Source organism: Hyperolius riggenbachi, chromosome 2, assembly GCF_040937935.1.
Source record: "Hyperolius riggenbachi isolate aHypRig1 chromosome 2, aHypRig1.pri, whole genome shotgun sequence".
Taxonomy (NCBI): Eukaryota; Metazoa; Chordata; class Amphibia; order Anura; family Hyperoliidae; genus Hyperolius; species Hyperolius riggenbachi.
Genome location: NC_090647.1, coordinates 489,401,603 through 489,545,781, shown reverse-complemented (window position 1 = coordinate 489,545,781; position 144,179 = coordinate 489,401,603). Strand labels below are relative to the sequence as shown.

The window sequence follows — 144,179 nt, the reverse complement described above, 5'->3', positions numbered from 1 at the left end:
AAAATGTAAACTAAAGCAAGACTGATAATGAAATTATATCTATATAAATTATAAAATTATACATATACATACATATATATATATATATATATATATATATATATATATATATATATATACATATATATACATCTCTCATACCTGTTTCATAAAAATACAAAAACGAAAAACACACATGCATATACCTGCGGGCTTGAGACCCGCGAAACAGTTGCTCCTTTTTTGTATTTTGCCTGAGGAAGCGGGCTTGAGACCCGCAAAACAGTTGCTCCTTTTTTGTATTTTGCCTGAGGAAGCGGGCTTGAGACCCGCAAAACAGTTGCTCCTTTTTTGTATTTTGCCTGAGGAAGCGGGCTTGAGACCCGCAAAACAGTTGCTCCTTTTTTGTATTTTGCCTGAGGAAGCGGGCTTGAGACCCGCGAAACAGTTGCTCCTTTTTTGTATTTTGCCTGAGGAAGCGGGCTTGAGACCCGCGAAACAGTTGCTCCTTTTTTGTATTTTGCCTGAGGAAGCGGGCTTGAGACCCGCGAAACGCATTGCAATTGTTTATTTTGGAGTACGGATTAAATGTTTTGATACATTAATCACAGTGGTTGTGTTTTTGAACATTGGGGAGGTAAGTCCACCCTTACCCCCCCTTTTATATTGTTTTTAAATACGGTCTCCCCCTTTTTTTATTCTGTTGGCGCCTCTGTTATTATTATACATTGTTATCCACCTGGTGGATGGGTGTGTACACCCCTTTCTTCCTGCTACAGAGAGCGACTTCTTAACCTGAGTGGGGACAGGTCTAATATCCCCATACGCGCTAATAGTGGTTGCCTGGTCCGGCAACCCATGCTTGTGAGTATATCTCCTTACTGCTAATTGTATCATCAGATACCACCAATAATACACGATTGGGGGCTCCCGTTGTCTACTTTTTGTTTCCTTGAACATAAACATGTTTACTATCATCAATAAGTACTTCTTTTCTCCTAATAGTATCACTTTAATTTTTACACACAGCATATAACATTCATACTGCTATCATTCTTCCATACTATCCTACACAATACCATTCAACCATACCACAAATACTAAACAGCTAATCTTGAGAAGTATTTTAAAATCTCGGTATAAATTAATATCCCAATAATTGAGTTACCCCCAGCATCCCTTCTTTTTGACCAAAAAAAATCAAGTTTAAATCTTCCTACTCTAGACCAGATATGTAATAACTTTAAGTGATGCTGGGACTTGTAGTTCCTCAAAAATATATATTATCAAGAAAGAAAAATATGGAAAACTGCTAGCATCAGAAATGGGAGTGGCTTATTAATTTGCACTTAGACCTCAAAAATATGTCAACATGAAAATATATCATCATGTTACTCCTAAATAGGGATTTTTTCCTTCTAAACTTAAAACTCAAATACAAAAATTAAATGACTTCATATCTTGTAAACTATCATATGTCACAAGACATGCTAAACATGATATGTGTTATTCCAAATAACAATGTGACCCAGAGTTACATGTTGCCTTAACGGCCTGCTGTTAGCGCATGCAGCAAGCTGCATACCCCATGCGGATCTTTTTGGTAACCTCAATGTTTTTCCGCAAATTTTTTCCCCATATGAATATTGCTTACACAGTTTTACAATATTCTCTAGAATACAATACATACAATACCCAATGCAACCTTTCCTCAGCAGTGGCATCTAGAAACATTTATTTTTCAAAATCTGTGCTTTATTAGTGCGGTGGGGAGGAACATTTTTCACTTTTTAACCTCTGGATGGCGCAGAGGAATGTGGCTTACTGGCTGGGCAGACCAGATTTTTATTATTGTCTTATTTTGTTTGTGGAGTATCAAAGTCAAACATTGTACAGTTGCAAGACAAATAGCATTTTAACAATAAAAGGTAGCAGCGACTCTGCATGCCTATCTGCTAGAATTCATTACAGGATTTGACAAAAACATAACCTGATAACCATGTTACAATATTCAAAAAGAAATCAACTCACGAAGCACCACTGAGTAACGATATATGAATGTATATACATCTGCAGCATAAACTACATCAAGTATATATTCTGCTCAAAAATGAACGCTCCTACTGACTAAGTTTACTTATCAGCAAAACTATGCCAAACTTTACTTTACTTTAATCACACACATTATAGGTCTGGGTGACAGCCGTTATTATAGCAATAACAGAAAAAAAATGAAAAAAACAGCTCTCAGATTCTAATCTATATCTGAAATAATGGTGCCTTGCATTTTTAAAATCAGTTTCAAAAAAAGATTAGAAAAGCCGAAGCCAGTCACGGGAAAAGCCGGACTTTAGATGCTTTGTTCCGTTCGGCATTTCAATACAAATCTAATACTCTGATAGAAAAGGGCTTGCTTGGAGATGTAGTCCTCCCTGTATATATATATATATATATATATATATATATATATATATATATATATATATATATATACAGTATATACATACACACGTTTTGTACAGCTGCACAGAGCAGAGGAGGCGTGTAACAAAATGACTTCTCTCCCAGCATGCACCAAGGAACTTGTGGATACTTCGGATGAGGGCAGAGCAGCAGCAGGGATTGCTGCACGAGTGAATCGCTCAACACAGTCAGGTTTTTTTTTTTTTTTCCTTTCGCTGGACATTCCCACAACAAACACATTAATAACATATTCCAGGAACATCACATTCCTCCATGTACAACCAGGAACTACATACTTTCTTCCTCACTGAAAATACCATACACCAGCACTTACACGCACCTACAAATAGGGAACTGTCTTTGTTGGTCTATATCTGGGCAATCATCCTTCATTTCGCACTAACTCGGTATTCTCTACCAAACTTACTACATCCTCTTCACCCACTGACCTGTAAAATCTACATACCGTACCTCTTCACCTTCCACACTTGCTTAATCTGTCTTGAATAATTTGAAACATTTCAAAGCTCACCCGTATAAATGAAACATTCACTCTACGGCTCAACAAATAATTTCACTTTTAACTTTAGGAAGAAGAGCTATCAGTACATGAATGGTTAAGAAAGGAAGGGCACATGGAGGAAAAATAAAACAACCTCCCGCCACATTCATCATAGAAATATGTTTGCACTTTTCCGTCAGAAGAATAATATTTCACTCGTTATCCCGAAGAGAAAAGGGGCTATCTGGGCTGTAACTTGCATCACTACGTAAAAAAAAATGAGGATCTTATTCATAATCATCTACAATCCCACAGACACCCAACTTCCACTCCCTCGGTTTTTTCCTTGCATCACTGGACATTCACACAACACAATAATACTTTTCAGAAATACTATATTCCTCTATATACAGTCAGCCCAGTACTACACGCTTCTCTACAAACATAAACATACAACACGCTTCCTTAACTACACATCACTGTCCTCAATCTTTTAACTTACAAAGATTCAACAGACCAGACACACGCTATGTGCACTAGAACCAAATACTTAAAGGTGAATAAACACATTACAAATTTCAAAAATAGCCAATGATTTACATTAGAAATCAAACACATGTATTCATACAGTTTATTTTCCTGATGGCCTCAAATCACTAAGCTTAACTCCTGTCTTTAATAACTCTTCTGAGCTGTTTTACAGTTATCACCATGGTGATATAATTGTGATAACTGTAAAACAGCACAGAAGATTTATTAAAGACAGGAGTTAAGCTTAGTGAATTGAGGCCAAAATTGTCACCATGGCTCAAAAATCACTTGATAATACATTTCCATTTTCCCATTTATATTATTGATAAATGGATAATGACAATTTTACTCTAATTTACTTCTAAACTGATTAAAGGTATGGCATGATATGGCTCTATAACACAACACAATTAACCTTTCCAGACCAATAACGGCGGTCTCAGCACAAACCCCAGTATGACAAATGTTTAGCAACACAAGGTATCTGAGACCCATCTATGTAGCTACTTTTTCATACTGGTAATTCTGTCTCTGACCGCTCAATCTGTTAAGGTTTCCTTGAAGTGTCATCATTTTAATTTTAAAAATAATATCTTTGTCTACATGAGATACCTAATTCCTATCTAAAACCTCGTAGCACTCATGGTAAAAATATTCAGTAAAACAAACAATAATCTTTTCTTCCAACTATTATACTGCAAATCATAAACAGCATAGATAAAAACTGACCAAAAATGTTCTAAACCTATACTTACCACACAATCTGCTTACCTTCAGATTTATATGCAGACAATATAACAAACTCATGCATAAACATGCACTGTCTATGACAAACATACATATTTTTTTTTTGTAAATTCTTTATTTAACAGTTTTAAACATTTCACAGATAAAAGGAAACGGTACATCATAGCAGGTCATCACATATTACAACCAGGAAAAGATCTGTAGACTCAGGTCATGTATGGAAGTAGGTTAGAGATAAATAATTTACAGCAAACCAGCACTGTAGCTGATAGGATATACAATGAGCCTGATAGGTTTCATATCTACAGGGCGAAGAAATAAGCATCTTGAAAAAGGAAGCAACCTATCAGATGTAGAGCCATCTATTCTTCAGGGGCTAGAAGGTGTCTGGGAGCCCATAGGGATCACACATCCCAGGACACCTGTTTATATTATGGAATGGTAAGACTCACATCTACCATGCCCAAATTCTAGCAGAGATATGGGGATACGCAGTTCCAGAGTAAAGGTGCTTCAAAAGGTCTGAACCTAGTTCGTCAGGGACGCAGGGCTGTGGAGTCGGTCCAAAAATCCACCGACTCCGACTCCGACTCCTCAGTTTAGGATTCCACCAACTCCGACTCCGACTCCACAACTCCGACTCCTCTCATTTGCATATTACAATTTTGTTGATTAAAAGTATGTAACATGAAATTCGTCTCTTAACTGCCAACGCTTAGGAATTTTACAAGACAACTGAAGTGAGAAGGATATGTAGACTACTATATTTATTCCTTTTAGACTAAAACTAGTCCTTGGTAAGAGTACTTGTAAAAGGTACAAACCGGAACAAAGAACATCTATCAGGCCCTAGGCAATGTAAGTGTGGGTACATGTAAGAATGATGTGCAGGTACTCTGCAGGGGAAGAAGGAGATTGTAAACAGACAACACCTCTGTGTTCAATGTGCACAACATTCTCAGTGGATTCCCTGCAGCTCTGTGGGGAGTGCATATGTAGAGTATAGTACTACTGTGTAACAAAGTAAACCTGAGACAGATTAAATTAAAGTTTTATACATACCTGGGGCTTCCTCCAGCCGCCTTCAGGATAATCAGTCCCTCGTTGTCCTCCTCCACCACCTGGATCTTCTGCTATGAGTCCAGGTACTTGAGCCAGTCAGGCGTAGTGCGCATGCACACACTCCGCCGCCAGGAGCATACTACACCTGTGCAGCACTATTGCGCAGGTGCAGAATGTTCCTGGCTGTGGGAGCGGCATGCGGCTGGACAGCGCTGACTGGCTGAATTACCAGGACTCATAGCAGAAGATCCGGGTGGTGGAGGACAGCGAGGGACTGATTAGCCTGAAGGGGGCTGGAGGAAGACCCAGGTATGTATAAAACTTTACTTTTCATCCGTCTCAGTTACCCTTTAATTTGTAGTCACCAAACCAAATTTTAATAACATATCAAATTATTTGATTTCATCAGCAAAGGGAGTGCATACATTTGCATAAATCAGCATCAATGCAGAATTATTTCCACCTCATTGACCATCTCTATTAGTGACACGGCTACACATCAGGCTTTATACTTACAGCATAGATGTTATTTAGTATATATAAGAGATTCCTGTGTACACATCATATATACAGTCACAATCAGATATGTATATCTGACCTTAAAAATACGGGGACTGCTTTATTGAAGCAGCACAAGTAACTAATTTTGATTGGTTTATTTCATTTTTGTGGACTAAGCACAGCTATTACTGTATTTATACTGTATATATACATTACTTTTAATGACTATTATCTGAGAAATAGAACATTTTATCATATCTTCTATTTTAATTACAGTTACAAATTCATTAGGAGTCGGAGTCGGAGTCGGTGCATTTTTTCCCGACTCCGACTCCGACTCCAGGCACCCAAAATTGCCCGACTCCACGACTCCGACTCCACGACTCCGACTCCGACTCCACAGCCCTGCAGGGACGTACATGAAGGAAAAGAAGATATGAAATACAAAATGAAAATAAAACACTAAAAGGCTAAAACTAAGGAAAGAAAAGAAAGAAAAGAAAAGAGAAGAATCCTGTCGCATGGCGGAACACTCCTCCCCCATGTATCACCATTAAATGCTAGTGCAGTTGAGGCTCATACGAAACAATGTAAGGGGCAGGGGAGAGGTGTGTATGAGTTAAGGTGATCACGGATGGGAGGCCGACAGCAAATCCTTATATTTATCAGACTCTAAAAACTCATGCCAAGGCATCCAGGTATGGGAGCACTGTTCTGTGGTATTATGAATGGAAGCCGTAAGAGATTCCATCTCACATATAAATTTGAGCTCTGCTATCCATTCTAAAATTGAGGGGGGATTAGTATCTTTCCAATGTTTTGCTATAGAGATTCTTGCTGCTTGTAGTAGGTGTTTTGTTAGGGACTTCTTTACTTTTTGATTGGCTTATGTGTGTGGTATAAAAGATAGAAGGCAGGATCCACCACCGGGTCAGCATCCGTGAGCTCCTTAATATAGAATTGCACTTTGGTCCAGAAAGTTTTTATCAAATGACAGTCCCAAAAGATATGGAGCAGCGTCCCTGTTTGTTGCTTACATCTCCAGCACTTAGGATCAGCAGTGGGGTAGATCTTATGCAGTCTGCTGGGCGTAAGATACCAGCGAGTTAGGATTTTATAATTAGATTCCTGGACCCTAGAGTAGATAGAAGTTTTGTGGTTCAGGAGGATAATCTTATCCCACTGCTGATCCGAGAATGAGATCTGCAAGTCTGTTTCCCACTTGAGCGTGACCAGGATTCATCAGAGCAAAGCCATTGGTAAATATTGGTCAAGGATTTTCGTATAGGGCCTTGGCCATTACACAACATCTCAAAGGGTGTTAAAGGTCTGGATAATTGCTCTTTTGAGCCAACTGATCGAGCAAAGTGAATAAATTGCAGTAAGCTCCAAGGGTCCAGAAAGGGACAATTCCATAGATCTTGCAATTGTTTAATTGTGCGCCAGTTTTTGCCTATCAGGAGGTCCCTAGCTCTCAGAACAGGGCCCATACGCCAGGGAACATATGCGTTGCTATGACAACCCGGAGGAAACAATGCGTTATCCAAAATCGAGAATAAAGGTGATGGCCATGGAGAAAGGTCAGATGTATTGCGATATTTCCTAAGGTTATCTAGGGTAGATTTAACTGATACAGACCCTGTAGGTGAAGTTCTGCTGGACCATGGTAAAAGAGCAAGGTTCTGTTCTACTAAGGCTGATTCTACCTGGACCCATCTCTTTTGAGCATTATGTCTGTGCCAATCCACCACTCTGACCAAACTAGCTGCAGCGTGGTATTTCCTGGCATCAGGGACTGCCATACCGCCCTGTGCCTTGGGGAGAACCATAGCAGCATATCTTATTCTCGCCGGCTTACCCTTCCAAATGAAATTGAGAAACAATCTTTTAACTAAATTAAAGTGTTCAGGAGGGGGGGGGGTGATAGGGAGAGCTTGGTATAGATAGAGAAGGCGAGGCATAATATTCATTTTGAGAATATTTATACGGCCGAACCAGGAGAAATGTGGACGATTCCAGTCCTGGAGGTCCTGGGTGAGTTTGCGCATGAGGGGGGGGAAGTTCAATTTATAGATATCTTCTAATTTAGCTGGTATTTGTACTCCTAAATATGTGGTTGCGTTAGAATCCCATTTAAATGCAAAGTTGGATTGTAACTGGTTTTTTAAGGATGGTGGAAGAAGAATGCTTAAAGCATGACATTTATCTATATTAATTTTATAATTGGAAAGGAATTTGTATCTTTCTAATTCCAGTAAGAGATTGGGTAGGGAGGTAATAGGAGTATTTAGATAAAACATAAGGTCATCCGCGTAGGCCGCCACCTTGTGCTCCGCGGAATCTACCCGGATCCCTCTGATGTTTATATTTTGGCGAACCGTGCGTAGGAAGGGCTCAATAGTGAGAGCGAAAATCAGAGGGGATAGGGGGCAACCCTGCCGTGTGCCATTAGAAATTGTAAAGGGGTCTGAGACAACACCATTCGCTTTCACATGTGCTGACGGGCCGGAATATAGTGCCATGATTCTGGAAAGCATATTATGTCCAAGACCAATATATTCAAGTGTACCTTCAAGGAACCCCCAGCCCACTCTGTCGAAAGCTTTTTCTGCATCAGTGGAAAGCAGGAGGGCTGGGGATCCCTTGCTATGCAGCCAGTTGATTAGGTCCAGGGTGCGAATGGTGTTGTCCCGTGCCTCCCGTCCAGGAATAAATCCTGCCTGATCCGGGTGGACCAGGTCAGGCATAAATGGGGCTAATCGGTTAGCTAGAACTTTGGACAAAATCTTTAAGTCTACATTTAAAAGTGAGATCGGGCGATAGTTAGAGCACAAGGAGGCGTCCTTACCTGGTTTTGGGATGACCGTGATATGTGCTTTTAGCATATCTCGAGGTAAGGGATGAGCAGGACCCTCTTCCGGAGTCAGGTCGTTAAATACCTTAATTAAATAGGGGCAGAGAATATCCTTAAAGGACTTATAATAATCTAAAGGAAGCCCGTCTGGACCGGGGGCTTTACCGGTGGGAGAGTCCTTGATAACCTGTCTAACTTCCAATTCGGAAATTGGGTCCTCTAACTCCAGTATCACTTCTTCCGGTAATGTAGGTAGACCAGAGTTATGTAGATATTGCAGAATATCCTGTCTGGGGGGAAAGTGGGTTGCAGAGTTAAGAGGGTCATTAAGGTTGTATAGTGCCTGATAGTAAGTGCGAAATGTCTCAGCAATCTCCTCATTTTTAATATGTTTGTGACCTCTGGAGCCTTGTATGCTAGATATATTGCTAGAGGCATATTGCACTTTCAGGGCTCTAGCGAGTATCTTACTGCACTTATTGCCATATTCGTAAAATGTCCTCTTACATTTAGTAGCTATTTGTTTTTCTCTAAAAAGTAATAAGCTTCTGAGTTTTTCCCTCTCATTTTCTAACAGTAAAAGCTCAGCAGCCGAAAGCGAGTTTTTATGTCTAGATTCCAGTTCCCCAATAGTCTTTAAGCTGTTCGCCATTGTTTCCTCTCTATCCTTTTTTAAACGACTGGCTTCTTGGATAAACACTCCACGGATGACACACTTATGAGCTTCCCACAAGGTGGGAGAGGTTACCTCATCATTATCATTAATCGAGAAGTAGCTCTCCAATGCCCTCGAGATACGTTGTTTGATTTCAGGGTGTTGCAATAGAGAGGTATTAAGATGCCAAGATCTAGGTAAAAAGGATTTTGGCCTAATTCCCAATGTTAAGGAAGCTGGCGAGTGGTCAGAGAGGATGGATTGACCTATGTCAGATGTTATTTGCTCAGAGAGAAGGTTTTGGGAGACCAGTATGAAGTCAATTCTAGTGTATAGATTATGTAATTTGGAGAAGAAGGTGTAATCCTTGGTGTTAGGATGCTGAACTCTCCAAATATCGATTAGTTGCCTGCTTGTCAATAGGCTCCTACACTGTCTGAGAGCCTTGTTGGTGCATGAGCTGCGGCCCGAGGAGTTATCTATAGTCGGGTCTAAAACCATACTAAAATCTCCTCCCAGGACTATACTTCCCTCTGCAAAAGAATCTAGAGCCTCCAGGGCTCTCACCAAGAAAGCTGTCTGACCACTATTAGGGGCGTATATAGTACCAAAGGTGAATTTACGTTGAAGTAAGGTACCTTTAATAAAAAGGTATCTGCCAGAGGAATCTCGACATTCCTGCAGGAGAGAGAGTTCAACATTCTTTGCCAATAGAATCGCAACTCCTTTAGTTTTGGAATCAGAAGATGAGCTAAAGTAAGCCTGTCTAAAATGTTTATCTATTAGTTTAGGAGGCGTGGAGCCCTTAAAATGCGTCTCCTAGAGAAATGCCACTTGCACTCCTTGTTTATGTAGAAGGCGTAATAAGGCCTTTCGTTTTTCTGGCGTGTTCAGGCCCCTCACATTTATTGTCTGCACTTTAAGGAACATTCAGGTCATATAGAAAGCTGCAGGTTTAGGAGAGGAGATTCCGCCACAGGACAAAGATAAGAGACAGGATAGTACAGCATAGGTAAAGTAAGAGGAGTAAAGAGAAAAGGGTTGTTAGCAGTATTTGCTAACCACTGTAAGCAGGTGGACCATAGTGATAAAAATATTAAATGAACGGTGAAGGTGTTTATCGCCCTATGGGCGTCCATTTGGGAGAACGAAGGGAACACAGCGACCTCACCAGACACTCCGGGCACCCATTAGTCAGTTACATGGGGGTCCAAGGAGTATCCAGCCCAGCGGCCCAGCCCCAGGGGAAGCGAGACTATACTTTAGGGGGAAGGTTGTAGAAGGCCCATATATAAAATGGATCATAATATTTTAACACCACTAAAGTAATATGAAGGAGCTTCTTAACAGTTGGGCTAAGTGGGGATCTATATAGCACAAGGGGGCCAATATGTGTAAATGACTATATCATTATAGTATTAGAGCAGTTTAAGGGAGAACCGACATATGTTAGTATGCATATCAAATCAAAGCAGATAACCCATAAAGCATATAACAGCATCATATGAAACAAACCTACAGCCTGCCATGAACCAGCAGGCCACAAGATACAGAGCTTAATAATTTCTAAAAATGTAATATAACGATTGTTCTGAACCTAATAGATGCATAGAGTGCAGACCAAAACAGCCTAACATTTGTAAAGAAAGCGCTTCAAGGTTTAAGGCAGCTATATAACAGAGGGCAAGTACATGAAAAGATATACGGCATACATGGTAAGATCCGCAGAATAATCTTCTACTCAAGGAGCTATGTATTTGACCGATAAAGATCGGCCAGGTACCTAGTCGAGAGTTCTATGTCCGTGAAGTAAATAGTACTTTTCGCGTTTGAAAACAAAAGGTGATTCATGGCATACATAGTAAGCTCCATGTGTTAAGATACAGGGCCTGGTGTAGTGACAAACAGTCCTCTCCCAGGGCAACATATATAGCATGTCCAAGTGATTATAAACGGGAAATCTGCAAAAAGCATATAAACATTAATGCCTTTGCCATTGTCACTTAGGGTTAAAGCCGATGGCTGTAGATCTGTCCACATGTAGATTGCGACAGAGGCAGAATAATGATTGATGGCAACCGCCTCGTGACCAAAGCATAGGTCGGCATCGCTATAAGGGATTTTCTGAGCGAAAACTCAAAACTGACAGTGTATACTCACGACCCTGAGGGTTGCCCTCTAGATTTTTTCCCTCCTTGGCGTTGAGGTCCATTTAGGAGCAATAGATCGGCAGTGGCGGCTCCAGGAATTTTTTTTAGGGGGTGCTATGCAGGTGCTGGACCAATTTCCGGGGGAGCTACAACCTGCGGCGCGCGAAGCGCGCCGCGTCGAAAAAATGGGCGTGGTCATGACCGGATGAGGGCGGGGCTAACTGTAATTTAAAGTGAACCCAGGGTGAGAGTGATATGGTGGCTGCCATATTTATTTCCTTTTAAACAATACTAGTTGCCTGGCAGCCCTGCTGATCTATTTGGCTGTAGTAGTGAACTGAATTACACCAGAAACAAGCCATGCAGCTAATCTTGTCAGTTCTGACAATATTGTCAGAAACCCCTGACCTGCTGCATGCTTGTTCAGGGTCTATGGTTGAAAGAATAAGAGGCAGAGGACCAGCACGGCAGCCAGGCAACTGGTATTGCTTAAAGGGAGATAAATATGGCAGCCTCAATATTATTCTCACCTCGGGTTCCCTTTAAAAGTGCAACGCAAAGACAGAGGGCCCAAGTTTTGGTGACCCTTTTCCCAGAAAATTCACATAATTGTGCAGGTTTTCTCAAGAAAATACACGTAATGTGAGCAGGTTTTCTCAAGAAAATACACGTAATGTGAGCAGGTTTTCTCAAGAAAATACACGTAATGTGAGCAGATTTTAACAAAAAACACGTCCAATGACCCCAATATGCACAATCGTTATCAGACATGGCCCCAATATGCACAATCGTTATCAGACATGGCCCCAATATGCACAATCGTTATCAGACATGGCCCCAATATGCACAATCGTTATCAGACATGGCCCCAATATGCACAATCGTTATCAGACATGGCCCCAATATACACAATCGTTATCAGACATGGCCCCAATATGCACAATCGTTATCAGACATGGCCCCAATATGCACAATCGTTATTAGACATGGCCCCAATATGCACAATCGTTATCAGACATGGCCCCAATATGCACAATCGTTATCAGATATGGCCCCAATATGCACAATCGTTATCAGATATGGCCCCAATATGCACAATCGTTATCAGATATGGCCCCAATATGCACAATCGGTAGCAGATATGGTCCCAATATGCACAATCGGTAGCAGATATGGTCCCAATATGCACAATCGGTAGCAGATATGGTCCCAATATGCACAATCGGTGGCAGATATGGTCCCAATATGCACAATCGGTGGCAGATATGGTCCCAATATGCACAATCGGTGGCAGATATGGTCCCAATATGCACAATCGGTAGCAGATATGGCCCCAATATGCACAATCGGTAGCAGATAAGACCCCAATATGCACAATCGGTAGCAGAAATGACCCCAATATGCACAATCGGTAGCAGATATGACCCCAATATGCACAATCGGTAGCAGATATGACCCCAATATGCACAATCGGTAGCAGATATGACCCCAATATGCACAATCGGTAGCAGATATGACCCCAATATGCACAATCGGTAGCAGATATGACCCCAATATGCACAATCGGTAGCAGATATGACCCCAATATGCACAATCGGTAGCAGATATGACCCCAATATGCACAATCGGTAGCAGATATGACCCCAATATGCACAATCGGTAGCAGATATGACCCCCAATATGCACAATCGGTAGCAGAAATGACCCCAATATGCACAATCGGTAGCAGAAATGACCCCAATATGCACAATCGGTAGCAGAAATGACCCCAATATGCACAATCGGTAGCAGAAATGACCCCAATATGCACAATCGGTAGCAGATATCGCCCCAATATGCACAATCCGTAGCAGAAATGACCCCAATATGCACAATCCGCATCACCTGAAAAAGAAAAGAAAAACCCATTTACTCACCTACAGCCAGAAGACCTTCTTTCCCGACCTCCTGTCCCGAGTCCCGACCTCATTGTGGCGCGCAGCGCCCGCGCGCCCACGATCGTCTTCCTTCCCGACGTCACCACGAGACTTCCTGCCTGCATGCAGAGAGCAGGGCTACGGGAAAATGGCCGCCCGAAGTCTGCAGAACAGGGCTCCGGGCGGCCATCTTACCGTAGCCCTGCCTGCTGCTCCGTGCTGCCGGTGTGTGAACTGACTTGGCGTCTTTTAGACGCCTGAAGTCAGTTCACTCCAGGGGGTGCTTTGGGGGTGCTTGGACAATTCTAGGGGGTGCTCGAGCACCCCCAAGCACCCCCCTGGCGCCGCCCCTGTAGATCGGGGTCCCACTGTGGAAGAGAAACCTCTGGAATCGCCAGTGATTTGCAAAATTCAGATAGCTCTGAAGGCATACGCAATATAGCAGAGCGTAGGTCTTTTCTTGCGAAGAGGTGAAAGGGAAATCCCCAGCTATATGTGAAGCCGTTATCTTGTAGCGTGGTCAAAAGAGGCCACAGGGCCCTTCTTTGGGCCAGGGTGAAGGGTGCGAGATCTTGGAAGATTGTAATGGTGGCTCCATCGAAATCTATGGGGCCTGCTCGACGAGCGGCGGCCATGATGGCGTCTTTTTCTTCAAAGTGATGAACCCTGCATATAACGTCTCTTGGAGGGGCTTCTCCTTGAGGTAAAGCTCGCAGCGCACGGTGGATCCGGTCTATTCTGATCGGCGGCGAGTTCTGGCGATCTAGGATACGATCGAATATTGCTCTGGCCGTGTGTATTAGGTCCTCCGAGCGTGTGGCTTCTGGTAGGCCCCTCAGGCGCACATTGTTTCGCCGACTGCGATTTTGTAGGTCTTCAATCTGGGATCTATATAAAGATTGTAGTGCCGATTGCTTGTTCTGCGCAGTTTTCAAGTTGTTCACCTCAGTCTGTAAATTAGATACTTCTCTCTCAACTTCCGTCACCCTGTCCGTAATGGCGGTTATGTCTGCTCGTAGATTAGCGATCTCCGTTTTAGTGGTGTTCTGCAGGAGTTCAGTCTGATGTTCCATATCGCGTTTGGTAGGAAGGCCTCTTAGGAAATCCCATATATCTGCTAGGTTTTTAGGTCCGGAGGTCTCGGTGATTTTTACTGCGGGCTTCGCGGAGGAAGAAGCCTCCGCCATCTTGTCAGTCCGTTGCCTCGTGGTAGGGCCTGTAAAGTATTTGGCCACTGAGGATGCTGGATTGGCAGTAATTGCCGCTGCCGGGGATGTTTTTGTTTCTCTGCGGTTCCCCTTGGAACTGGAGGTCTCTGTACTGGCTGAAGACTTCCGGAATCCCCCATTATAGGCAATAAAGAAGCTGCTGGCCCGGAGCTCTGTGAGAAGACGTCTTCACGCCGCCATGCTCGGCTCTGCCCCCCAAAACATACATATATTCATGCAGCATGCAACATATACTTAGACAAACAGTTTTACCGAGCCCAGCGTTTTACAAACCTAGTTCCATTCTAACCTACTAGAAAACAGTATTTCATTATGTAACAAAAAACACACGGGATCCCATAATAACTCTGAAAAAACAACTAACAACTACAAATTCACAAACTTACATCAAATTCATAGATGCTCAATTTACCCTATTTACAACACAATCAACTGACAATTCAAATAACTATGAAAATTCCAACGTTCACCCATGCACACACACAGACATGAGCACAAACAGATCACCCAGAACTACAATCAAAGTAATTGAATACATTTATCCGAAAACCTAAACTCAGTCACCCTGTGTCACGGCACAGCTCACAGATATAATCAATCTCACAGCTACTCAAACAGATGCATTCCTGAATCATACAGCCACAAATTCTTTCCTTACAAACAGCTCGGAAAAACCACAACAACAAATTCGCCCTCACGTAAAAAAACTCCCACTAAAATGCTCTCACATAGAAAAATAAATAAAACTTTATTTGTCTCAAACAGTGATACACGGTGCAAACTTTGTTACAAAAACATCTTGAAAATAGCATCAATAGTAGCGGGAACACACAGAACAAAAACAGACATCAGCATATAACAAACTAGATATGGAGAAAAGCTGAGATTAATATGAGCGCTCTCTACGACATTTTGAAATACATCTTATATATATGAGACCCTCGAAATGAACAAATATTAACTACCCCTGAAAATGAGATATGGGTGTGTTCCAGATTTCACCAGTCTCACGCTGTCTACTGCGCAACTGCAAAACCCATGACCATACTGAGAATGTTATGGAACACAGACAATGTTTACAATCCCAGGCTGAAACAGCCAGTCTGAACAGCGAGTGGATACTGGTGCATTTACAAAATCTTACAAAACAAAATTTTCACTGTTCTCCTCAGAATTCTGCTCTCTTTACAGTGATCCCTTCCAGTTCTGACAATATTTTGTCAGAACTGAAATATACCAGTTGCTGTCAGTTATATATCAGCAGCTCAGTTACAACTGAATGTGCAAGGTAATATCCATGTTTCCCTATGGCTCAAGTGGGTGATATTACAGTTTAACAGTTTGCTGACCAGGAAGCTGTTATGGGGTAATGGCCATTTTTATAATGAAGGACGGAGAATTCACTTGATCAAAGTGGACAAATGGGATGCAGGAGAGGAGAAAGAGATTGAGTAGTAGACTACACAGGAGGGCGGTATTACCTGTGTATGATTATTTTGACTTTTTATTTTCAGTTCAGGTTCTCTTTAATTAATCTCTGGACTATGGCCACATCCTTACAGAATATAGAAGCAGACTCAAAATGATAAATCATATATGAATACGCATGAATAAGCATTTTGGTTCATTAAAACCATAAAAGAATGTTTGAAAGATGTTTTTACACAAATAGGCTGGCTGAACCCCTAACACGGGTACATGTATGGTACTGGAGATGACATTATTCACAAAAGGGTACTTGGTAAACAACATCTTTCATAAAATGACCAATGTTTTGTGAATATGCCCCACAGTGCCTAGGACAAGAACTAAAACTGTGCCCTGTAAGGGAACAGGAGACAGTGACAAGGCCACGGTTGGAAGTAGGTGTGTACAACCAGAACTGAGGCATCATTACACCCATGACAGCCCCCCTGTAACAGACATTACCTCATGACATAATATTAGAAAAGTTTATTGAACAATAGCAGACAGCATTTTTGATTCATCAATTTTTAGTGACCCAAGGAAGCAGGAAAGCACCAGCGAAAAACACGTCTGCTATTGTGTAATAAACTTCTGTAAAGGGGGCCATACACTAGGCGACCAACCATCCAATTCGATTATTATAATCAAATTGGATGAAAATTGGTGCTGCCAAGTACATGCCCAACCGACAAAGCGACCAATTTTGGGACAGAAATTGGCCACACAGTCAATCGCGCATGTTGGAAAATGTCGGGCCGAGGTTGGTTGGTCGGGTGTGCTGTGTTACTGCTGCCGAATTGCAACGAGCGACGAGAAGACGAAACCCCTGCCGCAATGTATAAATGTATGTAGTGAAGTGCATTTATACATTACCTGTCCGGTGTCAGCCTCCATGCAGTTTCTGTCCACCTCGCCGGGTTCCGCATACACGCCGGCGGCGCTATGTCTGATGTCACGAAGGCGCATAGCGGCTTACCCGGCGAGCTGCTACAGGACAGGTAATGTATAAATGCACTACACAACATACATTTATACATTTTGGGGGCAGCGGCGAGGCGGACGCGGTGGCTCAGCAGATTCCCTGATGACTTCATGCTGAAATCGGACGGGAATCAGCCTGTAGTGTATGGACAGAATTGATTATAGACAAATTTTATCTCTAATCAGATTCGATTAGAGAGAAATTTGTCTCTTGATCGAATCTGCCCATATTCGTTCTAATGTATGGGCACCTTACGATCGTTATACAATTGGCTTTTTCATCAGGCAAGGTAAGCCAACTACTACCTCTTCTTTTTAAAGGGAATATGAAGTGAAAATAAACTTATGATATAATGATTTGTATGTGTAGTACAGTACAATAAAACATTAGCACAGATGAGTCTCATATTGTTTCCAGTACAGGAAGAGTTAAGAAATTTCAGTTATCTATGCAAAAGAGCTTCTTTGAGCTCTGCGACTTTGTAAAGTCACGTATATACACACATACATACATGCACGTACATGTATGTACATTTATGCATGCATGCATGCATGTCCAAGCATATACATACATGTACCTACGTGTGTGTGTGTGTATGTGTATATATATATAAAAAATTAGCCCTGCCCCCGCCGCGCACTGATCGGCCGCCGGGTCCCCGGAAGAATAGAAGGGACTTGGGGATCCCGGTGGCCGAAAAACTTAACAAGTGGGTTCAGGGGGAGAAGCCTGGGTCCCGCTGGCAGCGCTGAACGTGCACAGGACCCAGTTTACTAAAGCAGGAGGCAGATTCTTGACAGCCTGACCTGAGCACAGGCTTACCGCTGCGCACACAGAAATCACAGCCCGTGCTCAGGTCGGGCTTACTGCCAGGGAGGTTAATATATATATGTTATTGTATATTTAGCGCCTCTTCACTAGAGATGGCCCCAACGGTTCGCATGCGAACTTCGGTGGTTCGAGATCGAACGCAAACTTTATGGCGGTTCGACCCGCCCCCGATATTACATCATTAGGGTCAACTTTGACCCTCTACATCAGTCAGCAGGCACAGGGTAACCAATCAGGCTACACTCCCTCCTGGAGCCACCCCCCCCCCACTTATAAAATGCAAGCAGCGTCAGCCATTTCACTCACTCGTGTGGCTGCAGTAATTAGGGAAGGGAGAGAACCTTGCTGCTGCTCACAGGGAAAGCTCTTGTGTTAGGCTTGTTAGGTTGCTCCTTCTTGCTGACCTTATTGCTAAAAAGCACTCCTCATCCTCAACAGCTCTTTTGAGATCTTGTGACCTATTTTTTTGTTTTTTGTGTGTGTGTGTCCCACAGACACTTGTGTTGCATATACAGCCTTAGTAATTCCTACTGTGCCACGGCCAGGCCCAGCACAATTAGGGACTACCTGTGTGTGTGACATGCAGCTGCACATTTGTAATAACAATCACTGCATACCCAGCTGTTGTTGTTGTTCAGTGCACCTACCTACCTACCTACGTGACCGCACCTGTGTGTGTGACAGGCAGCTGCACATTTGTAATAACAATCACTGCATGCACACCAGTTGTTGTTGTTCAGTGCACCTACCTACCTACGTGACCGCACCTGTTCAGGGTACCTGTGTGTGTATTTGACAGGCAGCTGCACATTTTTAATACCAATCACTGCATACCCACCTGTTGTTGTTCAGTGCGCCTACCTACCTACGTGAGTGCACGCAGTGTTATATACCACCAGTCACTGCACCTGTTCACGGTACCTGTGTGTGTGACAGCGATATGGACAAAAGAGGTAGAGGCAGGGGAAGTTCCAGAGTCAGGCCACCCGGCAGGTCTGTTCGAGGTCGTGCTGACATGATTTCGTGCGGCCCTGGACCAAAGTACAGTGCTCAGAAGAAGGCACGTCCCATCAGCTACCAAGATTGTCAGGACATTGTTGACTATTTAACACAGAACACCTCATCTTCCGCAGCCACCAGCGCTACTACAAGCACCACAACCGCTGCATTTGACACTTCGCAGGAGTTATTTGGTGGGGAATTAACTGATTCACAGGCAATATTGTTACAACCAGATGAAGGCGCTAAGCAAGTTACACCACCTCATATGTCTGAGTTAGGCGACACTATAGACGTAAGGTGTGAGGAGGAGGATGATGAAGTACCTGCTGTTGGTGCAGTTTATGAGGTGTCTGAGGCAAGCGAAGCTGGGGAGGATGATTATGATGATTATGATGATACGGATGCCACGTGGGATCCTATTAGACATGATGACCAGGAGGAGAGAGGAGAGGAGTTGCTGAAAGAAGCAGGGGGAGCTCGTCGTCAGAAACAGCTGGTGGCAGTGTCCGGCGCCATGTATCGCCACCTATGGACAGCCAGCCAACATGCCCTTCAACGTCAGCTGCTGATGCCACCATAGTGCCATCACCCCAGGGGGGCTCAGCGGTTTGGAAATTTTTTAGTGTGTCTGCCGTAGATCAGAGCAATGCCATCTGTTCTCTCTGCCTCCAAAAATTGAGCCGCGGAAAGGCCAACAGCCGCGTAGGGACAACTGCCTTACGAACAGGGCCGGCCTTAGGTTTCACAGCGCCCTGAGCGAAACCTGATTTTTGTGCCCCCCTTCATCCTCTTCCCACGTGCATATACACGCACGCACGCATGCACGCACGCATACACACACACAGGCCCATATGCAATTCCCCTTTTCTCCAGAGTTACCTGATAGGACAGTGGTTCCCAACCTTTTTGACATCTTGACACTTCATGCCAAATGCTCAGATCTCTGTGACACGTCACATATGTATAATAGAAAAAATACTAATAATAACCACGAATGGATGGAAAGAGTGCATTTTCATAAATACACTTAAAAATAAAGGCTAGAACCTTTCAGGAATATTAATAAAAACAATCAGTGGGACAGTTAGCCGCCTCCTCCCCCATTTAGAATGATAGCACAGCACTGACAATTTGCACCACGCATTATAGCTGCAGTGCGCCCCCCTCCAAAATGCCCTCAGACTCAGTATAGATAGGTAGCCAGGAATAGGTGCCCCCTGTATAGGATCTTATGTATAAGTGCCCTCAATATAGGTTGCTAAGCATAGGTGCCCCTAATATAGGAAGTCAGTTGAAAGTCTCCATCCCCCCCATAGGTAGCCAAGCGTAGGTGCCTCCAGTATAGGTAGCCAGGAGTAGGTGCCCTCGCTCAGTGTAGGTAGCCAGCTATAGGTGCCCTCAGTATAGGAAATCAGGTGTAGGTGCCCTCAGTATAGGCAACCAGCTATAGGCGCCCCCTTGGAAGCTGGCGCCCTGAGCGACCGCTCCAGTCGCTCATATCAAAGGCCGGCTATGCTTACGAAGGCAAATGGAGAAACTACACAAACTGCAATGGGAAGCGCACCAGAGAAAAAGCAGCACACAAAAGCAAAGCCACCCTCCTTCTCCTCTTCCTCCTTCAGGTACATCATCTTCAGACGCTTTCTCCCTTGCACCTTCACAATCACAGCCACCCTCCTCCACTCTGCCTCTCACCTTGAGCGGTTCCTACTCCTCTGCCCACAGCAGCAGCCAGGTGTCCGTGAGGGAAATCTTTGAGCAGAAGAAGCTAATGTCTGCCAGTCACCCCTTGCCTGGCATCTGACAGCTGGCTTGGCGGAACTGTTAGCTCGCCAGCTGTTACCATACCAGCTAGTGGACTCTGATGCCTTCCGAAATTTATGGCCATTGGGACACCGCAGTGGAATATACCAGGCCGCAATTATTTCTCAAAAAAGGCGATACCCTAACTGTACCGTGAAGTTGAAAGGCAAGTGGTGTCCTCTCTGGCACACAGCGTTGGGTCAAGGGTCTATCTGACCACAGATGCCTGGTCTGCCAAGCACGGTCAGGGCAGGTACATTACTTCCACAGCCCATTGGGTCAACCTTGGCTGTCATCATCATCCTCCTCCTTGGCTGAGTGGCAGTTCAACTCTACTGGTGCTGTGATCTCCTCTCCAGCTACACAGCCCCAGCTCCCCAGGGCCTATGCTGCATGCCAGGTACGACGGTGTCACGCCATCTTAGACATGTATTGCCTTAAAGCGGAGTCACACTGGAGCAGCTCTCCTGGTTGCTCTGAACAAACAGGTGGATCAGTGGCTGACCCCACACCAACTGGAGATCAGCAACGTGGTGTGTTACAATGGCAGCAATCTCATTTCGGCTTTGAATTTGTGAAAGTTGACACATGTATCCTGCATGGCACATGTGCTGAATCTCATAATTCAGAGATTTTTGTCTAAGTACCCAGGCTTCCAGGACGTCCTAAAGCAGTCCAGGAAGGTGTGTAGGCATTTCAGGCTTACACGGTCATGGCACGCTTTGCCGATATTCAGCGGAGAAACAACTTGCCGGTGAGACGCTTAAAGGAATACTATCGAAGTTGACTAAATTCTGGCTGCAGTATGAATCAATATGTCAACAAAAGTTAGAATGAACACAGCATATGTTTTTGCTGTGCTGTGCATTTTTTTTTTTAAATCTACCTTCCTGACGCGTCCCCTGTGCAAACTGACGGCGACGGGCAATTGGAGCAGGTCATTATGCTAGAGGTGATTCCTCTAGCTGAGTACTGCGTGGATTATTCCATTTTGATGCTCCCCCACAGCAGAGCGATGCAGCGTGAGAGCCGCTGAAGTAAGCTGCTATGTGGAGCGAGAGACAACCCCTCTCGCTCCTAATCTGCCCGGCCAATAACTTTCTCCCTTCTGGTTTTCCATGAGCTTGCTGGGTTCGTCTCCCTCCTGATCAATACTTCCGTGCGCCCGAGTAGCTGCTGCTTCATTGGTTGAACGGCAAACGAATGAGCCGGAGTAGGGCGCGTCATAGCTCCAAAAGGAGCCGAAGCAGGAGCCTTCATTACAATAAATGCACAGTTCAAATACACAGTCTTCTCCTGTGGATCACTGTACTTTGACAGAGACAGCTTTGCGACCCTCTTACTTTTACATGACAGGCAAAGTACAGAAGAAGGGGAGACGCTTTCGCTGCTTTCACAATACAAACTACTGGCAGAACAGATTAGGAGAGAGAGCGGTTGTCTCTCTCTCTGACTTGCTGAAGTAGCCTGTGACATGACCAGGGTAGGGCCCTATTTGAGCTGACCTTATTAATTACCGTAACAGAAGCTATGACACCCAATTGGAGTTATAAGGCCACAGCTTTATTACAGTATTGACATTAAACATTAACTGAGCTGTGACAAGAAACACTGAAATAAAAAAGGGGGAGGGAAACAAAACATATTACAATCACAAACATATTTCTATTAACAGATGGCGGGGCGCTTGAGCGCTCTGCAGGTCCCTTGACAATGCCCTCCCGTGCCGGCCACCAGCCTTCGGCTTACATTATCACATTATACATTATTGCATTATCCATTATCCATTATCATTATCATATATATTCCATTATGGGATCCTTATTCGGCGCATTAATTGGTTATGCCAGCTCGGTGGGGAATACTTTCTCGATGTCCAACGAATACGGCATTGTCAAGGACCCGCCTTCAGCTGTGACGAAGTCTGTAGGGATACAACAAGTTTGCATTGTTATGGGGTGTTCCCAACACCCATCTTGTCGCTTGCTACCGACGAGCAAGCGGCAGCGGGAGGGTGGGTGGGAGAAGTTTGCTGTATCCACACGATCCCAAAAAGGAAGGCTGCTTGGCCAGCCCCCTGGTCTTATAGTGTCCTGGCCCAGGTCAGGACACTCCACCTTTCTTTCACACCTGGCGACCCTATTGTTCTTGGACAGTCCAGCTCAGAGCCCACCCGGTCACGCCCCTTCTCGCCCTAGCTTCGCCCAGCTCTCAGGTTACTTGACCAGGGTAGGGCCCTATTTGAGCTGACCTTATTAATTACCGTAACAGAAGCTATGACACCCAATTGGAGTTATAAGGCCACAGCTTTATTACAGTATTGACATTAAACATTAACTGAGCTGTGACAAGAAACACTGAAATAAAAAAGGGGGAGGGAAACAAAACATATTACAATCACAAACATATTTCTATTAACAGATGGCGGGGCGCTTGAGCGCTCTGCAGGTCCCTTGACAATGCCCTCCCGTGCCGGCCACCAGCCTTCGGCTTACATTATCACATTATACATTATTGCATTATCCATTATTGCCATTATCCATTATCATTATCATATATATTCCATTATGGGATCCTTATTCGGCGCATTAATTGGTTATGCCAGCTCGGTGGGGAATACTTTCTCGATGTCCAACGAATACGGCATTGTCAAGGACCCGCCACAGCATTCGTCCTTGCCTCTCAAGGACGAATGCCCGCCCACACGCAGAGCGCTGCCTCGAGAGCCTCTCTCCGGCCATATAATAAGAGACAACGAGATATCCTCCCGCTGTACCCCCCCCTCCTCTACTTCTATTGGGGCCTACCCGCTCCCCCCAACCTTAGAGCTCCATGGAAGGCTAATGCAAAAGCCCGTTGATACAGACGACTTTCGTGTTCACTGCGGCAATATACCTCCAGTGCCCACGTTAGTTCAATCCGCCGCCGTTTGTTTGAGCATGCCGATTTGCCAGGCCGAAAGTCATATGCTAGAAGGTCGGCCTGCTCCCTATTGGGGTACCTAACTAGCCATGGGGCCATCGCCCCGACGTTAACTGGCGTGACCCCTTTTCCCCGTTCATTGCTCTGTCTTGGTTCCCTGTGTGTTCTTGCTTCTTTTGAAACAATTAGCCTCTGGATGCCCGCTGGCCCCGCAGGCCGCGCAATCGTGCTTATATCTGCATGTGGTTCCCCGCTCGCAGGTGTCATTGTTGTATTTCCAGCATAAACCTTTTTTCTGCTGGGCCAGTGAGGCATCTGCCCCGCCGTCCGGTGCTCGAAAGGGGGTGTTGTGGCCCCCCTTGTACTCGCTACCGTACTCCGGTCTGTCTGGGCTACTCAGTGACATCCATAGCATGATGTCCCTGTGTTCCCAAGTCAAAGATGACCTGACTGCCATTTTTTGGTGGAACTGCTCGTCATATAGCAGCCAGGCCTTCCCCCCATATTTGTCATATGCTTCCCTGATGCCGTCTAAGTAACAGAACATTGCTGCGCACTGTTCTGGGGTCTTCTCCCCCACTATGCTGGCGAAGATGTGAAACGCTCTGGACCAGTTGGGGAATGTCCTGGGTATTAATCTATACATTCGCCTTCGGTCATCGTCCTCCTTGCGGTGCTCTTTGCCCCTTTCCCACTTGTCTATGTTATAATTATCTAGGGGAAGCACTGTGAATATGTTAATGTACTGACCTTTCCAAATTTTTTTCTTTCGTTTCCTCCGATACGTGGAAACCTAAAGGGCCCGCGAAACAGATGTAGGTGCTGCCCTTAGCCGAGTCGGCTAGACGGGGTGCCCCTTCGGGCTTCTCAGTCGTTGCCACCTCTGGGGTTGCGGCGACCGGCGGTTGAACGTTCCCAACCTCTGGGATCGAGCCGCACACCTCCGCCTGTTTCGCGGGCCCTGCTTCCTCTCCCCCGCCCCAGGCCCCCGCTTGTTGAGTTGTATTATTTGCCCTAATGGCCTTTAGAATTTCCAGCAGCAAAGTCCGCTGGTCCCCTTCCTGAGAAACACTATTAACAGTTGTAGAAACAGGCATATCATTGGCAATCGTTCTGTTAGTCTCACCTGCTTGGTTTCCCGCCTCCTGGAGTGTCGCTGATCCATCCCTTCCATGTGGCCCCTGAGCTATCTGCTCCCCGGAGCCGTGATGGGCGACCTGCGGAGGTAATAACAAAGAGGCGACTCCCTCCGCCCAGTTGTACTGCTGCCGTGCACCCTGCTGTTGCCTTCGCCGCTGCTGCTGGCCCGACCTTGTGCCGGGTCCCCCATTGCTTCCCCAGCGCCTCCCTGATACCCCCATCCCCCGTCCTGCTGGCCCCAGTAACGGTCCTGGTCCTCTTCCAGATCCCCTTCACTCTCCCATCCTTGCTCTGCCGGACTCACCTCCGCGGCATGCTCCGGCTGTCGCTGGCGTCCTCTGGCTCCCTCCCCCTTGTTGGGCTTCTGGGCTGCCCCCCGGCCCCTGCCTTGGCTTTTTGTGGCCCCCCTGCCCTCTGCTCCTTTTTCCCTGCTCTTGCTGCGCTCCCCCTGTGCTGCCCTGCGCCCCCCCCGCCCCCTTCGGGCCCCCTGCCTGAAGCTCCTGCCTCCCCCCGCTGGCCCCCGTTTCTGGGTCTTGGCTCTGTGGCGAGCCCTTCAACTGCCCTCTCCTTTGTTGGCCCGGGGGTGAGTTGGGTCCCCCTTGGTGGCCCCGTTCATGTGGCCTGCGTGCGGGGGTGGATTCCTGCCGCCTAACTGGTGGCGGGGTCGGTGACCGGAGGAATGGGGGGGCTGAAGCAGGGCCTTCGCTGGCCCCACCGCTGCCGGCGGGTGCCGCTCTGCCGCGTCGGCAGGGGCTCCGCTGTGCGCTGCTTCGGCGGCGGCCATTTTGCCTTGGGCTCCCTGAGCTCGGGCGGCGGCCATTTTGCCGGAGACCCGAGCGGTGGCCATTTTGCTGGGGCTCCGGGTGGCGGCCATTTTGTGTTGGCCCAGTGAGAGGGAGGGGGCGTGTGCCTGCAGCCTGCCGTTGTCCGGGTGAGTGAATCTCCTCATCCCGGCTGGCCCCCGCGATCAGGCTGTTCCCCGCTCGCCTGCTCTCTTCTCCCCAATCCGCCGCCGCTGTACTCCCCGCCCGCCCACCGCCTTCTCCCCGCTCAGTGGCAGCCGCCTCGCTCTCCTGCCCCCCCGCTGTTTGAGCCCGGGCCCCACCGCTCGCCGCGCCGGCATCCGACCGGATGGGCCCTTCCTCCCCTCGCCTCCTGCTCCTGGCTGGGGAGCCTGCGGGGCTGAAACGGGCCGGAGGCCTCCTTCTCCTCGCGCTTTCCGGGGGAGCACCAGCCAGGTTAGTAAGCTGTGCTTGCAGCCACAGCATACCTTGTTCGCCCGGCATGGCCCGCACCCGGTCCCAGAGTTGCTGCATCGGGGCATCCATGCTTGTCCCTGTATTACTTGCAGCTGCTCAGGGATGCGGAGGGAGGAGGTTATTTCTTTGGGGGGCTAGCAGTGGATGGGTGGGATGGCTGGGAGGGAGGACAGGGGTGCGTTCAGCAGCTCGAGGTGAGCTGGTTAGCTGGGATCTGGGCCGGGTGGGATCGGATGGATGGATGGATGGATGGATGGGACGGGGGGATAGAGCTGGTTGGAAGGAGTGAGTGAGGTGGGATGGCGGAAGCTGGGTGGAGAGATGCCTGGAGTGCCCAGAAAATAGGTGGTGGGATCTGCTGGTCGGCTGGGCTGCAGGTATCCCAGGAGGGAAAGCTGCTGGCTGTGTGCTTGATGCTGGGTGAAAGATGGGAAGGGAATTCTGGCTAAGGCCTAAGTAATGAAAGCCTGCACTTACCCCAGCCTTTGCTCCAGCCTCCAGCGAAGTTTGCTGTATCCACACGATCCCAAAAAGGAAGGCTGCTTGGCCAGCCCCCTGGTCTTATAGTGTCCTGGCCCAGGTCAGGACACTCCACCTTTCTTTCACACCTGGCGACCCTATTGTTCTTGGACAGTCCAGCTCAGAGCCCACCCGGTCACGCCCCTTCTCGCCCTAGCTTCGCCCAGCTCTCAGGTTACTGAGAACGTGCAGACAGCTGGGGGGAACAAACAAATAGAACACTTCACTATTTGTTTTAGCACAGAGGTGTTACCTACCGAGTTGGACTATTCCTGTGTCCACCTCAGTCACTATCTGCAGGGAACGCTGTATCAGGTACATGAAAAAAAACAAAAAGACACTACACAGCAAAAACATATGCTGTGATCATTCTTACTGTGTTTGGCATATTGATTCATGCTTTTGCCATAATTAGTTAAATTTTGATAGTACTCCTTTAATTTGCGATAGCCCGACTCGCTGGAATTCGACCCTCCTAATGTTCGACTGCCTGCTATAACAGGAGAAAGCCGTCAGGCAGTATCTCTACAATTACAGTCAAAGGACACAGTCTGGGGAGATGGGGATGTTCTGGCCGAAGTACTGGACACTCATGCGAAATGCCTGCAGGCTCATGCGGCAGTTTGAGGAGGTGACAAACCTGGTGAGTCGCAGTGAAGGCGCCATCAGCGACTTGATCCCATATGCTTTCCTCCTGGAGCGTGCCATGCGTAGAGTGGTGGATCAAGCTGTGGAGGAGCGTGAACAGGAACAGTAGGAAGAGTTGTGGGGTCAATTCTCATCAGAACCAGATGTTTCCTTAACACCTGCGGCAGCACAGAGGGGGAGGAGGAGGAGGAAGAGTCATGGGGAAGAGGAGTCAGATGATGAGGAAGGTGTTGTTTTGGAGGAGGAGGAGGCGGAAGAACAAGCGCAGCAGGCGTCGCAGGGGGCTTGTGCTGCTCAACTTTCCCGTGGTATTGTTCGTGGCTGGGGGAAGAGGAGAACTTAGCTGACATCACTGAGGAAGAGCAAGAGGATATGGATAGTACATCTGCATCCAACTTTGTGCAGATGGCATCTTTCATGCTGTCCAGCCTGTTGAGGGACCCCCGTATAAAAAAACCTCAAGGGAATGAGCTGTACTGGGTGGCCATGCTACTAGACTCTCGGTATAGACACAAAGTGGCAGAGATGTTTCCAAATCACCAGAAGGCAGAAAAGATGCAGCACTTGCAGAACAAGCTGGCAACTATGCTTTACAGTGCGTTTAAGGGTGATGTCACAGCACAACGAAATAAAGGTACCAGTGCCAGTAATCCTTCTCCCATATCCACGCAGGCAAGGACAGGACGCTCTAGCGATCTCATGGTGATGCCGGACATGCGGACATTCTTTAGTCCACCGCCTCGCCTTAGCCCTTCCGGATTCACCCTTCACCAACGCCTCGACCGGCAGGTAGCCGACTACCTGGCCTTGAGTGTGGATGTAGACACTGTGAGCAGCGATGAACCCTTGGACTACTGGGTGCACAGGCTTGACCTGTGGCCAGAGCTGTCACAATTTGCCATCCAACTTCTGTCTTGCCCTGCCTCAAGCGTCCTGCCAGAAAGGACCTTCAGCGCACCTGGAGGCATTGTCACTGAGAAGAGAAGTCGCCTAAGTCACAAAAGTGTTCAGTACCTCACCTTTATCAAAATGAATGGGGCATGGATCCCAGAGGGCTACTGCCCGCCCGAAGACTAAGTCAGTCCCCACATACAGCATCTCTGCCTGCACGCCGTGTGTCTGCCTGCCTGCCCCAAGAGTAAGTCAGTCCCCTCACAGCATCTCTGCCTGCAGGCCGCTTGACTGCCTTCTCCGCCACCACCAACAGGGTCCAGGACTCCAGGCAGATTCCTGAATTTTTAATGCCGCTGCTAGCAGCGGCCGCTATAATAATTTTTCCGGTGCGTGTACATGCCTGCCTAATTTACTACCTGCACTGCACCTGCAACGACAAAACAAAAGGCATGTACATGTGTCAATTCCCCTTTGTGATCATTACCTTGTGGTGAAGGGGCTTGCGTATCACAATTAAGCAATGACCGCCGGCTATATGAGTGTCTCATTGTGGACAGACCGAATTCGATCAGCTGGACAGTCACTGTTATTCTGTCATTGAGCTACCACAGCCCGACGACCATATGGGCTGCTTGAAAACCACCACAGCCTGCACTCTCACCATGGTATGCACCAGTCCAGCACAGCCGTCACTACACAAACAGCTGTTTGCGGTGCGTTACACAGTGATTTTGGTGTGTCGGTGTGAAGCAGTACTCTAATTACACTCCCTGATTGATGTATACACATGCAAGAGGTTTTAAAGCACTTTAGGCCTCCAATTTAGCATGCAATGTGATTTCTGCTCTTAAAACGCTGCTTTGCATCAAATCCAGATTTTCCCCCGGGACTTTTGGCATGTATCCCACTCCCCCATGCAAAAACTCAGACGTTAGACCCCTTGAAACATCTTTTCCATCACTTTTCTGGCCAGCATAAATGTTTCTAGTTTTCAAAGTTCGCATCTCCATTGAAGTCTATTGCAATTCGTGAAAGTGCGCGCAAACCGAACTTTTGCGGAAGTTCGCGTTCGTGAACCGAAAATCGGAGGTTCGAGCCATCTCTACTCTTTACCCTGTGCCTTACTCCCCCACCGAGGGGTGTTCTCCTACACCTGACCAGAGTGGTTTCATAACCAGTAGGCTATCAGAGTGTATGTGCCTTTTCCAAGAGAGCAACCATCTCCAGGTCCCCTGGTAACCCAAGTGGAGTCGGGGCTGTGCATCTCCACCTGCTTATAGTGGATGGTTCCCCCTGTGCAACCCACCTTTGTGAGTATTTTTCCTTTGTTCTCACAGACACCTACAACCTTTGTGATGTACTGCAACATTTGGGCTCCTGTTGTCCCTGTGCTTTTTTCTTAGGGTGTATACCTTCACCCTCAACCACCACCTGTGAGGTTTGGGTGGGACAGATATGTACCTCTGGAGGGAAAGCCTCTAGATTCTCCATAGGTTTCTCCAGTCTTCCTCAACCAAGTCATTTAGGAACAAGGACCCCTGCAGATCTGACCTGATCGGGCTCTGCTTTTTTTTTGGAAGCCTGACCAGGTCCAAGATGCGGGTGTCCTTGATTATAAACATGCTACTGCACAGGCGGCTAGTACATGCCTAGTATTAACAAAAACACAATGCAAACGAGCCTTGGCGCCCACAAGCGATGGTACAGATGTTCAGCAGCAAGCAGGAAGACTGATCCCAATAGTAGTCCAAATAAGCCAAGAAGTAAAATTCTGTTGCGCTAACAAGTGCTGTCCCACACTGATGTCTCCAATGTCCACCTGCAGTCAGCATATCCTCCCAGGCATGCAGGAAAACAAACCTAAAAACTCCCTCAGTGTGGAAAATTGTTTCAGCTTTTAATGAATAAAATCAGAATAATTATCTCCAACATACTAGACACACATTTCGTACTCTCCCCCCAAATGGCCTTCTTACTAATTGATAGTCATTTGATTCCACCCATGTCATATGTGCAGCTCACCAATTAATTCTAGCTAATTGGAAAAATGAGGAACCCCCTTCCATAACTTGGCTAATTTACACTACACGCTATAATCTAGAGATGGAGGAAAGACTTACCCCTACACGCCAGGCCATGAAAAACCCTCCTTCTCACAAAATAAATTGGCAACAGATAGTATCCCACTTGAGTTTGCCCAATGTCTCCACTTAACATGGACACAATTAAGAATCGCAAGCAGACTATATATGAGACTTCACGCTGAGTATACCAGAATAAGCTACCCCCCTGTAAACTTTCCAGTGTTCTACCCCCATCTCCCACTGCTCGACGAGTCCTATCCTAACAGCTTCTCTTTCTAGTAGGTACTCTTGAAAGGACCATAGAGAAGCTTAAACAAACCAAAGTTACTGCCTTTGACAATTGGTTTAAACTTTTTGATCTGGGCACCGGTTACACATCTCGTTTTGACTTATGTTTTGACTTATATTTGACTTATGTTTGTGTTACAATTTATATACTCTACTATAGGCCTTTATATTTACAGGTACTTACTTTGTAAGTGTCCATAGACGCTTTGACTTATGCATCAAGACAACCCTATTCACCAGGATCCATCTGAAAATGGCGCCTGAGAATAATGGCGCATGGTGTTGCCGCTAATCCGTTTGCCGCTTATCGCTATTTAATGTTAAAGCCTTATTGTTATTTAACGTTAAAGCCTTATTGTTATTTACCGTTAGCACACAGAACCCTCTCTGTATCTATCCCTAACCCCTAAACCCCCCTGGTGGTGCCTAACCCTAAGACTCCCCCAGTGGTGCCTAACCCTAACAGTGTTATATTAAATCCATTCACCGGTTTGCAGTTAAATAACGTCTGCAGTTTGGCTTATGTAGGGCGCTATTGATAAATAAAGTTACTGCGGATAATAACGTCTGCTGTTTGGCAAATGGACGGCACTATTGATAAATAACGTTAGTGTGTGGCACTATTGTTAAATAACGTTAGTGTGTGCCGTTTTTCTTTTTTTTCCCTGTGCGCCATTATTATGCAGTACTAACGATAAATAGCGATAAGCGTATCTTTTTAATTCGGCACCATTTTTATGCATAGGCGCTGTGCGCCATTATTCACTGATCCGTATTCACCAAGGGTTGAATTAAGCTTATATGATGCTTCACCTGGCATTTGTTGTAATTTTTGAAAATGCTCAACAAAAACTAAAGAAAAAAAAATCAGAATAATAGACCAGGCACTCACATCTACGGGTCCTAATTCCTTCGATCACTTCCCACTCCGGTGGTACTAATAATGACGGCAAGACGCCGAAACCAGTCGGGTTGAGAGCGGGCAAGATGCACAATAGTTGATTTGGTTGATGTTTGCATTAGTACCACCGGAGTGGGTAGTGATCATAGCCAGTGGGTCCTAACGTAATTAGGACCCATAGATGTGAGTGCCTGGTCTATTATTCTTACGTAATTTCATTCATTAAAAACTGAAACAATTTTCCACACTGAGGGCCCTTTTCCACCAGCGCGTTTGCGCTGGCTGAATCGCAAAGACGCAAACCGCTAGCGATTTTACAATCGCTACGGTTTGCTTTTTAACATAGGAATCGCTGTAGGTCATTTCCACTACCGCGATTCGTTTTTGACAGAAACGCGAACGCACGGCGGAGCGATATTTGCCGCGATTTTGCTATGCAGTGCATAGCATAGCAAAATCGCGGCCGCGAACGTCGGGGAATCGCCGGTAATTGCGATTCAGCAATCGCTAGCAATCAGCGTGAACGCTAGCGATTGCTAGTGGAAAAGGGCCCTGAGGGAGTTTTTATCTATTTGTTTTCCTGCATGCCTGGGGGCATATGCTGACTGCAGGTGGATTTATTGGAGACATCTCCCGGAATCAGTGTGGGACAGCACTTATGATGGAATGTTAATGCAGCATAATTTTTCTTCAGTGTATGCGTTGTAGACCAAACCTGATCATGCTTGGCTTTTTCTGAAACCCAAGCGGGTTTCAGAAGTTTTGCAAAGGGGTCGGCACTGGAATGGCCTGGTGGAGAAAGATGGGGGAATCCTCTACATCGTCCAGAGAAAGGGCTACAGCACACGTCCAGAGACTTCCGTCTATTGAGGTAAGTATCAATATTGGGCACTTTTTCCCCTACATGTTTCCTTTGACGTAAACAGATCAAATCCTGCTTACTGGGGATCAGTGGAAATTTTCCCTAACAAGCAAATCTCTACAGAGCCAGGAAATGGAAGTCATGCTAGCAAATGAAAAACACTATCTGCTGATTGGTTAACCATAAGTTGGGTTAATGGACCACTACAGCAAAAAAAAAAAAAAAAGTAAGCAGTTAAAATCTGACAGAACCGACAGGTTTTGGACTAGTCCATCTCCTTATGGGGGACTCTCAGGGTTTTCTTTCCTGAACAGCAGTTGCTAAGTTTAACTGGCAAAATAGAGTGCAAGGGAGTAGGGAGGCCGGGTGGTATCTTATTATTTTGTCAGTTAGGCTGTATTAACAGTGAGACGTTGCGTTTTAATGCAACGTTAATGTCGCCACATGTCTGCATTAAGAGGTAACCCACTGTAAGCAGTGAGTTACCACAACACAACATTTTTTTTACGCTATTTCAACGTCGCACTGTGAACGGCCCATAGGATTAGCATTGCAGTGCGGTAAGCTGCGTTATACGACTTTATAACATGCGACCATAACGTCCCACTGTGAATGTGACCTTAGTCTGCCTTTAGGAAATGCTTTTGAAAACAAAAAAAACAAAAAACAGAGATTTTTCTGTATAGTGGTCCTTTAATCGGCTACCAGCTAGAGACCCTTTTTTTTTTTTGCTATCATAGCTTCCAGTTCCTGGCTCAGAAAAGTTTACATCTAAAGAAACAATCTTGATACAATCCTACCACTTCTATGTAATAGGAGGGACTATATAAAGTGTCATTTAAAGTATATTTGTCTGTTTTGGCTTCTACTACATAGGTTTGGTAAGATTGGACAATCTAGATTGTATCATTAATGGGCATCTCATTTGGCAGAGGATGCCTCTTATCCTCTTTTGAAAATGCTTTTGCACCTACAGACAGGTAAATGTGAATGTACAATTCACACTGGGTGACTGTTCTTTGCAAATGTAAAAACCCATGTGCTAAAAATAATTTTTCACTTACGTAACTGATGACACAGATTTTTACCTTTGTCACCACTTGGAACAGTGTATAGTCTTCAGCTGTGTAATACTGCCTTCCCAAGGATTCTGGGAAATTTTTGCCAACGATTCTGGTTTCTAGTAAAAGACTTTCAGTTTCATATGTGATGAAATGATTTGCATACTGGGAGGAGGAAGGAGAGGGAAGACAGAGACACAGAGGGAGCTCTGACATTTCTCTGCTGTGGGATAGGGTGACTTCCTGACTTTTCCTGATCTCCAATATTCTGTGCTTGGCAGTTTCTGACCTTTTTGGTGCACCAGGTAAGTGTCCCCCCCCCTCTTCCTCCGCTCCATCCAAGGTTAGGCAGGGGTTACTCGATAAAGGAAAGAGGTATAGTGACAGATCAGATTTGGGTGTATACAAAGGGCAGGGACTGACCCGCACTGATTTGGGTGTATACAAAGGGCAGGGACTGACCCGCACTTACTGGGAATTCCTCGTTCATGGGAAATAATTGCAATCCCCGATCCCTATCACGAATGGCGTTCAGCGGGTTAGGCGCCCCTGTCGGCGAAGGGTAGACACACGTTGATCTGTTCAGTGTAGCGTGCATGCCTTCCGCAGATCAGATTTGGGTGAGTCACTGTTTAAATCCTTTTATTTAGGATTCTGTAGATGACAGGCTAGGTTGGAGGTATTTTGAGTGAAGAGATCTAAGCTAAGTGCAAATATAGTATAATATATAGGACTAGACACTTAAGGTGGCCATACACTCGTTAGATTAGCAGCAGATAGATCATCAGTAGATTTTCTGATCTGTTTGATGTGTTTAAAAACATTTTTTACTAGGAGCAGATTTCTAATAGATGTAGTATGAAATCTATTGAAAATCGATCTGATGGCATTTTGTTGCCATCAGATTTCCATTAGGTCCAATGCAAATTGATAAGCCATCTCCAGAGATGAGCTAAATTTTTCCAACATGTCAGATCGATTGAAATTGATCGAAATCGGCCGCAAATCGATCGATCGGTCAAACGATTTGCGATCGATTGATCGGCCAAAAATCGTCTGAGTGTATTGGCCCCCTTAAAGAGTTTTTAGCGTTAGAATAAGGGATCAGGGGACAGGTTTAGGGAAAATTATCAGGGCAGAGTTACTAATCAGGAGATTAGAGTGATAAGACTGTGAGTTCTTCTGAGGACAGTCCATGACATAACTACAGTATGTACACTTTAGAGTACTGCAGAAGATATCAGTGCTATATAAACACATAATAATAATTTGGTAGAGCATTACACTATGACTGGTAGGATTATCAGATCTTCTCAGGACATTCAGTGACATGACTATGTTCTTTGTAAAGTAACGCAGAAGATGTCACTACTATATAAATACATAATAATTATAATATGGGACGGCATTAGACTATGCATATTGTAGGGATCAGATTATGAGCTCCTCTGAGGACGTGACTGTGTACTCTGTAAAGTGCTGCAGAAGATGTCAGTGCTATGTAAATACATAATAATAAAATGGTAGGACTAGGACATTAGACTATGACTGTGGTAGGGATCAGATTGTGAGCTCCTCTGAAGACGGTCAGTGACATGACTATGTTTTCTGTAATGTGCTGAAAAAGATGTCAGTGCTACGTAATTATATACTAATGTATCATTCATAATAATAATATTGTAGAACGAGTTCTCAAACCTGGTGCCGCGGCATCCTGGTGCGCCTTTAGCATTTTTCCAGGGGGGCCTTGGTGTTCATCCCTATTCATTGAACATTGCCTTCAGATGCTGCAACCTTTAGTCCCTGCAGCAGCTGTGGTTTATGTTGGATATAAGAGGAATCGGGGTAGATTGATGGATTAGTGCCCCTTGGTCTGTATAGGTAAGGTAATGTTTATCCAGCTAATGGGGGTCACTTACAATATAGAGTGGGTGCCAAAGGTGATGCTGCATATCTAAAGAGGATGTCACTAACTGCAGTCCCCATGTGGGGAATTGTCTATGTGAGCTACAAGATTGACCCTTTATGCTTGTAATGTTTATCCAGGGAGGATGCTGCATAATTGGGGGAATGCGGCCTCACTCACTAACTGGAGTGGGGGATGCTGCCTAAAGGGGAGTCGATGACTATTTGGAGGGTGCTATAGTGCCTAATGAGGGGGTCATTGACTGTGGAAGGGGGATGCTTCCTAATAAGCATCACTATCTACTTGGGGGGAGGGGGGGCTGCCTAATAACAGTCATAACGGAATTTTGGTAGTTGGATTTGCCGAGAGGTGCCTTCAATCAGTTATCAACCCAAAAAAGTTTAAGAACTACTGCTGCAGAACATTTAACTTAGAGCTAATCGCCGCAAATCGCCCAAAATTACTAAATCACAAACGCGTTGCCTGCACCATTTTCAGGCCATTTCCTGGCGATCGCGTTTCAGTGCTATAAAAGCTCTAAACGTGATCGTGGAAAAATTGCTGCAGTGTTCAGTGATTTTTTTCCGCTGAACAATCACGCACGCAAAACACTGGCGGTAAGCGCCGACGTTTTACGCTTTCAAGTGTGAATGGGCTCTAACAGTGAAGATGAGTGGAGGCACCCAAAAATAAATATCTCTGGGTATATGTTATAAAGACATAAATAAATACATAAGGTATCTTACCTCTCCAAATGAACCAAACCAGAAAAACAAGGGTTTAGATCAGGTAACGTTTATTCAAGCACAATTCAAGCAGAAAAAAATAAAATGCATGCAGTGGCAGTGACACGTTTTTGCTGAGCTGCCTCTGATGAAAAAAGGGTGATACTTTGGAAACGCGTCAGGCCACTGCATGCATTTTGTTTTTTTTTCTGTCCAATAAATGTTTTTTACTTACCTATTAGCACAAATAGCCTGCAATTTACTAATATCCCGATCCGGCCGAGGATTCATCTGGAGAGCTTCAGTGGCTTCCATATTGGATCCCTGGATGATGCTTTCACACAGAGAGGATGATCGAGGTCAGGTCAACTGTGGTTTTACCACTAACATGCTTGCATGCTGAGCTGTCAATATTGACATCGTCAGCCACCTACTAAGGTGAGCCACTCTTGGCATTGAGAGGCGAGGATCTGTTTTATACTTCCATATGCATTTATTTATATGACCTTTCAGCAGCTTTTGACACAGTTGACCATCCCCTACTCCTCCAGTCCATGGGCATTCATGACCTTGCCCTGGCCTGGCTCTCGTCCTACCTCTCCAACCGCACCTTCATGACCTCCTTCAATGAGCCCTCATCTACCACCAGCCACCTCTCGGTAGGAGTCCCCCAAGGCTCTGACCTGTTCTCCCTTTACACATCCTCCATTGGAAAGGTTATCTCCTCCATGGGTTTTAATTATCATCTGTAGGCAGATGACACCCAGATCTATCTCCACACCCCTGACCTATCCACCACTACCATGGACAAGGTCTTGTCCTGCCTATCAGCCATCTCCTCTTGGATGTCTGCTAGGTTCCTGAAACTAAACCTGGACAAAACAGAATTTATGATCTTCCCACCCCGGCCATCCCTGACCCTTCCAGATGTGAATGTCACTGTTAACTACACTGCCATTCGCCCTACCTCTCAAGCCCGTTGTCTGGGTGTCACCCTAGACTCCGCACTCTCCTTCACTCCCCACATCCAAAACCTCACAAAGTCCTGCAACTTCCGCCTCCGTAACATCTGTAAGATCCGCCATTTCCTGACCTCTACCACCTCTAAACTCCTCATCCATGCCCTCCCGCCTTGACTACTGCAACGCCCTTCTGTCTGGTCTTCCTATGACCCGAATTGCCCTGCTGCAGTCCATCATGAATGCGGCAGCCAGAATTATCCACTCCTCCCATCGTTTCACCACGGCGGCTCCCCTTTGCGAACCCCTCCACTGGGTTCCTATACAGTCCAGAACCAGATTCAAGATGCTGTGTCTGGCCTAAAAATCTGTCCACAAAACCTGCCCAACCTACATTTCCAATCTTACCCAGAGGTACACACCTAGCCACTCACTTCGCCTGACTGTACCCCGCATCACCCAATCCAATGCATGCCTCCAGAACTTTTCAAGAGCTGCTCCAACACAATATGAACTCTCTACCTCCCCCCATTAGGGTTTCTCCCTCCTTCAGCTTCTTCAAGAAGGTCCTCAAAACTCACCTTTTTACTCTGGCCTACCCCCCTCACTAGTGCTCTAAACCTGCAGCTTAACTCTGGTTTCCTACCTTTTGTGTCCCCACCTCTCCCTCTAGATTGTAAGCCTTTAGGCAGGGTCCTTCTCCTTATGTCTCCTACCTGTTCAACCACCTCCATTACCATACACCCATCCTATGGATCTGAGTGAGCTCAACTTACCTAATCTCCATGCTCCCATCCAGTGACTAAGCATTACCTTGTACTGTGCTGCGTGATGTGGTTTTTCTTGTATTCCTGTATTGTCTTATTGCTGTATGTCACCCCTACATATTGTTTGTAACATTAATGTACAGAGCTGCATAATATGTTGGTGCTTTATAAATACAATAAATAAATAAAATACATTTTAAGTATTTATATATAGCGTTGACATATTGCTGTAAGGGATCGCTCCTCTCGGCCGCGGTATGGTCTGAGGCGGCGACAAAGGTAGAGTCAACTGACACTTAGGCAGGGGTTTATGTAATAAATAATAATATATGGATGCTGACCCTGGCTGGGATTGAGCCTCGGTCTCTCACGTCGGGGGCAATGCTCTTGACCACTACGCTATAGCTGACACACAGTCTGGAGGTTTTGCTGGTTAGTACTGGTTACTCAGCTGACATGTATTGCCACCCGTGTCAGATGATCTCTCTCTCAGCTGATACTTAACAAGATTAATGCCTGCGTGTGATTGGCTGTTGTGTGCATGTGGCCGGCCACTGATTGGATGCTGTCAGTATTTAAACCTTGCTGTGACACTTGCATCTTGCCTGTGATAGCTCTAGCTTGCTGGTTGCTGGGTGCTCTGGACTGCACTGTCTTGTTGTATTGGATTACCTGGATTTTGACCTCTGCCTGTTATTGGACCTTCCTTGCCTGCCGCCTGAACCGACCTCTTGCCTGGATTATCGTTACAACTGTTTGTTGCCTGGTTTTATCTCGGATACGTTTTTGACCTCCCTTTGCCTAGCCCTCCTGTACTGCAATAAATCTGATCACCCGTGTATGACCCCGGACTGTTACTGGACTTTGCTAACTGAATCCTTGTTTGGCCTGGAAGTTTATTCGCTCACCCTGCATTCAGCTCCAATACCTTGCACACTAAAGGCCTGGGGGTAACCGAAGTCGGGTAAGTGTTGTCTCCTCACCTCCAGGTCAAGCGGGGACGCGACACATAGGGTAAAGCGTGTGGAGGTAGATTGGGACATTGGAGCTGATTCGTGGGTGGATATTCCCACAGGCCTGACAGCAGCACTGTACAGAGTATATTGTCCTGTTACTAACTGTCCCTCCGAGGGGCTCACAATCTAGTCCCTACCATGAACTCAGCGCTGTAAGGCGAGAGCGCTAACGACTACACCAGATGACATTTTTCCTAGATGACATTTTTACACCTTACATAGTTAGTTTGGTTGAAAAAAGACATTTGTCCATCAAGTCCAACCAGAAAGAAATAAACAATAAAATGCCATTGAAACCATTTACAAGCAAGAAAATACTCAAAATAGTTTGTATAGTACTTTTTCACCTACTTTTTGGTACTTTTTCAGTTGTAAAATGCTGAAAAGTGAAGATGAAAATTATCTCCTAGGAGAAAGCTTAGGAGAAAAAATGAATTGCATATGGGCCCTGGGCTCATATGCAATTCCACTTTTCTCCTGAGTTTTCTCCTAGGTGATCATTTTTCATCTTCTTTTTAAAATAATTTTACAGCACTTTTCAACTGAATAAGTACTGAAAAGTAAGCGCAAAAGTACTATTAAAATTATTTTGAGTATTTTCTTGCTTGCTGGTTGCTTAGCAGGCGTTTTATTGAGAAATTTAAAAATATCTCCTAGGAGAAAACTCAGGTGAAAAAGTGAATTGCATATGGCCCCTGGGCTCATATGCAATGAACTTTTTCTCTTGAGTTTTCTCCTAGGAGATAATTTTTCATCTTCTATTTCACATAACTTGTTAGCACTTGGCAACTAAAGATGTACCAAGTAGGTGAAAAAGTACTATCAAACATTTTTTTGAGTATTTTCTTGCTTGCTGGTGGTTTAAAAGGCATTTTATTGACAATTTTGAAAATATCACCTAGGAGAAAACTAGGGAGAAAAAGTTAATTGCATATGCGACAAGGAGCGCTTCCTTCTTATAAATGTGAAATAACATGATCTGTCAAATCAGCCATTTTGTTTGAATTATGAGTTGTGTATGAAACTCACATGTCATCTATAGCTTAAAGCATTAAACACAGCATAAAGCTAATAGCAAAAAAACAAAAAAGTATATAAAGGGTTTCCAAGTTACTGGAAAGGTTGATACTGAAACTGCTCTACTTCACCGAAAAGCTAAAATATAAAAATTGCCTTTGCCATACTAAAATTCCCAGATTGACTTGAGCTATACTAAGCTGCAGAATCAGAACGCCAAGGGGGTTAATGTTTTTCAACAAATATTTTTTTCGGCGGTCCATACCACTTTAAAGGGACTCTGAGCAGTAAGGAAAAAATAAAATCCGGACTTACCTGGGGCTTCCTCCAGCCCCCCATAGCCCGCGAGGTACCCTCGCGTCCTCTTGGTCCCTTCCGTGGTCATGCTGGCGGCTCTGGTAACGCACTGACTTTGCCTTAAGTCGTGTGTGCGCGCTCCATCATGCCAGTCACAGTAAGAGTCCTGCGCATGCGTGGTTCAGTCTTTAGAGAAACACGCATGCACAGAACTCTTATGGCAACCGATGTGATGACGCGCGACTTTGGCTGAAATTACCAGAGCCGCCAGCATGACCACAGAAGGGACCAAAAGGACATCAGGGTACATCGCAGGCTACGGGGGCTGGAGGAAGCCCCAGGTAAGTCCGGATTTCTTTTTTTCCTTACTGCTCAGAGTCCCTTTAAAGTAACGCAAGTTAGGCAGGTAAATTAAAGATGTCAGAATGTGGAGACACATGATAGAGACCCAGTTCAGGTTTAACTATTATTAACCACTTAAGGACCAGGGGATGTTTGGCTGATCTGTGCTGCGTGGGCTCTCCAGCCTGCAGCACAAATCAGGATTGTGGCAGGGCGATCAGACTCCCCCCCCCCCTTTTTTTCCCCACTAGGGGGATGTCCTGCTTGGGGGGTCTGCGCCCCCGCTCTGTGTGGCTGAGCGGGGGGGGGGGGAGGGGCTCCTCAAAGCCCCCCTCCGCAGCAATATTCCTCCCTCCCTCTACTTTGCTCCATGGGCGGTACAGGACGGCGATCCGTCCTGTACTGCCTCTGATAGGCTTCAGCTTATCAGATTACGGCGATCCCCGGCCAATCAGAGGCCGGGGGGTGGCTGATCTCCTTTACGGCGCTGCTGCGCCGTACGCACCGTATGATGTAAACACAGGGGATTTCTTCCCCACGTGTTTACATTTTGCCTGCGAGCCGCGATCGGAGGCTCGCAGGCTGTTCACGGAGACGCCCTCTGTGAACTGACAGGGAACGGCCACTCGAACGAGCAGCCGTTTCCATGGAAACACCACTGCGACCTGCTGACGCCTCAGGCGCCCTCACTTTCAGCAGTTTTTTACTATAAAGGTGTGTATCCACGCACAATTACTGTCACCCACAAGGAGTCAATCATTCGGGCAGTGGTTGGGGACAGGTTCTGTACAGACATGTCGCTAGCCTGCACCGCTGAAACCAAATTCCCATCTCTAAATGGAGCAAGTTAATTTATTGCACTTATTAATTTTATTTTTAATTTATTAAGATCCAAGGTACTTAGGAGCTACCACTGTCAGTTGGGGCATCTGTTCCACAATAAGGATTCTCCATGCCAAAGGAGCTAAATTGGTCACATCCCTCTCCACAACTGCCACAGAGCACAGATCCAGCCTTTGTGGGGGCTGCAACAAATCACGGTATGTGCAAGGGGGTTTATTTATTATGGGGTTTCAAGGTTGGAGAACACAAGACAACCCGCAAACCTGGCCTAGAATTATTGCATAGTAATAGCCATTAATGGGCAACAATTTGCAGTGCTCAACTGGGTCAATAATAAAACATTTGTTTAAAAAAAATCCTAAATTGGGAACCATAGGGAGATTTTTTAATATGTATGTCATAAGGGTATATCACTAATACTTTAGCAAATTAGGGCTTGTTGTAATGAATATTGTAAAAAAGAAACAGAAGTGGAAACTGAAAAAAATCACTTTTATTTCCATATAAAATATTGTCACCATTCATTGTACTAGGAACATAATTTAAATGTTGTAATAACCGTGACAAATGGGTAAATAAAGCATGAGAGTTTTATCTACTGTAACACATTTTATTTTAAACCAATAATGGCTGGAAACTGAGAAATAGTGATTTTGTTTTTCATTTTTTTTCTTCTTATTTCCTTTAAAATGCATATAAAATAAAATAATTCTTAGCAAAAATTACCACCCAAAGAAAGTCTAATTTGGGGTGAAAAAAACCCCCAAAACAATATATAGATTATTTTAGTGTGATAAGTAGCGATCATTTTTGGTGAATGAATGGAAGGAGTGTGATATGTGAAAATTGCTGTGGGAAATAACCTGTGGTTAGAAAGTGGTTAAAAATATCAATTTACAAAATTGCTTGTGTATTTGAATGTTTAAAGGTTTTTTTATGTAGATGTTTTTTACGTTGTATATAAGCTTTTTATATATTTACCATAGTTTTCTATGTAATTTCTACAGTGCCAGAGCTTCAAAGATCAGCTGGCATGGTAAGAATATCCTATACAATAAAACCTAACTGTCCCTGCGTCCTCCTCTTTCCCTGTCTGCGTGTCCATGTTTTTTTGTACTGCGCAGGTACGCAGTACAGTGAACCGTTGGGACAGAAGTATGGGCCAGGGAGCAGGGCGTGTGCGCGCGGCGGGCAGGTACTGGCGTGGGGTGGCGCGTGAATAGACCTAGAGCCCATTTTTAAACGGGCTTAGGTCAACTATTATGACGATAAAGTCTACGGGCAGTTGCCAGTTATTGTTTGCACATCTGTGACTCATTGGAATTCAGTTTGTCCACATTGCTGTGACTGCAGTTACACCTTGGGTCTAAGTTACAGTAATAGCAGTAGGACAAAGACAAGTGATGAGTCTTTCCAATTACGTTGTCTGCACACTGATATTGCAAGCGGCCAACTCATTCCAATACTGCGTGCAAAATTGACATTATGTTTGACATGCACGCATTCTGTAGAAAAAATGTCATTTGAACAACATTGTACACATGTGGCAGACTGCATGAAATCTGGCCAACAGTCATCTGCCGGCCTTTGACCTGTGCGACCAGAGCGGTTGCTCAGGGTGCTGGCTTCCAAGGGGGCGCCTAATAGCTGGTTACCTATATTGAGGGCACCTACACCTGATTTCCTATACTGGGGGCACCTATAGCTGGCTACCTTTACTGAGTGCACCAACACATGGCTACCTATACTGAAGGCTCCTACGCCTGGCTACCTAGGGTGGCGATGGAGACCTTCAACTGACTTCCTATACTGGAGGCACCTACGCTTGGCAACCTATATTGAGGGCACCTACACGTGAGATTGGAGGGTGTTTTTTTGGGGGGAGGGGGGGGGGACACTGCAGCTATAACGCGTGGTGCAAATTGTCGGTGCTGTGCTATCATTCTAAATAAGGGGGGGCTAACTGTCCCACTGACTGTTTTTATTAATATTCCTGAAAGGTTCTGGCCTTCATTTTTAAGTTTATTCATGATAATGCTCTTTCCATCCATTCGTGGTTATTAATTGTATTTTTCCTATTATACATATGTCACGTGTCACAGAGATCTGAGCATTTTGCGTGATGTGTCACGACGTCAAAAAAGTTGGGAACCACTGTCCTAGGAGATAATATCTCAGGAGAAAAGATGAATTGCATATGGGCCTGTGTGTGTGCGCGCATGCGTGAAGAGGACGAAGAGGGGGCACAAAAATCAGGTTTCGCTCAGGATGCTGTGAAACCTAAGGCCGGCCCTGATCTGAGTTGATACCGCCAGATGGTTTCATCGTTTGTTGTTTTGGGAAATCTGTAGTTTGTCATATGTTTCAAACGACTTTTGTTGATCGTGTGTACAACACTTAAAGAGACTCTGTAACAACAAAAACCTCCCCTGGGGGGTACTCACCTCGGGTGGGGGAAGCCTCCGGATCCTAATGAGGCTTCCCACGCCGTCCTCTGTCCCACGGGGGTCTCGCTGCAGCCCTCCGAACAGCCGGCGACAGAGCCGACTGTAGCTTCAATATTTACCTTTGCTGGCTCCAGCGGGGGCGCTGTGGCGACTTTCGGCACGGAAATAGACGGAAATACCCGATCTCCGTCGGGTCCGCTCTACTGCGCAGGCGCCGGAAACTTGCGCCTGCGCAGTAGAGCAGACCCGACGGCGATCGGGTATTTCCGCCTACTTCGGCACCGACAGCCATCAGAGCGCCTGCGCAGGAGCCAGGAAGGTAAATATTGCGTCACGGCTGTACGGAGGGCTACAGCGAGACCCCCGAGGGATGCAGGACGGCGTGGGAAGCCTCATTAGGATCCTGAGGCTTCCTCCACCCGAGGTGCGTACCCCCCAGGGGCCGTTTTGTCGTTACAGTTCCTCTTTAAAGGAAATCTGTAAGGTAAAAAAAAAAAATTAACTTATCTTAGGCTTCTACTGCCCCCTGCAGACATCATGTGCCTGCGCTGGAATAAAACGATCCTCTGGCCCCTTCGCATGCGCCTCTGTTTTTTTTTTTTGAGGTGGCGGGCCACTGCGCAGCACTAGCTCCTGCTCGTGTCGCCGGAGCGAACATGCACATGGCCAGGGCTGCACAGGCACAGTGGCCGTCGACTTGTAAGTTGGCGATAAAGAAGTTGAGCCACGGCAGGGGACCGGAGGATCATTTGGTAAAATTGAGGGCACAGGGCGGCTGCTGGGAGCTGGCAGAAGCACCAGGTAAGTCTTCAGGTCCGCTTTAAATAAAGACTGTTTTATCTCTCCCTGCAACCACAGGAGAAAAATCTTCTTGGTAAAAATTATGAGGACAAGATCCGTCCTCATATTGACCTCATCGACTCGCTAAGGTCGCTGGGAGTGGAGAAGGACCTGGCCTTGCCGGCCATCGCTGTCATTGGTGATCAGAGTTCAGGAAAGAGTTCTGTACTGGAGGCTCTGTCCGGGGTGTCTCTACCCAGAGGCAGCGGTAAGGAACTCTACACAATTGCCTTTACTGATCAGAGGTGAACAAGACCAGGACAAGGTCCTTCCAAGACATAGATACTAAAGTGATGGCTCATCATACCTTGATTGCTTGCTCAGGCCTCTGGCCACCCTGCCCTCATTTACTGCCTTGGGCTTCAGATGGGCAGCTTACAAGTGGTTCCCCCCTCCCATACTCAGGATTACATTGTTCACACACTTTCCAGCCCTTCTGACAGTGCCATTTGGATCAGCGAGTGGATGGCAATGGCCCAGAAAGCATGTTATTCCCAGCTGCTAATTCTGATTTCTTAAAGGCATTACAACTCTTTACTGTAAGTGACAGCAACATAGAAAAACTGGAATTGCTTAAAAGGAAATAAAAATGGCAGCCTTCATATACCATCCATCACTTCAGGTTCCCAAATCCTGCAGTATTTTTGAATTATTTCAGTTCAGTCCAGTTTTCTCCTTTGAACTGGTCACTTCTTATTTTGGGGTCATATGCTTTTAGATATAAGAAACATGTACATTATGTTCAAACCTATTTTCCAGGGAGCAGCAGACTCTCAAATTGCATACCTCCCAACTTTTTGACATAAGAAAGCGAGACACTAAAGCCACACCCCTAACCATGCCCCTGGCAAATCCATAGTCACACATTCCATAAAGATTTTATAAGAATATGTTGTTTTTATAATTCATCCTACACCGGTCCTTTCTATCCTGCTTCAGTTTCCTTCATATAAACATTTGAAAATAAGAAATCTGTAAATTTAAAGGATGGGAATAAAGTTTGGAGTCAATAAAACAATTTTTTCAGTAGATAAAATACATATATTTACATAGATCTGTACATCAGTCCTGAAAGAGGGACAAATGGGGGAGAAAGAGGGACAGTTGGGAGCTATGAAATTGAGGTTAACACTTCATACCATTTATAAAAAATGGGCTGTGATAGATCGAGGACAAGAGAGCCACAGGACCCAGCAAGGCCATGGTCCTATGATGTAAAAAAAATTAGTTACTTACCTCAGTAAAGGGAAGCCTCCAGATCCTCCAGAGGCTTCTCCGGATCTTGTTGAGCCCACTTCTGGTCACTGGGACCCTTTTCTTCGTGGCCTCTCTCCCATCCATAAACAAGCGTGGCAGCACTGATGGCTCGTGCCTCTGTAGTAGCATGGAGCCGCTTGTGCATGAAAGAAAAAGCCATAAAAGTGCTGCTCCATGATTCAGCAGTACAAAACTTTATTTAACTTTATTGGCACAAAAATACAAAAATAGTGCTTTCATAAAACTCTTATCCCAGAATTCAATCTTCATGAACGGCAATAGGACACATCAATATCCTTCACAAAACATGTACTGTATATACTCGTGTATAACCCGACCCCCCCAACTTTCACGCCAGGAATCAGTAAAAAGTGACTGACTCACATATAGGCCAACAGTGCATAGATAAACAAAGTTTCAAGCAGTAGCCCAGCATATAAAGTTATAAATGCAGCAGCAGCTGAAGCAAATTCAAGTGCAAGCTGTTGTGATAAATGGCTATGGTCATCAAAGGCTCATACATTACCAGAACTTGAAGGCTGCCCTGTGCCCAGTGAAATCCATTGGAATGTCAATGGCAAAGTCAGACAGGTATTGCTGGCTGATATGGTCCCGGAAGTCTACGTGTATTGTACTGCAAGGTATCCAAATGCTGCTTTATCCCTGTGTTGGCACACAGTTCCCAGATGGGCCCAGGAGATGGAAAATATGATGGGCAGTCGAGCATATGGGAGACACTACAGGTACAGGCCCGGGGTGGGACCTTCTTCTGGTGCTGAAGCTGGGGCTAAATTACCGTTCACAGGCCGCCCTCACATGGGATCTTACGTGGTCTGGCACATAGTTACTGTGAGGCAACTACAAAGCAACTGGAGGCTTCGAAATCCAGAGCCGCAGTGAAGGTTTTAATCCCATTCACTTACCTTCAGTGCGAGTAAAAGAACACAGCCGCAACCGCAGCAGCAGCGAGTTGGCCCCATACTCTGCCCTCCAGCGACCCACGTGCAGTGAAAGGAGAAGCGATCCCGCTGTGCTCGCTGTTCTCCTCCGGCCCAATCTTCTGTGCAGGGCAAGCATCTGATCCAGGCGCCGCCATCACGATACTTCGCAACAGGCTGGGGAATCACTGATGCACAGAAACAGGAGAGTCTGGAAGCATATACAGCCTCAGCAAGGTGGTGACTCGCGTATAGGCCGAGGGGCTGAAAAGTTCGGCCTACACACGGTAATCTGGCTTGACAAAATGAGCAGTTCTAGTTTCAGGCAACGACACATTTGTTTCGGGTAACATATGCCCTTCATCAGAGCTCTGTATGTATAGAATTTCTAAAAAATGAAGCAAACAAACAAGATTCAAATTAAAATCCAATGTCATACAAAGAAAGTTAGAAGAAATGTAAAACAAACATGCTACTATGCAGACCGTTTGTACCTGCGTAGTGCAGCCATGCCTGTACATGGATGGGAGCACAACTGTGCAAACCTATTCAACAAGCCCTTGTCGAATAGTTTTGAAGTGTTCTAGTGTTGGAAATACAAGCTCAAGGGGGCGGGGAAGCCTCTGGATTATCCAGAGGCTTCCCTCTAATGAGGTAAGTATCTAATTTTTTGTCAAAATTTGACTTCAGGTACACTTTGACGGAGTCAAGTTGATTTTTTTTGAATTCCTGGGGGTGGCCCATCATTGTATGTATCCCATAAATGTCACCATGTTTTGTCTTCTATGAGTATTTCTGATTCTGGATTGCTTTTGCTCTGTGTGTCCCCTGCAGGAATTGTGACACGCTGCCCCCTGGAGCTGAAGCTGAAGAAAGACCCGAGAAGCACAGAGTGGCGTGCAACTATTTCTTACCAGAATAAGAAGGAACATCTCGACAGCCCTGGGAGGGTGGAGGAGGCAGTGAGGAGAGGTAAGAATTTAGTTTTTTATTTTAAGACACTCTTATAAAGACATAGTTTGTATCAACCAGGGCATTTTCTAGGTCATAGAGCTCCCAAGGCAAGGGTGTATAAATTGCGCACCTCCCCCTTCTACATAGACTTGGGCACACTATTGCAATGCAGTAGCCAGAAGTGCCTTCCAGTATTAGGTAACCACCAATATAGCTAGCCAGAGGCACCCAGTATTAGTTAGCAGTGGTGCTCAGCGAGAGAGAGAGAGAGAGATAGACTTTTGGAAGCATTTTAAGCCAATTTCAGGTCACTTCCGGTTTTCTATCCGGATATCCGAATCTGGCCGGATATCCAGGATATTGGGTTCGGATATCCAAGTTTACTCGGATACTAAAAAGTTCGGATTCGGATATCCGATTCGGATCCGGATATTTGAGTATCCGGATCCGAACCAATTCGGATTTTAAAAAGGGACATCCGAGCACCCCTGTTAGGCAGTCATAGCCCCCACCCTGTGTAGGTAGCCAGAGAAGCCCCAGTATTAGCCAGATGCAGCCCCCCACTATTAGGTAACCCATACCTCCCAACTTTTGGTGGCAGCAAAAAGGGACACTTAGCCACACCTCTGCCACACCTTCAGTCACAACCCCATTGCACATGACATGCCCCCTCCTTTACTGTGCCTGCAGTTAAAGTAATCAAGTAGTTACATGCCTCCAGATAAGAGAATCAAGGAGTCACATGCTTTCAGATAAATACATCAGACGTGACAGCAGCCAATAGAATCAATGCTAGCCTATGAGAATGGACAATGCCTGTTCTCACTAGGCTGCTTGTTGCGTTCCTCAAGATGCCAGCTGCCGTTTATTCGAGTCCCTGCATGCTGGATATGCCAGTATACCTATCTCAAGGCCCCAGAAGAAGCATCTCAGGCTCCCACTGGTTGCAATAGACTTATGGGAATCATCCCTCCCGAGGAAGGTTTTATTTTGGTACACCAACTAATGGATCAATTAAAATCCTCCCTGGGGAGGTAAAATTCCCACTGCTCTATTGCAACCAGTAGAAGCCTGAGATGCTTCTGCTGGGGCCTCAGGATCATTATACCAGCATTTCCATCTTGCAGAGACCCGAATGGATGGCGGCAGTGGCAGCAGACCATGCGAATGGACGGTAGGCGGGAAAGGGGTGAACGCAGCGAGCAGCAAACGGAACGGATTGGGAAACGAGCAGAGAAACTGATGCAAATTGTAAGAAACCGATCCATTTAACCACTTCCCGACCGCCTAACGCACAGAGGCGGCCGGGAAGTGGACCCCACAAGGACCAGCTCATGCCCAAAGGCGGCGGTCCTTGTAGGGGCATGGGCGGAGCGATCGCGTCATCCGTGACGCGATCCTCCGCCTCCGCCTGCCGCCGTTCACCCGCCGCAACATCCCGCCGGCCATACGGAAGCGCCGGCGGGATGTTAAGTCCGCGATCGCCGCATACAAAGTGTATAATACACTTTGTAATGTTTACAAAGTGTATTATACAGGCTGCCTCCTGCCCTGGTGGTCCCAGTGTCCGAGGGACCACCAGGGTAGGCTGCAGCCACCCTAGTCTGCACCCAAGCACACTGATTTCCCCCCCCCCGCCCCAGATCGCCCACAGCACCCATCAGGACCCCCCCTGCCCACCCCCCAGACCCCTGTTTGCACCCAATCACCCCCCTAATCACCCATCAATCACTCCCTGTTAACGCTATTTTTTTTTATCCCCCCCTCCCCCCGCCCCCTCCTGATCACCCCCCCACCCCTCAGATTCTCCCCAGACCCCTCCCCAGCCCCCCCCCCCTGTGTACTGTATGCATCTATCCCCCTGATCACCTGTCAATCACCCGTCAATCACCCATCAATCACCCATCAATCACCCCCTGTCACTGCCACCCATCAATCAGCCCCTAACCTGCCCCTTGCGGGCAATCTGATCACCCACCCACACCAATAAATCGCCCGCAGATCCGACATCAGATCACCACCCAAGCGCAGTGTTTACATCTATTCTCTACCCTAAACACCCACTAATTACCCATCAATCAGGGGCGTAGCAATAGGCCCTGCAGCGCCTGCGCCCGCGGCCGTTTTTTGGGGGCTGGAGGGGTGGCAGCATGAGGGGAAAGCCTCGCCCACAGTCGGCGGGGAGAGGGGAAGTTCCCCCCTCTCCCTCACCTCGGGGCTCTCCCCTCTGCGCTCCCCTCCAGCTAGTCAATGTGTGTGGGCAGCGGGCAGCGGCATACATACCTTCTTCCTTGCGTTCCATCGCCGCCTTCTCGCTCTAGCGGCTGACGTCACTTCCGGAAGCGGAAGTGACGTCAGCCGCTAGAGCGAGAAGGCGGCGATGGAACGCAAGGAAGAAGGTATGTATCCCGCTGCTGCCCGCTGCCCGCTACCCACACACATTGACTAGCTGGAGGGGGATTTTCAGGTGTCTGCTGCCCACATTACGATTTTCAGGTGCCTGCTGCCCACATTACGATTTTCAGGTGTCTGCTGCCCACATTACGATTTTCTGGTCACTGCTGCCCACATTGCGCTTTTCTGGTGCCTGCTGCCCACATTGCGATTTTCAGGTGTCTGCTGCCCACATTATGATTTTCAGGTGTCTGCTGCCCACATTACGATTTTCAGGTGTCTGCTGCCCACATTGCGATTTTCAGGTGTCTGCTGCCCACATTACGATTTTCAGGTGCCTGCTGCCCACATTACGATTTTCAGGTGTCTGCTGCCCACATTACGATTTTCAGGTGTCTGCTGCCCACATTACGATTTTCAGGTGTCTGCTGCCCACATTACGATTTTCTGGTGTCTGCTACCCACATTACGATTTTCAGGTGTCTGCTGCCCACATTACGATTTTCAGGTGTCTGCTGCCCACATTGCGATTTTCAGGTGTCTGCTGCCCACATTACGATTTTCAGGTGCCTGCTGCCCACATTACGATTTTCAGGTGTCTGCTGCCCACATTACGATTTTCAGGTGTCTGCTGCCCACATTACGATTTTCAGGTGTCTGCTGCCCACATTACGATTTTCAGGTGTCTGCTGCCCACATTACGATTTTCTGGTGTCTGCTGCCCACATTGCGATTTTCTGGTGTCTGCTGCCCACATTACGATTTTCTGGTGTATGCTGCCCACATTAGGATTTTCTGGTGACTGGTGCCCACATTGCGATTTTCTGGTGACTGCTGCCCACATTGCGATTTTCTGGTGACTGCTGCCCACATTAGGATTTTCTGGTGACTGATGCCCACATTGCGATTTTCTGGTGACTGCTGCCCACATGGCGATTTTCTGGTGACTGCTGCCCACATTGCGATTTTCTGGTGAACTCTGCCCACATTACGATTTTCTGTCCCACATTACGATATTCTGGTGAACGCTGCCCACATTACGATTGTCTGGTGAATGCTGTCCACGTTACAATTTTCTGGTGACTGCTGCTCACGTTACGATTTTCTGGTGAACTCTGCCCACATTATGATTTTCTGGTGAACTCTGCCCACATTATGATTTTCTGGTGAACGCTGCCCACATTACGATTGTCTGGTGAATGCTGTCCACGTTACAATTTTCTGGTGACTGGTGCCCACATTACGATTTTCTGGTAAACTCTGCCCACATTATGATTTTCTAAAGGCCCACATTACAATTTTCTGGTGAACTCTGCCCACATTACGATTGTCTGGTAAAATGCTGCCCACTTTACAATTAATTTACAGTGAAACGCTGCCCCATTACGATTATTTGGCACCTATGGGGGGGGGGGGGGCCCATCCAAATATTCGCAGGGGGGCCCAGTGATTTCTAGTTACGCCCCTGCCATCAATCACCCATCAATCACCGCCTATCACCACCTGTCACTGTTACCCATCAGATTAGACCCTAATCTGCCCCTTGCGGGCACCCAATCACCCGCCCACACGCTCAGATTGCCCTCAGACCCCCCCTTATCAATTCGCCAGCGCATTACTTACATCTGTTCTTCCCTGTAATAACCCATTGATCACCTGTCAATCACCTGTCAATCACCCATCAATCACCCCCTGTCACTGCCACCCATCAATCACCCCCTGTCACTGCCACCCATCAATCAGCCCCTAACCTGCCCCTTGCGGGCAATCTGATCACCCACCCACACCAATAGATCGCCCGCAGATCCGACGTCCGATAGCCTCCCAAGTGCAGTGTTTACATCTATTCTCTACCCTAAACACCCACTAATTACCCATCAATCACCCCCTATCACCACCTGTCACTGTTACCCATCCGATCAGACCCTAATCTGCCTCTTGCGGGCACCCAATCACCCGCCTACACGCTCAGATTGCCCTTAGACCCCCCTTTATCAATTCGCCAGTGCAATATTTACATCTGTTCTCCCCTGTAATAACCCACTAATTACCTGTCAATCACCCATCAATCACCCCCTGTCACTGCCACCCATCAATCACCCCCTGTCACTGACACCCATCAATAAGTCCCTAACCTGCCCCTTGCGGGCAATCTGATCACCCACCCACACCAATAGATCGCCCGCAGATCCGATGTCCGATCACCTCCCAAGTGCAGTGTTTACATCTATTCTCTACCCTAAACAACCACTAATTACCCATCAATCACCCCCTATCACCACCTGTCACTGTTACACATCAGATCAGACCCTAATCTGCCTCTTGCGGGCACCCAATCACCCGCCTACATGCTCAGATTGCCCTTAGACCCCCCCTTATCAATTTGCCAGTGCAATATTTACATCTGTTCTCCCCTGTAATAACCCACTAATTACCTGTCAATCACCTGTCAATCACCTATCAATCATCCATCAATCACCCCCTGTCACTGCCACCCATCAATCACCCCCTGTCACTGCCACCCATCAATCACCCCCTGTCACTGCCACCCATCAATCACCCCCTGTCACTGCCACCCATCAATCAGCCCCTAACCTGCCCCTTGCGGGCAATCTGATCACCCACCCACACCAATAGATCGCCCGCAGATCCGACGTCCGATCACCTCCCAAGTGCAGTGTTTACATCTGTTCTCCACCCTAAACACCCACTAATTACCTATCAATCACTCCATGTCACTGCTACCTATCAGATTAGACCCCTATCTGCCCCTAGGGCACTCAATCACCCGCCCACACCCTCAGAACGCCCTCAGACCCCAGTCCTGATCACCTCGCCAGTGCATTGCTTGCATCTATTCCCCCCTCTAATCACACCTTGAGACACCCATCAATCACCTCTTGTCACCCCCTAGCACACCTACCCATCAGATCAGGCCCTAATTTGCCCCGTGTGGGCTTCTGATCACTCGGCCAAACCCTCAGATCCCCCTCAGACCCCCTTCCGATCACCTCCCCAGTGCATTGATTGCATCTATTTTCCCCTCTAACCACCCCCTGAGACACCCATCAATCACCTCCTGTCACCCCCCTAGCACTCCTATCCATCAGATCAGGCCCAATACAACCTGTCATATAAAAGGTCACCCTGCTTATGACCAGTTCCACAAAATTCGCCCCCTCATAGACCACCTGTCATCAAAATTTGCAGATGCTTATACCCCTGAACAGTCATTTTGAGACATTTGGTTTCCAGACTACTCACGGTTTTGGGCCCGTAAAATGCCAGGGCGGTATAGGAACCCCACAAGTGACCCCATTTTAGAAAAAAAGACACCCCAAGGTATTCTGTTAGGTGTATGACGAGTTCATAGAAGATTTTATTCTTTGTCAAAAGTTAGCGGAAATTGATTTTTATTGTTTTTTTTTCACAAAGTGTCATTTTTCACTAACTTGTGACAAAAAATAAAATCTTCTATGAACTCGCCATACACCAAACGGAATACCTTGGGGTGTCTTCTTTCTAAAATGGGGTCACTTGTGGGGTTCCTATACTGCCCTGGCATTTTAGGGGCCCTAAACCGCGAGGAGTAGTCTAAAAAACAAATGCCTCAAAATGACCTGTGAATAGGACGTTGGGCCCCTTAGCGGACCTAGGCTGCAAAAAAGTGTCACACATGTAGTACCGCCGTACTCAGGAGAAGTAGTATAATGTGTTTTGGGGTGTATTTTTACACATACCCATACTGGGTGGGAGAAATCTCTATGTAAATGGGCAATTGTGTGTAAAAAAAAATCAAACAATTGTCATTTACAGAGATATTTCTCCCACCCAGCATGGGTATTGGTAAAAATACACCCCAAAACAGATTATACTACTTCTCCTGAGTACGGCGGTACCACATGTGTGGCACTTTTTTACACCCTAAGTATGCTAAGGGGCCCAAAGTCCAATGAGTACCTTTAGGATTTCACAGGTCATTTTAATACATTTGGTTTCAAGACTACTCCTCACGGTTTAGGGCCCCTAAAATGCCAGGGCAGTATAGGAACCCCACAAATGACCCCATTCTAGAGAGAAGACACCCAAAGGTATTCCGTTAGGAGTATGGCGAGTTCATAGATTTTATTTTTTTGTCACAAGTTAGCGGAAAATGACACTTTGTGAAAGAAAACAATTAAAATCAATTTCTGCTAACTTGTGACAAAAAAATAAAAACTTCTATGAACTCACCATATTCCTAACGGAATACCTTGGGGTGTCTTCTTTCTCAAATGGGGTCATTTGTGGGGTCCCTATACTGCCCTGGCATTTTAAGGGCCCTAAACCGTGAGGAGTAGTCTTGAAACAAAAATGACCTGTTAAATCCTAAAGGTACTCATTGGACTTTGGGCCCCTTAGTGCAGTTAGGGTGCAAAAAAGTGCCACACATGTGGTATTGCCGTACTCGGGAGGAGTAGTATAATGTGTTTTGGGGTGTATTTAATGACAATCTTTTGATTTTTTTACACACAATTGTCCATTTACAGAGTTATTTCTCCCACCCAGCATGGGTATGTGTAAAAATACACCCCAAAACACATTGTACTACTTCTCCCGAGTACGGCGATACCACATGTGTGGCACTTTTTTGCACCCTAACTGCGCTAAGGGGCCCAAAGTCCAATGAGTACCTTTAGGATTTCACAGGTCATTTTGAGAAATTTTGTTTCAAGACTACTCCTCACGGTTTAGGGCCCCTAAAATGCCAGGACAGTATAGGAACCCCACAAATGAATCCATTTTAGAAAGAAGACACCCCAAGGTATTCTGTTAGTAGTACGGTGAGTTCATAGAAGATTTTTTTTTTGTCACAAGTTAGCGGAAATTGATTTTTATTGTTTTTTTTCAGAAAGTGTCATTTTCCGCTAACTTGTGACAAAAAATAAAATCTTCTATGAACTTACCGTACTACTAACAGAATACCTTGGGGTGTCTTCTTTCTAAAATGGGGTCATTTGTGGGGTTCCTATACTGTCCTGGCATTTTAGGGGCCCTAAACCGTGAGGAGTAGTCTTGAAACCAAATTTCTCAAAATGACCTGTGAAATCCTAAAGGTACTCATTGGACTTTGGGCCCCTTAGCGCAGTTAGGGTGCAAAAAAGTGCCACACATGTGGTATCGCCGTACTCAGGAGAAGTAGTACAATGTGTTTTGGGGTGTATTTTTACACATACCTATGCTGGGTGGGAGAAATATCTCTGTAAATGGACAATTGTGTGTAAAAAAATCAAAAGATTGTCATTTACAGAGATATTTCTCCCACCCAGCATCGGTATGTGTAAAAATACACCCCAAAACACATTATACTACTTCTACTGAGTACGGCAATACCCCATGTGTGGCACTTTTTTGCACCCTAACTGCGCTAAGTGGCCCAAAGTCCAATGAGCACCTTTAGGCTTTACAGGGGTGCTTACAAATTAGCACCCCCCAAAATGTGAGGACAGTAAACACACCCCACAAATGACCCCATTTTGGAAAGTAGACACTTCAAGGTATTCAGAGAGGGGCATGGTGAGTCCATGGCAGATTTCATTTTTTTTTTTTTGGTGCAAGTTAGAAGAAATGGAAACTTTTTTTTTTTTTTTTTTTGTCACAAAGTGTCATTTTCCGCTTACTTGTGACAAAAAATAATATCTTCTATGAACTCACTATGCCTCTCAGTGAATACTTTGGGATGTCTTCTTTCCAAAATGGGGTCATTTGGGGGGTATTTATACTATCCTGGAATTCTAGCCCCTCATGAAACATGACAGGCGGTCAGAAAAGTCATAGATGCTTGAAAATGGGAAAATTCACTTTTTGCACCATAGTTTGTAAACGCTATAACTTTTACCCAATCAAAAACATGTTTGTCCACATTTTTTGCGCTGCATGTATACAGAAATTTTACTTTATTTGAAAGATGTCAGCACAGAAAGTTAAAAAAATAACTTTTTTGCCAAAATTCATGTCTTTTTTGATGAATATATTAAAAAGTAAAAATCGCAGGAGCAATCAAATAGCACCAAAAGAAAGCTTTATTAGTGACAAGAAAAGGAGCCAAAATTCATTTAGGTGGTAGGTTGTATGAGCGAGCAATAAACCGTGAAAGCTGCAGTGGTCTGAATGAAAAAAAAGTGGCCGGTCCTTAAGGGGGGTAAAGCCCTAGGTCCTCAAGTGGTTAAACAGAGAATGGATCTGTTTTGTGTGAATCCAGCCTAACACAGCAGGGAGGACCTGCAGTTAGCGTGCAAATCAATCAAAATGCCATAACGTATCAATAATGAAAAGCGATCAATATATATAAATATAAAGTGACTGGTGCTATGTATTTAGATCAACAATGAATATAATTGACAATTGATCAGTAGGATCAGCAGACAAGTTTAGCAATTATTAATGCAAGGGGAATCAAAGATGAATAAGTGAAAGTGTGAAGGATTGTCCCAGGGAAGGGAGAAGATAATGGTCCGCACCACTTCCAAGGATAAAACAGCTTTATTGAAGATCCATAAAATGCTGTGTAGCAGCTACAGCCCGCTGTTTCGAGTTACATGCTCAGCGGAATGATGGGGTTCAGCGGGTATTAAGTCTTTTACTCTTCCTAGTGAGGTGCCAAAACCCGGGATTCTGCCTGCAGGGGGCGGGGCGCAGGACAGAATGACCAAAAACTGGAAAATCCTTCGTAAAACGGGACTTTTGTTGCCTTTGTGTAGCCACATGCAACCCCAGCCTCAGTCAGAGAGAGACCCCCGCCATTTTGGTAGCCGGATAGCTCCCTCCCTAGTATTTGTAGCCAGAGAGGCTCCATTGTGGAAGCCAGAGAGCCCCCTTGATTTGGTAGCCAGAGAGTTCCCATTTACAGTAAGATAGACGAGATGCAGGGAACCAGAAAATAAATGCAGAGCATGGATCCCGGCAGGTGATCCTTTCTAGTAATAATTATAGTGCAGCAGAGCAGAAAAGCTGATTTTAATTCTTCTTTCAGATCTGGATGTCGTTCATTCTCCAGTGGTCTCCTGCCAATATATTTGAGCATCTTTGTCAGCTATTTTAGTATATTATTATCATCTGACACCTTCCTTTGTCTCTAATACGTATTTCTGTTTCAGCCCAGGACATGGTGGCCGGCACGGGGAAGGGAATCAGCAGTGAGCTGATAACTTTGGAAATTGTCTCACCAAATGTTCCTGACCTGACGCTTATTGATTTGCCCGGGATCACAAGGATTGCTTTGCGGGATCAACCTGATGACATTGCACAACAGGTCTGAGACCATTCCCCCTTCCATAGTCAATTCTGGATGCAACTGATTTAAAAGCCTTCTATGATTAAAACATGGAGAACTCGTCAGGGGCGTATCTTAGTGATATAGAGCCTATGGAAAACACAGAAATTGTGCCCCCTCCCCCCTTACAGCCCCCTTCCCCTCTGAAAACATCATCTATTTTCGCTTACATGTGTTACTGTTGCCTGTGTTTTTTGGCTCGGGATATCGCTGAAATTGCTTTCTTGGAAATCTCTTATTCCCTCTATGTCCTCTTTACACTAAGCCAAGTGCACCCCACATACATAAGTTAAGTATCCATGTTCCCGAGATGACAGAATTCATCTGATCTGAGGTCTGAGTGATAGGGAAGCACGGGGGCAGGCATGACTGTGCAGCACAAGGGCAGGCATGGGGCGCAGTACAGAGGCAGGTATGGGGGCGCAGCACAGGGGCAGGCATGGCAGTGCACAGCACAGTGGCAGACATGGCAGTGCAGCACAGGAGCAGAGATGGCGCCCATGGCACAAGCCATGCCTGCACCCCTCTAGATACGCCTCTGGAACTCGTGCCCTCTGACATACATCTCAGGAGAATTTTAAAGTAGACCTTAAGTGAAGAATATAATCAAAACTTAGGGCCAGTGCACACCAAAAACCTTAAGCAGATCCGCAAAACGCTAGAGGTTTTTGAAGCAGATTTTCTGAGCAATTCTAGGCATGTTTATAGGTTTTCTAAACATGCCTAGAGTTTTTTGGAGCGTTTTTGTGTAGCAGATTACAAATAGTGTTACAGTAAAGCTGTTACTGAACAGCTTCTGTAACAAAAACGCCTGGAAAACCGCTCTGATCTATCATTTTTCAGAGCGTTTTTCAACTTTCCTATACTTTAACATTGAGGCATAAACGCCTCAGAAATCTAAAAAATGCTGCAGGACAGGAGTTTGCATTTGGGGGAAAATCGAACCGCTCTGATATGCACCAGCCCATTCACTTTCATTAGCCAAGCAGTTTCCCCCCTGCAAGCATTTTAAAAATGCTTCAGAACCACTCTGGTGTGCACCAGTCCTAAGTTTAGTTCTCCATCCCGAGGTGAACTTTTACTCATTGCATAATTGTGTTCCTTACATATAGTTTATAGGGTATTCCTCAAGCCAAATACTTTTTTGTTTTTGTTTTAACACTCTAATTCCCTATAAACTAAATAAACCATGCCCACAGGTTTTCAGGGAGCCTTGGCAGTAGCAAGGGCTCAGTCTGGGCAGGAGGAAGAGGAGAAGGTGTTACTAGCCATTGATTTCAGAGGCAGAGGGGAGGAGGGAGGAGGGGGGATTAGGTTTTTTTCACAGGCTGAGTGCTCAAGATGCAGATAACCCTGCCTCTGTGTATTGTTTACAAACAACATGGCTGCTGTCATTGTATCACAGGAAGAAATAATCATTTTCTATTAAAGCTGTTTGCAGCTAGATTTACTGTGTAAACTATCTAAACTTTAGATACGATATTTAGACAAGTTACTTGTTGTAGTTAGTTTTTCATCTCGGATCCGCTTTAAAGGGGAACTGAAGAGAGAGGTATATGGAGGCTGTCATGTTTATTTCCTTTTAGACAATACCAGTTGCCTGGCAGCCCTGCTGATCCTCTGCCTCTAATACTATTAGCCATAGCCCCTGAACAAGCATGCAGCAGGTCAGGTGTTTCAGTGGTTCAGACTTATAAGTCTGATCTGACAAGACTAGCTGCATGCTTGTTTCTGGTTTTAATCAGATACTACTGCAGAGAAATAGACCAGCAGGGCTGCCAGGCAACAGGTATTGATTAAAAGGAAATAAACCTGACAGCCTCCATATACCTCTTTCTTCAGTTCCCCTTTAACGTTACTTATATATCTGGATTCCCAGGTCTCCTCCAGCATTCTTCCTATTCCCCATGATCTGCCTCACAGTCCATAGCACTATACCTAGTTGTTCTTTTAATTTTCACTTCAGGTGCACTTTAATTCCATTTAAGGCTCTGTTCCCACTATAATAAAAAAACCTGACATTTTTTGGGTTCGTTTTGTTGGTTTTTGTAAAAGTGACAGTTATACTGACCCTATTTATTAATAGGATCTGTTCACACTTGTCAGTTTGCAATCCACTGGATTTGTTGCAGTGAGCGGAACACACTCGTGTATTGTCTGTGATTTTTCACAGACCACAGATGCATTTCCCATAAAGCCTATGGTGGAAACTCATCTGCTCTGAGCTCCAACTGAACCACAATGAACCACTGTTGGCAGGGGGTAACTAGAAATCACTGGGCCCCCCTGCAAAAGTTTGGATGGGGCCCCCACCCCACCCCGCCCCTTTCTACACAGGTAAACTGAGAACCAATGTTATTCAAATGGCTAGTGCACAGTGCACACTTGAATGTGTTTTCCCCATGCAGATAAGAACTGACAGCAGTGAAACACTTGCGTCATTTTCTCTATCAATTACATTATCTTCTGTGATAAAAGTGCATGTCTTCACACTTATTGACACACATGGCGTGCAGAAAACGCATACAGAAAGACGCACACAGAAAACTTACAGACAAGTGTGCTCCCTGTCCCAGCTTCTTATTACACTAACTCTGTCCTCTAATGAAGCAGAACTGGCTCTGTAGACTTCTCCAGCATCACCTCAGTACACAGCACTTGCGGAGGGGATTGTAAAGGCTGAGGGCAGGGGCTGTACATAAGACCTTGCTGCACACTAAATAGGGACTGTCTACATATCTTTGTCTACAAAATGTTGCATGATTCATTATCAGTGGCTGAGAGCAGATGCAGTCATTAGAACAATTGTGCAGAGAGCAGAAAGTTCTTTCTCTCCTTGCCCTTAGTTGTCAGTCTCTCAGGACAGGGAAAAAAAACTTCTCCCCCACGGGACCCCCTGCGTCTTCTGGCCCCCCCTGAGTCTGCATCCCTTGCAGGGTCTATTGTTACGCCCCTGACTGTTGGCTCAAGTAAGAACCTACCATAACTGTGCTCTGTCATTTCTGGAAATGTGAGCCTTTCTGTATGTTCATACATATGCAGTGTGTACCATATTGGCATGTAAGACATAATTTTTACCTCTCAAAAATTGGAGAAAAAGTCCTCAACTTATGAACGCCCGCCGATATGAGCCGGCGATCCTCCACAATGTCAGGGACTCCCTGTATTGTCCCCATGTCTACTTTGCTTTCCTTGTCCTCCTGCAATCCTCATGCATAAATAGAAAACAGCAGCAGCTCAGCTTGCCTAATCCATTGGCTTCAGCAGCGATCTGAGACCTCTCCTCTCCCTCACGGCTTCCCTAGTGCCGGCTTCTGCTGATCATGACATCAGCAGAAGCGGACACTAGTGGAGCCATGAGGGAGAGGAGAGGTCATAAGCAGAAGCAGACACTAGGGGAGCCGTGAGAGAGAAGAGAGGTCTCTGATCGCTCCTAGAGCCAATGGATTAGGCAAGCTGAGCTGCTGCTGTTTTCTATTTATACATGGTAGCGCAGCAGGACATGAGAAGTGGAGGAGACACAAAGGGGAGCAGAGGAGACACGAGAGGGACAGAAGGGGATACATGAGGGAGCAGAGGGGACACACATGGGGACACAGGAGGAAACCTGGGGATAGTAGGTAAAAGAGGGACACACTAATTGAGGAAAGACATCTGCAAGATGCTTCTGGACCATGGATGTACCAGGTTTAGTATATTTTTTCCCTCTAAACCTGGATGTGTCTTATACCCTGGATCGTCTTGTATACCAAAAAATAGGGTTTATATATTTTAAATTCAGAATAGTTGCCCTTAAAATCTTCAGGATGTGTTCTCCTATCAGCCTTACTAGCTTCCGCCAGATTCAGTTGCATCTGCAGATATTCATATATATGTGTGCGTAATTAACTTAAAAAAAGGGTGCAGTATCTGGAAGAATGGCAAGTGCGTGTATGAGGACAAGTGAACTTTACCGTGAGTGCTATGAAAATTGTTGTAATGTGCGTGTAATCCACATGGTTTACACTAACAAATGGCCTATCACTAGACCATAATTTAATAACAGCAGTGTTGATGAATGCTGATAAGATATGCACAGGGTGGGCAGCCAGACAAGTGAAAGGAAGGAAAACTAAAAGCAATAGAATTTATTTAGGCAAAAACAAGGAAATCCGGCACAATCATGCTTATTTATTGCCAGCATACATAAAGTGACAAGTGCAAATGTACAACACTTTCATGAATGCATACTGTATATCCTCATGATACTTATCATAGCTGTTTGGCACATAGATGAGGAGAGAGAGGTCCACCAGTGGGCGCCAGGAGGTGCACACAACCTGATGACTGTTTCACAGAGGGTCGCCTAGCTTCTTCAGAGGCAAAATGAGTGCACAGATTTTTATTTTTTTTTAGACAGAGATCAGAACACACGGCAGCTAATTCACTATCAGTATCGACAAAATGTAACAGCTTAAAGAGTAACTGTCAGGCTGCAAAAGCTAATTTAAACCTCTATTCTCCTGTGTTAAACAGTTTAGAAGGAAGCCAAAAAGGCAATACTGAAGTTAAAAATCTCTCTTACTGTGATGTGTGCTGAACAGCAAGGATGTTATTCCCAAGCTCGTAAGGAGGCCGGCAGGACGCATAACAGATACTGCAAAGCATTCTTGGGCTGCTTCTCCCCACTCTGCACTACCTTGGTTCATCCCCTTCATTTCCCTATCACACCTTAAGGCTGCTTTCTTAGTGAGAAGTTACAGGCTCATATTACAGCAGCTTCTAACAGCAGCCTAAACTCACAGCACTGAAAAATCACAGGGCACATGTTCTGTTATAGAGTATACTGCATGAGTCCGCTATTGTTCCTAGCCACATGGCTAATTAATATTCACTGCACAGTAGTGTTGTCTATTAGGATCTTTTTTGTGAGTCGAATCATCAGGAAGCAGGGAGGATATGACATCACAATTGGCTTCATAGGAGACAGACAAACATGGAACCTGCCATGAGCTGTCAGGAGCATCATTCTCTGCATATACTATATAAAAATTTTGTGAAATCCAAACGTGGACAGTGAAATGCATATGTAATGTAGGTAGAGCCAATATTTAGCTACTGATATATGTGTTTTTTTTCTCTGAGACCCTATACCTAACAGCTCCTCTTTAAGCCTCGTGCACACGTATGAAGACTGTCACCTGGAAGGAATCGAGACTTGATCACTTGACAGCTCTATGGAGGGAGGAGAGGGGTTAGGGATCAGTGCATGACAAAGTGGCACAAAGAGGGTGGGGTGAGTAGGACAAAAATAACATTGTACTAATATTCTTTCGACTGTTGTTTGAACACCACAGATCAAGCAAATGATAAAAAGATATATAGAAAGACAAGAGACCATCAATTTGGCTGTGGTCCCCAGTAATGTGGATATTGCTACAACAGAGGCTCTGGAAATGGCCCGAAAGGTGGATCCCACTGGAGACCGGACCATAGGTCAGTGAAATGTATATTTTGTCTTGCGCTGGTGTCACACCTATGGGTACCTGTAGCAGGCGCGGAGCTAGGGGGGGTCGGGGTAGGACAAGTGCCCCGGGGCGCCTGGTCCCCAAGGGCGCCCTCCGCCTGGCTGAGCTGCGGGGTTGTTTTTTTTTTTTTTTTTTTTTCGGCGGGTGAGGGGAGCAGCGCAGAGAAGAGGGAGAGCTGTGCGGACGGTGGGGAAGGGGGGCCATATCCCCCCTCCTTCCCTCACCTTAGGTGCTCTTTCCCTCCCTCGCTGTCCTCTCCAATGTCCGGGTGGCTCTTGGCTGGCAGCGGCGGGCGGAACTCACCTCCGTCTCGCTCCAGCGCCGGGCGGAAGTTCGGGTGCGCAGCCGCTGCTCTGGTCTGGACCAGACCAGAGTAGTGGCAGATCCATCCGGCGCTGCGACGAGACGGAGGTAAGTTCCGCCCGCCGCTGCCAGCCACCCGGACATTGGAGGGGACAGCGAGGAAGGGAGAGCAGCTCTTCTCTGCGCTGCTCCCCTCCTGCTGGGGAGGGGGACACCTGACCTGGCTACCTACTCTGGGCACATATACCCCTGCCTACATATACTGGACATATATCCCTGGCTACCTACTCTGGGCACATATATCCCTGGCTACCTACTCTGGGCACATATACCCCTGGCTACCTACTCTGGGCACATATACCCCTGGCTACCTACTCTGGGCACATATACCCCTGGCTACCTACTCTGGGCACATATACCCCTGGCTACCTACTCTGGGCACATATACCCCTGGCTACCTACTCTTGGCACATATACCCCTGCCTACATATACTGGGCATATACCCCTGGCTACCTACTCTGGGCACATATACCCCTGGCTACCTACTCTGGGCACATATACCCCTGGCTACCTACTCTGGGCACATATACCCCTGGCTACCTACTCTGGGTACATACACCCCTGGCTACCTACTCTGGGCACATATACCCCTGGCTACCTACTCTGGGCACATATACCCCTGGCTACCTACTCTGGGCACATATACCCCTGGCTACCTACTCTGGGCATATATACCCCTGGCTACCTACTCTGGGCACATATACCCCTGGCTACCTACTCTGGGCACATATACCCCTGGCTACCTACTCTGGGCACATATACTCTGGGCACATATACCCCTGGCTACCTACTCTGGGCACATATACCCCTGGCTACCTACTCTGGGCACATATACCCCTGGCTACCTACTCTGGGCACATATACCCCTGGCTACCTACTCTGGGCACATATACCCCTGGCTACCTACTCTGGGCACATATACCCCTGGCTACCTACTCTGGGCACATATACCCCTGGCTACCTACTCTGGGCATATATACCCCTGGCTACCTACTCTGGGCACATATACCCCTGGCTACCTACTCTGGGCACATATACCCCTGCCTACATATACTGGGCATATACCCCTGGCTACCTACTCTGGGCACATATACCCCTGGCTACCTACTCTGGGCACATATACCCCTGGCTACCTACTCTGGGCACATATACCCCTGGCTACCTACTCTTGGCACATATACCCCTGCCTACATATACTGGGCATATACCCCTGGCTACCTACTCTGGGCACATATACCCCTGGCTACCTACTCTAGGCACATATACCCCTGGCTACCTACTCTGGGCACATATACCCCTGGCTACCTACTCTGGGCACATATACCCCTGGCTACCTACTCTGGGCACATATACCCCTGGCTACCTACTCTGGGCACATATACCCCTGGCTACCTACTCTGGGCACATATACCCCTGGCTACCTACTCTGGGCACATATACCCCTGGCTACCTACTCTGGGCACATATACCCCTGGCTACCTACTCTGGGCACATATACCCCTGGCTACCTACTCTGGGCACATATACCCCTGGCTACCTACTCTGGGCACATATACCCCTGGCTACCTACTCTGGGCACATATACCCCTGGCTACCTACTCTGGGCACATATACCCCTGGCTACCTACTCTGGGCACATATACCCCTGGCTACCTACTCTTGGCACATATACCCCTGCCTATATATACAGGGCATATACCCCTGGCTACCTACTCTGGGCACATATACCCCTGGCTACCTACTCTGGGCACATATACCCCTGGCCAGAGCCGGGACAAGGTCCTCCAGCACCCAAGGCTGAGACACCAAAGTGCGCCCCTCCATCCCTCCCACCCCAGCCGTCACACACGGATTGCTATTAGACTAAGAGGTGCCACAGGGCCCACAACCTCCCCAACACCTTAATATCTAGTTATCTGGCTTGCAGGCACTGCTATGTATCCCCTTTTCTTATTTATTTCTGCTTCAAACACAATTAGGAATGACAGCTGAATGAATTGTGCGCCCCCTCCTACACTGCGCCCTGAGGCTGGAGCCTCTCCAGCCTATGCCTCGGCCCGGCCCTGCCCCTGGCTACCTACTCTGGGCACATATACCCCTGGCTACCTACTCAGGGCACATATACCCCTGCCTACATATACTGGGCATATACCCCTGGCTACCTACTCTGGGCACATATACCCCTGCCTACATATACTGGGCATATACCCCTGGCTACCTACTCTGGGCACATATACCCCTGGCTACCTACTCTGGGCACATATACCCCTGGCTACCTACTCAGGGCACATATACCCCTGCCTACATATACTGGGCATATACCCCTGGCTACCTACTCTGGGCACATATACCCCTGGCTACCTACTCAGGGCACATATACCCCTGGCTACCTACTCTGGGCACATATTCCCCTGGCTACCTACTCTGGGCACATACCCCTGGCTACCTACTCTGGGCACATATACCCCTGCCTACATATACTGGGCATATACCCCTGGCTACCTACTCTGGGCACATATACCCCTGCCTACATATACTGGGCACATATACCCCTAACTACATATACTGGGTACATATACCCCTGGCTACATATACTGGGCATATATACCCCTGGCTACATATACTGGGCATATATACCCCTGGCTACATATACTGGGCACATATACCTCTGGCTACATATACTGGGGACACATACCCCTGCCTACATATACTGGGCACATATACCCCTGGCTACCTGTTCTGTGGACATCTCTACCCCTGGCTACCTGTTCTGGGGACATCTATACTGCTGGCCACCTATTCTGGGGACACCTATAGACCTGGGGCTACCTATTTTTGGGGAAGCACTGCTGTCAGATTGAGTGTATTTTGGGGAACTGCTGCCAGGTGAGAGGTGTCTACCATATTAAGGGGGCATTCTGCCTATTTATGTGAAATGCTGTCTATTTATGTGCCTCATGACTGCTGAATTTGTCTTGTTGGGGGCCTCATGGTTACTGAATTTGTCTTGTTGGGGGCCTCATGATTGCTGAATTTGTCTTGTTGGGGGCCTCAGGATTGCTAAATTTGTCTTGTTGGGGGCCTCATGATTGCTGAGTTGGTCATGTTGGGGGCCTCATGTTTACTCATGATTGCGGAATTTGTCTTGGAACATGCTGGAAGGTACATACTGAGGGAGGGTGGGTGAGCGTGAGCCTGCTAACCTCCATGTACATTTGAAGGGGCGTGACCAAATGTGGAGCACCCATAACCACGCCCACATTTGGTCACGACCCTTCACCTTAGGGGGCGCATTAATAGTCTTTGTCCCCGGGCGCTGAAAACCCTAGCTACGCCTCTGACCTGTAGTGCAGTAAAACCTCTTGTATATCTCTATAAGGAAAGCAGGAAGCCATATGCACTAAGCATGAGTTATGCACTGAGTGTGGTTTAGTTGGTGTGCAGTGTCACTTCTGAGGCTAGTGTGTGGGAATAAGCTTGAATGTTTGTCAAAGTCATTTTTCGCATCGAAAATAACATTTTAGGCCTTCAAGGAATGCCGCACTACTATGTAGTATTCCCTGTGTGGCACCTGGCCAAGCAAGAGGTGACACTTCCTGCCGGCCAAGAGATTATGCGCATGGAAGTGTATTGCAAAAAATGTGCAATGCGTAAAACCCGCGTCAGGTGTTTATTCTGGCACGCGTCGCCGGAAACTTGCGTGCTCTCGGTACGTCACAGAGCGACGTGGATGTACGTGGCAGCGTAGTTTTTGGGGTGCATCGGGTTGGGGTGTAATGTGTTTTTACCCATGGGCTTTCCTTGCCCTGTGATAGCGGTGCGGGACCGCCACTGTGTGAGGGGGCCCTCGGGGACATAACCTATATGGCAAAACTTTGGTACTGTTAATCAATACATTGTTAAAAATAACTTTTTTTGTTGTTGTTAATCCTTCTGGTTTTTGAATACGAACTATTAATAAATAGCAAACTAACGATGAAGCCTTCCATACTAGCCGAGGCTACTGGCACTCAGTGCGTTTTTTTGTTTGCAAATAAAATAAAATTAAATTTTAGCAAGAGTAGAACTTTTTGCCAAAATATACATTTCTGTGAATATGAGAACTAATTGAGATCCAAATACAATTGCAGAAAAACATACCTCCATTTGGGGGAGGGAGGGGAGTTGGATACCTCAGTAGAGGGAAAGCCTCTGGACAGTCCAGAAGCTTCCTCAGTCTTCTCATGCCCCTCCGTTCGTGCGCTGTAACCTTCTGAAGATATAAATCGTTAATGTTGTCTATGGTTTGTTGAATGTTGTGAAAGATCCGAGGAACCACTGGAACAATCACAGGCTTCCCTCTACCGAAATAAGTTTGTTTTTTTCCACACTTCAGATTTGTTTTAAAGTGCATTTGCTAAGGGCAGAGCAACACATTTAAAGAGACTCTGTAACAAAATGTTCATCCTTATTTCTTCTATCCTATAAGTTCCTATACCTGTTCTAATGTGTTTTGTCTAACTGCAGCCTTTCCTACTTGCACAGTGTCTGTATTATCTCTGTTATATGATCTAATCTTCTCTCCTCTGTCGGGCTGAGGCAGTCAGACTGGAATGTGCTGTGCTGCTTGTGATTGGCTAGAAGCTATACACACCCTCTCCAGGCCCCTCCAAGCTCTGTATGACTCACACTGAGCTATGTCTTTTGTTTTAAACACTGGATAAAAATGGCAATTACAAGCCAGGATTGCAACAGGGAGAGGCAGAAACAGCACAGAGGGGCCCAGGAGAACATAATGAATAGAATGGTATGCTTTTTATTGTAAGAAGTTTAGAGTACAGATTCTCTTTAAGGGTACATAATAAATAACATTTCAAATTAAAGTCCTCATTAAGTACATTTGGTTTCAATGTGTTAAATGTGTCAGTCCACCTACTTTCTCTCTGGAGCATGTTGTGATAGGGTGTTTCAGCACCCTGCAGGAAAAGACACACAGACAAAAACGAGAGCCAAGATAGAGTATTATGTTGGCTGAGAAAAAATAAAGATGCAACAAAGGTGGGTTGCAGTGGGACAACCAACTCATAAAGGTGGGTTGCAGTGGGGCAACCAGACTCCACTCGGGGTGTCCTGATGGACTGGATGTGGTCGTTCTCTTGATAGTAAAATGCTGGCTAATACAATGGTTTAAACCATGTAGGGCCAGACGAATCCCCACTCACCACTCGTGCGAGGGAGTGACATTCAGCACAGTGGGGGTAAGAGGCACCCGGGCGTGGAGAAAACTAAATTAAAACAACAATAAAATCCGAAGAGAAAATTAGGTGGCTGACCTCAACGACAACCGTATCATGAGACAAAAATACATTTTTTAAAGCACCGGCAACGCGTTTCATGGGTCCAAGCCCACTTCCTCAGGCCAGTAGCACTGCCAGAAGATTTTACCGGATGAAGTTCTGCCTGCACCTGACAAGTCTTTTACCGTATTTTTCTCCCCCAAAACAGAGGGGGGAAAGTCACTGCGTCTTATGGTCCGAATGTATGTTTTGACACACCCCCAGCCTCCCGGAGTGCAATACCCGAGGTGTGTCCACGGGTACTTAATGCTTATAAAGGGTCAAAGTAATGAAAAATAAAATCCTAGTGCTCTAAATCAAAGAGACACTTGTCAAAAAAGATGGGGATGATAGCAATAGCGCTAACGGTCCCTCAAATAGATTTCTGTTCAGAGCAACCATGAGCAAACGACCTCAGCCGAAGGACTCCTGCACCGCGATTGTGCTATAGGCTCATACATCGCCAGGGGCGGGACCTTGGCGCATCGGAAAGAAAGTGCAGACGGCTCAATGCTTACAATGCGATCGTAACGGCTTCTTCCTGGCACGCCCCCTGCCTGTATTGGCTGCCGGCCCTGCAGTACATGGTGATTGGCCGAGACGGGATGTCAAGGTCCCGCCCCCGGCGATGTATGAGCCTATGGCTATAGCCCCGACACCTCCGCGGGTGGGATCAAGAAGTCCCGTCTTGGCCAATCATCATGTACTGCAGGGCAAGCAGCCAATACAGGCAGGGGGCGTGCCAGGAAGAAGCCGCTCGTAAGCGGGGAGGTACAATCGCATTGAAAGCATGTGTGCCTTCTACACTCTCTCTTTCCGGTAAGCTGTCTTTCGTCCACATAGCACCTCTGCTTCCCTCTTCACTGGGGTCTTTGCCCACGGTTCCTGTGAAGCACGATCGCGGTGCAGGAGTCCTCCTCCGCTGGTAAGCTCTCTTCTGCACATGTTGCTCCTCTGCTTCCTCTCCTCGCTGGGGTCTTTTGCTCATGGTTCCTCTGGTTGCCATGAACAGAAATCTATTTGAGGGACGATTGGTGCAATTTGCTTTGTAATGTCCATCTTTTCTGACACCTGTCTTTGATTTAGAGCACTACAGATTTTATTTTTCACTGCTCAGACCCTTCATGTTTTATCATCAGCATTGCTGCTATAATTGTTAATGATATAAAGTTATATATGTATTGGAACTTCATAATGTATTGGTTCATCATTTTGTGCCTTTATGCACTTTTGGATCTTCTTTAATAGAGTACAGAGACAGCTTGGGGGCAGACGGTCCAAAGACTCCCCTGCACCATGGACACACCAGGTTTAGTATTTATTTTTTTTCCCTGATTTTTGTCCTCTTAACTTAGGTGCGTCTTATGGTCCGGAGCGTCTTATGGTCCGAAAAATACGGTACTTAAGAGACTCAATAAAGTAGCCAGATTGAGTGCTAGGAAGTGGTTACCTGCTAACATCCCCACCAGGCAAGAATGGATCGTGCTAGTATACAGGGATTTGCCTTACAAAAGTTTAATATGCATAGTGGAACCTTGGCTTGCGAGCAGAATTGATTCCAGAAAACATGCTTGTAATCCAAAATGTATGTCTCTTATGTCAAAGTGAATTTCCCCATAAGAATTAATGGAAACGCAGATGATTTGTTCCACAAACCAAAAACATTTATAGAAAAATATTTAGTACAAAGTTCTGTACTGTAGACGTGCATTTTACTTTTAAAAATAATTGTGCCTGGCCTGGTGGAAACAAGAGGATGACAATTGTTGTGTAGGAAGGATTTCACTATAACGGAATCATTGCTATCTGTAGGCCCACCTCATTCTTTTTTCCTTTGTTGTGGCAAGAACAAGAAACATATCCAATCATCGCCGGCCTTTGACCTGAGCGACCGCAGCGGTCGCTCAGGGCGCCAGCTCTCAAGGGCACATGTACAAAGGACAGTGTCTCTCCTTGCTTCCCCGCTGTCTCTCCCCGCCTCCGCTCCATCTGTAATTATAGCAGGGCTACAAGAAAATGGTCACGGATGTCCACAAATGCGGACATCGGCGACCATTTTTTGGTAGACCTGCACTAACTACAGATGGAGCAGAGGCGGGGAGAGAAGAGAGATATCAGCGCTGGAACACAGAAGTCAGGTGAGTTATTCCCCGCTTGCTGCCCTAGAAGGGGCTGACTGGCGGCAACTATACTACCTATTCGGGGGCAAATATACTACCAATACTGGGGGCAACTATACGATCTATACTGGGGACAACTATACTACCTATACTGGGGGTAGCTAAACAACCTGTACGGGGACAATGATACTACCTATACTGGGGGCAACTATATAACATACCTAAAGTGGGACAACTATACAAGCTACCTATACTAGGACAACTATACTAGCTACATATACTGGGGCAACTATACTACCTATACTGATGGCAACTATATTAGCTACCTATACTGGGGTAATTATACTAGCTACCAATAGTGGGGCAACTATACTAGCTACATGTACTGGGCAACTATACTACCTATACTGAGGGCAACTATACTAGCTACCTTTACTGTTGCAACTATACTACCTATGCTTGGCTAGCTACAGTGGTGTGAAAAACTATTTGCCCCCTTCCTGATTTCTTATTCTTTTGCATGTTTGTCACACTTAAATGTTTCTGCTCATCAAAAACCGTTAACTATTAGTCAAAGATAACATAATTGAACACAAAATGCAGTTTTTAATGATGTTTTTTTTATTATTTAGTGAGAAAAAAACCTCAAAACCTACATGGCCCTGTGTGAGAAAGAAATTGCCCCCTGAACCTAATAACTGGTTGGGCCACCCTTAGCAGCAATAACTGCATTCAAGCGTTTGCGATAACTTGCAACGAGTCTTTTACAGCGCTCTGGAGGAATTTTGGCCCACTCATCTTTGCAGAATTGTTGTAATTCAGCTTTATTTGAGGGTTTTCTAGCATGAACCGCCTTTTTAAGGTAATGCCACAACATCTCAATATGATTCAGGTCAGGACTTTGACTAGGCCACTCCAAAGTCTTCATTTTGTTTTTCTTCAGCCATTCAGAGGTGGATTTGCTGGTGTGTTTTGGGTCATTGTCCTGCTGCAGCACCCAAGATCGCTTCAGCTTGAGTTGACGAACAGATGGCCGGACATTCTCCTTCAGGATTTTTTGGCAGACAGTAGAATTCATGGTTCCATCTATCACAGCATGCCTTCCAGGTCCTGAAGCAGCAAAACAACCCCAGACCATCACACTACCATCACCATATTTTACTGTTGGTATGATGTTCTTCTGCTGAAATGCTGTGTTACTTCTACGCCAGATGTAACGGGACACGCACCTTCCAAAAAGTTCAACTTTTGTCTCGTCGGTCCACAAGGTATTTTCCCCAAAGTCTTGGCAATCATTGAGATTTTTTTTAGCAAAATTGAGACGAGCCTTAATGTTCTTTTTGCTTAAAAGTGGTTTGCGCCTTGGATATCTTCCATGCAGGCCGTTTTTGCCCAGTCTCTTTCTTATGGTGGAGTCGTGAACACTGACCTTAATTGAGGCAAGTGAGGCCTGCAGTTCTTTAGATGTTGTCCTGCTGTCTTTTGTGGCCTCTCGGATGAGTTTTCTCTGTGCTCTTGGGCTAATTTTGGTCGGCCGGCCACTCCTGGGAAGGTTCATCACTGTTCCATGTGTTTGCCATTTGTGGATAATGGCTCTCACTGTGGTTCGCTTGAGTGCCAAAGCTTTAGAAATGGCTTTATAACCTTTACCAGACTGATAGATTTCAATTACAGTACTTTTGTTCTCATTTGTTCCTGAATTTCTTTGGATCTTGGCATGATGTCTAGCTTTTGAGGTGCTTTTGGTCTACTTCTCTGTGTCAGATAGCTCCTATTTAAGTGATTTCTCGATTGAAACAGGTCTGGCAGTAATCAGGCCTGGAGGTGACTACAGAAATTGAACTCAGGTGTAATAAACCACCTTTAAGTTATTGTTTAACAAGGGGGGGCAATTTCTTTTTCACACAGGGTCATGTAGATTTGGAGTTTTTTTTTCTCACTAAATAATAAAAACCATCATTTAAAACTGCATTTTGTGTGTTCAATTATGTTATCTTTGACTAATAGTTAACGGTTTTTGATGAGCAGAAACATTTAAGTGTGACAAACATGCAAAAGAATAAGAAATCAGGAAGGGGGCAAATAGTTTTTCACACCACTGTATACTGAGGGCACCTATGCCTGACTTTTTATACTAGGGACACCTATGCCTGGTTACCTATACAGAGTGCACTTACACCTGATTTCCTATACTGGGGGCACCTATAGCTGACTATATTGAGGGGGGGGGCACCTATGCTTGACTACCCATAATGTGTCACAACTTCAAAAAGGTCGGGAGCCACTGTCCTAGGAGATATCTCCGGAGAAAAGGTGAATTGTGTGTGTGTGTGTGTTTGTGTGTGTGTGTGCGCGCAAAGAGGATGAGGCGGGCACCAAAATCATGTTTTGCTCAGGGCGCTGTGAAACCTAAGGCCGGCCCTGTATCCAATGACAGTTGCCTTGCTGCTTATTTTGAGAATTTCACAGAAATGTGAAGTTGTATAGTCACTACACTTTGATTAACCCTCTGGGCGATACAATTACATCGGCCAGGAGGGGGCGCAGCACTTTAAAAAAAAAATAATTTAAAATCATGTAGCTAGCCTAGCACTAGCTACATGATAGCCGCTGTGCAGCGGCATCCCCCTACCCCCTCCGATCAGAACAGGATCTCTTGCTTGGCTTCCCCCGTCGCCATGGTGACGCTCACGATGACGTTACCGACGTCGTGACGTCAGAGGGAGTCCTGATCCCCCCACAGCGCTGCCTGGCACTGATTGGCCAGGCTGCGCAAGGGGTCTGGGGGGGGGGGCTGCGCGGTACGGCGGGTAGTGTCGGAGCGGTGGCGAGCGGTGGCAATCGGAAGTTACATTCAGCTAGCAAAGTGCTAGCTGCGTGTAAAAAAAAATGTATGCAAATCGGCCCACCAGGGCCTGAGAAATCCTCCTGCGCGACATACCCCGAGCTCAGCTCGGGATTATCGCCCAGGAGGTTAAGTACAATCCTGCAGTGTCAAAGAGAGGAGAATCATTGGCTCAGGTGAGATGATGTAATGTACGTATACATTCTGTGCTTGTATATCAAGATGTTGCTAGCTTATCAAGTCAAAGTTTCATAAACATTTTTTTTCTTGTCTTGGTAACCAAGTTACTTGCAATCCAAGGTTTTACTGTACATTTGGAGTAAACCACAAAAGTTCCTCAAAATCTAGGAGAGGTGGCAAATAAGTAGCTCCCACAGTTGTGTTTTTTAACGGCTGAGAAAATAATCCCTAAGGCAGGCCGTGCAGCCATCCGGCCGCCCTGAACGCTATTGGGAGGGGGCGCAGTAATGGAGGGGGGAGCCGCAGCTGCATGGAGGGCAGCCCGACCCCTCTCTCCCTTCCTCTCCCCGGGCCGTTCTCCATGCTCCCCCCTCCGACTGCAGCGTGATTGCAGCAGGGAAGCACTGTAAATAGCTACTCACCTCCCTGGTTCCAATCGCCGATCACTCACTAGCCGCTGGTCACCCCTCTCTGCATAGCCGGGTATACACACGCTGCTTCCTGTTTAGCAGGAAGCAGCGTGTGTATCAGCGTCTATGCAGAGAGAAGACCGGCGCAAGTGAGTGATTGGCGATTGGAACCAGGGAGGTGAGTTACTTTTTACAGTGCTTCCCTGCTGCAATCACTCTGCATCTGAGGGGGGAGCACGGAGGGTGGCCCGGGGAGAGGAAGGGAGGGAGAGGTCGGGCTGCGTTTCCCCACTCCATTATGGGGGGGCCACCTACCTATCTAACCACCTACCTAACCTATACTGGGGGACAGCTACCTAATCTAACCTATACTGGGGGGGGGGGGGGGGGGCAGCTACCTAATTATTATTATTATTATTATTATTTACTATTTATATAGCACCGACATCTTCCGCAGCACTGTACAGAGTATATATAGTCTTGTCATTCACTGTCCCTCAGAGGAGAGCACAATCTAGTCCCTACCATAGTCATATGTCTATATCGTGTAGTGTATGTATTGTAGTCTAGGGCCAATTTTAGGGGGAAGCCAATTCACTTATCTGTATGTTTTTGGGATGTGGGAGAAAACCGGAGACACGGGGAGAACATACAAACTCCTTGCAGATGTTGACCTGACTGGGATTCGAACCAGGGACCCAGCGCTGCAAGGCGAGAGCGCTAACCACTACGCCACCGTGCTGGGGTCAGCTACCTATCTAACCTATACTGGGGGGCAGCTACCTATCTAACCTATACTGGGGGGCAGCTATCTAATCTAACCTATACTGGGGGCAGCTACCTATCTAACCTATACTGGGGGGCAGCTACCTAATCTAACCTATACTGGGGAGCAGCTACCTATCTAACCTATACTGGGGGCAGCTACCGAATTAACCTATACTGGAAGGCAGCTACCTATCTAACCTATACTGGGGGGCAGCTATCTAATCTAACCTATACTGGGGGCAGCTACCTATCTAACCTATACAGGGGGGCATCTACCTAATTAACCTATACTGGGGAGCAGCTACCTATGTAACCTATACTGGGAGCAGCTACCGAATTAACCTATACTGGGGGGCACCTACCTAATCTAACCTATACTGGGGGTCACCTACCTAATCTAACCTATACTGGGGAGCAACTATCAACCTAACCTATACTGGGGGTCAGCTACCAATCTAACCTATACTGGGGGGCACCTACCTATCTTATACTAGTGGCACCTACTTATCTAACCTGTATTGGGGGCACCTACCTGTCACAGGAGCCCTAGTGGTCAGACCGCGAAATGCCTTCCAAACGGTGCCAGCGCATGGATCGTGCGAACTGTGGTCGCAGTCAATGCGTAGGAACCGTTGGGAATTGGCCGCAGACAAACCAGAAGGGAGCCTGTGAGGTACGGTAATTACAACTTTACACACTAGTTCAGGGTATCTGCCACCACCACTGGTATGGGCCAGTGGACCCGACTGACTAACTGACTGACTGGTCCTGCAAATAAAAAACGGTTAAACACACTCTATTCTGTCTGGCTAGTAACAACAGTTCTCTTCAGAAGTCTGAGTTCAGTTTCTGTGTATGCTGAATAATAGTATAGCGGAACAGTGAATGACTTTGATAAAGTCTTTATTCACGGGCAATATAAATAATTAATATATACAGACAATTGTTAAAATCAACAATTATTGAAACATTAATAGCCAGTATGAAAAATAAAAGAAAGGGAGAAAAAATACTTAGTTTCATGGAAAGTTGTCCTTTTGTGGGAAGAATCATAAAGTCCTTGGTAAAGTCCTTTTGTTCAGTTTCAGCAAAGTTCAAGCAAAATAGCCACCACTTGTTCCTCACGGTGGCCGTGCGTTCATAAAGGTGGAAAATGGAGGAATGAGGGAGGAGTCCCTCGCAACCACTTTTGAGCAATGCACATCTTTGGGTGGAGCCTCAAGTACAGCCCAGGGGTTGGACAGGGGCGGTGAGCTCCCTGGATGGGTGCTCTATGCCCACCAAATATGACATTTGTCATATCTCGGCTTCCACTTTCCGCACACACATGACCATTACATATTCATATTTCTCAGACTAGGCCAGTTCATATGATACCAAACTTGGGCATGTTTGCATGCCCGGTTAAAAAACAGTGGAATCCCTGAGTTCTGGTTATGCCAGTGGCCCCAATTTAATATCAAAATACTCACAAGATCCGGACCAGCAGAATGATATAACTTCCACATTTCTCACCTGAACTGTATTGCTTAAACATGCTCAAAATCCTAAACTCCATGCTTTCTTATTCTGTCTATATGGCTCCGGCCAGTCTGGGGGGAAGCAGTGCTGTGAATAGGCTGACCATTTGGTGAGCCTAGTGACATCTATCTGAGTTGCAAAAGTTTCAGCAACGTCTGCAGCGACAGTTGCTGACGCAGGCTTGCGCTCCAGCACAAACTGTCGTACATCAGCAGGGCAAATGTTCAGAAATTGTTCTAGGACTATCAAGTCCTCCAGGACATCATAAGACCCTTTGGTGAGGCCTAGAGTCCACTGGCGGAGTGTGGTGAGCAAGCTGCTGACCACATCTCGATAAGAATCAGAAGACTTTTTCTGCCAGGCCCTGAACTTTTTGCGATAGGCTTCTGGCGTCAGCTGGTATTTGGTAATGATAGCGTCTTTTATAGCGGCATATTCATTATCTTTTTCCGTAGGGAACTCTGCAAAAGCATCAAGCGCTTTGTAGCGCAGCAAAGGTGTCAGATGTCTGGCCCACTGGTCTTGGGACAGACGATACTGACGGCATGCTTTTTCAAAAGATCGCAAAAGCAAGTCAGTGTCTTTTTCAATATTAGCAAATTTAAATTTTGCACTTACAGGTGATGCTCCTTCAGCAGGGAGGCTGGGCGGAGAACTCCGGCTGGCCTGTTGAACCTTTGCCATGTTGAGCTAATGCTGTCGTTGGAGCTCCCGTTCCGTAGCTTGGCGCGCCTCACGCGCTTGCTCCGCCACGGCAGCAGCCTTGCATTCTGCAAGTTGGCGTTCCAGCTCCTCATGGGCTTCCATGTACTGCAAGTACTTTTCCAGGTCAGTGTCCATCAGTTTCCGTAATGCCTGCTGCATTAGCGGATCAGTACAAACGGACAGTTCAGTACTGGCCGGTTCCGGGCGAGTACTTTCAGAAACTCTGGGATTGGGGTCCACACTGACAGTCTCCTGCGTAAGTGTGGTTGCATTGCCTGCAGGTTGCTCAACCTCTGTACGCCTAGGATCTTCAGCCTCTGGTTCCCCTTGACTTGAGTCAGATGGGTCGGCGTCTACCTCAGCAGACACATCCAGCTCCCGCGGTTGCTGGGTGTCCCATTGAAACAAGTCATTTACCATGTCCTGTTTGTTCTTGCGGAAGGTGTCAATGCCCCGCAGCTGACAAAGATTTCCAGGTCTGATACGGCCATGAGCTTGTAGTTCCCGGACATTTCCATGCCAAATAAAATAAAACTTTTGGGGAGGGGTACTGGCTACACAGTCTCTCTGTATACATTAACAAATATATTGCATTCCAGCTACACCAACGAATTAGTTCGTTTCTTGATAGTGCTAGCGCTATCTTAGATACTTTCAGCACAGCACAGATCCCACCCGCTACCACCACTGTCACAGGAGCACTAGTGGTCAGACCGCGAAATGCCTTCCAAATGGTGCCAGCGCACGGATCGTGCGAACTGTGGTCGCAGTCAATGCGTAGGAACCGTTGGGCATTGGCCGCAGACAAACCAGAAGGGAGCCTGTGAGGTACGGTAATTACAACTTTACACACTATTTCAAGGTATCTGCCACCACCACTGGTATGGGCCAGTGGATCCGACTGACTGGTCCTGCAAATAAAAAACGGTTAAACACACTCTATTCTGTCTGGCTAGTAACAACAGTAGCGTCTCTTCAGAAGTCTGAGTTCAGTTTCTGTGTATGCTGAATAATAGGGTAGCGGAACAGTGAATGACTTTGATAAAGTCTTTATTCACGGGCAATATAAATAATTAATATATACAGACAATTAATAAAATCAACAATTATTGAAACATTAATAGCCAGTATGAAAAATAAAAGAAAGGGAGAAAAAATACTTAGTTTCATGGAAAGATGTCCTTTTGTGGGAAGAATCATAAAGTCCTTGGTAAAGTCCTTTTGTTCAGTTTCAGCAAAGTTCAAGCAAAATAGCCACCACTTGTTCCTCGCGGTGGCCGTGCGTTCATAAAGGTGGAAAATGGAGGAATGAGGGAGGAGTCCCTCGCAACCACTTTTTTTAACAATGCACATCTTTGGGTGGAGCCTCAAGTACAGCCCAGGGGTTGGACAGGGGCGGTGAGCTCCCTGGATGGGTGCTCTATGCCCACCAAATATGACATTTGTCATATCTCGGCTTCCGATTTCCGCACACACGACCATCACATATTCATATTTCTCAGACTAGGCCAGTTCATATGATACCAAACTTGGGCATGTTTGCATGCCCGGTTAAAAAAACGTGGAATCCCTGAGTTCTGGTTATGCCAGTGGCCCCAATTTAATATCAAAATACTCACAAGATCCGGACCAGCAGAATGATTTAACTTCCACATTTCTCACCTGAACAGTATTGCTTAAACATGCTCAAAATCCTATTTTTACACCCGCGCCCTGGGTGCATTTTAGCCTATAAACTGCCCTGCCCTGAGGTGATTCTAAAATGTTTATGCTTCTATTCTTTATACATATGATTTCTGTACTGTTGCACTTTTTTCTGTCACTTGCACTTTTGCTCATGTTGTGGATGTTATATGCATGACCAAGATTACCGTTATTTTGCCCCACTATAAACAAACTCTGCTGTTTATTTTTATTGTGTACTGAAATAAACTTCATTTTTGTTGAATAAAAAAAAATGTCTTCGACTTTCTTCATAGGGATTCTCACCAAGCCAGACTTGGTTGACAGTGGAGCAGAGAAGGAAGTTGTACAAACAGTCCGGAATCAAGCCTATACTCTCAAGAAAGGCTACATGATCGTGAAGTGCCGCGGCCAGAGAGAGATCCAGAATAACCTCTCCATGGAAGATGCCCTGAAAAATGAAAGAGCTTTTTTTGAAGAACATGTTGAATTCAGGTAAAATCTGTGACAAAAGGTGTATTTGTGTGCTGCATGTGGTTCAAACGACAAAGTTGTACATTGTAGGGAAAGGATCAGTTAATTGACAAATCTAAAGATATTCTATGGTGAAAAGAAAAAAGGGACATTTTTTCAACTCCCTTTCTGCAACCACCCTGATAAAATTGTCAGTGACAATTTGTCACTAATTATCAGGAACTCGTCCCAATAAGCCTCCATACGCATTAATAAAGTCATATGATACCCATGAGAAAGGATCACTATTTTTCCCTCTTTCTTTCTGTTTCCTACTCAAATCCTGCTGGCAATCAGTTCGGAGAAGGAGGGAGTGGGGGTGGTGCAGAAGAAACTGTCTGTCTGCAACATGGGTCCAAATGTAGGGTCAGGCCTCAAAAAAATGTTTTTGCAGGGAGGGCCCCCATGAGACATACAGTAGTTATACAACTGAGCAGTGAGCACAGCTTTGCTTTAATGTGTGGAATTGGACAGTGTTTTTGAATAACTTTATTAAACTATGAACAATTTTATTTCATTTTTAGCTGCCTGCTGAAAGATGGTCTGGCCACAATCCCCAACCTGGCCGAGAAACTCACCACTGAGCTCGTGTCCCATATTGCTGTAAGTACTTAGCTTATTACAAAACAAAGGACACCCAGGGTTATCAACCCTTTGTAATATAGATCAGACCTAGCAGTGGGTAATACAGTAGATTCCAGACCTTGTCAGAATTCTGGATTATCCCAATTTGTAAAGGAAGTGCTGTATCCCTGAAGCAATGATGAACTATCTGCTGTATTTGTAAGGGGTTGGGAATACAGTGAATTCTCAGTACTGAAATAATGTGTGGATTAGGGAGTCCTATATGTCTTATCTTAAAGTTGACCTGAACTCTTGCACAGGAGACAAGTAAAACAGAAATTTACCCTGTGGGTTTTTTGATTTCTCAGCACAGAAATTCTGCAGTGCTAGGCAGACACAGCTCATATGTAAACACAAGATGTTAACCCTTTGTCTGCTTCCATGAAAGGAGGAAGTAGACACAATGCAGATTTATTGCAGGAGTTCCGTGAGCTGTAACAAATAAATGTTTTTCTTTAAAAGTTATTATACTCTTGCTTATCCTTCAGAGCAGAGAGGTAGTTCTGAGTTCAGGTCTGTTTTAACCAATGATAGATCATCTCTTGGGAAGGTGAAGGTAATATAATGGATTTATGCGCACAGTCACAATATCATGTCAGTCATGTAAGGCAAAAATGTTTATGGGTTATTATGGTAGGCAGGGGTGTAACTATAGGGATGGAACCCATGCAACCGCAGGGGGGCCCAGAGCTGTAAGGGGGCACCAACTACTACTTCACTTAGATAAAGGGGTCCATCCTTCAGATCAGGTGTTTTGTGGCTACACTTGTGAGGGATGTGAAGATTACGATATCCACACAATAGCTGTATGACCCTTGCAAGATGGGCCCTCAGGCTGTGAGGGTCACCAAGGGCAACCAAGATAAATAGCATGAACATTGGTGGACCCATCATTTGTAGTTACTCCTGAATGGCAGGAGTGGGAGGAGTTGCAATATCATCATCTACATTTTTTGTTTTGTTCTTCTCATCCAATCTGACAATGCTCTATTTTCTCCAGAGATCTCTGCCTAATATAAGTTATCAGATCAGAAGCAAGCTCCGTGCAGCAGAGGAAGAACTGAATGCAATTGGCAGAGGCGTTCCTGACTCAGAAGATGAAAAAAGCCAGTTCCTTCACACTGTAAGTCTTGGTGAAATTTATCATGTCTTTTAAGTGTACCCGAGTGTGAGAATCCGCTCAGCTGCCTGCGCAGGCAGGCAGCCTTTTGACCATTGTTTAGGTTTGCATGCTGCAGGACTCTGGAACAGAGACCTGTCTTTCCATTGCAAGTTCTGGTCTGTTCTCTTGCTGGGGAATTTGCATACATTCGTTATGCAAATCCCCTACCTGCCTTCTTTGATGACTGGCACTATAAGAGCTTTATGTTTCCCAGAAGGCTTTGCTGGTCATTTCCCTTTCATGGTCTGTTCCTGATGGACACTCCTGGAGTGTCAGCCATTCCAGTTTGTTAAAGTTATCTTAGTGTAATTCGTGGGAATGCACTAGGCAGTTTCCCTAGTGCAGTTAGGATTGCATTATCTGTTTTGCCTGTTCCGTCTGTCTTGTGTTTGGATCGCACAAGCCCTAGCGTTAGCGGCTGTGGATCCTTCTGATTGAGTCTGGAGTGTAGGTTGGAACAGCGGTTGTTTCTGCCTACCTCATCTGTTCTGTCTCCTGGGATCGCGCTAGCCACTTTTCGCTAGCGCTGGGGATCCTTCTGTTCTGTCTCCTGGGATCGCACTAGCCACTTTTCGCTAGCGCTGGGGATCCTTCTGTTCTGTCTTCTGGGATCGCGCTAGCCACTTTTCACTAGCGCTGGGGATCCTTCTGTTCTGCTACTCTGTACCTGGATCGCGCTAGCCACTTTTCGCTAGTGCTGGGGATCCTTCTGTTCTGTCTCCTGGGATCGCGCTAGCTACTTTTCGCTAGCGCTGGGGATCCTTCTGTTCTGTCTCCTGGGATCGCGCTAGCTACTTTTCGCTAGCGCTGGGGATCCTTCTGTTCTGTCTCCTGGGATCGCGCTAGCTACTTTTCGCTAGCGCTGGGGATCCTTCTGTTCTGTCTTCTCGGATCGCGCTAGCCACTTTTCGCTAGCGCTGGGGATCCTTCTGTTCTGTCTTCTCGGATCGCGCTAGCCACTTTTCGCTAGCGCTGGGGATCCTTCTGTTCTGTCTTCTGGGATCGCGCTAGCCACTTTTCACTAGCGCTGGGGATCCTTCTGTTCTGCTACTCTGTACCTGGATCGCGCTAGCCACTTTTCGCTAGTGCTGGGGATCCTTCTGTTCTGTCTCCTGGGATCGCGCTAGCTACTTTTCGCTAGCGCTGGGGATCCTTCTGTTCTGTCTCCTGGGATCGCGCTAGCTACTTTTCGCTAGCGCTGGGGAGCCTTCTGTTCTGTCTCCTGGGATCGCGCTAGCTACTTTCCGCTAGCGCTGGGGATCCTTCTGTTCTGTCTTCTGGGATCGCGCTAGCCACTTTTCGCTAGCGCTGGGGATCCTTCTGTTCTGCTACTCTGTACCTGGATCGCGCTAGCCACTTTTCGCTAGTGCTGTGGATCCTATCTCTCGCTTGTCCCTGTTTTCGTGTGTCTGTCTTGTCCGCTACGCTTGCTGGAGGCTCGGTGAGGTAACCGTTAAGCAAGCGCTCGCGTCCTCTGTTTCATGTTTGTCTGTTAATGGTTAGTTAGGCGTGCTTGTCTCTATTGTGCTTAACACGTGGAGACCACGCATAACCGCGTGCACTGTTGCGAATGAGTGCGGTGTTCACGGATAGCTAGCGTTTGTTATTTTCCGTATCTCCTCATTGTATTATTTGCTGTGCATTTGCTACCTCGTATTCTGTCCTGATCTGCCTTGTGTCACGTCTGGCGATCGCACTTCTCACGATCGCGTTCCTATTTCATATCTGCTGTTGTGTGTGTGCGGTCGCGGGGTGGCGACTGGATTGGCGCACACACATACAACCTGTCCCTTTGCACTTTTTTATTTGCAATCGCCTCTCTTGCGATTGCGATCTGCGCTTCGTACAATTCCTGTCTGGCATTTGTGGAGGTACAGAGGATTGGTTCCTCTGCACTCCCCAGCGCCATCTGCCGACAGGAATTTCCCTCTACAGGTGCGTTGCACCTTTTGCTGGGTGCCTGCAAATATACGTAGGGTTGCCAGGTGTCTGGTTTTACACCGGACAGTCCGGTTTTTGTGCGCTGTGTCCGGTGCAAAAAGGCATGCTAAACCGGACAATTAAGTTGTCCGGTTTAGAGCCCCCCCCGCAGCGCAGGAGGAGAACAGCGCAGCAGAGAGAGAGCTGGGAGCAGCGGTGGAGAAGGGGGTCAATCTCCCCCCCCTTCCCTCACCTTAGGGTGCTCTCTCTCCCCCGCTGTCTCCTCCAGGATGATGTGCAGGCTGGCGAGTGGCTGCAGGCGGAACTTACCTCTGTGTCGCTCCAGCGCCGGAAGTTCGGGTCCCGCAGCCGCTGAGATTCGACTCAAAAAAGATCCGGATCAAAGATCCGAATCATTCATGAGCCGGACAACACTAATCAGTCTGAATAGTGGAACAGACCTTATGAGATGTTGTGTGGAAGGGGTATGGCCCGATTGAATACAAAAAATATTGATATATATTATTTGTAAAAATACAAAACTTTATTCATCACTTGCAAAAGACAATATACAAAATTAGCATAAAAACATATATGGCAGCAGAAAATCCCACATCCCCAACGACCCACACCCCAAAACCCACTGAACCTAGGGCCCTCTAATTCAGAAAGAATCTAACCAGTGGACTCAGTGCACGTAGATAATGGCTGAAAGCTGCGCAGCTTAATAAACAAAAAATAAAAAAATATATCAAAAAATATATCAAAAAAGAAAAACAAAATCAAGGAACAAAAGAGTCCAATCTAGCCGCATGACTATAGCCAGAGTTCATCGTGGATATTCCAATATAAAGAGAGGCCTAAACAAGGAAAAGCAGGTATCCTCAACTCTCAGCAAACCATGCAGGCATCACCTCAGGTATTGTCAGCTCATTGATATTCACATGTGCTCAAATCCTTATTTGCTTATTTAGCTCTTCCTGGTATCCATACTGACATGTGCATGTAGATTCCTGTGTCTCTGGCAAACAATGCCTGTTGCACATGCATAGAGAGCCGGATTGTGCAGCGTTAGGTGGAAGCAAAAGTCCATGCAAGTAGTTCAAATGAACACAGACAGATTGGAAGATATTAGCATTGTTGGCATGGAAAGTACTTTGCAGAGAAGCGTATTAGAGCTGAAGACAGATCAAGCAGCCAGTGAATACAAAGCAGCAGCAGCCATAGAGCATGATGGCAATGTGTGTCAGCCAAAGCATATGGATTGCATAAAGTTGCCCAATGGGCTCTTACTCATCCGGACAGGATTCCTGCAGGTGTCAGCAGCGTTTGTCCGAGAGGAGGTGATGTCCTATTGGAGCATGGGGAAGTCAGGCACCAGGAAGGTCCGCCGCCATATGAGAGGACGGCGTCCTCGATCGATTTCGCCGGCTACTACCGGCTTCTTCAGGAGGCGTGTCCAAACAACTGTGACGCACTCCCTATGTAGCAGCTGCCGCCCAATCCAGCCGCACAACACGGCCACTCGCGCCCCCGGGCCAGAGCGAGCAGGGGGGCGGGGCAGGCAGACACGACGGGCGAGCCAACCAATAGCGCGCCCGGCACGTCCGCCAAACCCCGCCCCCCTGCTCGCTCTGGCCCGGGGGCAGGGGCGAGAGAGACCAGGAAGCCAGATCAGGCGGCGGGGACACACAGGGAGCGCGCACAGACCATCCATAGACCAGATAATTACTCAATTAGATATCACATTACACATATTATAACCAACTTTTTATCATAAATAAATCCATATAGGACAGCAGCTAGTAAAATAACCCTATATAAGATAATATGCCCCACAGGTAAAATGGGCACCCTCCAATTGCATATGGTGCCAATCCTATGGGGCAAATGTACCACCACAACGGTGAAATTAACAAACATAAATCTAGATTAACTAGCAAGGCTGCGAAAATGCTCCAATTGAACAGATGGTCACCATTAGGCCCACAGATAGTGGCAGGGGAATGCAGCAGCACAACAGCAGAGACCCACAAAAATCAAAACTCAGAGGGGCAGAAACGGGACATAACTAATGTTCTCATTTAAGCCAGGATATCTAGTTGCATCTAACTCAAATATCCATCTGGCTTCCTTTTGTAACAAGAGACGATCCATATTACCTCCTCTAGGTGAGCCGTGGATCCTGTCCAATCCAATAAATCGTAGAGATAAGTATCTCCCATTATGGGCTTCCTTAAAGTGCCTTGCCACCGGGGTGAGATCGGTCGCCCTCGAACTCTTGATACTAGTAATGTGCTGTGACATCCTCGAGCGGAGTTTATTCTTAGTCTTTCCCACATAAAATGCTCCACAGGGGCAAATCAATAGATAGACAACCAGAACAGTGCCACAATTAACATAGTGCGAGAGCGACCAATCCCTACCATCCGGCAGCAACACACTCCTTCCAACCTGAATAAATCGGCACATGGTGCAACCTCCACAGGTATATGTGCCCGTTAACTTACAATGCTTGGTACTGGACCGGGGATCCTCAAAGTGGCTATTCACCACCAGATCACGAAGAGAAGGTGCTCTGTGGAAAGATATAAGGGGAGCATCTGTAACAATGGTACTTAGTTTGGCATCGTTCGTCAGGATATGCCAGTGTTTCTGTAAAATACGTGAAATCTCTCTATGCTGAGCAGAAAATTTGGTGCAAAATCTCGGTCTCTGTCTCTCGCCTCCGGCAGGGCGTTGTTTCCCAGCCAGGAGCGATGTCCTTGAGCTTGCATCCGCCCTTTTATATGCTTTAATCAGGTTCTTATCATTGTACCCTCTTTCTCGAAATCTCGACCTCAGGCGAAATGCCTCTTCATGAAAGGTTTCATCGTCGGAACAATTCCGACGGATACGTAAGTATTGACCAGTAGGAATACCTTTGATAGTATGTGTGGGGTGGAAGCTTTCCGCCCTTAACAGGGAGTTTGTCGCTGTCTCTTTTCTATATAAGCATGTTGATATATGGCCATCGCCGGAGATCGAGATCAGGAGATCTAAGAAAGGAACGTGCTTTGGGCTCATCTGCATGGTAAATTTAAGATTACGAGTATTGTTATTGATAATGTTGACAAATCGATTGAGGAGATCGAGATCTCCCGTCCAGAAAACGAGGATGTCATCGATGTACCTGTGCCACGCCACAATGTGGCACAGGTACATCGAGAGACCCTCATCCGCAAACAGTTCCCTTTCCCACGCCCCCAGGTACAGGTTGGCATACGATGGAGCACACGTGGTGCCCATCGCTGCTCCCTGCACCTGGAGGTAGTGGGACCCCTCAAAGAGAAAGAGATTGTTAGTCAGAATAAATTCCAGTAAAGTCAGCAGAAATATGTTATGAGCTGTGTACTGAATACCCAGCTCCCCCAAAAAGATGCTCACCGCATCAACCCCCAATTGATGGGGGATGCTAGAATAGAGGGCCTCTACATCCAGAGCCACCAGCAAAGTACCAGGGGGCAATTGCAGGCCCTCAAGGGCTCGCAATAAAAAAGATGAATCGCGTACATAAGATGGTAACGATTGTACGTGTGGCTGGAGATGTCTATCGACATACATACTGGCACGTTCGGTTAGAGAGCCCCGACCCGATACTATCGGACGACCCGGAGGTTTACTCAGGTTCTTATGGACTTTTGGTAATGCATAAAAAGTCGGTAAAATAGGATTCAAAACTTTCAAAAAAGTAGCAGTATCATGATCAATAACTGTCCGAGCGAAAGCATCCTCGATGATGTCAAACAATGCCCCCTGACACCGCATGGCTCTGGATGGAGGGACCCTCAAATAACATTCACGTCTGTTTAAGATCTGTAAACACATATCCCTATAGAATTCCGCTTTCATCAGCACCACGTTGCCCCCCTTATCAGATGGTTTGATCACCCATTCTTTATTTGTGGCCAATTTAGAAAGCGTATCTCGTTCAATAGTACTTAAATTGTCAGTGTCCGACTTGTGCCCCCCGAGTCTTGAGATATCCCTCTCTACCACTTCAACAAAAGTCTTCAAATTTGGACATAAGGTAAAAGGTGGAAATTTCTTAGATTTGTTACGTAAACCGACCTGGTCCAAGTGAGGGACATGGTAGGATGCGAAAGACCCCACCAGGTCCGCCGCCGCACCATGGGTCACTGGATCCTGCAGATCCATCAAATGCTGAAGAGCAGCAAAGTCCTCATCTGACCACGGCTTCTCCACATCACATGTGGGTATTTGCTGTAATTTATCCCCGTATAGAGCCTGCAGTAGGATCCTTCTGCCAAATAGGTGTAAATCTACAATGGTCTCAAAAATATCCATGTTGTGTGTGGGGCAGAACCCCAAACCTTTAGACAGTAACGTATAATATTCATCGGGGATATTCTCTCCTGTAAGATTAATGATTTCTAAATTTCTGTTTACCACACCCCCATCCTTCACATTAGAGACTCTCATCTCCCCACCCCCTGTCCATTGGCTAAAAGAGCCGAGGCAGCTGATGAGGAGGGCAAGGCTACATCGGAGTCTTCCTGACATGATGAACTGGATTCTTGTTGAACCGATTCTTTATTTTTTATCTTCTTACTTCCTGTCTTTGGTGGTCCGTCTTTAATTTGTTTGTGTCTGAGGTTATATTGACGAGGATTATCGTTACCAGATATGGAACTGCCTGAGGCTGCTCCACTGCCGCCCCTAGGGGAGTCAGATTCCTCTGTGCCAGAGGGATGTTGTACAGGATCCTCTCTAGGAGGCTTGGGTTTGATGGGAATCCTTTTCCTAGGATTGCTCCACCTATAGGCGGAGCCTGTCTTATATGCTGTTCTATCCTGCAACACTTTTTTATCCCTATATATCACCAAGTTTTTGTTAAACTGGGTAATATGCCTGTCTAATTCCTCACTACGTGTTTTATAGAGAGGATCCTCAGAAAATGAACTGATAGATTCAGTCACCTTCTGGATTTCCTCTTCCAAAGTGTTTAAATCCTCTGTATCCAATTCATTCATTAAAGTCAAACAAATTTTTGCGCAGCATTCAAAATTTCTCTCCCACCGCTTTTTGAAATCTTCACTGAGATTTCTACGGTGAGGAAAAATCTGAAACCATAGCCAGAGAGGAGAGACTGCTCATCCAGGTAAATTTTGTTGTACTTAATATTCCACCAGATCCTAGATTTTCTTTCATATAATCTGTTCAATCTCCTAAAACCACCATTAATTAATTGCTGTGCATCTCTGGTTCCCTGTGTCTGCGTGCACTCCCGTTCCACCCGTGCCAAAAGATTGTCCCACCGGAGCATCTCGCAGCCTGTTTGCTGTAAATAACACCCTTCGTATCACCCCGGGCCCTGAGGGTCCACTTAACCTCTATCAATTAGGTATTAATCTCCAAGGGTGCACTCAGGTGTAGATAATTTTGTGGTCACTCGGGACATCCCCCTCCTGTTGCAAATTAGAACAGACCTTATGAGATGTTGTGTGGAAGGGGTATGGCCCGATTGAATACAAAAAATATTGATATATATTATTTGTAAAAATACAAAACTTTATTCATCACTTGCAAAAGACAATATACAAAATTAGCATAAAAACATATATGGCAGCGGAAAATCCCACATCCCCAACGACCCACACCCCAAAACCCACTGAACCTAGGGCCCTCTAATTCAGAAAGAATCTAACCAGTGGACTCAGTGCACGTAGATAATGGCTGAAAGCTGCGCAGCTTAATAAACAAATAATCAAAAAATATATCAAAAAAGAAAAACAAAATCAAGGAACAAAAGAGTCCAATCTAGCCGCATGACTATAGCCAGAGTTCATCGTGGATATTCCAATATAAAGAGAGGCCTAAACAAGGAAAAGCAGGTATCCTCAACTCTCAGCAAACCATGCAGGCATCACCTCAGGTATTGTCAGCTCATTGATATTCACATGTGCTCAAATCCTTATTTGCTTATTTAGCTCTTCCTGGTATCCATACTGACATGTGCATGTAGATTCCTGTGTCTCTGGCAAACAATTCCGTCTGTCTTGTGTTTGGATCGCACAAGCCCTAGCGTTAGCGGCTGTGGATCCTTCTGATTGAGTCTGGAGTGTAGGTTGGAACAGCGGTTGTTTCTGCCTACCTCATCTGTTCTGTCTCCTGGGATCGCGCTAGCCACTTTTCGCTAGCGCTGGGGATCCTTCTGTTCTGTCTTCTGGGATCGCGCTAGCCACTTTTCACTAGCGCTGGGGATCCTTCTGTTCTGCTACTCTGTACCTGGATCGCGCTAGCCACTTTTCGCTAGTGCTGGGGATCCTTCTGTTCTGTCTCCTGGGATCGCGCTAGCTACTTTTCGCTAGCGCTGGGGATCCTTCTGTTCTGTCTCCTGGGATCGCGCTAGCTACTTTTCGCTAGCGCTGGGGATCCTTCTGTTCTGTCTCCTGGGATCGCGCTAGCTACTTTTCGCTAGCGCTGGGGATCCTTCTGTTCTGTCTTCTCGGATCGCGCTAGCCACTTTTCGCTAGTGCTGGGGATCCTTCTGTTCTGCTACTCTGTACCTGGATCGCGCTAGCCACTTTTCGCTAGTGCTGTGGATCCTATCTCTTGCTTGTCCCTGTTTTCGTGTGTCTGTCTTGTCCGCTACGCTTGCTGGAGGCTCGGTGAGGTAACCGTTAAGCAAGCGCTCGCGTCCTCTGTTTCATGTTTGTCTGTTAATGTTTAGTTAGGCGTGCTTGTCTCTATTGTGCTTAACACGTGGAGACCGCGCATAACCGCGTGCACTGTTGCGAATGAGTGCGGTGTTCACGGATAGCTAGCGTTTGTTATTTTCCGTATCTCCTCATTGTATTATTTGCTGTGCATTTGCTACCTCGTATTCTGTCCTGATCTGCCTTGTGTCTTGTCTAGCGATCGCACTTCTCACGATCGCGTTCCTATTTCATATCTGCTGTTGTGTGTGTGCGGTCGCGGGGTGGCGACTGGATTGGCGCACACACATACAACCTGTCCCTTTGCTCTTTTTTATTCACAATCGCCTCTCTTGCGATTGCGTTCTGCGCTTCGTACAATTCCTGTCTGGCATTTGTGGAGGTACAGAGGATTGGTTCCTCTGCACTCCCCAGCGCCATCTGCCGACAGGAATTTCCCTCTACAGGTGCGTTGCACCTTTTGCTGGGTGCCTGCAAATATACGTAGGGTTGCCAGGTGTCTGGTTTTACACCGGACAGTCCGGTTTTTGTGCGCTGTGTCCGGTGCAAAAAGGCATGCTAAACCGGACAATTAAGTTGTCCGGTTTAGAGCCCCCCGCCGCAGCGCAGGAGGAGAACAGCGCAGCAGAGAGAGAGCTGGGAGCAGCGGTGGAGAAGGGGGGCAATCTCCCCCCCCTTCCCTCACCTTAGGGTGCTCTCTCTCCCCCGCTGTCTCCTCCAGGATGATGTGCAGGCTGGCGAGTGGCTGCAGGCGGAACTTACCTCTGTGTCGCTCCAGCGCCGGAAGTTCGGGTCCCGCAGCCGCTGAGATTCGACTCAAAAAAGATCCGGATCAAAGATCTGAATCATTCATGAGCCGGACAACACTAATCAGTCTGAATAGTGGAACAGACCTTATGAGATGTTGTGTGGAAGGGGTATGGCCCGATTGAATACAAAAAATATTGATATATATTATTTGTAAAAATACAAAACTTTATTCATCACTTGCAAAAGACAATATACAAAATTAGCATAAAAACATATATGGCAGCAGAAAATCCCACATCCCCAACGACCCACACCCCAAAACCCACTGAACCTAGGGCCCTCTAATTCAGAAAGAATCTAACCAGTGGACTCAGTGCACGTAGATAATGGCTGAAAGCTGCGCAGCTTAATAAACAAAAAATAAAAAAATATATCAAAAAAGAAAAACAAAATCAAGGAACAAAAGAGTCCAATCTAGCCGCATGACTATAGCCAGAGTTCATCGTGGATATTCCAATATAAAGAGAGGCCTAAACAAGGAAAAGCAGGTATCCTCAACTCTCAGCAAACCATGCAGGCATCACCTCAGGTATTGTCAGCTCATTGATATTCACATGTGCTCAAATCCTTATTTGCTTATTTAGCTCTTCCTGGTATCCATACTGACATGTGCATGTAGATTCCTGTGTCTCTGGCAAACAATGCCTGTTGCACATGCATAGAGAGCCGGATTGTGCAGCGTTAGGTGGAAGCAAAAGTCCATGCAAGTAGTTCAAATGAACACAGACAGATTGGAAGATATTAGCATTGTTGGCATGGAAAGTACTTTGCAGAGAAGCGTATTAGAGCTGAAGACAGATCAAGCAGCCAGTGAATACAAAGCAGCAGCAGCCATAGAGCATGATGGCAATGTGTGTCAGCCAAAGCATATGGATTGCATAAAGTTGCCCAATGGGCTCTTACTCATCCGGACAGGATTCCTGCAGGTGTCAGCAGCGTTTGTCCGAGAGGAGGTGATGTCCTATTGGAGCATGGGGAAGTCAGGCACCAGGAAGGTCCGCCGCCATATGAGAGGACGGCGTCCTCGATCGATTTCGCCGGCTACTACCGGCTTCTTCAGGAGGCGTGTCCAAACAACTGTGACGCACTCCCTATGTAGCAGCTGCCGCCCAATCCAGCCGCACAACACGGCCACTCGCGCCCCCGGGCCAGAGCGAGCAGGGGGGCGGGGCAGGCAGACACGACGGGCGAGCCAACCAATAGCGCGCCCGGCACGTCCGCCAAACCCCGCCCCCCGCACGCAGGCCCGGGGGCAGGGGCGAGAGAGACCAGGAAGCCAGATCAGGCGGCGGGGACACACAGGGAGCGCGCACAGACCATCCATAGACCAGATAATTACTCAATTAGATATCACATTAGACATATTATAACCAACTTTTTATCATAAATAAATCCATATAGGACAGCAGCTAGTAAAATAACCCTATATAAGATAATATGCCCCACAGGTAAAATGGGCACCCTCCAATTGCATATGGTGCCAATCCTATGGGGCAAATGTACCACCACAACGGTGGAATTAACAAACATAAATCTAGATTAACTAGCAAGGCTGCGAAAATGCTCCAATTGAACAGATGGTCACCATTAAGCCCACAGATAGTGGCAGGGGAATGCAGCAGCACAACAGCAGAGACCCACAAAAATCAAAACTCAGAGGGGCAGAAACGGGACATAACTAATGTTCTCATTTAAGCCAGTCTGAATAGTGTTGTCCGGCTCATGAATGATTCGGATCTTTGATCCGGATCTTTTTTGAGTCGAATCTCAGCGGCTGCGGGACCCGAACTTCCGGCGCCTGCGACACAGAGGTAAGTTCCACCCGCAGCCACCCGCCAGCCTGCACATCATATTGGAGGAGACAGCGGGGGAGAGAGAGCACCCTAAGGTGAGGGAAGGGGGGGGGGAGATTGCCCCCCTTCTCCACCGCTGCTCCCAGCTCTCTCTCTGCTGCACTGTTCTCCTCCTGGCTACCTATTCTGGGCACATATAGCCCCTGGCTAGCTATTCTGGGCACATATAGCTCCTGGCTACCTATTCTGGGCACATATACCCCCTGGCTACCTATTCTGGGCACATATACCCCCTGGCTACATATACTGGGACATATATACCCCTGCCTACGTATACTGGGACATTTACACCCCTGCCTACATATACTGGGCACATATATCCCTGGCTACATATACTGGGAACACTGGCTGTTTGTCATTATGTGCATTTAGTGGTGAAAAGCTGTCTCTTTTGTGCATTTACTGGTGAAAAGCTGTCTCTTATTATGTGCATTTACTGGTGAAAAGCTGTGTCTTATTATGTGCATTTACTGGTGAAAAGCTGTCTCTTGTGCATTTACTGGGGAAAAGCTGTCTCTTATTATGTGCATTTACTGGCGAAAAGGTGTCTCTTATAATGTGCATTTACTGGTGAAAAGCTGTCTCTTATGTGCAGTTACTGGTGAAAAACTGTCTCTTATGTGCACTGGACCAGTACTACTGGTGAGGACAGTTAGTGACATGGCTATGTACTCTGTAATGTGCTGCAGAAGATGTCAGTGCGATATAAATACTATAATTTTTTTTTAAAAAAAGCCCATTGCTTAGCCCCACTCTACATAAAAGTGCGCTTCTGACTCCGCCCCTAACTCCACCCCTAACTCCACCCCCTGTCCGGTTTTCTCCATCAGCCGACCTGGCAACCCTAAATATACGCTTGTGGAGGATTTCCGCCGTATCAGCGCACGTGTTGTGCGCTGATCACGGAGAAAGTTCCACAATCGTTACACCGAGACGACATGTGGCATGATGAGATAAACGTGTATGTACAGTGCAAAGCATATTCATAACCAAGCTGTTTTACTTGTTGTATTTTGCTGCCTGAAAGATTTTATTTCTAGGCCTGGAGATGACAGCTTCTGTCTTGTCAGTACCTTGTTGGGAATATAGTAAACATCACTGATAAGCAGATTACAGCCATACAAGTTTTCCTAGCAGAACAAAACTTCTGAGAGCAGAAGGAAATAAAAAAAAGTCAATAGTTCATGTATTTTAACTCTGGGACACTTAATAGGCTGCCACTGAGCAGAGGCAACAAAACTTTGTATATGTTTTAATCTAAAATAAAACCATGAAAAAAAAAAGTCATTTTATAAGTAGGAGGATAAATACAATTGTTTATCTCATCACTTTATTTTCACCTTGGGTTCACTTGAAGATGTCAAGGTGGATACATAACAAATGGAGAGGTCATTTAATTATGCTTAGCTGCCCTACCAGTAAGCCTCTGCATTAATACTTTCTATTTGATTATTAGCTTAGCCACTTCACTACTGAGGGTTTTTTTCCCTTGAGCACCAGAGTAATTTTCACCTTTCAGCGCTCTTCCCTTTCATTCCCCAATAACTTTATCACTACTAATCACAACTAAGTGATCTATATCTTGTTTTTTTTTTGCCACCAATTATGCTTTCTTTTGGTGGTACATTTTGCTAAGAATTATTTTATTCTAAATGCATTTTAACGGGAATAATAAAATAAAAATCAATACATTCATTGTTTCTCAGTTCCGGCCATTATAGTTTTTAGATAATAAATGCTGCCATAATTAAAACCCACATATTTTATTTGCCCATTTGTCCTGGTTATTACACTGTTTAAGTTATGTCCCTATCACAATGTATGGTGTCAATATTTTATTTGGAAATAAAGGTGCATTTTTTCAGTTTTGTGTCACTATTTACAATCCCATAATTTAAAAATAACAGTAATATACCCTCTTGACATACATATTAAAAAAGTTCAGTCCCTAAGGTAGGTAACTATTTATGTATTATTTTTGTTTTAATTACATTTCTTTTAAGCAAAACGTTTATTTGGGTAACTATGGGAGAACGTGTGCTGTAAGGAGTTAAATTTTATGTAGGTATTTTTATTTTTAGAAAAAGTACCGTATGTAGGTGTTATTTTACTATTTGGCCACAAGATATCTCCAGTGATTTATTTTCTAAGCACCTGTAAGCGTAATATATAAGCTTACAGTAAGTAAAGCATGGACGTGCAACCTTTTTTTTCACAATGACGCAGCTTCAATCAGGGGACTTACCTCAGTTCCCATTCATTGATCTCCGGGCTACCGGGCGGAGCGAGTATGCGCGTGGGAGCACAGACAGCGGGGGTCGCGGCAGGGATGCGTATATTTACGCCCTGGGCGTTGAGGTGAAGTCTGCTGGGGCATAGATATATATACTGTTGCAGGGTGTGCAAGTAGTTAAAAAGACACCTGAAGTGAGAGGAATATAAAGTCTGCCATATTTATTTACCAGTAAACAATACCAGTTCCCTGGCAGTCCTGCTGATCTTTCTTGCATCACTAGTGTCTGAATCACACACCTGAAAAAAGCATGCCACTAGTCCAGTCAGACTTGAGTCATGCGCAGTACAGGGACAGACTTCAGACAGTGAGGTTCTGTGTACAAGTCGCAAATGTGGGTCGCGGTGGTGCGTGCGTTGGCGGGGGGTCGTGGCCCAGGCCTATCGTTTTTCAGTGGGTAAGTAGTACAATTAATAATACAGTGAAAACGCCATTATCTGGCACCAATGGGGATTGGCTGATGGCGTATAAATATGGTTTGTGGTTGCTTGGAAATCAGTGATAAAAATAGGCCTAGCTAAAAAAAATTGCACTACTATACCCTCATTCTATATTTCCCATATACTCTGTATTAATGTTGAAATACAGTAATTCAAAACAAATAGACAAAGTACAGACTTAATGTAACTGAGGTATATTACTGTATAAAGCATATTTATGCATCCTGCAAGGCCAGTTCTGGATAGCATGAATTTATTACACTGAAAATAAAACGTTATCTATACGTTGTCTATACAGCCTGTATTTTTGTTTCCCGACAGAAAATTAAAAGTTTTTCAATGGCAATAACACATGTAATGAATGGAGAGCAAGATGGAAGCACTGAAGACTTAAAACTTTATACCAACTTGAGAAAATTCTTCAGTGAATGGGAGAAACTTATGAAGAATTCCAATGCACAGTGTAAGTATGGAACAGATCAATACAGTACACAACTCGCATAGCTAATAGTTGTTTTGTTGATAGGAAATATATGTATGTTACTGAGAATAGAGATTTAAATGACAGCCGAATACACTTAAAGCGGATCCGAGAGGAAAAACTAACTATAACAAGTAACTTGTCTATATATCTTATCTAAAGTTTAGATAGTTTACACAGCAAATCTAGCTGCAAACAGCTTCAAAAGTTTATGATTATTTATTCCTGTGATACAATGAGGGCAGCCGTGTTGTGTTTGTCACATTGTCACAGGCTGAGTGCTGGAGATGCTATCAGCTTGCCTGTGTGTAAAGTCAGTCCCCTCTCCTCCTCCCTCCTCCGCTCTGCCTCTAAAATCAATGGCTAGTAACAACCTCCTCCTCCTGCCCAGATTGAGCTCCCATAATCCCTTGCTACACTGCCAAGGTTCTCTGAAAAACTGTGGGCGAGGCTTGTTTTAGTTTATAGGGAATTAGAGTATTCAAACAAAACAAAAAAAGTATTTGGCTTGAGGATTGCCCTATAAAGTATATGAAAGGAACACAATTATTCAATGAGTAAAAGTTTATCTCGGATCCACTTTAAAGGACCACTATCGTGAAAATTGTAAAATATTAAATGCATGTAAACACTTACAAATAAGGAATATGTTTCTTCCAGAGTAAAAGGAGCCATAGATTACTTTGCTTCTATATTGCTGTCACTTACAATAGGTGGTAGAAATCTGACAGAACCAACAGGTTTTGAACTAGTCCATCTCTTCACAGGGGATTCTCAGCAAGGCTTTTATTCTTTATAAAGACACTCCCTGAAAAGGATTTATACAAAGATGCTGGCCACCCTCCCTGCTCAGCATACATTTTTTTTGCCAGTTGGACAGAGCAACTGCCATTCACAAAGTGCTTTTGAAACTAGAGAAAACCCTGATAATCCCGCATGAGGAGATGGGCTAGTCCAAAACCTGTCGCTTCTGTCGGATTTCTACTACCTACTGTAAGTGACAGCAACATAGGAGAAAAGTAATTCATGGCTCATTTGACTCTGGAAGAAATTTACTGCTTATGTATGTGTTTACATGTACAGGGCTGAAACAGCTCCGTTGCATCCCATGGGTCTTGAGTAGAAAAGAGACAAAAGCACAAAGACACCGGGAACCCAATCTGGTGTAGTATGTTGAGTAGCCTGATGGAAGTTTCTAAGAATAACAATAAAATACTCACAAGGTTGGGTTGCCACTTGCCAGTATAAGCAACCACTTACTGTGCATGTGGGGAAGTGCCGCCCCCGCTCGGCCTTTGAGGTGGAAGATAACAGTTGCTGCTCCAAAAAAATAAACTTAAATAATACTCCTAAGTTAGAACCCTTGTACTTGTACTAAGAGTAATACAATGCAAAAAAACAAGTAGGAGGTGCTCTCTATGGATCAGTGGTATAACTCTAATGATGTTATATATAGTTTGAAACAGTCCTACCTGAAATGAGGACTAGTTTAAAAAAACAAAACAATTTTATTTAGCACTGGGCAATGCGTTTTGCCACTAAAAGCAGCTTCATCAGGTCAACAGTAGTGTTTAAACAACAAACTAGTGTGGCAAACAACCACTCAATGGGTCTGATTCACAAAGCGGTGCAAAGTGTTTGCACGCCAGTGAAAAGCCCTTTATCATGCCTAAACTCAGTTTAGGCATGATAAGTTTAGGTGTGATAAGTTTAGGTGTGATAAGTTTATGCATGATAAGTTTAGGTGTGATAAGTTTAGGCATGATAAGTTTAAGCACCAACTGCGTTAGCACCGCAGTGCACAGCTGATCAAATGTTTTGCGCTAGCGCTTTGCGTGCGGGACTTTGCACCCTATCTACACTTATCTAAACTTAGCATGCCTAAACTTATCACACCTAAACTTATCACGCCTAAACTGGCTTTTCACCAGCGTGGTGCAATGGTTATCACGCCTAAAGTCTCTAACTGGGTTAGCACCGCTTTGTGAATCGAGCCCAATAAGTCACATACAGTATAACTCAATACAGTGAAATATAAAATGATACAATAGTAAAAGATGGAATAGTATAATAGTGACATATGGAACAGCAGACTAATAATAATAAAAACACAATAAAACATCATATTGGAAATGGAAAATCATGGGGTTAGTCATATTCACTCCTAGACTGTGTATCATATAACAATCCAGTATGGGATATAATAAAATATATGGATGTCCATACAGTATGGTATATAAAGTGCAAAAAAACAGCTTTTATGGTACATGATCTGCCTTTCCAAAGATGGTTGATAAGTTTCCCCTTCAAGGTATTTTTCAGGGCTAAGTTTTTTAAGGGCTTTAAAGAGAGTCTGAAGCGAGAATAAATCTCGCTTCAGACCTCATAAATAGCAGGGGCATGTGTGCCCCTGCTAAAACGCCGCTATAGCGCGGCTTAACGGGGGTCCCTTCACCCCCAAATCCCCCTCGATACACCGGGGGAGCGCTTCCTGGTTGGGGCAGGGCTAACCGCCGCAGCCCTGCCCCACGCGCGTCTGTCAGCGCGTATCTCCGCCTCTCCCCCGCCCCTCTCAGTCTTCCTTCACTGAGAGGGGCGGGGGAGAGGCGGCGATGCGCCGCTGACAGACGCGACTGGAGGCAGGGCTGCAGCCGTTAGCCCTGCCTCCAGGAAGAGACAGCCAGCGACTTTTTCTACGACACACTTTTGCGGGGGGTGGGTTGGGGGTGAAGGGACCCCCGTTTAGCCGCGGGATAGCGGCGTTTTAGCAGGGGCACACGTGCCCCTGCTATTTATGAGCTCAGAAGCGAGATTTATTCTCGCTTCAGAGTCTCTTTAACCACTTGAGGACTACAGTCTTTCTAACCCTTAAGGACCAGGCACTTTTTTTCCACTCAGACCACTGCAGCTTTCACGGTTTATTGCTCGCTCATACAACCTACCACCTAAATGAATTTTGGCTCCTTTTCTTGTCACTAATAAAGCTTTCTTTTGGTGCTATTTGATTGCTCCTGCGATTTTTACTTTTTATTATATTCATCAAAAAAGACATGAATTTTGGCAAAAAAATGATTTTTTTAACTTTCTGTGCTGACAATTTTCAAATAAAGTAAAATTTCTGTATACATGCAGCGCGAAAAATGTGGACAAACATGTTTTTGATAAAAAAAAAACCCATTCAGTGTATATTTATTGGTTTGGGTAAAAGTTATAGCGTTTACAAACTATGGTGCAAAAAGTGAATTTTCCCATTTTCAAGCATCTCTGACTTTTCTGACCCCCTGTCATGTTTCATGAGGGGCTAGAATTCCAGGATAGTATAAATACCCCCCAAATAACCCCATTTTGGAAAGAAGACATCCCAAAGTATTCACTGAGAGGCATAGTGAGTTCATAGAAGATATTATTTTTTGTCACAAGTAAGCGGAAAATGACACTTTGTGACAAAAAAAAGAAAAAAAAAAAGAATCCATTTCTTCTAACTTGCGACAAAAAAAAAATGAAATCTGCCACGGACTCACCATGCCCCTCTCTGAATACCTTGAAGTGTCTACTTTCCAAAATGGGGTCATTTGTGGGGTGTGTTTACTGTCCTCGCATTTTGGGGGGTGCTAATTTGTAAGCACCCCTGTAAAGCCTAAAAGTGCTCATTGGACTTTGGGCCCCTTAGCGCAGTTAGGCTGCAAAAAAGTGCCACACATGTGGTATTGCCGTACTCAAGAGAAGTAGTAGAATGTGTTTTGGGGTGTATTTTTACACATACCCATGCTGGGTGGGAGAAATATCTCTGTAAATGACAATTTTTTCATTTTTTTTACACACAATTGTCCATTTACAGAGTTATTTCTCCCACCCAGCATGGGTATGTGTAAAAATACACCCCAAAACACATTGTACTACTTCTCCCGAGTACGGCGATACCACATGTGTGGCACTTTTTTGCACCCTAACTGCGCTAAAGGGCCCAAAGTCCAATGAGTACCTTTAGGATTTCACAAGTCATTTTGCGGAATTTGATTTCCAGACTACTCCTCACGGTTTAGGGCCCCTAAAATGCCAGGGCAGTATAGGAACCCCACAAATGACCCCATTTTAGAAAGAAGACACCCCAAAGTATTCCGTTAGGAGTATGGTGAGTTCATAGAAGATTTTATTTTTTGTCAAAAGTTAGCGGAAAGTTGATTTTTATTGTTTTTTTCACAAAGTGTCATTTTCCACTAACTTGTGACAAAAAATAAAATCTTCTATGAACTCACCATACTCCTAACGGAATACCTTGAGGTGTCTTCTTTCTAAAATGGGGTCATTTGTGGGGTTCCTATACTGCCCTGGCATTTTAGGGGCCCTAAACCGTGAGGAGTAGTCTGGAAATCAAATTCCGCAAAATGACCTGTGAAATCCTAAAGGTACTCATTGGACTTTGGGCCCTTTAGCGCAGTTAGGGTGCAAAAAAGTGCCACACATGTGGTATCGCCGTACTCGGGAGAAGTAGTTCAATGTGTTTTGGGGTGTATTTTTACACATACCCATGCTGGGTGGGAGAAATAACTCTGTAAATGGACAATTGTGTGTAAAAAAATCAAAAGATTGTCATTTACAGAGGTATTTCTCCCACCCAGCATGGGTATGTGTAAAAATACACCCCAAAACTCATTGTACTACTTCTCCCGAGTATGGCAATACCACATGTGTGGCACTTTTTTGCACCCTAACTGCGCTAAAGGGCCCAAAGTCCAATGAGTACCTTTAGGATTTCACAGGTCATTTTGCGAAATTTGATTTCCAGACTACTCCTCACGGTTTAGGGCCCCTAAAATGCCAGTTCAGTATAGGAACCCCACAAATGACCCCATTTTAGAAAGAAGACACCCCAAGGTATTCCGTTAGGAGTATGGTGAGTTCATAGAAGATTTTATTTTTTGTCACAAGTTAGTGGAAAATGACACTTTGTGAAAAAAACAATAGAAATCAATTTTCCGCTAACTTTCGACAAAAAATAAAATCTTCTATGAACTCACCATACTCCTAACGGAATACCTTTGGGTGTCTTCTTTCTAGAATGGGGTCATTTGTGGGGTTACTATACTGCCCTGGCATTTTAGGGGCCCTAAACCGTGAGGAGTAGTCTTGAAACCAAATGTCGCAAAATGACCTGTGAAATCCTAAAGGTACTCATTGGACTTTGGGCCCCTTAGCGTACTTAGGGTGTAAAAAAGTGCCACACATGTGGTACCGCCGTACTCAGGAGAAGTAGTATAATGTGTTTTGGGGTGTATTTTTACACATACCCATGCTAAGTGGGAGAAATATCTCTGTAAATGACAATTGTTTGATTTGTTTTACACACAATTGACCATTTACATAGAAATTTCTCCCACCCAGCATGGGTATGTGTAAAAATACACCCCAAAACACATTATACTACTTTTCCTGAGTACGGCGGTACCACATGTGTGACACTTTTTTGCAGCCTAGGTGCGCTAAGGGGCCCAACGTCCTATTCACGGGTCATTTTGAGGCATTTGTTTTCTAGACTACTCCTCGCGGTTTAGGGCCCCTAAAATGCCAGGGCAGTATAGGAACCCCACAAGTGACCCCATTTTAGAAAGAAGACACCCCAAGGTATTCCGTTAGGTGTATGGCGAGTTCATAGAAGATTTTATTTTTTGTCACAAGTTAGTGAAAAATGACACTTTGTGAAAAAAAACCAATAAAAAATCAATTTCCGCTAACTTTTGACAAAAAATAAAATCTTCTATGAACTCGTCATACACCTAACAGAATACCTTGGGGTGTCTTTTTTTCTAAAATGGGGTCACTTGTGGGGTTCCTATACCGCCCTGGCATTTTACGGGCCCAAAACCGTGAGTAGTCTGGAAACCAAATGTCTCAAAATGACTGTTCAGGGGTATAAGCATCTGCAAATTTTGATGACAGGTGGTCTATGAGGGGGCGAATTTTGTGGAACCGGTCATAAGCAGGGTGGCCTTTTAGATGACAGGTTGTATTGGGCCTGATCTGATGGATAGGAGTGCTAGGGGGGTGACAGGAGGTGATTGATGGGTGTCTCAGGGGGTGGTTAGAGGGGAAAATAGATGCAATCAATGCACTGGGGAGGTGATCGGAAGGGGGTCTGAGGGGGATCTGAGGGTTTGGCCGAGTGATCAGGAGCCCACACGGGGCAAATTAGGGCCTGATCTGATGGGTAGGTGTGCTAGGGGGTGACAGGAGGTGATTGATGGGTGTCTCAAGGTGTGATTAGAGGGGGGAATAGATGCAAGCAATGCACTGGCGAGGTGATCAGGGCTGGGGTCTGAGGGCATTCTGAGGGTGTGGGCGGGTGATTGAGTGCCCTAGGGGCAGATAGGGGTCTAATCTGATAGGTAGCAGTGACAGGGGGTGATTGATGGGTAATTAGTGGGTGTTTAGGGTAGAGAACAGATGTGAACACTGCACTTGGGAGGTGATCGGACGTCGGATCTGCGGGCGATCTATTGGTGTGGGTGGGTGTTCAGTTTGCCCGCAAGGGGCAGGTTAGGGGCTGATTGATGGGTGGCAGTGACAGGGGGTGATTGATGGGTGGCAGTGACAGGGGGTGATTGATGGGTGATTGACAGGTGATTGACAGGTGATCAGTGGGTTATTACAGGGAAGGACAGATGTAAATAATGCCCTGGCGAATTGATAAGGGGGGGTCTGAGGGCAATCTGAGCGTGTAGGCGGGTGATTGGGTGCCCGCAAGGGGCAGATTAGGGTCTGATCTGATGGGTAACAGTGACAGGTGGTGATAGGGGGTGATTGATGGGTGATTGATGGGTAATTAGTGAGTGTTTAGAGGAGAGAATAGATGGAAACACTGCGCTTGGGTGGTGATCTGATGTCGGATCTGCGGGCGATCTATTGGTGTGGGTGGGTGATCAGTTTGCCCGCAAGGGGCAGGTTAGGGGCTGATTGTTGGGTGGCAGTGACAGGGGGTGATTGATGGGTGATAGGTGATTGGCAGGTGATTGACAGGTGATCAGTGGGTTATTACATGGAAGGACAGATGTAATTAATGCACTGGTGAATTGATAAGGGGGGGGGGGTCTGAGGGCAATCTGAGCGTGTGGGCGGGTGATTGGGTGCCCGCAAGGGGCAGCTTAGGGTCTGATCTGATAGGTAACAGTGACAGGTGGTGATAGGGGGTGATTGATGGGTGATTGATGGGTAATTAGTGGGTGTTTAGAGAAGATAACAGATGTAAACAATACATTTGGGAGGTAATCTGACGGCGGGTTTGCGGGCGATCTAATGGTGTGGGTGGGAGATCAGATTGCCCGCAAGGGGCAGGTTAGGGGCTGATTGATGGGTGGCAGTGACAGGGGGTGATTGATGGGTGATAGGTGATTGGCAGGTGATTGACAGGTGATCAGTGGGTTATTACAGGGAAGAACAGATGTAATTAATGCACTGGCGAATTGATAAGGGGGGGTCAGAGGGCAATCTGAGCGTGTTGGCGGGTGATTGGGTGCCCGCAAGGGGCAGATTAGGGTCTGATCTGATAGGTAAAAGTGACAGGTGGTGATAGGGGGTGATTGATGGGTGATTGATGGGTAATTAGTGGGTGTTTAGAGGAGAGAATAGATGTAAACAATGGATTTGGGAGGTGATCTGATGTCGGATCTGCGGGCGATCTATTGGTGTGGGTGGGTGATCAGATTGCCCGCAAGGGGCAGGTTAGGGGCTGATTGTTGGGTGGCAGTGACAGGGGGTGATTGATGGGTGATTGATGGGTGATTGATGGGTGATTGACGGGTGATTGACAGGTTATCAGGGAAGATAGATGCATACAGTACACAGGGGGGGGGGGGGGGTCTGGGGAGAATCTGAGGGGTGGGGGGGTGATCAGGAGGGGGCAGGGGGCAGGGGGGGATATAAAAAAAAAATAGCGTTGACAGATAGTGACAGGGAGTGATTGATGGGTTATTAGGGGGGTGATTGGGTGCAAACAGGGGTCTGGGGGGTGGGCAGGGGGGGGTCTGAGGGGTGCTGTGGGCGATCAGTGGGCGGGGGGGGGGCAGATCAGTGTGTTTGGGTGCAGACTAGGGTGGCTGCAGCCTGCCCTGGTGGTCCCTCGGACACTGGGACCACCAGGGCAGGAGGCAGCCTGTATAATACACTTTGTATACATTACAAAGTGTATTATACACTTTGTATGCGGCGATCGCGGGGTTAACATCCCGCCGGCGCTTCCGTATGGCCGGCGGGATGTTACGGCGGGTGGGCGGAGCCAGTTGCCGGGGGAAGCGCGCGTCATCAATGACGCGATCGCTCCCCCGGCATGCCTAAAGGACGCGCCGCCTGAAGGCGTATTGCGGTCCTTTAGGCATCCACTTTGCCGCCGCCCATGGGCTGTGGGCGGTCGGCAAGTGGTTAAAGGGAACCTTAAAGCGGACCCAAACCAAACATTTTTTTTTTTAATTAAAAATATTTAGTTGCACCACTCTGACACATACAAAGATAAATAAACACTCCTTCAAGCCTATGAGCATTTCAGTGCATGCTTTTCACCCTCCTCTTTCCATAACTAGGGTTATACAGGTGGCAGCCATTAGCAATTCCTGCTTTGCTGGACACTATCTACTCCACCAGTTTGCCGGATTCTGTCCCGGCAATATGAAAGGAAGGGAGGGGTTTCTCTAATAAATGTAAAATATTTCATATTTGTCATCATGCAGCTGAAAAAAGGCTTCTATTTATTATTATAATTTAGAAAATAGATTTCATTTCTGAAATCTTGTATTTTTCATTTGGGTCCACTTTAACTGAGAGGGATATGGAAGTTTTCTTTTAAACAATACCAGTTGCCTGGCAGCCCCGCTGATCTCTTTGGCTGCAGTAGTGTCTGAATCACACACCTGAAACAAGCATGCAGCTAATTCAGTTCTCCTGAGATCTTTTTGGTATTTTACGCATATGCGTATATTAAATATTATAATCGCTTTTGTTACTGCCCCTCATTCATTTACTTTTCATCCTAATCAACTAATGTGGATACTTTTGTCATTATGTATCATTATTATGTATTATCATTTATAGCCCTTAAAAGCATAGCCCTGAAAAATACCTTCCACAGGATATTTATTGACTATCTTTCCTAAGGCAGATTGTTGTACTTTTTGTACCTTAAAAATAGTTTTTCTGCACTTTGTATACCATTTATTCACCCATGTACATTATATTAAAGTGGACCTGAACTCTTGCACAGGACAGAAGGAACACATAGAGAAATGCACCCTGTATGTATTGTGTTTAGCCTGTCTATTTCCCCATGATCTGTGACTAATCACCACTTTAATCTGATCTCTCAGCTGTGTCCGCTCAGGAATCTCCTTTGCCATGGCAGAGCAGCTAATTTGTAAACACATTACAGATTTATTGCAGGATTTGTATCAGCTGTAACATACATGTTTTTCTTGAAATGTTATTTTGCTGTTGCTTATCTTTTAGAGCAGAGAGGAAGTTCTGAGTCCAGTTCCGCTTTAATATACCCCATACTTTTTATTTTTTTATAGGACACACAGTGTCGGTCTAGAGGTGGCCATACATGGTACAATTTTTCAATTAGATAATTTAGTTCGATTATTCTGTTAGATCGAATATAAAGATTTTTCCAGCATGTCCGATTATTTTTCCAGAAAAAACGGGATAATCGTTCGAATTTCTTGATCGAAAAAAAAACATTTTCAGCTTTCATTCAATTCGATCATTTAGATCGAATAAACGGGAAAATCGAACGTTTTTATTGTATCGTGAATGGGCACCATAGGATTGATTGCGACTAACCTGATTTGACTTCCTATTTTTAATATGATATTTTATTGCATTTGTATTACTATTAGTCCTCCGTTCCATGTTTTACTATTGTATTATTCCATATTTTAATAACATATCTCAGTATATAGTACAATATAATAAAATGACATGTGACTTATTGAGTGGTTGTTTTGGTCATTCGTTTGTTTTTAAAGCACTATTATTGACCTGATGGTGCTGCTTTTAGTGGCGAAACTCGTTGTCTGGTAGATACCAGCCCTTACTACTTGCTAGAACAAATAGTATTATGCAACCTACAGACTTTCATTCATTGCATTCTGTTACTTCTTAAAGGAAATGTCCCCCCCCCCAAAAAAAAATCTACTTACCTGGGGCTTCCTCCAGGCCCTGGCAACCGCTATGTCCCATGCCGCAGCTCTGCTCTCAGCCGCTGGCTCCCGGTTCCCTCCGCTGAGGTCATTGTGCTTTGTAAAGCGCTGTGGAATATGTTGGCGCTATATAAATCAAAAATAATAATAATCCTCTACTGCATTTGCGTGAGCGCCTCTGTCAATCAAGTCCACGTTGTCCGTAGTGTACTGTGCAGGCGCAGTAGTTCTGCATATCCAGTGGTTAGCATCACCCTGATGCCTGTATCGTGCCAACATGTCTGGCGGACGTCTCCCCCCCCTTCCCTCACCTTAGGGGGCTCTCCCTCAGGGTTGCTCGTAAACTACGCCAGCGCGAATCTACGCATTGTAGTACGCAACTATGCATCGTAGTTCGTAGGCGAAGTTTAAGAACTACACTTACGCATTTCCGCGTAGTCGTAGTCCCGCTATGCGTAGCTCCGCCCGCTACGCGTAGTTGACGTATGTATTGCGAAGTCAACTATGCGTGCGGTAACTGCATTCATATGGGTCATTGCGCATGTGCAGAAATTTTATTACCCTTTATACGCATACAATTCCGCATTGGATGTTGGAATGTATGATTATATTAGTTTGTGTATGCGCATAGTTAGCAGATTATTGCGGAAATTTTTCCACATAAGGGCATAAGGGGTTGCATCAACTACGCTACGCAATACGTGAAGCTTGCGTATTTTAATGCGTAGTCTACGGGATGCTAACGTAGTGAAGTGGCTGATTTCGGAGCCGTAGATTGCGAAGCGTATTTGCGTAAAAATACGCGTAGTTCCAGCGTAGCGAAGTTGGCTGCCTACGACCATCCCTGCTCTCCCTCCCTCGCTCTCCAGAACGAAGTGTGCAGCGGCTGGGCAGCGGGCGGAACTTACCTCGTCTCGCTCCTGCGCCGGAAGTTCTGGTGCCGCACTCTGGTCTGGACCAGACCAGAGTAGTGGCTAATCCATCCGGCGCCTGCGACGAGACGACGTAAGTTCCGCCCGCTACCCAGTCGCTGCACACTTCGTTCCGGAGGGGAGAGCGAGGGAGGGAGAGCCCTCTAAGGTGAGGGAAGGGGGGGGAGACGTCCGCCCTTTCCCACTGTGCCCATAGCTCTCTCTCTTCTTTGCGCTGCTCCCCTCCTGCTGGGGCACACCTGACTACATATACTGGGGACATATACCCCTCTCCTGCCTACATATACTGGGGACATATACCCCTGGCTACATATACTGGGAACATATACCCTTGGCTACATATACTGTGCACATATACCCCTGCCTACATATACTGGGCACATATACCCCTGCCTACATATACTAGGCACATATACCCCTGGCTACATATACTGGGCACATACACCCCTGGCTACATATACTGGGCACATATACCCCTGGCTACATATACTGGGCACATATACTGCTGGCTACATATACCCCTGGCTATATATACTGGGCACATATACCCCTGGCTATATATACTGGGCACATATACCCCTGCCTACATATACTGGGCACATATACCCCTGACTACATATACTGGGCACATATACCCCTGACTACATATACTGGGCACATATACTCCTGGCTATATATACTGGGACATATACACCTGCCTACATATACTGGGACATATACACCTGCCTACATATACTGGGACATATACACCTGCATACTGGGACATATACACCTTCCTACATATACTGGGGACATATACACCTGCCTACATATACTGGGGACATATACACCTGCCTACACATACTGGGACATATATACACCTGCCTAAACATACTCGGACGTATACACCTGCCTACATATACTGGGACGTATACCCCTGGCTACATATACTGGGACATATACCCCTGGCTACATATACTGGGGACATATACCCCCTGGCTACATATACTGGGGACATATACCCCCTGGCTACATATACTGGGGACATATACCCCCTGGCTACATATACTGGGGACATTTACCCCTGGCTATACATACTGGGACATATACACCTGCCTACATATACCCCTGGCTATATATACTGGGACATATACACCTGCCTACATATACTGGGACATATACACCTGCCTACATATACTGGGACATATACAGCTGCCTACATATACTGGGCACATATCCCCCTGACTATATATACTGGGCACATATACCCCTGCCTACATATACTGGGCACATATACATCTGGCTACATATACTGGGCACATATACCCTTGACTACATATACTGGGCACATATACCCCTGGCTACATATACTGGGAGACATATACCCCTGGCTACATATACTGGGGACATATACCCCTGGCTACATATACTGGGGATATATACCCCTGGCTACATATACTGGGGACATATACCCCTCACTACATATACTGGGGACATATACCCCTCACTACATATACTGGGGACATATACCCCTGACTACATAAACTGGGCACATATACCCCTGACTACATATACTGAGCACATATACCCCTGACTACATATACTGAGCACATATACCCCTGACTACATATACTGGGCACATATACCCCTGACTACATATACTGGGCACATATACCCCTGACTACATATACTGGGCACATATATCCCTGCCTACATATACTGGGCACATATACCTCTGGCTACATATACTGGGCACATATACCCCTACCTACATATACTGGGCACATATACCCCTGGCTACCTGTTCTGGGGACATCTCTACACCTGCCTACCTGTTCTGGGGACATCTCTACCCCTGGCTACCAGTTCTGGGGACATCTACACCGCTGGTCACCTATTCTGGGGACACCTATAGACCTGGGGCTATCTATTTTTGGGGAACCACTTCTGTCAGATTGTGTATTTTGGGGAACTGCTGCCAGGTGAGAGGTGTCTACCATATTAAGGGGGCATTCTGACTATTTATGTGAAATGCTGTCTATTTATGTGCCTCATGACTGCTGAATTTGTCTTGTTGGGGGCCTCATGGTTACGGACATTGTCTTGTTGGGGGCCTCATGATTGCTGAATTTGTCTTGTTGGGGGCCTCATGATTGCTGAGTTGGTCATGTTGGGGGCCTCATGATTGCTGAATTTGTCTTGATGGGGGGGCCTCATGATTGCTGAATTTGTCTTGTTGGGGGTCACATGATTGCTAACTGCGAGACTATGGAAAAAGCTGAATCATCATCATATGAGACAATAGCATTAAACCTACTTTTTCCGCTTTTTAAAACAGAAAATGAAACTGGGAGGTTCTAAAAAAATGAATACATTTTTCAGGAGTAGGATGGATGAAATTGTTTATCTTCACAGTTTATTTTCAACTTGGATTTTCCATAATGTTCATGTATGAGTTAAAACGTTTGTATTTAGTTTAAATTGCTGTTGGCACTTTGTGATAGTAATGTATGTTGTGTACAGTAATGTAATGTTGCAGTTTGGACACTCGACCTCCAAAAGGTTCGCGCCACCACTGTCTTAATCTAATGTCCCACCATTGCTTAGTTCATGTAACCTTGTCTCCACCCACGACCACACCCACATTCTGGTTCATGACCACACCCATGTAGCCCCACACACCACCCCAAATTTTCGGCGCGCCGCCCCGCTTTTTCCTCCCCCCTTTTTGCCCCCCACTGGAAAATTTTCTGCGGACGCCCATGTTCAGCAGATTTCATTTATAAGATCTTATTTTAAACTTTTTCAGTTTTGAACGAAATGAGGAAGGAGGTAAATATTTATGAAAATCGATTCCGGGGTCGGGAGCTCCAGGGCTTCTACAACTACAAGAGATTTGAGGATATTCTGCGCGAACAGATACTCACATTTCAGAAACCAGCTGTCACCCTGCTGAATAGCGTCAAAGGTGAGATTCTGCCCATCCAGAGGTAACATTTATCTTACTGTATGTGTATCGTAATCACCTGTAGTGATTGATTGATTGATTGATTGATTGATTGACTTATTTAAGTATTTATATAGCGCCAACATATTACACAGCAATAAACACAAGGGGTTTGCAGCACACCAGCTCTTTTATTCAGAGCAAACAGGATACAAGCATCAGCAAGCTTTCGGACAATCCCTGTCCTTTGTCAAGCCAAGATACAAATGAAACAGCCTTGCATATAAGCACCTAGCAGCAGGAAATGACATCACATATAATCACACATCAAACTTAATTGACATAGGCATTAACCCTATAATCAAAAACAAAGACAAAAGCATATTCACGTCATCCTGCAGCTTTCCCTTGCATAAGGTAAAGTCCATTCCCTTCTTTCCCTCGCATAAATGTTGAATGCAACAAAGTCCATACGTGACCTGTAAAAAATTAGAGAAATAAATGCAAGTCAAAATCATGATTTAAACCCTGTGGGGTTAACGTATCCAATTCATTAATCCAGAACACTTCTTTCCTCTTCAAAGTAAGTATGCGATCACCTCCCCTTTGTAACCTGGGTACATGATCGACTACCATAAATTTGAGGTCATCACAGGAATGTCCCTTCTCTCTGCAGTGCCGGGGGATAGGTAGATCTGAGTATCTGGATCCGGGTCAATCCGGATTTTGAAAAGGGGTATCCAGAGCACCCCTGCCCAGTATACAACAACCAGCCAATCACGGCAAGCAATATACCTTACCGGCAATTGGCTGGTTGTTGTATACAAATCCTGCTTGAATTGGTCAGCTATCCCTGTCTCCAAGTCTATCAAAGTGATAGCGCAAACATGCCTCTTTTACCCGCCTGGCCCGTCCTTGTATACTATCAGTGGTGCTCATCTGAGCTAGGATATCCGAGATACTCGGATATCCTAGCTCTTTTTTCACTATTCGAGCTCGAATACCGAGCTCGAATAGTATTAGCTATCCGGGCTGTGCTATCCGAGCGCACTCGAATAGCAAGCAGATATCCGGAGATATCCTAGCTATCCGAGCTCGGATAGCGTCACCAGCTCGGATTGCGTAACGCCTGACGTCACCTCGAGTCCTCACAAGCGAATCAGAGGGCTCCCAGCCCTCTGACTGCAGCCAATCACAGAGGGGGAGCCTGGCCAAGCCCCCCTCTATAAATAGCGGACGCCATCTTGCCTCACTCGTCCTGCTTGCGACTTACTGACTAACTGTACTGAGAGATTGCTCCAGTGCTTTTTGTCTGTGTGCTAGTGCATTGCTATTGTTCTAAACCAAGCGTTTTTACACTCCAACACTTGATATTCAACTGTATTGCTTTGTATTGTAGATAGATTGTATTTTAGGCAGTTTAGTTTGTGTGATTAGGGAGGGAGACTGTCACTGCTGCAGCTGCAGCCAGCAGCTAGGCCCTGTGCCTAGGCAAGGCAGCCTGCCCTGCTCTGTGCTCTAGTCTCTAGTTACCTGTGCTCTCACCTGTCCTACTCTACTGTACTACTACTTCTGTGTTAGATAGATTTGTACTATTTTGTAGTTAGCAAGGCCCAGCTTTACTGCTATACCTGTCCTGTATCTGAACTCTGTAATCTAGTCACACCTGTTCTATTATTTAGCTAAATTCTTCTATTGTTTAGTTAGTAGTACTGTAGTGTACTCTAGTCTGTGTATAGGGACCGTCCGTCACCGTGTTACCTAGGGTCTTTGTGTGCGCAGTGCACGTCTGCGCTGTCCGCACCCTCTCGTTAGTGCTACACCCGTCCTATTGTTTATATTACTTCTATTGTGTATTCGCTGAATTGTACTGTGCAGTCTGTGTATAGGGACACCGTCAGTCAGCGTCAGCTAGGGTCTTTGTGTGCGCAGTGCACGTTTGCGCTGTCTGCATCCGTCCTATTGTTTATATTACTTGTATTGTGTATTCGCTGACTATACTGTACTGTAGTCTGTGTATAGGGACACCGTCAGTCAGCGTCAGCTAGGGTCTTTGTGTGCGCAGTGCACGTTTGCGCTGTCCGCACCCTCTCATTAGTGCTACACCCGTCCTATTGTTTATATTACTTGTATTGTGTATTCGCTGACTATACTGTACTGTAGTCTGTGTATAGGGACACCGTCAGTCAGCGTCAGCTAGGGTCTTTGTGTGCGCAGTGCACGTCTGCGCTGTCCGCACCCTCTCGTTAGTGCTACACCCGTCCTATTTTTTTCTATTACTTCTATTGTGTATTTGCTGACTTGTACTGTACTGTAGTCTGTGTATAGGGACACAGTAAGTCAGCGTCAGCTAGGGTCTTTGTGTGCGAGTGCACGTCTGCGCTGTCCACACCCTCTCGTTGGTGCTACACCCGTCCTATTTTTTTCTATTACTTCTATTGTGTATTTGCTGACTTGTACTGTACTGTAGTCTGTGTATAGGGACACCATCAGTCAGCGTCAGCTAGGGTCTTTGAGTGCGCAGTGCACGTCTGCGCTGTCCGCACCCTCTCGTTAGTGTTACACCTGTCCTATTTTTTTCTATTACTTCTATTGTGTATTTGCTGACTTGTACTGTACTGTAGTCTGTGTATAGGGACACCGTCAGTCAGCGTCAGCTAGGGTCTTTGTGTGCGCAGTGCATGTCTGCGCTGTCCGCACCCTCTCCTTAGTGCTACACCCGTCCTATTGTTTATATTACTTGTATTGTGTATTCGCTGAATTGTACTGTAGTCTGTGTATAGGGACACCGTCAGTCAGCGTCAACTAGGGTCTTTGTGTGTGCAGTGCATGTCTGCGCTGTCTGCACCCTCTCGTTAGTGCTACACCCGTCCTATTGTTTATATTACTTGTATTGTGTATTCGCTGAATTGTACTGTAGTCTGTGTATAGGGACACCGTCAGTCAACGTCAGCTAGGGTCTTTGTGTGCGCACTGCGCACTCTCTCGTTAGCGCTAAACCGATCTCTGCTGTAGAGTACACCTGTCCATCACCTCACACACCCACCACCACCAGTCCCACCCCATTAAAATCCCCCACTTGTCCCACCCGCCTTTACATACATACTTTTTTTTTTTCATTTGTATAATATTAAAAATAAACGATGTCTGGCACTGGCAGCCGCGGTTTGGGCAGGGGCAGCAAGGGCATTGCCAAGAGAGGAGGTCGTGGGCGTGGCAGCCGCGACACCACCACCATGCGCAGTTCTGCATCTGCACCAGTGGCTATTCCGCCATTAGCCACTGGCCGTGGACGCCTTGGCCGCCCAACAGCTGGGAGTCACGCTGCAGAGACACAGCAGCAGCAGCGTGTGGCGCAGATGTTCTTCCCACCGCCAGGTCGTAGCCGTCCTATTGAGGAGAAGGACGCAGACTCTGTGGTGGAACTGATGGTGGATGAGCAGGCCACCATTAGCTCTGGAACCGAGTCCTCCACCCCCACCACCACTCCTGTTCGCAAGAGCAGCAGCAGCTGACCAGCACTGCCTGGGGAGGAGGAGAAGGAGTGCAGTTCTCCAGCCCCAGCGGGCGACACCAGCACCCTGTCACTCAGCACCTTCTTATCCCCAAGCGCAGTGGGGTTATGGAGTGCTGTTGCGGCAGAATTGGAGGAGGAAGGAATGCTCATGGGCACTTTGGGGGATGATGCTTTGGACAGTCAGACAGTGGTGACTGTCCATCCGCCCATGCATGCAGAAGGGGAGTTTGTGGGATCCCAGCAGGACATGTTTGCGGAGGCGGAGGATGATGATGACAGGGTGAAGGACAGAGATTGGGTGCCAGGTCCTGGGAGTGGGGATGTCATCAGCTCTGAGGAGGAGGAGGAGGATGCGTCTGTGGGCCTTGCTAGGAGGATCAGCATCGCAGGCATGGGCAGGATCACAAGTGGGCGTGGTATGCAGGCCACACAGCGTGCTGATCCGGAGACGAGTTCTGCCAGTGCCACCACCAGCCGCACCAAGAACCCCTCCCCCCCCAACCACCACAGGGAGACCAGCGGCAGCAGCACCTTCCAGCCGAAGGGGCAACTTCACCTCCCCAATATGGAATTTTTTCACCCTGCCATATGTGGAGTGCAAGTATGCCACCTGCAACCAGTGCCGCAAGCAGCTCAGCAGAGGGAAGGAGCCCTCTGCGTTTGGCACCACCTCTCTGGTCAACCATCTTGCAGGGAAACACTTTCACGAGCATGAGGAGTTCGTGAAGTTGAAGGAAGCTGGCAGTGGCAGACCCGCCACCACTGCGAAGCCGTCGGCAGCAGCCACCCGCCCTCCTCCACCTCCTCCAGCAGCACCAGCAGGAGTGCGTCAGCAAAGCACTGCTCCTCCTCCCTCTGCAACTCCTGCCGCCGACACTGAGGCCTGTTCTGGCAGCCAGTCCTCTGCTCCCTCCAGTGATTCCCTTGCCAGCAAAAGGCGTCGCCAGACCCTGCTCAGCGACACCTTCCAGGGGGCGGTCAGGGTTCTGCCTTCCAGCAGCCGTCGCGTGCGTCTGCTGAACGGCTTGCTGGCACGGGCCATGTGCTCCCAACTCCTGCCTTATTCCCTTGTGCAGGAGGGGAGCGACATGTGTGCGCTCCTGATGTGTGCAGCCCCCGATTTGGCCAATCCCCCGCCGACATTATTTCGCACGCACGGCCATCCCTGCACTTCACCGCTCTGTGATGGCCAATGTCGGGAGAGGGCTGGAGCACGCGGTGGGTCAACGGGTCCACGTCACCATGGACTCGTGGAGCAGCCGGTTTGGGACAGGCCACTATCTGTCCTTCACCGCGCATTGGGTCAGTTTGGTGGAAGGGGGTGAGGAGGGGGGAGCAGCATCGGGGCACTGTCAGAGCAGCAGCAGCACCACCAACAACGCAGTGGGTGGTGCCACCATGCAGGGTCAGCGGAATTGCAGCAGGTTCCTCTGATCCGCTTCCATCCTCCGGCACACCAGCCCAAACCCCCCGCCTCAGCAGCAGCATGAAGCCCCGCCACTGCCAAGCGCTGAGGGAATTGGTCAACCTGGGGAAGACCAAACTGACGGCGAACCATGTCCTGGCCAAACTCCGAGAGCAGGAGAGGAGTTGGCTGACCCCCAGAGGCCTCAGAGTCGGAGAGGTGGTGTCCGACAATGGGGCAAACCTGGTTGCTGCAATCAGCAGGGGAGACCTGACCCACATCCCCTGCCTGGCGCACATCCTGAACCTGGTAGTCCAAAAGTTCCTGCGGACCTACCAGGGGATGGACCGACTCCTTGAGGTGGCAAGGAAGGTTGTGCGTCATTTCCGGCACTTGCCTGCAGCCGTAGCGAGCCTGGAAGAGGTGCAGAAGGAGCTGCACCTGCCACAGCACCGGCTCATGATCGATGTTCCATTTCGCTGGAACTCCACCCTGGCGATGTTGGAGCGTCTGGTTGAACAGAGGCAGGCTGTCAGCCAGTACCTTGCACGAGCAACAGTTGCCTCCATCACTGTAACTGGGCGTGCCGCCACCAACCTCCCATCCATCATCTCCACGGAGGACTGGGGGCACATGCATCAGGTGTGCTCAGTCCTGGCACCCTTCCTGCAGGCCACCAACATGGTAAGCAAGGACCATGCAATGGTGTGCGAGTGGGTACCCTTGGTGTGTGTGCTGGACAGGGCCCTGTATGCACTGCTGGAAGAGGGAGAGGCAGCCTTGGACCAGCAGGAGCTGCAGGCAGCTCCACAGGCCACCTCTGAGGAGGAGGGCTTGGAGTTGGTGGACCTGACCTTGCTGCTGATGAGGGGGAGCAGCAGAGCGCAGCTGGACTGGTGCGGGGGTGGAGAGAGGATGAGGTGGAGGAGGCAGAGGAAGAGGAGGACAGCACTGTCGGCTCTGGGGCTGCCGATGATGTGCCAGCAGACGTGGCCAGACTCTTCCCAATGGCAGCGCACATGCTGAGGTGCCTGCGCAAGGACCCAAGGGTGATCCAGATGAAGCAGAGGGAGGACATCTGGATCTGCATGATGCTGGACCCATGTCTAAAGGGGAAGCTCAGCCAGTTCCTGCCTGTAGGAGGAGACCGTGCGCAACAAATGAGGGATTTGCAGCTGTCCCTTGTTGAGCGCTTGGAGGAAGCCTTCCCTCAGCCATCCACCCCCACTCTCCAGCCAGCACAGAGGCAGCAGCAGGTGCCTGCATCCACCAGCAGCAAGCGCACACGCACCACAGACCTGCTGTCTCTGACCAACGAGCTCTACATGAGTGTAGAGCTGCCAAGGACTAGAGAGGAGGTGCCTGCAGCAGCATCCTTCTCCAGTCACAGGCAGCGCTTGACCCGCATGGTGGCTGACTACATGGGGTCCTTCAGCGGGCTTGACAGCGTGGCCCCTGTTGATCCCATGGAGTATTGGGTCAAGCACCTGCCGATCTGGAGCGAGCTTGCGCAGTACGCCCTGGAAGTGCTCTCCTGCCCCCCTTCCAGCGTACTGTCAGAGCGTTGCTTCAGTGCAGCCGGTGGAGTCGTCACTGAGAAGCGATCTCGTCTGTCTCACAAGTCTGTGGACTGACTGACGTTTCTCAAAATGAACCAGGCTTGGGTGGAAGGCGAATTCCTGGCCCCTGTTGTCGGCGAGAGGGGGACATGAAGTGGCGCACACACATTACACCGGATGCTGCTGCTGTATTTCTTCCTGCTGTCTGTGTCTCCACTGCCAGGGAACACATTACAAGGTGCTGCTGCCCATGCACCACCAGCTATTACGCTCAAAAATAGCTGCCTGCCCTGCATTATTTATTTTGAAAAAAAAAATTAAATTATTTTAGAGGTGTCCGGGTTGAAAACTGTGCTGTCCCAATTGTGTATTGGACACAATGTGGGCTTTACGACCACTGTCTGGAACCTCATGCTGTTTATTTACGGCCCAGGTACCATCGCTAGGAACCAGGGCCTATTATGTCAGTCAAATCACACTGCCTGACACACACTACTCCTCCTCCTGTAGCTGCATTGAGCTTCTGCTGTCTGTGTGCTGCTACCACTGCCAGGGAGAACAGAAGAAGAACTATTTTCTGCTGCCACCTGCCCACCCACTCTCCTACCGGCAGCTATTACCACACTACAATAGCTGCAAGCCTGCAACTACTTCCTCCTCCTGCTGATGTCTGTGTTTTACCACCGCCAGGGTACACAGAAAAAGGCGCTGTGGTTTGCAATGTGCCACTACCTACCTATTATGCCATCAACACAAATATAACTATGGTGTTGTTATTAAAATAAAATATTTCCACAAATGAAGTAAAAAAAATATTACAAAAGAAAGGAAAACAGAAGAAGAAGAAGGAGAAGGAGAAGGAGAAGAAGAAGAATTCTTCCAACTTACAACCATTTTGGACACACCTTCTCATGCAAACACTTTTCATGAAGTTAATTTACTATTTTTGATACCTTTTTTAGAACTACTACATCACCGCATAATCACTTGATGTTTTTATTCATAAAAAAGGTGGTTTCATGCATCATTGACCTCCAATACAAGTTTTACAAGCTATTTAAGGCCAGCTCGAATATTTTACTCGAATACAGACTTGGATAGTGACGTCGGATATCCGAGGTCGAATCGGATATTCGATTAACTCGAATATTGAACTTCGAGTGAATTCGGATAGTTTACTATCCGAATTCGACCAAACTCGAATAGGATAATAAGGTATCCGAGCAACACTGTATACTATTACCTCCTTCTCTTCCTCTCAGATCTCGCAAATGCGCGCCTGCACTGCTTCACTGCAGTCCTCAGAAATGAGATATGAGAGGAAGAGAAGGAGGTATGGTAATGGGATACAAGATGGGGGGAAGAGGCGTGTTTTCTGGGCATAGTGCCGCTCTATCTCTTTTTTTTTTTTCTATACCCCAGGTGTCCCAGACGCCTGCAGCTTGCTTCACCCTTCACTTTCACCTTCCCAGTGAGGTGCCGCCTTATCTTGTTATCGGGGCTGTCTTAAGTCACCTCTATCCAGGAATCCTGGTGAGTGGATTTTCTTCTACCATACTTTACAGCACTGCCCTTGCTGCTTTCATACAGTCACCACATATGATGGGGATGTGGCCGCGGATGTTTTTGAGCTCCCCCCACCATATGCGGCAACCGCAGAATCTCCAGCCCGGCTCGGAAGTTTCAGCACCCGCCCCAGAAGACGACACCTGTATATAAACCGACTCCCGACTTTTGAGAAAATTTTCCTGGGCTAAAAAGTAGGGATGCTCATTCGGATTCCACGGAAATGCAATTTCCGAAATTCCGAACGGAAATTGCATTTCCGCATCGGAATGCGGAAATCGGTAATGCAAGTGTGTTAGGCGGATTTCCGCCGGAAATCGCGGAAATTTTCGCCGGAAATCTCGGAAATTCCGCCCGACTTTAACATCAATTTTCTCAAAAACTATAAGGTCTTTTTGAAAACTTTTTTTTGCATCTTGTTCAGGAGATTCTGAGATAATAAACCCTGAAAATTTGGTGTTTCTAGGACTTAAGGGGGATTTGCTATTAACTGCTAAAGTCGGCGGATTTTTACTGTAATGTAAAATGCAGAAAATCCGCATCTGCCTATTTTCTGCATTTACATTACAGTAAAAATCCGCTGACTTTAGCGGTTAATAGCAAAGCCCCCGTAAGTCCTAGAAACACCAAATTTTCAGGGTTTATTAAGCAGGATCTCCTGAACAAGATGCAAAAAAAAGTTTTCAAAAAGACCTTATAGTTTTTGAGAAAATCGATGTTAAAGTCGGGCGGAATTTCCGCGATTTCCGGCGGAAATTCCGCATTGGAATGCGGAAATTGGTAGCGGAAAGCGGAATCGGTATTTGGCAATGTCGGAATGCGGATTTACCGCAGAATCGGAAATTGGCATTTTCGACCATCCCTACTAAAAAGTAGTCTTATACGCCAGGCTATACAGTAGCAATTTTGGTGATGATGAGGCCACAATCTGTGGGGGCTGAACGTCTCATGCCTGTGCAGTAGAGCTGAGTCACTTTGTATTTGCTATTAACTGCTAAAGTCGGCACAAAATGCCCCCCCCCCCCCCCCCCAAAAAAAAAGTACAATTAGGAATGGATTACACAAAATCAGTTGAATGTTCAATATGGCCGTAATTGTGAAAATGTATGCAACATTTCATGTAATGGGAATTAGCAGATTACGATCGTCTCTAATCACCTGTTAGATTTGCAGAGCACTTTTTAAATACATACACTTAGAGATATGTACACTTATAGAAATGTGTATATACTGTGCAAAATATACGTATATATTAACATAGATAGCAGGGATTAAAGCAATTTTCTCTGGTAAAAAAAATAAAAAAATGAATGGTGTATGGCCACCTTTAGGTAGAGGAGAGGTATGGTTAGTGTTAAGCAGAGGAGAGGTGTGGAAAGTGTTAAGCAGAGGAGAGGTGTGGAAAGTGTTAAGCAGAGGAGAGGTGTGGTTAGTGTTAAAGCATATCCGAGATGAAAAACTAACTATAAAAAGTAAATTGTCTATATATCTTATCTACTTACTGCAAGGGACAAGGGTGATTGCTCAATTCTGATTCTTCTTGACTTGTCAGCAGCATTTGATACTGTGGACCATGAAATACTAATCCAGCGACTGAAGAATTACTGTGGCCTAAGGGGTACTGTTCTTAGCTGGTTTCAGACCTTCCTATCTGGCAGGACACAGCAAGTATGTCTGGGCACACACTACTCTAATCCAGTGCCACTTGCCTATGGAGTTCCACAGGGTTCTGTACTATCACCATTACTCTTTGCAGTCTACATGCTCCCACTGGGCAAAATAATCCAGAACTATGGTTTAGGATACCATTGTTATGCAGATGACACACAACTGTATCTGTCCTTCAAGCCTGGCACCCAAGACCCATCAGCATCCATAAATGCGTGTCTAGTGGATTTACAAAATTGGATGAACACCAGCTGGCTGAGGCTGAACTCTGACAAAACAGAGGTGTTGGTGGTAGGTGGTCCACACATGATGGATAAAGTTCAAAACGCTCACCACCTCAAACTAGCAATTGGGGGAGATACTGTACAGTATAAAGACTCTGTGCGAAACCTTGGGGTGATCCTGGATGGAAATCTAAAACTCAGACAGCAGGTATCAGCTGTCGTCAAGTCTTCCTTCTTCCATCTAAGAAATATAGCGAAAATAAAACACCTAATCCCAGCTGAAGACCTACCTGCCCTGGTTCACGCATTTGTATCCTCCCGCCTAGACTACTGCAACGCCCTGTTAATCGGATCTACAGATAAGGTTCTGCGCCCCTTACAGCTAGTACAGAATGCTGCAGCCAGACTCCTAGCCAATGCCCCCCGCAGCTCACACATCACCCCAGTACTGCAAACTCTTCACTGGTTGCCAGTAAAATGGAGAATCAATTTTAAGGTCTGCCTGCTGACATTCAAGGCTCTACACCACATGGGACCCAAATACATAGCGGATCTATTGGAACTTTATGCCCCTCCACGCACCCTCCGCTCTGCCAACAAGATGAAGCTGGTTATTCCCAGGATACACTTAACATTTGGTGCTCGGGCCTTTTCCTATGCAGCCCCTACTCTATGGAACTCACTTCCACAATCAGTACGAGAGGCTCCTTCTCTGGACAGCTTTAAAAAAAGGCTAAAAACTCACCTCTTTTCCCTAGCCTTTGAGACTGCATAATGCAGGGTCACAGCGCTTTGAGTCCCCAGGGAGAAAAGCGCTATATAAATATTATTGTTATTGTTATTGTTGTTAAAAATTATATATGTTTACACAGCAAATCTAGCTGCAAACAGCTTCAATAGTTTATGATTATTTATTTCTGTGATACAATGAGGGCAGCCATGTTCTGTTTGTCACAGGCTGAGGGCTGGAGATGCTATCAGCTTGCCTGTGTGTAATGTGACAAATTCAGTCCCCTCTCCTCCTCCCTCCTCCCCTCTGCCTCTGAAATCTCTGGCTAGTAACCTCCTCCTCCTGCCCAGACTGAGCTCCCATAAGCCCTTGCTACAGTGCCAAGGCACTCTAAAAAGCTGTGGGCGAGGCTTGTTTAGTTTATAGGGAATTAGAGTATTAAAACAAAGTATTTGACTTGAGGAATGCCCTATAAACTATATGAAAGGAACACAATTATGCAATGAGTAAAAGTTTATCTCGGATCCACTTTAAGCACAGGAGAGGTATGGCTAGTGTTAAGCACAGGAGAGGTATGGTTAGTGTTAAGCACAGGAGAGGTGTAGTTAGCGTTAAACAGAGGAGAGGTGTGGTTAGTGTTAAGCACAGGAGAGGTGTGGTTAGCGTTAAGCAAAGGAGAGGTTTGTGTTGTGATGAAGTTCTCTCACTGCCGCATTAAATGAGCTGTTAGCTGATCAGCTGTTAGGTCACAGGTGCCATTCCCCAAGGGCCAGATCCATGCCAGTGTTTTGGATGGACTGAGAAAGAGAGGAATGTGTTCTACCTGATGGACCACACCTTTCCTGATTCAGACCCATCAATCAGTTTGAGCTGTGTCAAATATGTGTGAGGACCTCGGCCCTCGAAGGACCGGTTTGACATGCCTGTGTTAGGTCAACGGGCTAATATATAAGTACCTCCAATTGTCCCAATGATGTTCATAATGTACAAACAAATAAAAAAAAAAAAACAGCATGTACACAGCTTATGTGGTAAGCGCAACACTGCCATCTAGTGATGGAAAATGAAAATAAATATAGAAATAAATTAAAACAAAGCACGTTTCGCAGGATAGAAAATCAGATACTTACCTTGGCAGAGCAAAGCCTCTGTATCCTCCAGTGGTGCCCCTTATTCTTCGCAGACCACCACTAGACAACAGGACCTCCTGGAAGATTTTTCCCTTCAGGTTTCCTGTATTAGGAATTGAATCAAGTTGAAATAGAATTCATGTACAGTATAAGGAGGAGGAAAAGTCAATCAATATGAGAGGAGAGTTAATAATAATCTGATAATAAGATGGTTGCTATTAATCCTAAAGTTGAATTGAATTGTGTTCTCTCAATACACGTGACGTTTCCCTTTAAATGGCCGCAGCTATCTTTGTAATGATACTGTACTGCAGAACGTAAATGCTTATTTTGTATTATTTTGCTTTCTGTAGACTTGGTCCAACGTTGTTTCAAGAATGAAGCATCAAAATGTTTTGATCAGTTTGAGAATCTGCATTCTTCTGCTGTGGTAAGAGCCTCTGAAATGCAAAGTATACAGTGGGATGCGAAAGTTTTGGCAACTTTGTTAATCGTCATGATTTTCCCGTATAAGTCGTTGGTTGTTACGATAAAAAATGTCAGTTAAATATATCATATAGGAGACACACACAGTGATATTTGAGAAGTGAAATGAAGTTTATTAGATTTACAGAAAGTGTGCAATAATTGTTTAAACAAAATTAGGCAGGTGCATAAATTTGGGCACCACAAAAAAGAAATGAAATCAATATTTAGTAGGACCTCCTTTTGCAGAAATTACCGCCTCTAAATGCTTCCTGTAGGTTCCAATGACAGTCTGGATTCTGGTTGATGATATTTTGGACCATTCCTCTTTACAAAACATCTCTAGTTCAGTCAGGTTTGATGGCTTCCAAGCATGGACAGCTCTCTTTAACTCACACCACAGATTTTCAATTGTATTCAGGTCTGGAGACTGAGATGGCCATCCCAGAACATTGTACTTATTCCTCTGCATGAATGCCTTAGTGGATTTTGAGCAGTGTTTAGGGTCGTTGTCTTGTTGAAAGATCCAGCCCTGGTGCAGCTTTAGCTTTGTCACTGATTCCTGGACATTGGTCTCCAGAATCTGCTGATACTGAGTAAAATCCATGCATCCCTCAACTTTGACAAGATTCCCATGTCCCTGCACTGGCCACACAGCCCCACAGCATGATGGAATCACCACCATATTTTACTGTAGGTAGCAGGTGTTTTTCTTGGAATGCTGTGCTCTTTTTCCTCCATGCAATAACGCATCCTTGTTTTGCCCAAATGACTCAATTTTAGTTTCATCAGTCCACAGCACCTTCTTCCAAAATGAAGCTGGCTTGTCCAAATGTGCTTTAGCACAGTGATTCCCAACCTTTTCCGGCCCGGGGAACACTTTCTGACCATATTTTTCTCCGGGGAACGGCGGGGGGCGCGCGGGTGTTTGCGCGACCTAGTGGACAGTGCCGTGTGTAGCAGGCTATGGGGGGGGGGGGGGGGCCTGGGGTGCGGCTGCATAGCTAGCATAGTTGCCCCAGTATAGGGAGTTTAGTTGCCCCAGTATGGTTAGTATAGTTACCCCAGTATAGTGCCCCAGTATAGCTAGTATAGTGCCCCAGTATAGCTAGTATAGTCCCAGTATGGATAGGTAGTGCCCCAGTATACGTAGGTAGTGCCCCAGTATAGCCAGTAAAGTGCCCAGTATAGCTAGTATAGTGCCCAGATAGCTAGTATGGTACCCAGTATAGCTAGTATAGTGCCCAGCATACCTAGCATAGTGCCCAGCATAGCTAGCATAGGTAGGTAGTGCCCAGTATAGCTAGTATAGTTGCCCCCAGTGTAGCTAGTTTAGTTGCCCCCAGTATAGCTAGTTTAGTTGCCCCCAGTAAAGCTAGTTTAGTTGCCCTCAGTAAAGCTAGTTTAGTTGCCCCCAGTAAAGCTAGTTTAGTTGCCCCCAGTAAAGCTAGTTTAGTTGCCCCCAGTACAGCTAGTTTAGTTGCCCCCAGTATAGCTAGTACAGTTCCCCCTAGTGTAGATGCCCAGGAGGGGGGGAAGCAGCGCTAGAAGGAGGGGCAGTGGAGGCAGCGGTGGGGAGGGGGGAAATATCCCCCCCCCCCTCCCTCACCTGGGACCCCTCCTTCTGCCTCTCTCCCCCTCCATCTAGCGGTGGCAAGTGCAGGGCGGCTCGGCGGCGGGGAGACATGCGCAGACTTACCACTTCTGCGTTCCAAGCGCCGGCAGCGTCATGTCGTCAGATCTCCGCCTTCAATGCCGCCCACTGCTCTTCCGCTAATCAGGAAGCACAGTGGGCGGCATTGAAGGTGGAGATCTGACGACATGACGCTGCTGGCGCTTGGAACGCAGAAGTGGTAAGTCTGCGCATGTCTCCCCGCCGCCGAGCCGTCCTGCACTTGCCACCGCTAAATGGAGGGGGAGAGAGGCAGAAGAAGGGGGCCCAGGTGAGGGAGGGGGGGATATTTCCCCCCTCCCCACCGCTGCCTCCACTGCCCCTCCTTCTAGCGCTGCTTCCCCCCTCCAGCGTACTGGACGGCACACCTGGCACCATGCCGCGGCACACTAGTGTGCCGCAGCACAGCGGTTGGGAATCACTGCTTTAGCATACCTCAAGCAGCTCTGTTTGTGCTGTGGGCGAAGAAAAGGCTTCCTCTGCATCACTCTCGCATACAGCATCGCCTTGTGTAAAATGCGCCGAATGGTTGAACGATGCACAGTGACTCCATCTGCAGAAATATGATGTTGTAGATATTTGGTGCTGATCTGTGAGTTGACTCTGACTGTTCTCACCATTCGTCGCTTCTGTTTATCCGAGACTTTTCTTGGTCTGCCACTTCAAGCCTCAACTTGAACTGAGCCTGCGGTTTTCCATTTCCTAACTGTGAAAATAGACAGCTGAAATCTCTGAGACAGCTTTCTGTATCCTTACCCTAGACCATGATGGTGAACAATCTTTGTCTTCAGGTCATTTGAGAGTTGTTTTGAAACCCCCATGTTGCTAGTCTGCCAAAAAAATTAAGAGGAGGGAAACTTACAATTGACCCCCTTAAAGAAAACCAGAGACGAATAAATATCCTATTTATACATACCTGGGGCTTCTTCCAGCTCCATAAGCCTGGATCGCTCCCATGCCGCCATCCACCGCTGCCTCTGTCCGCCGATACCGGGTCCCGTCATTTCGGCCAGTCGAGCCAGTCGATCCGTCCTGTACCGCCTCTGATAGGCTTCAGCCTATCAGACGGTGGCGAACCCCGGCCAATCAGAGGCCGGGGATCGCTAATCTCCTTTACGGCGCTGCTGTGACAGCAGCGTCGTACGCTGTAAACACCAGGGATTTCTTCCCCGGGTGTTTACATTTCGCCTGCGAGCCGCGATCGGAGGCTCGCTGGCTGTTCACGGAGACTCCCTCCGTGAACTGACATGGAACAGCTGCTCGAACAAGCGGCCGTTTCCATGGAAACACCAATGCGACCAGCCGCCGCCTATCGGCGTTGGCTGGTCGTTAAGTAGTTAAATTGTGTGTTTGTAAATAGTGATGGACGCAAAACTGAAAAATGCACCTATATTTTCAAATAAAATATTGGCTCCATATGTTTTGATAGGAACATGATTTAAATGGTGTAATAACTGGGACAAATGGGCAAATAAAATACATGGGCTTTAATTATGGTAGCGTGTATTATTTTAAAACTATAATGGCTTAAAACAGAGATAATAATTTTTGTTTTCGATTTTTTTTCTTATTATTCCTGTTAAAATGCATTTGGAATAAAATAATTCTTAGTATAATGTACAACCCAAAGAAAGCCTAATTGGTGACGGGAAAAAAAAGGTATAGATCATTTTGTTGTGATAAGTAGTGATGAATTTATTGGCAAATAAATGGGAGGAGCGCTGAAATGTGAAAAGTGCTCTGGTCCATAAGGGGAAAATACACTGAAGGCAGAAGTGCTTAAAGGACACCTGAATAGAGATGTGGCGAACGGTTCCCGAACCGTTCGCCGGCGAACATCTCTAAATCCATGGGCCTCTTACTACTTCCGGGTCGCAATGACCCGGAGTAGTACGCCTGCGCTGCCCGGCGGAGCGCGTCCTAGATCGCGCTCCCGTTGCCGGGCACTCTCTGCGCATGTGCGTGACGTCATGAGTGACGAACTGTTCGGCCCAACACTACACTTGAAGTGATGTGACATGATTAGATAAACACAGCAACATTTAGCACTAGTCCTGCTAAGATATTTTCTGAAGTTTGTTTCTGTTTCCCTGTAGAGCAAGTGTTAAAGAAGCTCTGCAGATTAATCCACTGTGCAGATGTGTTGAGGGCTGGGGAGGCGCAGACCACCAAGATAGGCGCAAGAGTCAGAGCTGATGTCAGAGGAATCCCATGTATGTTGCAATGCTTTTTACACGCTAAATAGAGAAATGGAATCAAACCCAGATAAGGTTAGGTGTGTGCCTTTATGGCACCCATACCTGCAGCCCTGTCTGCGCCATTCTCTGCTCCATTGCCTTCTGCTCCTGTGGCGCCTGTCTTAAAAAAATTCAACAAAATTGTTGACTTTTAAGAAGCAGAAAAGGGCAAATTTTCTCATCTGCTGCCTCTTGCTCTCCTCGTGTGATCTCATTGATAGAGACAGCAGAGCGAGTGAACTTAAGCGACGGGAGAGGGGCGCGATCAGCAGTAGCGGCGGACCCGTGCGGCATGAAATCGGTAGGCCCTGTTTTTCGCTCCAGCTGTCTCTGGTCTTTAAGAGACCAGAGACTGCTGACACCGAAGTGCTTAAGAGAAAAAGGGCTTGATTCACTATGCGGTGCTAACCTACTTAGCACGTCTAATGTCTTTAAAGACAAAGACAAACACTTATATTGCGCTTTTCTCCTGGCGGACTCAAAGCGCCAGAGCTGCAGCCACTAGGACGCGCTCTATAGGCAGTAGCAGTGTTAGGCACGCTAACCAGGGTGCTAAGTAGGTTAGCACCGTTTTTTTCAATCAGATCGCGCGCTGTTTTGCGCGCGCTAAGTCCCATAAGCTTTAATGGGCACTTTGTGCGGAGCGCACTGCGCTCTGTGCAGTGCGCGCGAAAAGCTCGTTTAGACGTGCTAAGGGGGTTTTCACAGACTTGCTAACAGTTAGCACCGCTTTGTGAATCAAGCCCAAGGTGATAATTACAGTAAGTGATCCTAGTTATCAGGAGCCAATCAACATTGCTCCTCATTCATTTCAAAGGCAAAGTGCACAAGACTGGAGTAAAAATGTACTGTGTGTGTCATGAACTAGCGTTCATGGAAAGGCAATAGATGTCAATATGGGCAGTCCTAAAGTGCTTACTACATTGTGTATCTTTTGTGTTTACAGGACAAAATTGAAGGACTTTCCCATTCACTAGAGCAGGAGGCTGTGACTACAGTCGAGCTGCAGTTCACAATGGAGAAAATTATCTACTGTCAGGACTCCATTTACACCTATGTGTTGACGAGGGAGAGGAGTGCAGCGGCCCCAACAACTGGTCTGCCAGTGCAGCAGGACCAAGTTCAGCCTTCAAAGGATCAACTCATATGCCACCTACAGGCCTATCTTAAGGTGACTTTCTCCTGAATATTCTCACTCGACCAACCAGCAGTCTCAACCAACCAGCACAGATCACCAGCAGTACTCAGTGGTGAAGGCCAATTGTTTAGGCTGTTTTGTGGGCTCAGCTGTACTAGGGAATCTGAAGTGAAAATAAACTTATGTAATAATGCATTGTATGTGTAGTACAGCTAAGAAATAGAACATTAGTAGCGCAGATATGAGTCTCGTATTGTTTCCAGTACAGGAAGAGTTAAGAAACATCACTTGTTATCTATGCAAGAGAGCTTCTCTGAGCACTCTGACCAGTATAGTTGGCTACAGTGCTGTTTTCTGAGGCACATATACATCAAAGAAACAGTGAAGACAAATTCTGATAAGATTTTTACTGCAGGGAAGTTGAAAGGGTCGTTAGCCCTGCTCTGTTTCATAGTTTAAAATACAGTGTGGTGTGTAAATTGCAAACAGTGAAAGGCCTTGTAACTCTATAACAGAGTCACATTTAATACTGTGTAAGTTCATGGTGAGCAATCAAATGCAGGTTTACTCCATTTTGGTTAGACAAAAAACATGAAATGTATTAGGGCTACACACACAATTTTGTTAATGAAAGCATATGGACCGTTTTTTTTTTGTTTGTTTGTTTCAAAATACTGTATTGGGATAATAGCAGAAAGTAATTGCCAAAATAGCCAGTAAAACCCACACAGGGGCTATTACAGTAAATGATGTTGACCATAAAGGCTTTTTTAGTCAATTTGTTTTCTTCCACCCCATAGGTTGAAGCCAGGCCATGGCATAACTCATCTGTCAGGCAAGGGTTGGGGCTGTCTAAGGTAGTCTGCATAGGCAGGATTTGTATACAAAGCAAGAATAGCCTCACCGAGAACGGGAAAAGGGATTTTTTTTTTAAAAGACACAGTAATGCCATATATATTAGAATGCAATACATTATTCAGGATATACAGTGGGTTGCAAAAGTATTCGTCCCCCTTGAAGTTTTCCACATTTTGTCCTATTACTGCCACAAACATGAATCAATTTTATTGGAATTCCACATGAAAGACCAACACAAAGTGGTGTACACATGAGAAGTGTAACGAAAATCATACATGATTCCAAACATTTTTTACAAATAAATAACTGCAAAGTGGTGTGTGCATAATTATTCGGCCCCCTTTGATCTGAGTGCAGTCAGTTGCCTATAGACATTGCCTGATGAGTGCTAATGACTAAATAGAGTGCACCTGTGTGTAATCTAATGTCAGTACAAATACAACTGCTCTGTGAGGGCCCCAGAGGTTGTTTTAGAGAATATTGGGAGCAACAACACCATGAAGTCCAAAGAACACACAAGACAGGTCAGGGATCAAGTTATTGAGAAATTTAAAACAGGCTTAGGCTACAAAAAGATTTCCAAAGCCTTGAACATCCCAAGGAGCACTGTTCAAGCGATCATTCAGAAATGGAAGGAGTATGGCACAACTGTACACCAACTAAGACAAGGCCCAGGGCCGGGCCGAGGCATAGGCTGGAGAGGCTCCAGCCTCAGGGCGCAGTGTAGGAGGGGGCGCACAATTCATTCAGCTATCATTCCTAATTGTGTTTGAAGCAGAAAGAAATAAGAAAAGGGGATACATGGCAGTGACTGCAAGCCAGATAACTAGATATTATGGTGTTGGGGAGGTTGTGGGCCCTGTGGCACCTCTTAGTCTAATAGCAATCAGTGTGTGACGGCTGGGGTGGGAGGGATGGAGGGGCGCACTTTGTTGTCTCAGCCTTGGGTGCTGGAGGACCTAGTCCCGCCTCTGACAAGGCCATCCACCTAAACTCACAGGCCAAACAAGGAGAGCGCTGATCAGAAATGCAGTCAAGAGGCCTGTGGTGACTCTGGACGAGCTGCAGAGATCTACAGCTCAGGTGGGAGACTCTGTCCATAGGACAACTATTAGTCATGCACTGTACAAAGTTGGCCTTTATGGGAGAGTGGCAAGAAGAAAGCCATTGTTAACAGAAAGCATAAGAAGTCCCGTTTGTAGTTTGCCACAAGCCATGTGGGGGACACAGCAACCATGTGGAAGAAGGTGCTCTGGTCAGATGAGACCAAAATGGAACTTTTTGGCCAAAATGCAAAATGCTATGTGTGGCAGAAAACTAACACTGCACATCACTCTGAACACACCATCCCCACTGTCAAATATGGCGGTGGCAGCATCATGCTCTGGGGATGCTACTCTTCAGCAGGGACAGGGAAGCTGGTCAGAGTTGATGGGAAGATGGATGGAGCCAAATACAGGGCAAACTTGGAAGAAAACCTCTTGGAGACTGCAAAAGACTTGAGACTGGGGCGGAGGTTCACCTTCCAGCAGGACAATGACCCTAAACATAAAGCCAGGGCAACCATGGAATGGTTTAAAACAAAACATATCTATGTGTTAGAATGGCCCAGTCAAAGTCCAGATCTAAATCCAGTCGAGAATCTGTGGCAAGATTTGAAAACTGCTGTTCACAAACGCTGTCCATCTAATCTGACTGAGCTGGAGCTGTTTTGCAAAGAAGAATGGGCAAGGATTTCAGTCTCTAGATGTGCAAAGCTGTTAGAGACATACCCTAAAAAGTCTGGCAGCTGTAATTGCAGCAAAAGGTGGTTTTACAAAGGATTGAATAATTACGCACACCCCACTTTGCAGTTATTTATTTGTAAAAAATGTTTGGAATCATGTAGGATTTTCGATCCACTTCTCACGTGTACACCACTTTGTGTTGGTCTTTCACGTGGAATTCCAATAAAATTGATGCATGTTTGTGGCAGTAATGTGACAAAATATGGAAAACTTCAAGGGGGCCGAATACTTTTGCAACCCACTGTAATGGTTAGTTATCCTGTTTCAGAATTATAAACATTATTATCTAAAAATATATACTGTATTTTTTGGACTATAAGACTCACTTTTCTCCCCCAAAAGTGAGGAAAAAAAGTCACTGCGTCTTATAGTCCAAATGCAGGGAGTTCCTGACTTGTGAATGCCTGCCAATACAAACCTCCAACCTGCTGCAATGTCAGGAACTCCCTGTATTGTGCCCATGCAGAGGATGACACAGAGACACAAAGGGGCACAGAGGAGAACACAGGGGGGACACAAAGGGGCATAGAAGAGGACACAGGGAGACACAAGAGGTACAAGGGGGCATAAGGTACAAAGGGGGCATATTCCACAAGATGCCCGTTCACCATGGAAGCACCAGGTTTAGTATATATATATTTTCTCCCCTGGTCTTTGTCCTGTAAACCTAGGTAGGTCTTATGGTCAGGAGCGTCTTATAATCCAAAAAATATCTTACATATTGCTGTATATTGTTATCTAACCCCACCCTTCTACTAATGCTTAGCCTAAGCTAGGATGCCATGATCCACAGCATTCTGGGAGACAAGATGTTGTTTCTGCTCACTTTGGAACACATAACAAAAAAACATTCCACAGTGATGCACCTGCCAGCAATAAAGATGTCACCACTTGTGATCAATTTAAGATAGTAAATCAGGGAGAGGAGAGATTTTACAGTGGGTAAACACTGACTAAATAATTTATAAAGTAATACAGTACTGTAAAATATATTTTTTTATATTAATTTTCATTAATGTATTGACAAGCTCAGCTCGTCCAGGAAAAACTTGCTGAAAGTGGTATTGACAGGCTGAGTTCGTCAATACCGCCAGGGAGATTTCTTGTTTCTCTGCCCCGCCGGCTGCACTTTTCCCTCATCAGATAAGGTTAGAGAAGCCGAGAGCCCAATATAGTGTAGTAAGTTACTGAGGCGCTACTCCTGCTACTGCTGAAATTCAGTTTGTCCCCACATTTATTGCCTGATGAAGCGGGCGTTGCCTGCGAAACGCGTTGCACTTTTGGGGTACTATACAATAAATGTAATTACTATTATACAGTCTTTCGTGTCTGCTTTATGGAGGTAAGTTCACCGCTTCCTCCAAGCAAATTTTAAAGGTTTTATCCACTTTTACCCTGCTGGCGCCTCTGTTCCCTGTTTGCCGTTCCCTCATCAGAGGGATTCCCCAGGATGGCTGGATGCCTGTCAGCACGCTGTGGGTAGCGATCTGTGCTACCCACAGCATACTGAACTAGCATCCAGCCACCCTGGGGAATCCCTGTGCAGCCGGCGGGGCAGAGAATGTGCGGGGCTGTGCAGGGATTCCCCTTCTGTGCCGGCAGGTGGCTGGTGCGGGGATCCCCTCTGTGCGGGGGATGTCCCCTTCTGTGCTGGCTGGCAGTGGCCGGCGGGGATCCCCTCTGTGTGGGGGGGAGGTGGGTGTCTCCTTCTATGCAGGCTGTGGGTGGCCTCTCCCTCCTCTTCCCCCCAACCCATCCCTGCTCCCGATCCCCCGTGCGCCCCCGATCCCGTGTCCCCTCCAGTCAGAAGCCCTGCTCTACTCACCTGACTGCTTTCTCCTGCGCCGGCCACGATGGACACCTTCCTCCTCCATCGCCGAAGTCCCGGTCTGTGTAATTACAGTACGCAGCTTGGTGACATCACCAAGCCTTGTAACTGTAATTACAGAGAACACGAGGCTTCGCGATGGAGGAGGAAGTGAGCTGCTTCCACTGCAGGAGAAAGCCCTCAGGTAAGTAGTTCAGGGCTTCTGACTGGGGGGGACACGGGATCGGGGGAGGAGGGGCACGGGGGTTCGGGAGGGAGGGATGGGGGGAAGAGGAGGGAGAGGCCCCCCACAGCCTGCATAGAAGGGGACACCAACCTCCTACCCCCGCACAGAAGTGGGTGTCCCCGTCCGGCCACGACCAGCCCCCTTAGAAGGGGATGCCTCCCCCCCCCCCCGCACACACAGAAGGGACACCAGGCCACCCGCAGCCTGCATAGAAGGGGACACCCACCTCCCCCCACACAGAGGGGATCCCCGCCGGCCACTACCAGTCAGCAAAGAAGGGGACACCCCCCACAGAAGGGACACCCGGCCACAGTCAGGGGGAGATCGGGGGCAATAGGGGGGGATCGGGGGCAATGGGGGGGGGGCAGAGGCACCCGCACACCTGGCTCTCTATACATCTGACTCCCTAGACCTGGCTGCACATCTGGCTCCCTATTCCTGGCTAATAGTTTTGAATAACTATACCCGGCTGCACATCTGGCTAACTATACCTGGCTATACATCTGGGTCTTATACTCACCATTGAGTGTGTATCATGATCACATGTCCCCCGTCGATCGGCGTTGATGGCACCAGGGTCACACAGCATCATCAACATTTCGCAATAACCTGTATTGAATTCAATATAAAAAAAAAATGATTGCAAAAAAAAAAATTGGTTGGAAATTAATTGAACCACTTTTTGCACGGAAATCCTGGGGAAATAGAACGCCAGGGTGGCTACGTTATATCCACTAAAGTTTCTCTTTGAGCAAAAGGTACTAGTAACGCCACAGCGGCTGATCAGAACTGACAGCACAGGGCTGTTGTCACTGGAAGCCTAAAAACAAAGAGCAACATAAATTAAATAATGTGTCCTATTTGGACCATTGTGCTAGTTCCACCACACATAAATAAAGCATACGTAAACCTCCTCTTTTAAATAATAACTCCACACAGAAATATGGTTTTAAAATCATAACATTCATTCATAAACCATTTTGTTTACAAAAAATACATTGATTCCAAATTACAGGTAGATATGAATTTCTAAAGCTAATAATGGACAGTTCGATAATGGTTTGGACCAAAAAGTCATTTATTGCTTCCCGATAAAAATCGATTGGGTGGTGGTGACTGATTACAGCAGAAAGCGTATCCAGAAATAATACCTGATGCAGTAGAACACTAAAGGTGGCCATACATCAGGTGACTTGGTTGGCCGAACTGATCGACTATCCAATTAGATCATTATTATTGAATCGGATGAATATCAAGCATACCCAATCGACTATGCAACCAATTTAAATGTTATATGTATTTACAATGGTGACAGTAAATGTTTGTCAGCCCAGTTTTATCTTATAGTGAATAAAAGTTATATTTTAGGTTTACTACACCTTTTAGAAGGACTAATAGAGTCTGCTGCAGTCACAGCCCCAGAGTTTACACCCAATTCTCCTCATTAGTATATGTGTGTTTTTTTCTACTTTTACAAACTGAATAGCTGGTTGCCCTTTGTTATTTTAGACACAGAAAAGCAATGAATAGATCTGCCATGGAGGAAATGTACTAATCTCCATCTTTCTCTTTTAGGGTGTCACCTCCCGAATGTCCAACCAGATCCCGCTCATCATCCAACACTTCATGCTGCGGGAATATGCGGACAAGCTACAGGACCAGATGGTGCGTCTCATAACCAACAACAAGCAGTTTACATATCTACTGGAAGAAACACACGAACTCTCTGAACAGAGGCAGAGACTCAAGGACCAGATTCAGCGTCTAAGCCTGGCGGTGAAACGCTTAACAAAATTCTCAGAGGGCAATTAGAGCTGCCTTTACATGCCAGGTCTATCCAAAATATTTCTTGCACTAGCTTCTCACACTACTGAGGGACCAGGGTGGGTATGTGTCCTTTACAAGGCCGGATTTATACTTTTTCTAGGTCAAGTATGTTGTGTCTCCCTTTTCTTGTGCTGCAGCGCCCCTCCCATTCCATGAGCAGCCCACTCTTCCATGTGTAACATCCATGTACAGCAGCCCCTCTCTTTCATATACAGCTCATTGGACATAAGGTTCTCTTTTCATGTGTTGCTCCACATTTGCAGACTTCATGTGTAACAACCCAAGCAAAACAGTTTAGTCCTGGAGTCTCAAACTGCTAATTTCCACACACCAGGGAGTCAACCAGTCCACACCCGGATCCACTCAAGGTGCACAAATCCACAGCAAGAAAAGAAATGACTGCGTCTCCACCCGGTTAACTGCAATTGTAGCAATTTAAATAAACCATAGTGACAAGAAAGCACACAACGTTTCGGTCAATGGGCCTTTCTCTAGTGTTCACTTGAGAAAGGACCATTGGCCGAAACATTGTGTGCTTTCTTGTCATTATGGTTTAATTAAATTGCTACAATTGCAGTTATCCAGGTGGAGACCCAATCATTTCTTTTCTTTATGTGTAGCAACCTCTATTTCATGTCCAGGTGTCCCCTTGGGCTGCAGCCGCCCCAAGGCCCGGGCCAATGTGGCCTTTCCAGAAACTGGCCCGGCTCCTTCAGTGCACACACTACTCATTCATTAGGTCTCAGGATGGTGAATGCAGAAGAACATCTGTGCTTGTTATACTTTGTGTGCCTCAGGCCTTCCTCTTCCAGTACATATAAACTGCAAGCTGAGGAAAAGAAGTGTGTGCTCTGACCACGTTCACCTGAATAAATACTGGCTGCCTAATTGTCTATTGACTAATTTAAAATGGCATAGCATTTGTTGAAAGCATCTGGTTGCCAGAATATGCAGGGTCTAAACCAACTCCCTAACATCCCTGCAGGAGTTGGCCCACGCAAAGTACATAGCATCTCAACAGGGGTGCCACGAGTAGGCACTCTGTAAATGGAAGCCTGAGGATGGACAGCAGAGACCACCAACACTTCTCTAACATATCTATCCACACCAGTTCTAACCACACTTCCTCTCCTGCTCCTTACACTAACCTCCACTTTATGCAGAGCTTATTACTAATCAAAACTTATTTCTTACTGCCAAGGGTGAATGTATACTTCTTGTGCTCCTAGGCTAAGTATGTTGTGGTTCCACTTTCTTGTGCATCAGTGCCCCTCCCATTCCATGCGCAGCCCCTCTTCCATATGTGTCATCCATGTACTGTAGCTCCTCTCTTTCATGAACAGCTTTATGTGTTCTCTCCGTTTTCATCCTCCTCTTTCATATGTGGCAACCCCTCTTTCATGCGCTTTCATGTCCAGGTGCTTCATCGTGTGGCAGCCGCCCAAGGCCCAGGCCCCTGTGGCCTTTCCAGAAATCCCGCCTTGCATACAGCTACTCCTTACAATGGTAAGGAAAGGTGGGGGGGAAAGGCTGCGCATCCCTAAACACATGTTGCAATTGAATGGTTAATCGCATAGGCATACACCGCCTCTGCCAGACTGAAAAATGCATGCCCTGCATCCAAGACAAGTGCTAACATTTATTATACTAGGAGGTACTTTAGCTTCCAATATGGTTTGCATGCAAAGTATATTATACTATATATTATACTTTGCATGCAAACCATATTGGAAGCTAAAGTACCTCCTAGTATAATAAATGTTAGCACTTGTCTTGGATGCAGGGCATGCATTTTTCAGTCTGGCAGAGGCGGTGTATGCCTATGCGATTAACCATTCAATTGCAACATGTGTTTAGAGATGCGCAGCCTTTCCCCCCCACCTTTCCTTAACTTTGTAACTATGTAACTGTCAGGTTAGCTGCTCCCAGCCCCTCCTCCTGAGTTTCCTGTTTGCATGATAAGTAGTAGCAGATTTGCATATAATTTGCATCTGAATTGAATGCGAAGTGTGCAGAAAGTCTATATAAGTGCTACACACTGAGCTGGTGGTCATTTCAGATGCAGCCTTAGTGGTATGCGCTGGCGTTCTCCTCACTCCTTACAATGGTCCTAGCGTTAACCTAATATCTAATCTTAACCAGTTTCCTTGCTGTTACTATATCCCGACTAAACCACCACCAACACACTGTGGTCACTGACTCACCGAGTCCATTGGACCACTATCACAGTGGTCGTACATGCCTGGGGGGAATTCCATCACCTTATGATTAGTCTAGGCCAAATACACTTCTTCAAGACAATGTTCATAACGCAACATGTATGTTCTATTGTAGGGGTCACTGGCATAACAATAGGGCCAGCAGCCCCCGGCACCCGCGGGGGGGCCCACTCAGGGCGGTTTTGGGAGGCTGGAAGGTCCGCAACATGAGGGGAAAACCATGCTGCACATCGGCGGGGAGGAGGGACGTCCCCCCCCCCCCTCACCTGGGGCTCTCCCCTCTGCGCTCCCCTCCAACATCAATACGCAAACAACATTTGGCAACGTGCAGCGATAACAACCTTCACAGCGGATCAGATCTGTAGGATTCCAGACGACTCCCGCGCAAAGTGGCGTGATCGCTTGAACTCTCGCTCGCACCCGTTGTGTGCTGTCACATATACCTGCCGGCAGGAAGATGGATCGGGCAATGCTTGTCGTCACAGGATGCTGCTGGGATCCATCTTCCTGCCTCGTAAGGTGAGTGATCAGCTTTAGAGCTGCTGATTGCATTGATTGAGCTTGACACTCCTACCAGGGACATAACTAGGCCCCACCGGGCCCCCCTGCAGAAATGCTGAGCTGCACCAACTCCCCCCCCCCCCCCCCCGCCAGGGCCCGCTCAGGGCTGAGGAGAATTTATATACATGCTTTAACCTCCCTGGCGGTACGCAGTTTATGAGGCTGCGTCGGTGGGAGGGATTTTTAGAATAAAAGTCGTTTTTACCTTCGTAGCTAGCACTAGGCTAGCTACCTGTGTCCCCCAAGTCCCCCGGCACCTATCTGCTCCCCCCGATCGCCGCCGGCAACATTCACCCGTCCAGGATCCCGCGAGAGACACAGCTTCCCAATTCGCTTCAGTCGTTGCTATGGTGACCATCGGACATGACGTCATCGATGTCATGACGTCATGTGCAGTCCCGATCCTCCCCATAGTGAAGCCTGGAGCTGATCGGGAGGCTGCGCCATCGCGGGATCCCTGGGGGGGTATGTATTGCGGTAGGGATCGGGGGAGAGGGGAGGCACTTGGGGGGCATAGATAGCTAGCCAAGTGCTAGCTGAAGAATATTGAACAGTTTTTATTTACAAAAAATCCTCCCGGGGCCATGCGATCCCCTGCGACGGCTAGCCCGACACTGTGTCAGGCTTATCGCCAGGGAGGTTAAATAGTTGTAATCAGTAACAAACTGTTTCCCATTGCCTACTTGCACCTCTGGCACTGTGGAAATCCTTGGCAGGATTTTGTGCGCAGCATCAATTGTTATGTATAGAGTGCATGTAAAACTTGCAACAGGGCCCGTAGTTCCTTAGCTACGCCACTGCGGGTTACCATTTATTTATGATTGTGTTGGCCAAGTACCCACTCTTGTGAGTAGCCTTGTCTCCAGTACACCTTGATATGTACATATAGCTTAGGAGTACTACATAACAGTGTTACATGCTTTACAATCATTTCTTCATGTACCTGGACCATGTGTTAAGAACCTGAAATCCCTTCACTAAAAACACAAAAAAATAAAGCTGAAGGTAATTTCAGGTCATTGCTTCCCTAGAAACAAGGACTATAATGCATTGCTATAGCACATCTATAGCCTGTATTGAGCTTAATTGCCCCCATTTTGAACCCGAGCTTCAACTCGAGTTCGCTTTAAGAAAATCGATTTTAAAGTTACAATAGGAAAAAAGTAGTTTTTTTTTAATGACAGATTATGTATCAACCTATTGGTAGTGTAAATTTACATGAATCAAAAGAAAGAGCAGTGTATTACATTCCAGGAACTTGCAACACTTTGGCCAGGGATCACTGTACAGCTGCAATATTGCTGTATAAGGATCACTGGCAAATTTAGCTATGATTTGGCCATTAAAAAGTTATTTAATTTTTTTTAAAAAAATGATGTGCCCCACCACCCTCTCAAGCCTCTTATCCCTTTGTAACCCATTCAGGCTGGGATAGCCAGATTGCGGAGCTCCCAGCAAGCTCAAAGTAAACCAGAACTCCGATGAGTGTGTAATCTGTAACTCTGGTTCTTTCAAGTTCAACCTCATAGGGCCATATCAATCCATGCCATGCACTGATGAGGATCAACCAATCTGAAAGAGTCTGTATGCATGTTGTATTAATAACAAGCTTACAAATTGCATCCCAGCAGATCTGGATTGGAGTTTAGCTATCAGGAACCACAAAGAGATGATTTGCATATTCAGCAGTGATGCATTGCGGGCAGGGATGGTCGTAGTAAGCCAACTTCGCTACGTTGGAACTACGCGTAGTTCTACGCAATTACGCTTTGCAAACTACAGTTTCGAAATCAGAAGCTTTGTTACGTTTGCATTTCCTAGACTACGAGTTAAAATACGGTAGCTTCACGTAGTGCAAATCGTAGTGTATGCGGACGCTTATGCCCTTATGCGGAAAAATTTCCGCAATCCGCTAAATATGTGCATGGGTGAACTAATATATGCGTACATTCCACCTTCCAATGCGGAATTGTATATGTATAGAAGGGCAATAATGTTTCTGCGCATGCGCAATGATCCGACGCAGTTACCGCACGCGTAGTTGACTTCGCAATACATACGTCAACTACGCGTAGCGAGAGAAGCTTCAAATAGCGGTACTACGACTACGCGGAACTACGTACACAATGTTTTTAAACTTCGTCTATGAACTACGATGCGTAGTTGCGGACTACGATGCGTAGATTCACACTGGCGTAGTTTACGAGCAACCCTGATTGTGGGACACCTCAAAGCTCACGCCAACCTGAATAATCGCAAATACTTTCTGTTTTAAAAAGGCAAACTTCTGTTTTTTGAAGTGTGTGCCAAGACTTATTTCACATTACTACGCGGAATTCTCAGTTTATTTCATTCATAGAACCAGAGGAGAAGTGAAAGGAAATGGCACAAGATTGCCTCAGCAGCTTCTGTCTACAATGCCTACTCACTGCTGCTTCCATCTCCAGTCTTACCATAAGCATAATTCTTGTAATGCTGCTGTACAAATAACCTGATCACAAAGTTTTGCCACATTGCAACTAGAGATAGGCCGAACCTCCGATTTTCGGTTTGCAAATCCAGTTTGCGAAAGTTTGGCTCGCGCAAACTTTCGCGAACCGCAATAGACTTCAATGGAGAGGCGAACTTGGAAATTTTCTGGCCAGAAAAATGATGGAGAAGATATTTGAAGCAGTCTAATACCCTGTAAGAGCAAACAGAGAAGCTTCCCCATATTGGAGTATTGGATTTGGTAAAGTCTTAAGCCAATGTGTTGTAAGACACAAGTAAGCTTTAGGTTAGCAGGAATGGTTGCTTCGCCACCTAGCTTTTTATCCTTCCCAGGCCAGCTAGGCTGGCTTCAGCCTGTAGTGTTGGTAGTATAGTGGTGAGTATAGCTGCCCTCCAAGCAGTTGACCTGGGTTCGATTGCTGGCCAATGTATGTGAGCGTGCTTTTCACATCCTACAAATCCCTGGAAGACAAGATCCTCCTCCTCCGGAGGAGGGAAACTGTTGTGGGGTGCTATATAAGCAATAACAATTAGCCAGGAGCAAGCTAACAAGTCTACAAGAGCCTAACTAAGCTTTCCCTAGCAGAGTCTGTCAGCAGCTATCACTTAACTAATTACTGTAGGCAGACGAGTGAGTAAAAAAGCTGGAGAACCTTGCCTTTTATAAGGGGGGGTGGGGCTCCAGGAGTGAGTGTAGTCTTATTGGCTACAATGTGCCTGCTGACTGTGATGTAGAGGGTCAAAGCTGACCGTAATGGAGCATTATGGGGGCAAACCGAACTTCCGCAAAAGTTTGCCTTCGCCGACAAACGCGAACCACCCAAAGATCGCCTGGAACCGTTCAGCCCATCTCTAGTTCAGGGTCTATGGCTGAAAGTATTAGAGGAAAGGATCAGCATGATACCCAAGAAAATGGTATTGCTTAAAAGGAAGTAAATATGGCCTCCATATATATCTCACCTCAGGTTCACGTTAAGCTACCAGGAAGCAAGAAGAGACAAGATTCGAACCCTGGTCTCACGTGTCAGAGGCAGAGCCCTTAACCATTACACTATCCAGCCACAAGAGCAGTGTATTACATTCCAGGAACTTGCAACACTTTGGCCAGGGATCACTGTACAGCTGCAATATTGCTGTATAAGGATCACTGGCAAATTTAGCTATGATTTGGCCATTAAAAAGTTATTTAATTTTTTAAAAAAAATTATGTGCCCCACCACCCTATCAAGCCTCTTATCCCTTTGTAACCCATTCAGGCTGGGATAGCCAGATTGCGGAGCTCCCAGCAAGCTCAAAGTAAACCAGAACTCCGATGAGTGTGTAATCTGTAACTCTGGTTGTTTCAAGTTCAACCTCATAGGGCCATATCAATCCATGCCATGCACTGATGAGGATCAATCAATCTGAAACAGTCTGTATGCATGTTGTATTAATAACAAGCTGACAAATTGCATTCCAGCGGATCTGGATTGGAGTTTAGCTATCAGGGACCACAAAGAGATGATTTGCATATTCAGCAGTGATGCATTGTGGGCAGGGATGGTCGTAGTCAGCCAACTTCGCTACGCTGGAACTACGCATTGTTCTACGCAATTACGCTTTGCAAACTACAGTTTCGAAATCAGAAGCTTCGCTACATTTGCATTTCCTAGACTACGAGTTAAAATACGGTAGCTTCACGTAGTGCAAATCGTAGTGTATGCGGACGCTTATGCCCTTATGCGGAAAAATTTCCGCAATAATCCGCTAAATATGCGCATGGGTGAACTAATATATGCGTACATTCCACCTTCCAATGCGGAATTGTATATGTATAGAAGGGCAATAATGTTTCTGCGCATGCGCAATGATCCGACGCAGTTACCGCACGCGTAGTTGACTTCGCAATACATACGTCAACTACGCGTAGCGGGAGAAGCTTCAAATAGCGGTACTACGACTACGCGGAACTACGTACACAATGTTTTTAAACTTCGTCTATGAACTACGATGCGTAGTTGCGGACTACGACGCGTAGATTCACACTGGCGTAGTTTACGAGCAACCCTGATTGTGGGACACCTCAAAGCTCACGCCAACCTGAATAATCGCAAATACTTTGTATTTTAAGAAGGCAAACTTCTGTTTTTGAAGTGTGTGCCAAGACTTATTTCACATTACTATGTGGAATTCTCAGTTTATTTCATTCATAGAATCAGAGGCGAAGTGAAAGGAAATGGCACTAGATTGTCTTTCAGCAGCTTCTGTCTACAATGCCTACTCACTGCTGCTTCCATCTCCAGTCTTACCATACGCATAATTCTTGTAATGCTGCTGTACAAATAACCTGATCACAAAGTTTTGCCACATTGCAACTAGAGATGGGCCGAACCTCCGATTTTCGGTTTGCGAACCCCGTTTGCGAAAGTTCAGTTTGCGCGAACTTTCGCGAACCGCAATTGACTTCAATGGAGAGGCGAAGTTGGAAATTAAAAAAAAAATATGCTGGCCAGAAAAATGATGGAAAAGATATTTGAAGCGGTCTAATACCCTGTAAGAGGAAGTGTAATAAGGGCCCTAGATCTTACAGTAGCTAAGACTACTCCTGGGCCTTTCTTGTAGTTGAAGAGATGAGTGAACTGTGACACCACACTTAAAAAAACAAAAAACAAAAAAACAAACAAAAAAAACAGCAAACAGAGAAGCTTCCCCATATTGGAGTATTGGATTTGGTAAAGTCTTAAGCCAATGTGTTGTAAGACACAAGTAAGCTTTAGGTTAGCAGGAATGGTTGCTTCGCCACCTAGCTTTTCATCCTTCCCAGGCCAGCTAGGCTGGCTTCAGCCTGTAGTGTTGGTTGTATAGTGGTGAGTATAGCTGCCCTCCAAGCAGTTGACCTGGGTTCGATTACTGGCCAATGTATGTGAGCGTGCTTTTCACATCCTACAAATCCCTGGAAGACAAGATCCTCCTCCGGAGGAGGAGGGAAACTGTTGGGGGGTGCTATATAAGCAATAACAATCAGCCAGGAGCAAGCTAACAAGTCTACAAGAGCTTAACTAAGCTTTCCCTAGCAGAGTCTGTCAGCAGCTATCACTTAACTAATTACTGTAGGCAGACGAGTGAGTAAAAAAGCTGGAGAACCTTGCCTTTTATAAGGGGGGGGTGGGGCTCCAGGAGTGAGTGTAGTCTTATTGGCTACAATGTGCCTGCTGACTGTGATGTAGAGGGTCAAAGCTGACCGTAATGGAGCATTATGGGGGCAAACCGAACTTCCGCAAAAGTTTGCCTTCGCCGACAAACGCAAACCACCCAAAGATCGCCTGGAACCATTCAGCCCATCTCTAGTTCAGGGTCTATGGCTGAAAGTATTAGAGGAAAGGATCAGCATGATACCCAAGAAAATGGTATTGTTTAACCTCCTTGCCGGTTATCCCGAGCTCAGCTCGGGGTAACCTGCGCAGGAGGATATCTCAGGCCCCGCTGGGCCGATTTGCATAATTTTTTTTTTGTTACAAGCAGCTAGCACTTTGCTAGCTGCTTGTAACTTCCGATCGCCGCCGCTCCCCGCCGATCCGCCGCAATCCGCCGCGCCGAGTCGCTCCCCCCGCCCCAGAGCCCTGCGCTGCCTGGCCAATCAGTGCCAGGCAGCGTTGAGGGGCGGATCGGGATTCCCTATGACGTCCCGACGTCCATGACGTCGGTGACGTCATCCCGCCCCGTCGCCATGGCGACCGGGGAAGCCCTGCAGGAAATCCCGTTCTCAACGGGATTCCCTGCATACTCTGATCGCCGAAGGCGATCGGAGTGGGTGGGGGGATGCCGCCGCTTAGCGGCTATCATGTAGCGAGCCCTTGGCTCGCTACATGATTTAAAGAAAAAAATTTTTAAAAAATGTGCGGCGCTGCCTCCTTGCCGGATTTTTTAGACCGGCAAGGAGGTTAAAAGGAAGTAAATATGGCCTCCATATATATCTCACCTCAGGTTCACTCTAAGCTATAAGGAAGCAAGAAAATACGTTTTTGACAGTATTTTTCACCTACTTTTTGGTACTTTTTCAGTTGCAGAATGCAAAAGTTTTTTTTTTTTCATTTTTTTTCTTTTTTCCCCCTCTTTTTGTTACAGGCAATCAGCATATTCCGTTGAAAAAAATGGGGCCCGAGGAAATATAAAATCAGCTTCATCAGCACGCTCTGATGCTTGGGCCTGATTTGCATCATAGTCCGCTTAAATTTTAATTGCAATTATTCTTAATATTAGGACCTAAATTATAAACGGTATTACAGGTAGCAAAATCTAAACAACCAAAAAAGACAAACAAACAACACACAAAAACAAAAACAATCAAAAACAAGAAATAAGAAACAGTCGCAGACCAAACAGTAAAAAATGTTCACTATCTATACCAGATGGAATTTACGGTAGATGGCTTAACCAGAGCTAGACATAATTACTTCGCTTAGGCTATTTTTCTAGGACAGACGTCCAAAGACTATCAGAATTTGGAGGAGATTCCACTTGGTCACCCCAACTATATGTATCAGTGTTTTCCTCGATTCTTAAATATAAAGAAACTTTATCTCTTTATTCAATCAAGCCTAGCACGGATATCATTTTCCATTGTTCTGCAATTATCTTTCGCTCAATCAACAATGCAAAATTCACAAGTTTCCACAAGAGATCATATTCTATACCAAGGCATAAACCTTTACTACAGCCAAATAATGCCGTAAGAATGTTAGCCTCGAGATTAAGATCGAAATGCCTATTAATATAGTCAAAAATACTACTCCAAAACTGATGAATCATCGGACAATAGAACCACATATGTAAATAATTAGGAGAGGGATCTGTGAAGACCACTGTTCAGGTCTGCATTCTGCAGGTATCTGGAAGAGAGACCTTTTGTCACTTCTGCAGCTTGCTGTCAGGAACCGGCCCGCGGCATGCCTGCGTATACGGTTCCCGACTGCGGGTTTGGCCAGATTAAGCGGGGAACAGCCTTATTTAAAGAGTAACTGTCAGGCTACAAAAGCTAATTTAAACCTCTATTCTCCTGTGTTAACCACTTGCCGACCGCACGCTTATACCGTGCGTCGGCAAAGTGGCAGCTGCAGGACCAGCGACGCAGTACTGCGTCGCCAGCTGCAGGCTGATTAATCAGGAAGCAGCCGCTCGTGCGAGCGGCTGCTTCCTGTCAATTCACGGCGGGGGGCTCCGTGAATAGCCTGCGGGCCGCCGATGGCGGCTCGCAGGCTAAATGTAAACACAAGCGGAAATAATCCGCTTTGTTTACATTGTACGGCGCTGCTGCGCAGCAGCGCCGTAAGGCAGATCGGCGATCCCCGGCCAATCAGCGGCCGGGGATCGCCGCCATGTGACAGGGGACGTCCTGTCACTGGCTGCACAGGACGGATAGCGTCCTGTGCAGCCCAGATCTCCCGGGGGAGCAGGTAGGAGAGGGAGGGGGGAGAATGTCGCCGCGGAGGGGGGCTTTGAGGTGCCCCCCCCCGCAACATGCCTGCAGGTAGGAGCGATCAGACCCCCCCTGC

At 46.2% G+C, this 144,179-nt stretch overlaps 1 protein-coding gene across 2 annotated transcripts; it reads left to right on the top strand.

Annotated features, from left to right (window-relative positions):
* Positions 1 to 33,432: 33,432 nt before the first annotated feature.
* LOC137544932 (interferon-induced GTP-binding protein Mx2-like) lies at positions 33,433 to 133,788 on the top strand. 2 transcript variants are annotated; one of them, XM_068266028.1, is made up of 15 exons: positions 33,433 to 33,557; positions 41,171 to 41,321; positions 42,132 to 42,160; positions 44,430 to 44,619; positions 47,441 to 47,578; positions 57,091 to 57,245; positions 62,603 to 62,741; positions 78,981 to 79,179; positions 79,722 to 79,800; positions 80,822 to 80,944; positions 95,340 to 95,481; positions 109,404 to 109,562; positions 121,694 to 121,770; positions 126,661 to 126,885; positions 133,127 to 133,788. In XM_068266028.1, the coding sequence occupies exons 2-15, from the start codon at positions 41,234 to 41,236 to the stop codon at positions 133,361 to 133,363; spliced, it is 1,980 nt and encodes a 659-aa protein (XP_068122129.1). In that variant the 5' UTR covers positions 33,433 to 33,557; positions 41,171 to 41,233; the 3' UTR covers positions 133,364 to 133,788. The 2 variants fall into 2 exon arrangements, with proteins under 2 accessions (XP_068122129.1, XP_068122130.1); XM_068266029.1 differs by lacking the exon at positions 41,171 to 41,321.
* Positions 133,789 to 144,179: the final 10,391 nt, after the last annotated feature.

Bases quoted from the DNA above. Each gene is read 5' to 3' on its own strand.
- LOC137544932 (XM_068266028.1), top strand. From the start codon at position 41,234: ATGCCAAAGGAGCTAAATTGGTCACATCCCTCTCCACAACTGCCACAG. The intron at 47,579-57,090 runs GTAAGAATTTAG...TTTCTGTTTCAG, and splicing joins GGAGGAGGCAGTGAGGAGAG to CCCAGGACATGGTGGCCGGC. The intron at 79,801-80,821 runs GTAAGTACTTAG...TATTTTCTCCAG, and splicing joins AGCTCGTGTCCCATATTGCT to AGATCTCTGCCTAATATAAG.